The 121,896-nt window shown below is 37.5% G+C and overlaps 3 protein-coding genes across 4 annotated transcripts in view; 2 read left to right on the plus strand and 1 right to left on the minus strand.

Annotated features, from left to right (window-relative positions):
• Positions 1-10,277, minus strand: part of DMGDH (dimethylglycine dehydrogenase) — a 42,410-nt gene extending 32,133 nt beyond the window's left edge. Inside the window, exons 1-5 of one of the 2 annotated variants that reach the window (XM_079330197.1) lie at positions 10,060-10,277; positions 8,029-8,191; positions 3,131-3,229; positions 1,737-1,901; positions 1,103-1,307 (exon numbers count right to left, since the gene is read on the minus strand). In XM_079330197.1, the coding sequence (XP_079186323.1) occupies positions 1,103-1,307; positions 1,737-1,901; positions 3,131-3,229; positions 8,029-8,191; positions 10,060-10,136 (709 nt within the window). In that variant the 5' untranslated portion in view covers positions 10,137-10,277. Of the gene's footprint in view, positions 1-1,102; positions 1,308-1,736; positions 1,902-3,130; positions 3,230-8,028; positions 8,195-10,059 lie in introns of both variants that reach the window. The other variant, XM_079330196.1, reaches the window with a different exon arrangement.
• Positions 10,278-10,350: 73 nt separating this feature from the next.
• Positions 10,351-26,839, plus strand: LOC306814284 (betaine--homocysteine S-methyltransferase 1). Its single transcript, XM_079330205.1, has 8 exons — positions 10,351-10,539; positions 14,216-14,348; positions 18,189-18,307; positions 20,253-20,444; positions 21,010-21,157; positions 21,997-22,179; positions 25,763-25,991; positions 26,468-26,839. Exons 1-8 carry the CDS (start codon positions 10,501-10,503, stop codon positions 26,640-26,642), a joined length of 1,218 nt encoding a protein of 405 aa, XP_079186331.1. The 5' UTR covers positions 10,351-10,500; the 3' UTR covers positions 26,643-26,839.
• Positions 26,840-57,540: 30,701 nt separating this feature from the next.
• On the plus strand, positions 57,541-120,650 carry JMY (junction mediating and regulatory protein, p53 cofactor). The gene is made up of 11 exons (XM_079330188.1): positions 57,541-58,519; positions 75,347-75,520; positions 89,000-89,150; positions 91,123-91,292; positions 96,530-96,695; positions 99,010-99,197; positions 105,615-105,701; positions 108,168-108,263; positions 109,511-110,063; positions 111,640-111,950; positions 115,242-120,650. The coding sequence occupies exons 1-10, from the start codon at positions 57,680-57,682 to the stop codon at positions 111,945-111,947; spliced, it is 2,733 nt and encodes a 910-aa protein (XP_079186314.1). The 5' UTR covers positions 57,541-57,679; the 3' UTR covers positions 111,948-111,950; positions 115,242-120,650.
• The last annotated feature ends 1,246 nt before the right edge of the window (positions 120,651-121,896 follow it).

The following is a 121,896-nucleotide window of genomic DNA, read 5'->3' on the forward strand; positions in this document are numbered from 1 at the left end:
GTAAATATTCAACATGCTTTCAAACAACTGAAAACAGAAAATCTTCTACTAGGAAGCAGAAAGCATGCCTCACATCAGACCTGCCAACCATTTATATTTTTCCTGCCAACCAAGTAATGTACTTTTCTACACTTGTATAAAGTAGCATACTAATAAGAGAATAAGTTTAGATTGAATACAGGTTCTTAGACTTACTAAGTTGCTCAGGAAAATAAACACAAATCCAAAGGACACTTGCCCAAAAGTTATTTGAAGTAGAAACATTAGTTTGGCTTCTTTAACACAATGAAGAATAACATGTGCATATGTAAATACAAGCTCCTTTGAGTTACGCAATTTTTATGACATACAAAAAATGCACTGTTGACCCAAGCACATGTTTAAAATATGACTGGAAGGACAACAAAAAAATCTTCCATTTCAAGGATATGTGGATAGAGTTAAGTCTTAGGGAAAGATAATAGTGAAATAGGCAAGGTCAAATCCTCAGTTTCTTTCTCTGAAGAAACAGAGAAGATATTTATTTCATATTCCATTTCCCTTCCTAGGTATGCTTCATTAGATTTTAGAGGACTGCATGGACAGTTCACCTACTGGGCACTGGAACAGGCTCCCCAGGGAAGTGGTCACAGCACCAGCCTGGTAGAGGTCAAGAAGAGTTTGAACAATGCTCTCAGGAACACAATGTGACTCTTAGGGATGTTGCTGTGCAAGGTCAGGAGTTGGACTCCATGATCTTTTTGGGTCGTTTCTAGCTCAGGATATTCTATGATTCTGTGACTCTAGACATGGACTCTCTCCTACTCAATTTCCTGTAGACCAGAAAAAGTCTCTTCAGCCACTAAAATCTAACAAGGCAGTCTGATTGCTAACTGCTGGTGACAAATCAGGGTAAATATTTTTAATGCCTACTTAAGAGCAATTAATATAACAGCTAAATTTTTACCATACTGTGAAGAAATATGTACAATCCACAAACCAAGTGAATCTTCAAAAACATAAATATATTCTTTATATATTTAACCCACACAATTCAGTAAGGTGCTTTATGTCAGCTAGTTTATAAATCTGAAAAGAACTCAAAGCTTATATTAAATCCTACCTGCAGTATTCACAATTCTCTTTGCTTGAATTATTCCAAGTGGAGTTTCAACTTCCCACGTCCCATCTGATCGGGAGTTCAGATTAGTCACTTGCACAGGATAATTTAACTGAGCACCATATTTTCTGGCTCCTGCAGCCAAAGCCATAGTTAGAGAGTAAGGGTCAATATGACCATCTCCAGGGTTATACAGGCCAGCTAAAACCTAAATGGAGGTAAAATCCCCAAAAAGAAAGAAATATTTATCAAAATTGATGTTTTTTAAACACTAGCTTTCTTGAATATAGTAAACTTTAAGAAGTAGAAACAAGTTTTCAAGATATATAATAGCATCAGCCTTTACCCAACATAACAATGGCCTATAAGAGTAAAATTGCTCAGCTCTCCCATGCAATCAAAGGCTGCAATGCTTTAATATGATAATATTATAGACTCGGTAACTAATAGTATGTATTCTAACATACAGTATGCACTAAAATTCGCAAATTATGATTTTAGGCTATGATACATCTTTTTTTCACTCAAAAACAAGAATCTGATGTACAATTTGTATAAAGAAATACACATGTACATTTCTGATAGACCAATATTTAATTGCAATGGAAGTTGTATTCCATAAAACTGGTTTCTTTACCTTATCCATGTTCAATAAGGGAAATAGCTCTTGTACTTTCTCAGGCGTAATTAAATACTGCTCTGTTGGGTGCCAACCAGTACGAGTCATTTGGTATTTGAATTCATCCACCCTAGTAGGGGTCGAAGCAATTCTGATACTTCCAGGCTGATGAAACCCCACAGGCTAAATCAAAGAGAAAAAACGAATTACTGAAAGCACCTTTACTGACTGCCATATATGTATTTTCCTGCACTAAGGGAAGTATACAGGAAATTTTCCACTATGTAAGTAAGCTATGGGCCCTTGAAGGAACAGGCCTTAGATATAGACTCCTAGAGAACATAATTTGTCAAGAAGTTATCAAATTAACTTCCTAAGTTAATGCATACTATTTTGAAAACAGTTGAAAGAAGCATTAATTGAATGCCATGACATTCATTTTTACTAACAACTAATTTATATTTGATATATGCATTCATAAGCTTTCAAAAATAGAATCTGATCCATCTCAAAAATAAGTATATATGATATACTTCATTTTAAAATCTATCATCTGCATGATTTCCTATGGTATGTATTTAATTAAGTACCTTTATAAACACAATGAAAAACCACTCGCCAGTTTTGTCTTTTTAATAAATTAAATATCCTTACAGAGCTGGACACTGAATGCTCACTTTTCTTCAACTTTTCTATGTTATCTCACAGAACAATAATAAGGTTGAAAAAGTCTTTCACTGGAATTTACAATGATAATCTGACGTGACAGCTTATCTAGTTGAGTAGCAGGAAGAAGAAAAAAGCATTTTATGACAAATATTAAAAAAATGTCTGCCATATATATATATTACATATATTAAAAAACCATAAAATGTGTAGACTAGTGCAGTGAGGTTCATTCAATTTCTGCTGCCATCCAATGCATGCACAAGTTTAGTAAATGAAATCTATAAGGCTGAAAGATGCCAAATGAAAGAGATGACTCCTGTTTATCCACATATTCATTCCTTAAGTCACTAAATAAAAACACATCTCTGAAAGGGATGGGAAGAATTGCAGCAATCTTCTCAAGTACAGACAGCATCATATCGTATGAATTTTTAAGCAGATATATTTAAGGCAGGAATGTATCATAATCAATCTGTTCATTCCAGATTCCTGATACTATTCTAGCTTTATCAAGTGAATGTTGAAGACTCTCTGCTGCGACTTGAGGTGTTTTATGAGCAGCATTTTCCTAAACTGCAGAAGAACCTGGGAAATCACCAACAATATGTAGTGACTAGACACGATGAAGAATGTATTTCAAGGAAAACTCCTACTTCATACAGTTATCAACTACACCTTTTCGTAAGACTATTGCTACAATTGGTATTGCTCTGAATTAACATTTCAAAGGTTTAGGGGATTACCTGTCCAGTCTCTTCTTCCAACTTCTCATAGAGTTTGATACTGTAAGCATGGATTTTCTTCAGGTTTATTCCAGGATGAAAATAAGTAGTTAAACCAGCCTCAAATAAGAAATAGGAACAGAGATTAGAAATCCTTCCAACTGTCATTTGAAAAGGAAGTGCCAAGATACTGTAAAGAAAAACAACACATGCATAGAGCCAACTGCTACAAAAATAAAAATTAAGTCCTTTCTCTACTCATGCCATTTCTGTTTTCTGCACAGGTGTTTTGCCATCTGTCCTTTCTCACCAAATATGCCAACCCAGGATACTGCTGCAGTTGTTCCCTCCTATCTGATACCTCAATTTATATGCAATATCATACTGCACCAGATTACTGAAATGCCCAGATAATCCAACAGAAGAGCATAAAGTTAATCATTTGTCAGTATCATATTTTTCAGCTGTATCTATATTTTATTCATAAATTTGACTCTAAGTATGTTTGGCAATGTCCGTTAGCTCAACAATCTGAGTCAGAGAAGTGATCACACAAACCTGTAGGAAAGAGCTTCATCTAGTTAGGGCCCCAACAAGAACAAAGCAGTCATGATAGTTTCTGAAGTCCCTGGGCTAAATTAATAGTCTGGAAAAATTATTCCTTGTTCATTTCTTATTATGATATTAAACCATTAGCATCACACAGGGCACAGCTGAAGACTAGATATTCAACTAAATGTGATTTTTATCTCATTTAACACATGTGCATTCACCTTATGAACACATTTATTTTAATTACCTTAGACTAAACCACAGGGCTGTTTCACTGCAGAGTTTTTAGCTAAAACTTGTTTGTTTCTCAAAAAATATATTCTAAGGGCTTTTTTTCAGTGCATACACAATGAAGAAATAAATAAGGCATTGAAATATTTAAATTTCTTTGGCCATGTACAATGCCTAAGAGTAATTAATTTACTTCTACATGCATTCTTGGTTATCTCATTTTGTTTTTACTGTATTCCTTTATTTATGTAAACATTTTCTGGCCTTCTGTTATTCTTCCAAATGTAGTAATACATCTTCCAAATGTAAGGAAATTCCATTTTAGTAGTCACTATTAGCGCAGTCATTTTGAACTAAATGAGTCACAAATCACTTACAAGTTAGCTACAAACCCATATATTCAAGAGCATTTAACTGCAGGAATTACATGAATACTTCAATCTCTTATACTTTCAAGTGAAGAAAAGAAGTTTAAATGCACTTGTTACCTTTTGGGTTGAGGTAATAAATGTTTCTGATTTCAAGAGTTCAGCTGGCTAACGACTATAACTTGACTTTACCATATAAAAATTAAGATAATAAAATCATAAAATAATTATAATGAAACAAAAAAGACTGAATGGGTCCTCAGGAGAATTCTTTTAAATTTCCTATCCAAAGCAGGGTCAGCTACAAGATCAGACCACATTTCTCAAGACTTTTTCCAGCCTAGTCTTTGAGAATCTTCAAAGACAGAGGCTGCTCTACTTTCCCCGCTACATATGGAACTTTGCATCCAGCCTTGTTAAACTCCATAAAACTGTCCTTTCATCCTTGTAGCCTGCCTAGGTCCCTCAGCATGGCTGCCCTGCCCTTGAGTGCATAGACTACTGCTCCCAGTTTGGTGTAAACTTCAGAAGTGGATGAGCATGTACTTCATCACCTACTCCAAATTACTGATAAAGATACCAAAGAGGACGGGTCCCAGGACAGATTCCTGTTCATTATTTCCAGGGTTTGGGTGGAGTTTGACCCATTCACCAGCACCTCTAAGACCAGCCATCCAGAGTCTTTTAACTCTCTAGCTGTCCAGCCATACAGACCATAACATCTTCAGTTAGGTAGATTGATACTGTGGGGAGGGTGTCTAAAGTCTTGCCAAAATCTAGGTAATTGACATCCACTACATCATCTGGTCTAAGAATTCAATAATTTCATAATATTCTGCAACCAGATTTGATCTGACATTATTAATTTTTGCCAAATTTAACTTGACTGTTCCAAATCAGATTTTTTCTCTTTTATGGACCTGGGACTCATTTGATGATTTTCTGAAAAACTGAACTAAGGCAAGCTGACCTTTAGCTGTTCTGCTCAGTCCTTTTGTGTTTTAGAAAAAGTCATATACGTGCTCTTCGCCAAATCTCTGACATCTCCAACAATTTCAATTGTCTTTTAAATGTGATATATCTGCAGCCTTGTGATGAATCAGCAGCATTATTGGATGCAGTCTGCCTGCTCCAACACACAAGCATGTGCCAAAATATTCCAGTAATCCCTGGTTGTCCTAATCCACTGCCAGTAGCTGCACTTCTTTAAACTGTAGGCCTGAGAAATCCTGTCAGAGAAAACTGAGGCAAGAAGGCACTGAGACCTTATTCACTGTGACTGAATTACTCCCTTCATTCAGGAACAGTTACTTATTTCAATTTTTCAGCCTTTTACTATTAATGCAGCAGTGGAAGCAGTTCTTGTTGCCTTTAATTTTCCTCACAAATCTTAAATATAGTTGAGGTTTAGCTTTCCTAACATCCCCCTCACATGCTCAGGTAACTTTTCTAAATTTCCAGATTTGCAGATTTTTCCTGCTCTATCACCAGTATACTGTGTTTTTCTCCAGAACTCAGTCATGAATTCACTCTGGCCCAGCTGGCTTCCCAGTGCATCTACATGTTTTCCTGAAATGCAGAGCCAACTAGTCTTGTAGTTGAAAGAGATTATCTCTAGGCTTTACTCCATTTTTCTAACAGCTTTTGTTATTTTACATAAACATGTGGGAAAATGCTCTCTTTGCTATGAGAATTGACACAAATATTTTAAAGCATTTTTATAGTTGAAATTTTTTAATGTTTAAATGTTCATGTATCAATTTTCTTCTATTTCAACAGTTTCAGATTTTATTCTAATGCCATTATTAAATTAACTTTCTAGAGGAGAATGTTTTTAACACTGTTATATAAAAAATTGTCTCTTATTGCAAGTGTGACCAAATTGTAACAAGTTATTATTTGACTTGTACTGTTTTACTGTTAGCAGCAAATCAATGACATGTTGCAAGAAAAAGTATAATGTAACATATAAAAACTTGCTCTGTTATACTTTTTCATAATTGGTAATATAAAAATGCATGACATTCTGCTGTTTTAACAGCACACATGAAAGTCAGCGGAAGTTATTGCAGACCTGAGAAATGAAATAAAGTTTTGTCAGCAATTCCGGCAGGAATATGAGCTATCTGAAACATGATTCTGAGCTCTGGCAGGACTACCTGGATGGTGAAAGAGGTAAAATGTGCAGCAACATCTGAACTAGACTTCCAACATTTGTGACTGCAGGCAACATGCTACATGCCATTTCATATCTTATGAGTGTGTGTAATTGTCATCTGTGTTTAGTACTGTATCACTGTGAGGAAAACACTGATAAATAAATAGTATCTGGTGGAACAAGGAACTCACAGTCACAGTTTTGATCTTCCTACTCATCTGAAACAGACATCACCAATCTTGTCACCTTCAGACAAAGCCCTCTTATACTGAGTTCAATGAAAGGAGACAATGAAAAAATAGCATGTAGTTATACATTTTTAACTAGATAGCTAGGTATCTTGCTGTTAATCACATCAAATTCCTGCTAACAGGCGTCATGAGGCAGCTCACTCAATTCTAGTAGTGGAGGCATTTTCTCTGCTGAGCTCCAAGTCCCTCCTTACCTTTGAAACTGAGCCACATTGAGGGCTGCAATGCTGCACTCGTGAAGTGTGGGGAAAAGTACTGGAGGAAGGTTATTTTAACACTGTTATGAGCAGTAAGTTGGGGTGAGTGAGTGTAACAAGAACAAATGAAACATTCAGTAACAATACCATTCAAGATTCTGATTCCTTACTGAACTAGGGGATTTCTATTGTTTTTTACAAGCATTTTTTTTGTGTATGCATTAGGCAAATAGAATTCATTCTGTGCCACACTCCTGTACCTAAGACAAAGTACTCTTTGACTATTTTGTAGTTATGATTCAATACACAAGATACCTGATCTGACACTCGGCATCATGTTGCTCTGTTTGCCAAATTGTTGCATGACAGTCTCACATAAAACTACTGAATGTTGTTTCTTCTTACTATGTACAGCATGTTTTCATCTGCTTCATTATTGAAAAGCGAGTAAAATGAAGTATACTACTTATTCACTGCAGGCAGTGATTCTTTTTTTATTTAATTTTTTACTATTGCTCTCTCAAAAAGCACCAAAACCAGAAAACCTCTGCACCAAGATGAAGCATTGCAGACTTCAGACTTCCTCCTCTGGGAGAAGTATGAGAATACAAATAAAATATAATACATCTGAGTCTTAACTGTCCCCCTTAATTTGTCCCTGAAAGGTAAATTATTGCATAAATATTCTGTTGTATTAACAGAGTAGAGTAAAACTTTTGGGTTTCTGCTCTTTTGTGTTGCTACACACACAGATAACTATCTTTCAATTTCAGTTAAAAATTGGAAATTAATTGGGAAAGCATCTATTACTATATTACTGTGGCAAGCTTTATTTAATTTTGTTGCATTAACTACTGCAGATATAGATTCAGAAAATATGTAATTATATAAATGCACATTGTGAACCAGTATGACTGACCATGTGATTACCATTATTAAAGGAGGTGACATTATTACATGTATGTCTTTTTAGTTCTTTTCCTTAGAATGCAGACAAATATGCAGGCTTAAAAAACTCACAGCATACATTTGTTATCTTTGCTTCTCCAAGATTTTATGTAATGTCAGCAATAGCAGGAAAGAAAGTGGGGGAATAAAAAGGTAATAAAACTTATATACACAAACTACTGTTAATTTGACACATGAACAAAACATTTCTTACTGCATGCCAGGTAGATCCTGCAGTGAGCTCAGATTTTTCAAGCAGGACAACATCCTTCAAGCCAGCTTTAGCCAAGTGATAGGCTAGACTCACACCAACACAACCACCGCCTATAATCACTGTGTCTGCTCTGTCTTTCCCTAAGGAAGGAGATGAGGCTTCTCTACTAAAGAAAAAAAAAAAAAAAAAAAAAAAAAAAAAAAAAAAATTTCAAGTGAAATTACAGATATTTAGAAAAAGTCAATTGCACTTTCCCCCATCTCTTTTGATTATGGCTTCAATCATAATACATGTGGTTTCTGCTTGGGAGTTTACATAGAGAACTTAAAACCTAACCTGTCCACTCATATCCACTTCTAAAGTAAATGATTTTTGAGGGACACATAGGAAAACAGTAATTATAAAAATAAAATAAAATAAAAAAAACAACAAAACAGGTTTGATTCCACTTGAAGCTTTAAATATTATTTATCCAAGGTACCCTTATATGTAGATTCTATTTCTCAAAAAAAAGCTAATGCCTAACATGACAATGTCAAAACTTGACTCTTTCAAAGTGCTGGATTATGTGCAAAAAAAAAGGCTTTAAAAAACATTTACTCAGTAGGACCTTTAATAAATTTCTAAAACCATTGTCAATGAACTACATCAGTGTACCTGTTCATGAAGAATGAAGCTTGATACTTACTTTCATATTCTGTCTATTTGGACATGTTCACAGATTCTCAGAATATTCTGAGTTGGAAGCTACCCACAACAACCATCAAGTCCAGCTTCTAAGTGGAAGGCTCATGCAGAAATTGAATTCACAACCCAGGTGTTATCTGCACCACGCTCTAACAGCTGAGGCATTCCTAGGGTTGACATGCCCTCCTTTGCTCAAGACAAAACATTACAGAAACAGTTTTTTGTCAATGGCTGTACCTGCTACTCCACACTGTACTTTCACAACTACCTGAGTCCAGCACAATCCAGAACTGCTGCTGCAAGCAGCCCTATTCTTCTGCAATTCATCTGGTCCTCCTCTCTACTGCCTCATCCACAGATAGCCAAGCAGCAAGCTATATGAGGAAATGTATTCACAAATTTTTAAGAAATAATTTTTTTGGATGTGAGACAAGGCAGGACATATTATGACAGTAGCAGTACAGACTACCATGAAACCACAGTATCTTTGTCTTCAGAGCAGTTAATCTATACTCAATTTTATCTCTCCTCTCCTCCTACACTTTCGACTTCTCTAGCAACAGACTTTCTAATGTGTAACTAGTCTTCTAGACTTCCACTCATAAATAAAGGCTACTAGTTTTATGTCTTACGAATGGAAATCTTGTAACATTTTAAATGTTTAATTGAAGGAAGAATATGCGCCATGCTTATACATGCTTATACAACAGGTGTTGGCAAATGAAAAATAAAATAAGAGGGAGCACAGACACCACAAGTGTTCTGTATTTGGTGCACCACTCACATGCACCGGTTCTTTCTTCTGATTACATATTAATTTTTGCAAGTTAACAGTAAGCTGTTCAACAGCCAGATGTGCGACACACCAGCTCCACTGCTGAATTTTGAGGCAGGTGGTAGTCGAGATCAAGCATAAAGACTTTTCTCACTGTTCTTTCGCGCTGTGGATTTGAGATCTCCTCCAAGTGCCTTTCAGCTTTTTTCCAACCTTTGCCCAGGAGCCTGGCAAGAATCGGGGGTTCACCTTCCCAGCGAACCACACAGTTCACCTGGATGTTTGATCGCGCCAGTTGAAACCGGTCATTATTTGCTTATCGGTATGGCCCAGTAGACACCAGGTCAGGTTCCGTCTCTGGCGCAGCAGTGCGAGGCGCAGAGGCACCTCCTGGCCTCAGGTGCCCCGGCCGCCGGAGCTGGCTCCCGGCACGGCGCCTTTTCCGCGCATCCCAACAGCGGCAGCAGGGGGCCGCGCCGTCGGGCCTTCGGACGGCCACGGCCGCCACCGCGACCGGCCCCTCTGCCCGCGTCCCCCGCCCGGCCCGGCCCGGCCCGGCCCGCACTCACCGCCCCTGGGCGCCGAGGGGCCCGGGCCGGCGCGGGGGCCGCAGCCGCCGCAGGGCTCCACGCAGCACCGCGCTCATCCCGCACACGCAGCAGGGATGGAGAGCGCTGGCTCCGCGCCGCTCTCCGCCGCGTCCCGTCCCGTCCCTGCCCCGCCGAGCCCGGCGCTGCCGGAGGAGGGGGCCGGACCGCCCCCTGGCGCAGGGGCACCGCGGGGGCGGCCGGGCCTCGGGCCGGGCGGGGGCGGCGGCGGGGCAGCCCCGCCGAACCAAGGCGCCCCGCGGGCTCAGGGGCCGGGCCGGACGGGGGTACCGCCCGCAGCCTGCCCACAGCGTCCCGCCTCCTCCTCGGGCTATAAACGTGCGGCCGGAGAGCTCGCCGGGGTGAGGTTCGTGCCGAGCCGTCGGGGCAGAGCCGGGCAGCCAGCGTCCCTGGGCGAGGAAGATGCTGCCGATCAGGAAGACCGCGAAACAGGGCAAAAGGGTAAATCTCCCGTCTCCCTCCCTCTCGCAGCCCCGGCCGCCGCTCCCCGCGGGCACGGGGGCCGCGGGCCCGGCGCGGTGCCCTCGGCGGGGCGGGGCGGGCGCGGCGCGGAGCTCCCGCCGCCTCCGCGGGCTCGGGTCCGCGGGCTGCCCAGCGCAGCTGCTGCCTGGCTGCCACCACCGCCGCCCTCGCCGATTAGCCTCCCACTAAGGTACTCGGTACCTCTGCAGGTAAGGCGATCTTGTGGAAGCCTAAAATAAAGCCATAATAGTTGTACCTATTCAGCTTCGAGACGTTAAAGATACCTGGACACTGTTATGAGGCAGATAAATTAGATTGATCTTAACAGTCACAGCCCACATAATGTTTGTGTTTCTCTGAACACAGAGTAGAGCCCCAGAGTACAAAAACATTTAGCGTAATATTATTTGATACACAGATTAAGCAGGACTCACAACGCACTGCAAATTAAAATAGTAAATATTTTAAGGATAAACTCTTGCTGGATGAGATTTGTCTCCTGCATCTTGTCTGCTTTATTTAAAAGGTCCAGACTACTCATCCCTTGATTATTATGACTGGTGTTTGTAATATCAGCACAGACTCCTATGCGTGCCCACTTCTCCCTCATAAAGCTCAAGAAATAAAGCAGAATAAAAAGTTATCCAGGCACAGCCATTCATGCCATTAAGGCAAAGCTATGAGCAGTATCTAAGTCAAACTCTCTGACATACATGGACTGGAACCCTGCCCTGCTCTATGAAGGTCAGCATAATCATGTATTCTGTCTTTTGTACAAAGGGCCCTGTTGCCATTAATAGGGCACATCTTTCTCAGATTAGGTTTTACTCATTTTTATGTGTAGAGCAAAAGAGCAGAAAGACATGGGAAGAAGCCTGTGAGCTCTAGGTCCTACAGGTAGATCAGTTATGAAAGAAAAGGTGGGGGTTATTTGTTCTGCTTTTTATACTTTGGCATATGCCACCTAATTTCAACACCTAGCAGAAGAAAACTGTCCTAAATTCCCCCTACAAACAGTGGACTTCTCTTAGGCCTTGAGATGTGAATAGTTGTTTCAAGATTTATTTTTTCTCCACTGATGAAATAGTGGTTTATCGGTTCACCAAGCAGGCTTTTCACTTAGTCAGTACAGTTACATGCCTGAAGATGGTAGTAGGAGTATCTTCATGGAGGCATTTGCACTCATTCTTTCTGTGTATAGGTGTATGGATCATGTGGTGCAACTTCATTCATAGTAGCAAAAGTAAAGAAGAAAAGATGGCTCAAAAAAGCCTTGGATAGCTTTTTACACATACTGTTTTTGTCATTTGACATCAGATTTGTCTCCTACCAGATACCTAGCAGTATAATTTTGATCTGGATTAGACATGAGTGCACGGCTGTAGGTCTCCGAACAAAACAATGTTGATGCTGAACTTTGGTTAGCCATATGGTGGTTAAAAAGATAGTATTTTGCACAGTATATAAATAAATGTGGTGTGAAGAGAAGATATCAGACTAATAATAAAATTTGCAGAAAGGTTATTTCCATTTGAATCCAGCATGAACTGACAAATTAGGTTTTGATTAGGTATTTTATGCTTTGTATTTATCTCTCCTGCCATTAGATACCCTGGTGCTAGACTTGATATATCACAATATGTTAAGGTGCCATGGTCTATTCAAACATGGCTTATGTTGCTTCTGTGTGACAAAAGCGAAGATTCACATTTCAAAAGGAAACAGAACTGTGAAGAAAAACTGCTATTAAATACGAGAAATGACCTTCTAAAATAAAGTTCTGTTGTAGCACATTTAAATACATATATAATAATAAATATAATAGCTATATATGATGTAATTTTGTGTCTATTGCTTAATGTTCAGTTAAAAAGCAGCAGCTGAGGCTGCCTTCATGTTAAAGATTTCTTTTTCCTCTGCACACCTGTTCTGTGCATATTAAATTTCTGAAGCAGGCTTCATCTACAAAAGATTCTTTGGCAGACAGAGGGAGCACAGATTCAAGCAGTGAGCTTTTGCTGGCGCCATTTGAGTCATTCGATTACAAATTAAAGTTAGTCTACTGCATGCACAATCTTTACAAAACCTCCGACATTTACACTAAAATAGTTTCTCCTTGGTTCTCTGGAAACAAAGATAAAAAACTTGCATACTTAAACGAAGTTTTAAAGTTAAACCAGTCAATATTTTGGCAAGTCCATGGTATGCAATGGAACATGATGTGGAGATTCGCAGGCCAACACTTGTTAAAGCTCTGCACAGCAGCAGAGTACAGAGCAGTCCTGCCATTTTGCTGGAATGCCAGTGCCTCAGCCAAAGCAGGTGATGCTCTCAGCCAGGCTTTGTAGTCTCCAAGGAAACTTGCACTGCTGTGCTTGGTGCTGAAGCCAGTACAGCTGGCACAGTGTTCCATACTGTTGGAAAGGCATACTCTTCTTCTGCCAGAATGGAAGTGCTGAGACGTCATAAGTGTTTGTCTTTGCTGGACATATGGTGTGAGATAATTGTATTAATTAAAAAGAAATTATCAAGAAAGATGATTACTGAAGTTTGAAAGGTAATTGTTAAAAAAAAGTCAATTCAGCATGAAAATCATGCTTAAATCTATGTCCATAAGGTTTTTCTTTTTCCTACTCCCTCAAACTTCTTCTGTTGAAATGCCATCAAGAAAACCATGGATGGAAGTTTCATTCTTACCTTTGATTAATTGTTATCCTGTACCTTCATACAGGTAGTCTTCATTCAATCACTTTTTAATATAGATAAATTATGGTTGCCATTCAATAGCAGAAATCAATCCTACTCTAATAGCACTCTAATTCTGCTTTTTAGAAATTTTGAACAAGTCAATGAAGTAATGAAAGGAATAAAAATGTTATGTATTTTAGGAGAAACCAGTATTTGTTCTCATGTTTTTCAGTTTTACAAAAATAAAATTGCCACTTTCCTTGAGTTAGTGTGGAGTTCAAGGGAGAAGCAAGGTTAATCTTGCATATGGCTCTGCAAGGTCATTTGGCACTCCAAAACATTCCAGGGCTACACAAAACAAACAGGGTTTTCTTCCATTTGGTAAATCTGGTTAAGTAAACCCAGGCCTGTGTAAAGACTGTCATAAACTGCAAGTCAGCTTTCTGAGATGCATCTTGTTTGGTAGGAAACTGTTGCATGACTATTTTTATGTGATGCCTGTTGTGCCATCTGGTGTCACAAGCTGCTTGTGGTACGGCTCTGTCAAGGTTGCATTGGAAGCTAGAGAGCAGATGAGCTAATAAAGGGATCGGTGGTACTAGTGTCTTATTTTAAGAAGTTTCTCATGTATTTTACTGGAGAATTTGAGATGGCATATTACTTTCATAGGAACAGAATTGGACCACTGACTTACAGTCCTGGGAACAATATCTCTGGAATATAACGTAACTGACTAATGAGAAGTCTTACACATAATATATGTGTGCATGTTAAAGCCTTATGCTGAAAAAGAGCACATCTACCATTCTTTAATTAGAATTTCAGAAAGGAAATTTATTACTTTTTTATTTTTGTGGCAAAAATATTTCTGCTAGCTCACAGAAATTTATATCTACTCTGTAAATATAGAAAATAGCCACCAAATTGAAGAACTGTGATTGTTAACCTGCCCTCATGCTTTTTCCAGGGTATTCTAGAACGCTTGGATGCTGGAGAAATTGTGATTGGAGATGGGGGATTTGTCTTTGCTCTTGAAAAGAGGGGATATGTAAAAGCTGGGCCTTGGACTCCTGAAGCAACTGTAGAACACCCTGAAGCAGGTCAGTTTTACTGGGAAATTATATTCCTATAGTGAATGTAAACAATGTTACAGTTGGCTAAATAATACATACATAGGAACTCATAGTAGGTTTTAAATACAAGTATTCCTTTATAACTGTAGAATTACAGTAAGAACAGCCTAAAAAACTGGTCACCTTACCTGTTTTCCTTGCTCCAGCACTGGCCAAAAGAAGCTGGCTGGGTAAGAATATGAGTAATGTAAACATCTACTGATATCTCTTTAGAATGCTTTCTCAGTTTTCAATAACTTTCAATAACTTTTTTTTCCAGGGACTTTTTGATGCAGATGTGTTTATATTTGTGCTTAATAACATTCAGTGATTTCTCATGGATTTGTCCAGTCTGTCCTTGTGCTGATCATTTAAAGCATGTAATCTAAAATATCTCATTAAAAGGAATTCTGCAGTTAACTATCTGTTTGGTTTAGTTCTAGTCATTCATTTATATTTATAAATTAAAATAGGCTTTTTTATTAATTCTTTCAGAAAAGGCAGTTTTAAATAAACATGATAATGGGAGTACTTAATGTTTCTGGCTCCACTGTAAAATGGGGGAATGATAAACCCAATAGTAACCTAAAAATTGCAATAAACATTTAACAGAGTAACTCTCTTAAAGTGGACAGAGAAAAAATGACCAACCATTCTACACCTTCCAGTGAAAAGACTGTAGTGTTTAGCAGACAGTGCAGAAGCAGATGCTATTATCTATTTATGCATGCTTCATTACAAGAAAGCATTTGCCCTAGTAATATGATGTGCACTTAATGCCAATTAAGCATTCAATTCAGAATATCTTGGGAGAAAAAAATTCTTTGTTCTAGGTGTTTTCCATTTAGAATTAGTCTTTTCCTGCTATACAGGAGAAGAAGGAAGAGGAGTGCAAGGAGAGATATCTTAGTTCTTTTGTATCACTTTGTATGCTTCAGTTATTTATTCAGCCTAATCCTTCTCAGCCTTCAAATGTCAAAATGACATTTATGTGTCGCTTAGCATCCTTAATTTAGGGTTATGAGCAGCTTTAGATAATGCAGAGCTTCAAGAAAGATTTAAGGATTGATGACCTAATTTGCTGATTCTCATCTCCCAAAGAGACATTCCATCATCTCTCTATTTCTCTCCACGTCTCCTACCTGCCCCTGCATGTTCCATCTTACAACTCTTAGCGCTTGTCCCACGTTCTTTATTTCCCCTTTCTTGCCATTTTTGCACCACCAAAGCCCTCAACTCTTTGTGCATTTCTTATAGGCTGTTTATAAATCCACCCTTCAAGGCAAATATGCTCATGTTTTTTTGTGCAGTGAGGCTGCTTTCCCTCCATGAGTGCTTTTTGCTCCTGCTCCATCAAGGGTCACGTTACTTTGAAAGCAGATGTAATAGAACACAAGGAGCAACCGGCAGAGCCAGTGGGTGTCAAACCATACAGCTACCAGAGCTTCTTATCCTTATAAGGAAAGGAAAAGAAAGGAAGTTCTAAGAAGGTGGCATGAAATAAAGGGAAAAAAAATAATTCAAGGCCATTAACTGTATTAGAAAAGAGATTTTCCAGACTGATAATTGTAGAAATTAGGAGGTCTAATTTTTTTTTCCAAGATGGATCAGATATTGCTCTCTACTGAGCCATATGCATGGGTGCTTATTGCCTCTATCTCCTTGCAGTTTGTCTGTGTCTTTTATGAAATGTCCAACTCGTGATGTATTTAAATTAAAAACTGGTGTTACACATCTGACTCCTAAAAATGCATCAAATTATTAATAATGGTTTAGCCTCATATGTGACTGTTATTCCCATTTCTCAAGTGCTGAAAGAAACATGCTGGAAGTCACACTAATGAACTACAGAGTGGTTTGGGTTTTTGATATTGCATAGTGCTATGGGTTGATAAATACAACAGTGTATTCTGCTGGCAAAGCCTATTTGCCTGAGGCTGAATGAGATTCAGGCTGATACTCACAATACTATTGTTTCCCTCAAAGTGTATCCCATGTCTCCTATTCACATGCTTGGTATTTTGGGGTATGAAGTTCCTTAATCATATGTGTTAGATAATATTTCATTTTCCTACTTATGTCACCATCCATATTCACACAAATCCCAGCCATTCTTTTAGGAATGGTCTACTATCAAAGTGTCATAAAGCATTTTTGAAAATATTTGTAGAATTTTTTCCCCTTTTCTTATTTCCTGATCAGTTTTCATTAATGCTTCCTCATTCAGCAACATAAAAAAAAACCCAGTAGAAACATACAGAGACAGCCTTTCTCTTTGGGATCAGTGGCCTATTGTTATGATATAGGGAAAAAAATTACTCCCAGCACTACAAATTCTTGTCTTTTCATAAAGATATAAAAATTAAATTTGTTCCAGGCATTCAGGCAGATCCCAAGAACTTTTTGAACAGTAGCTCTGCTATAACCTGTGCTCCTGGAAAGATTTTTCTGACTGCTATGTAAAGAACCACTGTGTTAAATCACCTATATAGCAGGAAAAGAAGCACTTTGTAGTTACCCAAGGTGGCAACTAGAAATAAAATACTGTGCTTGTAGAGAAAAGCAAAGGACACTACACCAATCCTCCACTGAAAGCAGAAATGCTTGAATGTATGCAGGTTGGTTCTAGCAACACAAAGTGCTGTTTGAGCTTCTCTGGTGTAGAAAGCTGTGTTTGTTGCAGCATACAGGAGTAATTTTGCTCTCATTACAAACTTGCATATTTTTTAGTGACACAAACTGTGTCAGTAGACAATGAGTTGGGATAAACTAGGATTTCAGGAAAACTTTTTAAAACATCTGCCACAGAACTTGCAGCATTCTTGTGTGTGTAGGTAATAAGTATCTTGTGTATAGTACATAGAGAATTCCTCTATTTGCTATAAGCTGTTGAACATTTAAAGCTGTTTTCCATGATCAGTAGCATTCTAGTAATTATTGTAATTATTATTCTCTGGGTATATATAAAATCAATTGAGAGTTCCTGTTCTGTTCCTGCTGTTGGAATTGCAGGGCACTGCTTACAGCCAGAAAGGCACAACTGCATTTAAAGAGTCTTTTCCCAAAATCCTAATGTAGGAAACTTGTCTGTTATAAGTAATGGTAACCTTTTCTTTAAAATGGGTGTTGTCTATGTAGTAAAATCATCTGGTGGAGACATGTGGGAAGACTGTGGTGTGAACCACATTTCTGGAGCAACAAATCTTTTAAGTAAGGGTGTATTTAGCAAAATAGAACTTTGTTTTGGGTTGAATAGACTCTTTTAAAGCTTTGTTGGGGAGAAAAGTAAAAAATGCAAAATAGAGGAGGCAACGAAACACTGCATTCTTTGATATAATTATCATCTTCTCCCTTAATTTGTTGCTATAATACTTTCTTCTGTCTTCTTCCTCATGGTATAGAAGCTAAGAGAAGACAGCTTTTTCATTGAAGAGCCTTTTGTCTGGTATTCCTGGTTATGCTTTCATGTTGTTTTGTCAGACATCTGTTGTCCCTTCTTAAATCACTATTAAAAAAGCTCTGTATCTCAGAGATGTGAAGGTTTGCAGAACATAGAGGATAGGCAAGGTGGCAGGGAAAACTGAATCTGCAGCTAAATTATATAGAAATCTTTGGACATTCTTGGCAGAGAAGAACTAAGGAGAAAATTTTCTACCTAACATTTTGATGGTGAGAATAAAGGAATTCGAGGCAGACTTGGGTACTGCTTCTAATTTCTCATAATGGGTCTTCTAGTAAACACAATGTCACTTATTTTACAGCAATATTACATCAATAAATAATGGATTTGGAGATAACACAGTAACAATTTTGTCTCTTAATTTGCAGTTCGTCAGCTTCACCGAGAATTCCTCAGAGCTGGATCCAATGTCCTGCAGACCTTCACTTTTTATGCCAGTGAGGACAAACTAGAGAACAGGGGCAATTATGTAGCTGAGAAAATAAGTGTGAGTAAAACAGTTCTGTTGGAGATACAAAATAGGCTGATGAATTTCAAAATGTTTGGCAGAGAGATTATTAAGTTTGTCCTAACAGTTTTGCCTATATTTGAGGACCAGAGAACAAGATGATGGAATTTCAGATTTTGAAAACAAGGAAAGGTGAATTGACAAAAAACGCTAAACCAAAACAAAAAATCAAACACAAAATGGGGTAAGGGTGGAGAGAGGAAAGAGAATGCCCACATTGTATTTTCTCTGTATTTTTATCTGAGGAGATGGGTTTACTGGAGTTTTGATACAAAGATTATAGGGAGTATAAATGCACAGAGAGCACAACTAGTGAAAAAACAGAACTGTTTTAATATCCAGAGAAATGACTGAACTGTAAAAATGGTGAAGAGAATAGTGAGTATCTAATGAGAACAAAATGTTTTTAGAACCAAATCTTCATTAAGTAGCAACTAAAATAATCCAATCTATATTGCAGGAATATTGCAGTCAATATTCCCCTTCTCTTGTGTGAAGGTAATTTGTTACTTCAGCAGAAGTACCATGTCAGTGTTTTCTTACCCCCTCCACAGAGGAACTGTAGGATGTTGGGTGTGTATACTAGACACAAGCCCAGGGTTGGAGCTTTGAGACTAGAGGGTTTGGCATTGAGTGGTTTCTCTGACCCTGTTCCTTTGGTCCTACTGTACATTTTATTTTCTAAAAATTAGAGAAAATTCTCCAGAGCTCAGTGAGGAAGGAATATCTGTATCTATGAAGATACCCTCAGAAATTAGAATAATCTGTACACTGGGGAAACACTTCAGGCTTAATTGAGGTCATACCAAAATGTCATGTGACCAAGTTTATCTGAAATGCTATAACTTTTACATTTACTAGATACAACACTGAAATGTCTGAAGTAGTCCCAGAAACACAGTACCTCTGGAACAAGCCATGCTTCAATTCTTGCTGACATGCAAAATTATAAATACTGGAGACCTCCTGGTACTGGGATTGCATTACATCAAACCTCTCAAAATTTATTCTCTACCAGTTCTAGAATCAGTTTCCTCCAGAATTTAACTAATTTATGGTTCCACCTCTCAGACTCCTCCCATGTACCCATGCACAAGTGCAAATGGACGACAATCTGTCAACAACAGCCTTAAAAATCAGCTGCATTTTTTGAGGCAGGCATGTAAAACTTCATCTGATAGAAGCCTATGGAGATTCTAAATAGTTTATGGACTGCAGAGAAACCTGCTATAATTAGATTTTTTTTCTTAGTTTAACATCTTTTTGAAAAGCTGTTCTGGTCATCCCAATTTAGATATAGAAGGAATATGACTTTCTGTCTAGGTGATTAATTAACAATATTTTTCCCTTTATTTAAGTTGGCAACTTTAACATCACAGAATTAATGATATCTTTTTAAAAATGTCTTAAATAACTCTGTATGAATATTATATTGGGGGCATTATCAGGACACTAAAATACATTTTAAAAAAGAGAAGTTGAAATTCCCATATATTTTGTTTTCCATACACATATTTCAGATTGAAAGCATATGCTGAGATTGTAAACTAATTTTCTAAGAGGCAAAGAAAATTCCACTTCACACCAAATACTTGCTTTTTATAAGCTATTTGTGTAAGATCTATTAAACGTAATGTATTTGGTAGTACTTGATAATATGATAACTTAGAGGAGGCAAGAAATTAGTTTCCTAATGTTTGTTACAGTTTGGATCTTATCTTCCTAACCAGTATTACAAAAACTTTTGATTTTAATTACATTTAGTTTAAATGTAATTAGAATTTAATTTAATTAAATTTACTTTAATTTTTAAAAAAATATGAAAAGGCCATCATGACTTTTGACTATTTTTGTCCTTCTAGGGTTCTGAAATTACATGCATACCTCTGGTAAGATAAAACTAACATAATCTATATTCACACAGTGCAACAAAGTAAATGAAGCTGCTTGTGACATTGCAAGAGAAGTGGCTAATGAAGGTGATGCTTTAGTGGCTGGAGGAGTCAGTCAAACACCATCTTACTTAAGCTGCAAGGATAAAACAGAAGTTAAAGCAGCCTTTAGAAAGCAACTGGAAGTCTTCATGAAGAAGAATGTGGACTTCCTAATTGCAGAGGTAAATCTGTAAAAAAAGTACATGCCTTCAACTGGCACAGTGTTGACTTTAAAGATGTCTAGTCTCCTTAGGGACTATCACTACATGTTGCTACCTCCTCTAAAATTTTCTGCTGTGCTTTTATCCCAGTAGTATCAGATTTTTCTAAATGCCCACCAGCATCTGCAGCTGTTCTAGAACAGGACCTTGAAACCTCAATTTCTATCTTAGTCAAGTAAAATTCTGTACTGATACAAAGAGAAAATGCTAATGGGATCTTGATTAATCCCTATTTCTTCTGGTGCATGGAAAGCAACCTAAGATGCCTAGTTGACAATAGTTCTTTGGTTAATCCTTGATTAACGTCCCATATGGGCATTCTTTTTCTGAAACAAAAGTATTATTTTCATTTTTTTTTTACTCACTTTTAAAAATCCTTTTTAACTGTGTGGCCAGTACACTCAATTGAAATATGTTACTATAAATAAAAAAGAATCAAATCATTGTATTGATGGTGGATTTGGGGTCTGGATTAGTATTTTTATATTTCACTGCTGAGAAACAAAATAGCTTTAATTTCTTTCAGTATTTTGAACACGTTGAAGAGGCTGTCTGGGCAGTTGAAGTTCTAAAAGAATCTGGAAAGCCAGTTGCAGCTACAATGTGCATTGGCCCAGAAGGAGACATGCATGGAGTGTCCCCTGGACAATGTGCTGTCCAGCTGGTAAAGGCTGGTAAGAATCCGTTTGAATGCACTCTTTAAGAGTATGGAACAAAGTAAAGTCCCTAATGATTGAAATAAATAGATGAGTATCTCAAGTAGGTAGCTTCCCAGTTGTATCTGATAAGAGTTTTGACTCTGTAGAAAAGCTTTTATATGTACTTTACTAAAAGAGTCTTGTAAAAACTTATGGAAATGCAGCTCTGAAATCTTGTTAATCAGTATGAAATGTGTGAGAGCAATAGCTGTAAACAACTGATACTGAATACAGCAAGATCCTAAACCTATTAAAATTTCATTGCAGACCCATCCCCAAATTCTAGAATCACAAGCACAAAGCTGCCTTTGATTCTCTGCTCTCGTTTTTGCACAGAGTTCAAGCTCAAGATGAGAGAATTAAGAGGTTAAAAGAAATAATTATTTAGCCTATCAAGGGGAAGGGGAGAAGAAATTAATCAGGGGAATTATGATTGAAGGTTTACATATCTATTCCAAACTGCTCTTTTTGTTTCAAGTTACAGGTGAAATCCTAAGGTAAAATTTGTGTTAGGAACCTGCTACCTGTTTGCATGTATGGCTCTGTGTAATCAGACTTCACTTGTTACACCCTGTAAGAAAAAACAACTGTAAGAGGGTAGAAGAAATGAGTCATCATTGGAAAGGTGAAGAGGAGTGCAGCTGAGATGTTAATGGCATGATCAAGCTCGGGAGAGTTGTGCCTGGCTCTAGCACAGCTGGCTTGTTTCCATAACACTGATGTAAAGATGGACAGTGCTGCTTCTAGAGTGCTGTGGGACTTTTATCTCCCACTTCCTGGAGAGTTGTGACTTGGAGTTGTTTCCCTTCTCCTAGGTGCTTCTATAGTTGGAGTCAACTGCCATTTTGATCCAGAAACTTCCATCGAAACCGTGAGGCTGATGAAAGAGGGCTTGCAGGCTGCTAAACTGAAAGCCCACCTGATGTGCCAGCCACTTGCTTTCCATACACCTGATTGTGGAAAGCAGGGATTTATTGACCTTCCAGAGTTTCCCTTTGGTAAGACAGGGATATCTTTTTTGTTGGTGGTGGTTGGTTGTTTTTGCTTAATGGGTTGTTCCCATCTTTTTTTTTTTTTTTACCCCAGCTTTTACAGCTGAAGCTGCAAGGTGTCCTTTTATTCAATACAATGAGTCTGAGCTATCCTGTCTGGCATTTTCTGGACAGATAAAAATGTAATATTGGAGTAAAGATTATCCACATGGTGAGAATACTTCAGTGGTATCACAGCATGTGACTCAATGTGTAATTATGCCACAATTGAAATTAATTTTATAAATGTTTTTCCTCATGCTATAGAAACTTGTTCAGGACAGCTGTAAGCAGTCCAAAGAGCAGCAGCAGTAAAAACCCCCATTTTTCTGGGTTGTGAAATCTATCCTACAAGTGCAATGTTAACCTGTGTAAGAATTTAATGTACAATGCAGTACAAAGGATATAGGAGCATTGTTATTGCACTCATAACAAGTGTGACACTGGAGACACCAGAAAGGGGACTTTAATATTGCTAACAAATTAGCCATTTGGAGAAGTCTATGACATGTATGCTCAGGACAAACTACAAAAACAGAAAGATTCAGCCATTTAATATTTATATAAGACTTGTGTATTTGGGGCTTACTTTCACATGAGTAAAGGAGCCCTTTAACATAAGGGCAAAATCAGCTTAAACATTTTTGGGCTGATGAGAAAATTCTTTCATTTTCAGATACCATACACAATTCTTTTCAAGATCAGAATAAACAGTATTAAAATGTTCACAATCTGAATTTGCAGCCAGAAAAAATGAGAGGATGTGATTGTCAGGAAGCTGGTTGTTTTCCTTTAAATTCCTCTCTTTACATAAATGAAGGAAAGAGAATAAAGCCTATAAGCTTGAGGCTTATCATTAAATGGTAATAACACGTCTGAGTCCTGAAAATATCTAAGATGTTTAAAAGTGTTAGGAACTCATTTATCCTATTCTTTCCTTCATATAGTTCCTCTGATTGCATGCAGAAAAAAAATCAAACAGATGCAGTAAGCAATCAAGTGAGTGGAAGGATTCACTCTGGTTTGTTATGGTTCTTGGCTTCTGTGCTATAAGCAATCTGTATGACATCTCAGCATTTAGAATTTCCATGAATAATTAATTGGTGAGGACTGGCTCTCTGGGTGAGTGTTTTCAAAACTCAGGAGCAGCAATTGATTACTTGACAGCAGATAATTTGTTTGGTAAATCACTGTTAAACTACCAAATTACCTGATTTTCATGAAGGCAATAACAGAGAGATCTTTCAATATCTGAAGAGTACATAAACTCTGTACAGGGCAACAAGATCTAAGTTTCTAGGAAAGCATTAGGAATGTTGTATGACAAACTCCAGCAATTAGATGCCAGAAGTATTTCTTTTTCTGAAGAACTTTCTCCATTTTTCTATGTTTTCTCTTCTGTGTTCCTGCAATTTCTCTGAAATGTCATCAGTTAAATAAGGACAATGTTTTAGAAAGAAATTACCTTATCACTGAAAACATACCAAATTATCTCAAGGGTAGACACATCGAGCGGAGAAATGTAGGAGCATGTTACAGTTTTTCTCAAGAACTGTTAAGGTAGAGATATTTAATTCTAAGTAAAGCCAAGGGAAGTATTGCATTGACAGACATGGAAAAGTAAAATGTTAGTTGATTTTGGGAAGAAGTCTCTCCTCTTTGGAAACAAGGATGTTGTGTGGGACATTTTCAAATGCTTTGTGGAAATCCTGGAAGGTGCTATTCATTGCTCTTCCCTTCTCCACCAATGCTGAAACACCATCATGGAGTCCACCAAATTTGTAGGCACAATTTGCCCTCAATAGAGCCCTGTCAGCTGCCACTAATGATATCCTTATTTTCCATGTGCCTTAGTACAGCTTCCAGGGGATTTCTGGGCTTTTTAAGACTGGCTGGTCTGTATTTCTCTGGCTTTCCTTTTCCGCCTTTTTAAAAGTGTGGGTTATGTTTCCCCTTCTTCAGTTACTAGGAACTTCACTGGACTGTCACAAGTTTTCAAATATGATGGACAGTGGCTTCGCCACTTCAGTGCCATCAGATGAATTCATCTCATCAAGTCACATGGATTGTGACAGGGTGATGAAGGATACAGGGGAACAGTCTATACTGTTACCCTGAAGTGGTTATGATGAAGACAGGGAAACAACCTGTACTATTCCCCTGAAGTTTAGTTGCTTATACAGGTGTAAGTTGAGTGCACAATGATGCATTCTTACTGTTGACCATTTGTATAAATTTTGCATTAGCTTTTAATGATATGTGAAAGAGAAGGAAATAATGCATTTGTGCTTCTGATGCTTTCTATCATTTCTGAGGACTGTAAAAAAGATTCTTTTTATTTAAACAGCTTTCTAAAATGCTTAATCTAAGCTTTCCATGCAATATTAGCCCACCTACTTTTCCTTTGTCCCATCTTTCTCTTTGAGACCAATAATTTTCTGTATAAGAATATATAATTGCCTTCCTTCTTTTTTGAACCTGATTCGTGAACCTGGTTCTTAACTACACAATGGACTTAGAGTAGATCTGCTTTATATCAAACTCTTGCATGTTAAGCATTTTTGGGACAGGACATAGTGACATTCTTCAATCCTACCTCTCTTTTGTATTGCTGGAGCTTTACTACCTCAACCACAGCTTCTTTACCCAGTAGTGTTGAGTGCACAGACATGATGCTGCACTTGCCTGATAACCATGATCTTTCACATCCTGCAGATGTGCCTTAAGAAATGGGAGAATTTTTATTTTTTTATTTCTTAAGAGTTTCTTCTTCAGTCCCCATTCTTTTCTTTATGCCACTCTTGTGCCTCCGGCTCCTTGAGGTGGGCTTTTCCTTGCTCTTTTCAATTTTTATTCCTTTGCTTTCACAAGTCTACTCTCTCAGCTCTTGTTATGCCATCACTGTGCTCAACACAACTTGCAACAGAGTGAAGGATTCAAAATAAAGATGGCATTTTAACTTACCTACACACAGAACTTCCCACAAGGAATGAGGCACCAAGCTGCTTATGACTGGGATTGTAACTAAGGGGTGGGCTAAGAAATAGCTGCAAATCCCAGCTGAAACAACTGACTGCTGGTATCTGATTGTGGAGAAAAGTATAATAAGCATTTGTGAGGAATGACGAGTAGGATTATTCCTATGCCAGTGGGTTGATACCTCCTCCTTTCACAGATTAGTGTGTAGTAATCATTTTTTCCAGGTATTGATTGCTTATTAGGAAATATAGCCATAACATTGAAAGTATTCAAATTCTTCAGATAAGAACTCTGCAGGATGGGAAACATGATCAGCCTCAGAAGGTACTGAGGCACTGTCTTGCAAGGCCAAAAATGTTACAAGCACAGGTCAGCAGAGCACTGCAGAATCTGAAAGAAAGCCCTCTGAAAGTTTCAATCACTGATTCTAGGTCAGACAATTCAAACATGTACATATATAACCACTTTTGCAAACAGCATGCAAAAGTTTCAATAACATAGTTTCTTACCAAAAAATGGATAAAAATTGAATGGACTATGGTGGAAACTTAAGATATGAATGTCTTTGCAGGTCTGGAGCCAAGAATTGCCACCAGATGGGACATTCAAAAATATGCAAGAAAGGCCTATGACTTAGGAATTCGTTTCATTGGAGGCTGCTGTGGATTTGAGCCGTATCACATCCGAGCAATAGCTGAGGAGTTGGCTCCTGAAAGAGGATTTTTGCCAGAAGCTTCTGAGAAACATGGCACCTGGGGTGATAACCTGAGCATGCATACCAAACCCTGGGTCAGAGCAAGGTATGTATATCTGACTTGGAAACCAAGATATCTTCTGCAAAGGCTTACTTTGCTTCACAGAGCATGCTTAGCTGAGATGAGCATCTAAATATCACTGTAAACATTCTGTGTTTAGAATATATTTTATGTCTGATAATTTCAAAGAATTAGAGCTGACCTAGGAGCAGGGAAAGGGGTGAAGGAGAAGTAGAGGAGCTCCTGTGAATGTAATTCATGACAATGAAAAGGAAAATTTGTCAGACTATTGTAAATCAGCTCCTAATGGTGGCTTGCTTACAGTCTTCCTTTCGAAGATGGAAAGATACTTTTAAAGCATGTAGCATTTATTTGCATAATTTCATTCATACTTCTATATCTAAATATAATGTCAATTTTTACAAGTTAGATGACCCTTTGCAATTGTCATTTAGGGCACATTTCCATCAATATTATGAGGTGCTGGAAAAAAAAACCTGAATTTCTTTTTCTTTATTTAGGGCAAGAAAAGAATACTGGGAGAATCTGAAGCCTGCTTCAGGCAGGCCATATTGTCCTTGCATGTCAAAGCCAGATGGCTGGGGAGTGACCAAAGGAGCCAAGGAGCTGATGCAACAGAAAGAAGCAACTACTGAACAACAGCTGAAGGAGCTCTTCCAGAAAAAGAAGTTCTAATCCACTGCAGTAAATCTTAAAATGATTTATCTACAGACCATCTCATGCTTCAGAAAAAAAATCTGTGAAGAGTACTGTGTTGATTTATCAGTTAAAATGTAATGAAAGAGACAAAACGCAGAAATAATGTGATTACTTAGTAAATATGTCTAACTTTGATAATAAAATCCTTCTCTGGATGAATAGTTTAAAGAATACAGTCAAAAGTAATTTTTGATTCTTATTATCACTGAGCTTCTGTTGGCTGTGTGCCATTAATTGGGTAGACAGAGAAATACTTGGAAAGTAATAATCGGCTCAATTCACCTGTGAAAAGAAAAAACCATCTATAAAGACAGTGGTGATGAACTTCAACTTCCAAGACTGTTTTCAGTTTGGTATTATTGGGAGCTTCCCAAGACCTCAAGATTTACTGAGGACTAGTGCAGGAACACACAAACTGCCAATTATTTGTGGTCACTTTCCTGGTCAAAAGAATAAAGGTAAACTGAAAACTGTATCTTATAATTGCAATCAAAACCAAGGAAAATAAGGTCTTGTAGGAATTTCTTATATCCAGAGAGCTTTTAGAAAAGACAAAGGGCAGGTAGGTAACTCAGTTTTTGTCTTAAAGTACCATGTATACGGTTTAGTCTTCTGGGGACCAAGAGGCTGTCCTGGTTTGAAGGACAGGTGTCTGCTGATAAAGGCAGAAGTTTTTCTTTGAACTAGAGACTTTAATTCCTCTCCCTGTAAGTATTATAATTGTTTGAATCAAGGACTCTGAGGCAGAGATAAGGGGATAGGAATAACAGCTCTTTTACTAATATATCTACCCGTTCAAGCAGAAACAACAGCAGTTGTTAAAATTACCAACAAAACAGATAACTCGGTTCCTGTCCCTTCTTTAGCCGCAGGCACTCTCTCTGTGCTTGGTCTTGGTGCTGCAGCTGAAACAAAGCCCGGAGCTGCCGAGGGCAGGCGGGATCGCAGGCGGGAGGGGGCGGCAGCGGCCACGCCGGTCCCGGGTGGGAACGGGCTGGAGCGGCGGCTCCTCGCTCACCGTGTGTATCCGGGGGATCAGCTGTGTCCGCAGAGGCAGGAGGCTGGGACGGGGCAGATGCAGGGCAGGTGATCGCAGAGGGTCTGGCTCTGCTGTGCTCCACAGCGGGGGCTGCAGACGGGGCGTCCTGCTCGGAGCCGGAAACACGAGTCCCCTCTGGTAGCACGAGAGGCCCCTCTGGGCAATTGACACCTTTTGTCTGGACCCATCAGCGACCCTGGGTGTAACCCGGCCAGCTCCATTGGCATGATAATGGGAAAAATTCTTTCAATTGACACAGTAACAGAAAAACACTCAACCCCCAACAGAGGCTTAAGAAATTACTCAGCAATCTTAAAAAAAGGTCAAATTAACTAAAAATAATACAATGGAATAGTACTGTATTGTCTTCACACTTTGAATTGTAAGACTCAAAAAGAATATTCTATCTTCAGTAAAAATCAAATTTTTAAAAGATGTAGTTGATTTCTGGAAATCTCACTTTAATTACTTGGTTATCTTTATAACAGCAAAACCTCTACAGGTTTCTAAGACACATCTCCTATTTAGAATAGTATAACATGCCTTTTTTTAAGCTGATTGATTCACTCTACCATCTTAATTTTAATAAATGAAAAACTCGGTTAGAAAATAGATCAATCCATTTCAGTTCAGAAAACCCATGGAATTTGTACATTGATTTGTTGAGAAGGTTTTCACAGGAAGCATACCACTATATTTGGATCTTTTAAGGACACATTTCCATCATTTATTTTTGCAAAGTACCATACAACTTCAATTTCTGTCTGGAATGAATTTCCACCCATCCTACATTAAGGCCACTACCTTTATGAAAATCTCATTCTCACAGTGTTGAAAACTTAAGTTAGTCTATTTTTTTTTTGTATATGCTTATTTTCTTTTTTCTATCCATGTTGGTATTCTGCAGTTCATGAAATACATATGCAACATTTCAATCAGAAACTTCAGGTATTCTTTTGAGACTGTTAGTGGTAGACAGGTTTAAGCCTCCCTTCTCTAGGTTTGAAATATATCACAATACTTACTACTTAGAAATTTTGCCTGAAAGCCAAAAGCAGACAAATCAAGAAATATTAGATATTTTAAAATATTTTCAAATGCAGATTATTTGCAAAGTGTCCATATATATAGATATATACTTTACACACTTTATAAATTCTTTTCCTTCCTAAATGCTTTTAAATGTTTCCTCTGCAGAGAGTGGAATATTGTGAAATCTGTAAAACAGGAATGCCAGATCTTCAATCATTACCAAAATGCATGTAGCACTAAGGACATATGCATGATTAGGTGGCTTAAAACAAAGGCGACAACCATAACAGAAGCGTTTTGAACAATCATTACCTCTTTAGGGATTTCTTACGGCATAGAATGCTGCTTGATCATCATACACTAACTATATATGTAGCTGGGCTGATTTTTTGGAAACTGTCATTACATGCAAAAATTTGTATTGAAATCAATGACTTCACAACATAGAATACTAAAGGACCTGGTATTTATGAAGTTATGATTCTGAAATTTTGATACCCAGCTTGAAAAGGATTAACTTTAACACATTATGATGAGAAATACTCAAAGGCCATTTGAAGACATGGAAAATGAGAGCTGGCCCAAGAGTGGGGTGAAACAAACATTCCCTATTTTATTCATATCACAGACTGGGTGTATAAAGGAATTTCCAGTGGGATGGGAACAACTTCAGAGTGCTTTATTGATCACCAAAAAACTGCAACCTATCAAAAAACCCAACCTCCACCAAAAAAATACAGCAGTCCCTGCTTCAAAAAATGTCCCAACCCTCACAAAAAAACAACCAGTAAAGCCAACCAAGTTGCAGGGCTTTCTTTCACATTTCTTTTTCTGTAACATCTTAGGCATAAGGAAACTGTTCAATTGCCATGTTTCTAATGGTTAATTGTATGTCTCGTTAAGGAAATAAGACAGGCCAACAGCACAGTCCTAGGAAATTTGTTTCACTGGAAAGCATGTCTGAAAACTTAAATAGGAAGTAAAAGGTGCTTTATAAGGTTAGCTCCTGTATTTGGTATCCTAAGGACCATTTATTACATCTAATGATGCAGCTTCCATGGTAATGCTAGGTTAGTCCAATGTCTATAATCACAGAAACACAAAATATTTGGAGTTGGAAGGGATCCACAAGGATCATGTCTGGTTACTTCACTCTTAAAATTTTTCTAATTTGAGTATTCCTTGATGGAATTTATTCTTTCTTTATAATTTTTATTGGATTTCTCCATTATTTCTTTACAGCTCATTAGAGACATGAGGACATGAAGAATTTCTTCATTTGCTGAAGTCTGTCATACACTTGAAGATTTACACACATTCCTTGTTTCTCTCTCAATCATACAGACCCTTTTCATTAATTCTTCCCTCTGAATGTGATTCATCATATAACCAGAAATCACCTCCATCAGATCTCTATCCAGAGATTCCTATCTCTTATGATTTTTTTTTTTACCTGTGAGCAGAAGTGAAGTGATCTGAACCTCAGAAGTTAAGATCCAGAAGTGAAAATCTAAAGTCTTTGACTTTGCTAAAATACTGAGAATAAATCTTACTCATGACACTGAATGTCAGGACAAGAGGCACCTGAACAAACCATAAACTTCAGAATCTGCTAGCTATCTGCACTACACATGAGGGAACGGCTATGTATTTAGTCAGCTCTGAAGTTTCCAGGAATTAAATGCAAAAAAATGCCTAAGAACCTGTTGATTTTGTTAATGGTCAGGTGCTGGTCTGATTTATCTATAAACCACAGAAATGCAGGGAGGGTGTTATAAAGAAGGAAATTTGAGAATTAGTAGCAAAACCCATGTTTTTTTTCAGAAGACACAGCTTTTTCCCCCCCCTTCCTGTCCTTTTGAGAGAGTTTTCTAAGAATCCTACTAAATCTGACATCTTCAGGTACCACAAATTTCTTCCTAAAGCAGTTTGTGGCTCCACCTTATCTTTCAACTCCATTCACAAATGCAATGGCAAGTTCAGTGACATTCTTTAAATCTAAACATCAAAAGAAATGTATTCATGTATCTGTCTGGTTCTACTCCATTGACTTAATAAAATATTGAACAGAAATGAATCTACTTTAATCCTATATTTATTTAAGTATAGACATCAGTGAAATAGTACACCGGAATGATGGTAAAATATGTTATTTCAGCAGCTTGTTTTGTTACAAAGTTCTTTGTTACCTTTTTCTTATGTTCCACTTTATTCAGATAGGCAGTGTTTGACATAAATTTTACGAAATCACAATACTGAATTTTGTCAGTGGTGTGTACTTCTTCACGTACAACTCCTGAGACAGACAGCGATCAATTACATCCCAACATTAGGAATCTGAACTTTCTATATACCTTGGTCAACTACTTTCAGAGTTTCTGTGTCTAGTAAAGTTGTGTGTCTGAAAGAAACTAATTTGGGTAATAGGACTTACTTGATGCAATCAGAGTGGAGAGTACGAATTTCAAAGCAGATTGAGAAATGCATGTTTGGAAGGGGGAGAAATATGACTTATCTCATAATTAAAAAAGCAACAGCAAACATACATCAATCAAACTAAGCTTTACCAATTGTTGCTGGGTGGTTCAAGAGTTTTTTGTATCAGTCATGTGCAAATATTTGCATGTTATTGTTTCTGTGCAATTGAATAAAGAGATCAAGTGACAACTGTAACACAGGAAGGATATTCCATGATCCATTTTTATTTACAGTCAGTCAATCAATCAATAATCAATCAATCAATCAATCAATCAATCAGACAAACAATCAAACAGTCAAAAAAAAGGTCAGTTCTACCCAAGAGAAAAAACAAGAATAAAAAGATTCCACCATACTTAAGGTCAAGCAGCAGTGTTTTTCTGCCCCATGCAGGAAATTTCGTTCTTTTCAATTATGTCAGCTGGTATGCTAGAATATCCTGCTGGCTCTTCCTACAAAGGTTTTTGTAAAAAAAGCACTTCACAAAAGCATCACATTGTTACAGATCCATGGAGAGTCAAAGGTGTACCCTATGAAGGCAACGGCTTTTTTAAAAAATCATGCTTTTTAAAAGAAATAATTTTTTTTTCTCAGTTTTTTTTCCTGTCTGTTGAAATCTCAAGAAGTTGTACTTTTCAAGCACAGGCCTGAAACAACCTGTGCAAACAGTGCCTCCAGGTGACTCTGTGCACAGCTACAGCACTCAGGAGGGGGGGCCCCTATATGGCTTTCAGATCCGCATACAAGGACAGAAAGCAGAAGAGCTGTTAATTACAATATAACTTCAGAACAGGCTTAATTCACCTGTATTTGCTACTTAGCAAGGAAGTGTCTTCTTTACGAGAACTGTAAAAGCTAATTAAGTCTCCAGCTGTGCAATGTTTTACTCTTATTTTACTTCCTCAACAAAAGGATGAACTGGACTAAAGGTTTTCCTTGAAAATGGCCAGGCTGCTCTCATCTTTTAAAAAATTAAACGGCATGTAGTGTAGACAAGCATTTTAAATTACAGAGATCGGGACAAAGAACAGAAATGTTGGAACAGGGACAGGGCAGAGGCAAAGAGGCATTCTGTGCAATATTAAATAATATGCAGCTCTGCATCTACCATGCAACCAGGCAGAATTTAGATATGATGGGCAAGAAGAGCTGTGTCCTCTGCAGCTGCTGCTTTCCGCAAGGATAGACCTTGAAAGGTTTCTCTCTGTTATATGGGCAAGAATGCCCCATAACTGAGCAGCAAATTGAGGCTATATTCTTTAAATCTTCTACTGCTTTTCCTAGTGTTATTATTAATATGAAAATTCTTGTCTCAGACAAATCGTTGTTATTCCACACCACTTTGATACTGCTACGTCTATGCTTAATGCGACTGGTTCCTCTGGTTCTTCTAGGCAGACAGGACTCTTACAGATAATTAGTATTTGCACCATTGACCTGAAAGACAATTTGCTGGGGGTGGGTTTTTTTTCAGACCTGAAGCTGTACATTCTCCATTCAGTTCACAGTGATACTGAGGCACAAAGGTGCACAAACAGGATTAGCTGTTTTGCCTAGGAATGAAGCAATCCTTGTGTATCCTAATGATACATGTGACTCTTACCCATCAGCTTCTTTCCATATGTGGGAATATAAAACATTGCAAAGGTGTGAGAGCATGGCCAGGGCAGCCCATACTTCAGTTACCTTTGGCTAGAAAAATAAAATGGCTTATCAGTTTTGTCATGTTAACTTGGGGAAGAACAGCTTCACAGGAGTATGAAAGTAAAGATTTAAATTAAATTATGTATTCATGCTTTACTTTTATGCTTGACAGAATTGTAATAAACTGCCCAAGGTGTAACAGCATAGCAAATCAGACTTTTGATTTTTATTTGTAATTTTTACCAGAATACTTAGCTCAGAGTGCCCTGAGGTATTACAGAAAAGCTGTGTCTCAAAGTTGTCCTCAGCTGGGGACAGAAAGGACATAGGAATATGTCCAAATAGTAATTGCTAGTATTTTTCAAAGTGCATGCAGAAAATAATTTGGCTGGAAAAGGATTTGGCCCTTGGTTCAAATCTTCATGCAGAAGTCCTCTGCAAACCTGATTAGCTATTCAGTTCTCACTATAATATGTGTGAAAAATCATGGATCTAAATCACTGTTCCCTTGGGTTGTTAACAACTCGGCAGATCACACAGGTGAGTATCCAATGCTGACAGACCAAAGTGCTTCACTCCAGCCCTGTGGGCTGGTGTGAGTCCCTGTAGCACATCTGAGTAGGCAGGATCAAAGCCAGCAGACAGTCACATAAGATAGCTAGCTAAAGCAGAGGTACTAGAAGTAACAATATACTGCATTCACTACTGAGTATGTCTACTGTTCATGGCACAAGTTTAATAGTCTGACTAGAATAGGATCTGTTTTGTTAGGGTGTCTGGTTAGTTATGTATCTGAAGCATACAGAGATTTCTGAATAACCTAGCCTATTCCATTAGTCAGCTTATCGGTTACAAAAAATCTAACTAATAAATCAAGGCTCTTCTCATTCTTTTGTCCTAATATCCTAGTCTCCTTTCTAAAAGTAGTGCCAAAATGTATGGTGTACATGTGACAAACTTACCCATTACTTCAATCTCACAGGTGTCCTACCATCATAAATGAGACTTTGCTGACGCTCATAGGACATACTTCAGGCTTTTTCTATTCATGGAGAAAAAATACATCAAGATTCCATAAACAAGAAAAAAATCACATTCATTTACAGGAGCACACAGTGAAACTTTTGTTATAATCTTCAGTGATCTGATGAATGGAATTTGTTAAAATAATCAAATGTGTAATACTCACAGCTCCAGATTTCCTTACACATGAAAGTTCATTTCCATGTGAAAACCTGCTGCCCCTCAGTGGTTTCTAAAGGAAACAACAGAATAATGTCATTGACCATGGAGAACAAGGAGAACCTGCTTAGAATCTGCTCCTGATGGTTGAGAATAAATTAACATTTAATTATTATAGCTTGCAATTTGATTAATACTAAAGAACAGTCTGATGCCAAGGAATAGTTTGTAAACAGTGTCTTGATGATAATGCCAATTTGTTCTGCTTACTACCTGAGCTTACAAGTACTTCATTCCATTCAAACAACGTCTGCTGCAATTCTTGCAGGGTGACAAAAAACTTAGAATTAAATGCAAGCTAGGTCACAGTAGATCTTGGAAACTTCAAGAGGAAAGAATATAGTAGAGAAATTTAGCATTTCAAAAAACTGGTCCTGAAGTTTAGAAGCACCCTGTGTTCGCAACTATAGATTAAATCTATGTGACTGAGCAGTTTGCCCAACTCAAAAAAAATAGTTCATTAAGCAAAGAAAATAAGACTGGGATTCATCATCTGAAATAACATCTAGTCTCTAGAACCACTAATAGTATGAATAAGCAACAAGGATGTAGCAGAAGGCTGTGGAAATGAAAGTGTAATTCATCTGAAGAAGCTTATATAATTAGATTACCTTTATATAACCTCCTCTATTGCAATATCTCAGTGATTAATATTCTTTTAAAGTCTTTAATTTCACAGGAACCCATTGAGGTAAAAAAATACTGACCATCTATTTTACATCTGGGAGGCCAAAGCAAAAGGACGAGCAGGGGCAACATTCAGGCTGGTGCATGTAAGTTTACTTCACTATCATGAATACTTTGTCCACTAGTGCCTCTGGAAGCTGGATCTTACAGTCCTGTATAAATAGTGCTCTGAATTGCTGAGTGATACACTCATAGGTAGATGCCACAGCAGTTGGAAACTAGAGGCTTGTACTGACAGCAAGAGGTCTGACTACGGCCCTAAAGAGCTTCTCCATCATCACGCTGAGTTTGAAGCAGAAAAGAAAGTTGCCACTGGATGCTTCCCAAGTCCTGCAGGTCAGGCAGGAAAAATCTGGGCAAAGTAGGATTTCTGAAAGTAGTTCTTTAATGTAAAAGCTGTTTCAGAAAGTCAGAGGAAAGCACAGTGCCCTTACCTAGCTTTATAATGTTCTGTAGAAGCTTCTGGCAAATATTAATATTTCCACTTTGCTCTGGGATTCCTTTTTCTCAAGATCCATTTAGCTCCATCTCTGTGACTTTATTTTTTCCTTTTTTTTTTTTTTTTTTTTGTTTTTTGGTGGTTTTGGTTTTTTGGTTTTTTGGTTTTTTTTTTTTTTTTTGTTTGGTTTGGGTTTTTGTTTTTTGGGTTTTTTTTTTTTTTTGTTTTCTTTCCCTATTTGAGAGACCAAGAGCTTCATTTTCAATTCAAGTGAAGATGATTATAATTGATGTGAATTATGCAAAGCCGTTTGTTGCATTTTCCATTCTGGCACATTGAAAGACTTGGATCTGATATACCATGTCCTTGCTGTTGCAGGTCTCAATCTATAGACCCTTCTAGTTTCAGAAATCTTTGTCTGGTTGATCATATTAGTAATTATGATTAATATGAATATAAGTCACTACTTTCAAATTTGGGTCAGTGGATGAATACCATCAGATGAAACTGTCCTTTAATAAGTCCTTTGCAATCCATAAATAACACTGATGAGGGCATAACAAAGGCCCTTTGTGTTATTGCACAGTGGAGCCAAAAATATTCTTGAAGCAAAGTTTGTTTTCAATATAATTACATACAGCTCGTATACAAAACAGCTTGCTGTGCTGAAGCCAGAAATGCAGTCTTTTAGATGCTATGAACATCCTCATTTATATTAACAATAGAAACAAATGTATGGCAAAATATTTCATGTTTCACAGGTTCTTTGTATTCTGTTTGGTATATTACTTCTTGTCTGAGGACACAATCCTGCAAGAATCTTACTTTTGGCACAAATATCTGCTTGTACAAACAGCCTTGAAGGACTGGGAGCTCAGTAAGTGAATGCAGGGCTGTTTTGCTGTCTTTTGCAGTACTGCATGTTGCTGATCCTCACTGACAACTTAAAAATCTTCAGAAAATGTAGCAAATCTCTTTTAAAACAGTGTAAAAAAAGTTGTAAGCAAGTACCTAGGATTTTCTTTTTTTTATAGTACATCTTAAGAGGCATTCAAATGTTCCAGTCCAAGTTAGATGGTTCAGATTTTATTTTAGGAAACTGAGTATGTTCTAAGCCATCTTTGTCAGCTGAAGCATCCTGTCAGAATGGTCCTTTTTAAGACTCTTCCACAGTTAAATAATCATTCTGGTTGGCATGATGGAAACAATTTTGGATCCCCCAAGTTTGGTGGGAGAACCAGACAATACCCCCTACAAGGAAGTACCATAATTCAGCTAGGAAAACTTGTTCTTTAGTAATTTGTCTTCACATCTCTGCACCCTTCTGTTCCACAGTATAATGACTACTAGAGCCAATGCCAATAATATCTGAATTCTCTATTGAGTTGACTCATGTATTTCAGCATTTAATCTTCCTTTTTGAGAGCACTAGTGGATAACAAATTATGATAATCCACAGTGCTGTCTCATTCCTCACTAGCATATGTTTCTCTGCCATTGCAACATCTGGGTTTGTATGGTTCTACAAAGAATCACTTCTTACAGAAAAATTGTCCCTGTATGGAAATTTGTAGTCAATAAAGGGCTGCTACAGTGACCTGTCCCACCTTCATCATTATTCCTATTGAAAGGACAGAAGAGACGTGATGCCTATCCCATAGAGAGAAGTGGAATAGACCAAAGGACAGAGGTAGCTGGAGTACTTCATATAATGCCATTCTTCTCTTCCGGGGACAGGTCAAAACCTGCAGGCCTTAGATCAACATAACCAAGATTTGTGCATAGCAGTTTACTTTGCTAGGAAAGCATGAATCAGATGTCAGCGTTGGAAAATTTCTCTTAGAAATTTTAGAAGAAAAATATCTTTCCGTCTTACTTTCTGAGGAATTCTTTTTCCAACAGGCAAAGGAGAGTTCTGATCCTGACACAACCTACACATTAGGAGCATTATGTAGCTAATATTTTCACCAAAAGAATCACATCATCAGAGGAATAGTACTCTGATTTTTCCCTTTCACTTTCTTGCTCTACTCAGGGAAAGAAAAGTACTTTTACAACGATGCTATTTTACTGCAACATAACCTGGCACCTCACCAGGGTGGAGCTAATGCTTGAGCAGCACCTCTGTCAGAGCAGAAGGTTGCAATCGAAAGCAGTGATTCTGCAGGAGTTCTGCAGTACATTGTACTAGTAGCTTTGCCCCCTCTACTGCTTTACTTTCATTTGCTCACACTTCATACTTTACTCACTCTACTGGTAGTAACACCTGGGGGCAACAAAGGCAATCCAAAACCCTTTCATATTTCCTGCACACACATATAGGCCAGACTAGTGTTGTCCTAAATAACAATCTAGATAAGCACAGCCTGGAAAAGACCCTTCAGATCACTGAGTCCAGCTGTTAACCCAGCACTGCCAAATCTGCCATTAAACCATGTCCCTAAGTACCACATCTACACATCTTTCAAGGACCTCCGGGGTGGTCACTCAGCCCTTCGCTGGGCAGCCTGGGCAGTTCTAGTGCTTGACAGCCCTGTCAATGAAGAAACATTTTCTTAAAATCCATCTGAGCTTCGTATCATCATGTTGTCATATCAACAATGACAACACAAAATTGTGACACAGGGCATAAAATAAATCCCTCACTGCCTCAGGGTTTCTGGCTTTGATAAAAGTAAGCAAAGCTCTAGAATGCCATTTTTTAGTGGAACTCAAAGACAGAATCTGGAAACAAACAAGATAAAAGCATATATATTACCTAGGCATATCTGACCTAAAATTTAAAAACTGTCCTCTCATTACCTTGCAGAAAGCATGTAAATTTAAAAAAAAAAGTTAATAAATACATAAAATATGTCTCTACCCATGATAGATAATATCATTACATGGAAAGTATAACTTTGCCTTTTCCATGATAAGTAACATCACAAGAGAACAGATTATTTTACTGGTATGACAAATAGAGCTCATCACCAAAAAGAAGACATGTTTCAATGATTAGTATGCATTTTATATTTATTGCTAAATCTCTGGAAATGAAATAGTTAAATAACTGCTTGTCTAAGCAGTTTCAAGCTATCTTATAATATGCAGTGACAAAAATACTTCTTCAAATGAGAGCCAGAGGAAAACATAAATCCAGCCATAAGGAGTGTTCTGTGCTAAGGAAGGAAACTTTCCTATACACGATTCAAATGTGTGTCATAAATAAAGGCTGGCAGAAAAGAGTTCCAAAAGAGAAAAAACCTACAAACAGTCTTCTTAAAATTCTAGCAGAAATCAAAACTGAAAAACTAATAGAGTAGATTTTGACTCTTGAAAACTTAAATCATGGGGAGAGTCTACCAAAGCAGAACTACCTGAAGAAAAATTTAAGGTAATGCTGCACTTAGTCTCAACACACTGTGACCATCTATATACATCTGCAAACTGGTAGCACACCAGCAGCCCAGGTCCTAAATCTATTCTTAAGCACTATCTGTCTGTAGTTCAATAAAACTACAAAATTAAGTAATGAAAACAATTACCAAATGCACTAGATGCCTAATGGAAAAAATTCGAAAAGCTGACCTGAAATTTTTACTGTAAGATGTCATTCCAATATGTGTCATTTATTTAGACAATCCAGTGCTCACTGAAGAGCAAGCCTGGCAGTAGAACCCATGTTTTACTTGATTTCCTAACATAGGAAATATTCTGTATTCTGCCATAAAGAATATTCTATAGTTCTCCATCAGCTAAGTTCCCAGTGAATGAGGCTTTGATCTGTGGGCAATTGCTTTGACGAAGTAGCCGGCAAAAAATTATCTTCCATCCAGCCTTTTTCAGGAAACAGTTTGGAGGGACTCTGTTGTTCAGCAATGGCTAAAACAGCAGCAAATCTGTCACACAAGGACCACGCCACTGAGGGTGGGGCAACCACTGAACTATAGGGTCCCATGAGATCTCCCCAAATGTGGGAAATGACTCAATGTACAGGATTGATTTGAATGTAGAACAATGTATATGAGTGTGTGTAGACATCCACACACAAGGGAACATGTGCTTTTAACAAACATAGCAGTGAAGGGAATCACTGCAGATGCAGACAAACCAGTTGGCAAAAAAAAGCAAGATACAGTCAGAAAAATAGTGGCAGGAATTGGACTATGAACAAAATCAAAGCAGCTTCTGGGCTGTCTGTGCTGAAAAAGGCTTGGAACTGAGAAAAGAGGAATTTGCTTTTGTTACTTGAGTTCAAATAGACTCAAAGAAATATATTCAACCTCTCTAAAATCCCTGAATTTCATCATACAATACCTTGCTGCATCTTCATTTTATTCTTTTAGTAGAAATAACCTGAAAAACTTTCCAAACTGATGAAATATTCATGCCAAAATGATGAAGCAATATTTAGGCAGAAAATTTGGGAAGCTGTACAGGAAGTGGAAATAAAATCAGAAGATTATCTGGAATATATCTGCAACTAGTCTAATTTCTGGGGTTTGGGTATATGTTTTTGAAACTGAAAGAAGGAATGCTTTCAACTACTTGATTTATGAAAGTTGTGCAATGCTATGTCTGTACTTTATATAAAATCATTGAATAAAAACTAGGTTGTAATTCAGTTTTGATTTAAACAGATCTTGCTGCCTTCTGTAGCAGCCAAAGTGCTACCTCCAGCATGATGTTTTAGTCTCACCTGCTCTTCCCTCACCTTGCCTACCAGAAAGCAAACCAAATGCACCAGATCCTGACAGCGTTAACAAGAACAGTGGAAATTACTATACTGGAAAAGAAACTATACCACATATATACTACAAATGAATTGCAGTATTTTCTTTATTTCCTTTAAAAGCAAACCAACCAACCAACCAACCAAACCAACTGAAAGCTAAAAAGAAGTGATTTAATGGTTGTATTACACTCTATTTTGGAGTATCTACACTGCTCCTAACACCATTTAGATGGAAGCCCAATGTTATGTGCATGGTGAATACTGGAATATACTCACAATATTTTTCTCTCTGTTGTAATTGCAAGAGCTTACAGAAGATTTAAATGATGCCCCTTTCGGAAAGATGACTCCATATTGGAAACAAAAAGTCTCATGGAACTGGGAATTGCAACTAGAAATCAAAAACCCCTGTCATGAGAAGAGCCAGTTACAAAATGGAAGAAAAAGGAAGTAAAAAGCATGCATAAAAGAGCTGATCAAAGATGAAGGCACAGAAACTATTGCTTTGATTTAAATGTTAGTAATTTTTAAAGGAAGAAAATGAGAAAATAAAAAACTTCTATGATTTATGTACTCAGAAACCAGTGGGAAGACAAGTTAAAACTATTACTACATAGGGTCAACATTTCAATTTAATTCTGTCATACATCAAAAACAATTAAGCCAAATTACATGGTCTCATAAAAAATATGGTTTTTTTCAATCCAAAAGTGTAGCTAGATTTTAACTGGGGCACTCAAAGGAGGCCAAGTGACAATTGATGGAGATAGAGAGCAAAGAAGAAAATAGTAACTAAATTAGGAAGAGAAGAAAATTAGGGAAAGTAGAACAGAAGGAAGGAGCAAAACAAACTACTTACCTCTTGCTGCAGCCCCCAGAAGCTTTTGTGTTCCACATCTCTTTCACACTAAGTGACCTCCCCAAGGATCTATGTGTTTCACTACTGTAGAGATCATGAAAACACATTTGCAGCACAGAGTATTCATTTCTCAAACTCCACTTTTCTTAACTTGCTTCACACCTCCATCATTGACTGCAGTCTGCTAAAATTATTTAGAGTGCTTTTCTGAGCCACCAATCTGTCTTCAACAAACCCATCAACACAGACTCCCACCCAGCAGTCTCCTGTTCCTCTACAGTTCCACCTTCCACTTCCCACCAGGCTGCAGCTGCTCTTGTTGATAGTGTTCATAAGTGGTAAAATGTATTCAGGTGTCTAAATTGGAGAAACCGCTTCTTCCATGGCAGTAGAAAAGCTAATTACAAACCAGTCCATAGCCCATAGCTAGGCACCAATTAATTCCTCTTGGGCCCCAAAACCCTTTTGTCTTCAACATTGAAGACATAAGAGCTCCTCCCATTGCTTCTTTGCACTTTTCAAGTCATAGTATTCCAGCAAAATAAGTCTGAAACTGCTCAGTATTTCACAAGAAAAGTTTTATATTATTTAAAAGATTAAAAAACTTTCATTTTTAAAATGCAATAAAAATATTTTCCTCTGACCACTGAGAAAGAAAAGAAATAAAAAGCACAAAACATATTTTCATTGCATTTCTATGTAATGTCATTGAAATATCTTCTATTTCCAGCTGAAAGACAAAACGTTTAACAAAATTGAAAAAAGTCTTTGGCGGTTTTTAAGAAATAATTTTGTATCAAATCATCTGGCATTTCCTACAAACCCAACAGAGTGAAGAGGCTGGGCCTCCCACCCAGACCCTGGCCTGAGGAGCTGAAACATGTCTCAAGTCGTTCAAAGTACAAAAATATAGCTCAGTTTGTATGATGAAGATACGCAATCAATCTGATGGGAGCTGCTTAGTAGGCTGCAGGACGGGAAATCAAATATATTACATGTAAGTGAAGAGCGCTATTGGCTTAAGAGAAACTCATGGATTGCCATCCTGTGTGGAAATCCAACCAGAGCAACTGTTTTGAACACCAGAGGGAAAAAAAAAAGGAACATAGAGACATCGTTTGGTCCTAAAAGAGATACAACTAAGGAAACGAAATAAACTTTCATGGTGCTTTTTTGTCTCTGTGTGTGTAGTTTTGGGGTTTTTTTTTGGTTTTTTGGGGTTTTTTTTGTGTGTGTTTGTTTGTCTGTTTGTTTGTTGTTTTTTGTTTTGGTTTTTGGTTTTTGTTTCTTGGGGGTTTTTTTTGGTCTGTTTTGTTTTGTTTTGTTTTGTTTTGTTCTGTTTTGTTTTTGCAGCCAGAATAGTGAGGCACTGGAACAGGTTTCCCAGAGAAGTTGTAGATTCCCCACACCTTTAAATATTTAAGCCGAGGCTGAACAGAACTTCAAGCAACCTGGTCTAGAGGAAGGTGTCTGTGTCCACAGCAGAAGGAGGTTTGAACTAGATGGTCTTGAAGATCCTTTCCAACCCCAATAATTCTACAGTTGTGCTATAATAAATATAATATAAAATAATTTTATATAATGAAATTAATGTTTCCTCTCAAGGTATGGAAGACAACGGTCAATAAGGGCCAGTGGATGTTTACCCTGTACCCTTTCCAGCTCAAATAAAAGTGTAATGGTTCTTTAAAGAAAAAACAGTCAATGGCATGGCAAATAATGGTATTCAAATGGTTATGAGTGACTCTCAAATTGTAATAGGAATAGCAGCTCAAATTGCATATCAAATGATTATTTGATATGCAAAGGCATTTGCTCTTAGAAAAGCTAAAATAGGGAAATAGTCAGGAAACATCAGCATTCAGCCAAGAGAAGATTAAAGCTAGAAAGTCTCCAGGTAGCTGTTCAAGCACCATGAAAAGACTTTGTGGCTAACAACTACACCCAATGTGACCTCTCTGGGTCTTCTTAACTCAGTTCTGAGTTAACACCCTGACTAGAGCAGTGCCTGGTGTGTGCATGATACTGACTCTTCCTCCAGCTTCAGCAAATGCAGCTGCTGGGAGACAACTTGCATTCCTGCCATCACATCTTTTTACCAGTGCCTCTTTTATTCCCCAACATCTTCTTCATTCTGGCTTTCTTGCTATGTCTTCAGCTTATGTCTTAGTTGGCTAGATCTTTTTGGCAGCACTGATGCAAGTCTAAAACAGGCAGAGTAAAACAATGGTTTTGAACAGCTCAACGCTCGTAAAAGCCAAATCCTGAAGTCACTGTGTCTACTCTAACAACAATGCTGTAAATGAAAGTCAAAGCAGAAACAGAAGATATATTTTCTAACTTGGCTTTTTTCCTCTCTTTTCCTCTTTATGTGTTCATCTCCTAATTGATCATTGAGGAGGCAGATTCAGGCTTTTACCACAAAAATAATAACATCAACTCCAGCTATTTCTTCATCCAAAAAGAACAGTTACTATCATCTTTAATACCACCTAAAATCTGCCAAATACAACAGTTTCCATTACGATAAAATACAAAACAAAATTAACAGCCACTACTGCAGCTATGGAAAAGAGAAGTTAGAAATGTGGTTAAAATCTCCCTCAACTGCTTTCCTGGTTGTTTTTTTTTGTTTTTTTTTTTTTTTTTTTTTTTCTTCTTTGTGGCTAATAAAGGTTTAAACTTCTGGGGTTCAGCTGGTTTTTTGTGTGTGGGGTTTTTTTGTTTCTTCTTTTTAATATGTGGGTGCTTGTTGACAGATGTTTGAGTGTCTCTGAATGGTCAGACTTTAATTACTTAGTACTTTAATTACTTGCAGGGGTCATATAAATAAATACCTTTGACCCTCCTGACTCATTTGTTCCAGTAAAACAGGCTCAAAGTTTGTAATTAATACAGGATGCCACTATCATGTCTCCATCCCTCAGAGAGGACTCTATAAAGATTGTGCCATTGTTTCTGCATTATTTCCTTCATCCTAGTGCTCTTCCTCTGACAACTTAGCTGCCAATCCCTGGGTTACCCCACTGTTCTTACAATCTTAGGAGCTTGAACCATGTCTGCTCTCCCTAGGCAAGAAGCTCCAATCCTGATATTCGTTACTGAAGTGAAAGGCAGTCCTTTATGCTAAAACTCAGTCTTCATTTTTGATTATATAAATCTGAGACTACATAAAAGGAGGTCTGAGAGCCCTTTATAGCTCAGGTTGCTCACATTCTTGCCTTCATGATTCTGGTTTACAGCTATGGTATAATTATTACACTGCAGCTCTACCCCTCTCTTTTGGCCTCAGCAGTCACTGCAGCATTTCCAATGCCTTTCACAGCACCCCTCTAGGTTGTCTTTTGTAGACACTTGCCTTGGAAAGACTCTTTATACATGACGGGCTTCTAGGCATCCATTCCCTCAATTTACTATTCCTTGTCACAGATTCCCATCAAATATAGAGCCAAAACACTTCACCCAGTATTGAAACAGCAGAAAGTAAATAAGTCATGCACAAGGAAACATCTTCCCATCATCCCATGGTGTAATAGTTTATCTAACAAGACTGAGAAATCTCTGTTGCTGGACACATCAGGAAAGAGAGGGCAGGGGTTGTCTGGTGAGGAGCGAGTAATCTGCAGTGGATTATGTTCTGGAAGAATAGATGTTCTACCTGATCTGTCAAGACCCTTCCAGACATAGCTGCAGATCTTGCAATAAAAGTATCAGAATCTGAGTTCTGTTCAAGCAGTCACTTAAAAGCTGTGGTCAAATTGCACTAAAGCTATGTGCTTGGTAGATGTTTAACAAAACAAGTATGTTGCCACCACCTATGGCCCAGTTGGAGGTTGCCTTTTCAACACCAGCCTTTTCCCAGATCCCATTCCCTGCTTTTCAGTGCCCGCTATGACTGCAAACATGACAGGACAAATAGCAGGAATATCTGCCATACCATTTGGAATGGATGATATTCCTTTCAAGCCAGTGAGACAATTCAGAGTAGTGAAGGTAAGCACATAATTTCTGTAAAATATTAGATGAAGATTTGAGGGATTGTGTAGAGTCACACTTAAAAAGATGTAATAAGGAATTACAAATCAACCACATTGAAGGTAAACTTTCAATGAGGGAAATGACATTAAAGATTTTGAAGCTGCACAAATTAAAAATAATGTCCTTCAGTAAAAAATCATTCTCATTGCTGCATAAAATACATTTGGTAGCATTCAGACTACTCCGGAAAATTCCAAATGCAACCTGTGAAATTTAAAAAAGGGTGCTAAACAAAAGCACCAAATGGGGAGTCTCCTGAAATCACTAGGGAAACATTTGTTTCCAGAAAGAAACTATCAGTATCTCACCGGAACAAAGGTAAACAAAAAATGAGGGGGTAGAAATTCTTGATTTAAGATGTTTAAACTCCCCTGACATATTCAACAAAATAAGAATGCAATGCAGGTGACTTGAATTAGTTGCAACTGGTGAAGTTCTTCAGTTGGTCCATTTCTGCTAGCAAATGGATTCAAAACTTGGAAAACTATCAAAATACAGAACAGGTTGAAGTCCATCAAGTCTTAAGAAAACAGGAAGTCACTACAAAAATGCAGTTGTTAATGACAGAGGAACCAGTGATATTTTAAATAAGAAGAAATGGTGATTAATGCAATGCATAAATGAGTTTTCTGTGTTTGCAAACAAACAAGGAATTACCAAGCAAAAAATCAAGGCCATCTTTCAGTATTCAACAAATAGAAAATTACATAATCAGAACAAAATCAAAGTCTGCACTACTCCTGTACACAGTGTGAAGGGAAAGTAATAGAATTTAACAGCTACTGAAAGTATCAATCAACAATATTTTTAAAAATCACATTTTTCTTCAATTATATTTGTCTAATAAAAGGCATGTCTCACTCATTTTTAACCATTGTTAGCCTAATTTTTATAGTTATGATAATAACCGTGTGAATATCTCCAAAAGGAGTAAACATACAAAATACAGCTTTGATAAAATCAAATATAAATGGTTTGCCATGGCATGATGACAAGAAATTACCAACAGGAACTTTAATAACAACTTTGAATTCTTTAGATCTTGCATCAATGGCAAAGGATGTTGAGATGTGTTTGTCATATGATGTAATTCTAGGAATAAAGACTGGCTGGAAAAGGTGTCAGCTGGTAATTAATGACAAGCACATGACAAATCTTTAATAAAAACTGTTCTTATGGATGACCAGTTTCCATGCAAAAGGAAACAAGATCACAGTCATAAAGCAAATATACAATACCATAATAAGAATTGGTTTTTTTATGTCATTATTTTACATGTAATGTTAAAATATGCATGCTATATTATGTTAAAAGCAAACTGGTGACTGTTAGCATGTGTAATAACTTATAGAGTCATTAGGTTTCATTTCAGTAATGTCAGGTATGAATCAAATTTACTAAACAGATGCTGAAAGTAAGCCTGGGTAATATGAGATGCAGAGCCTGAAATGAGAGTCTTGCACACCACCACTGGGTGTCTGCGAAAACAAGACTTACACAATCACCAGCCATTACTCTGTGTCCCTGCCATTGCACACCTAGTAATACTTGAATAGGCTGACCAATTCTTTCACTTGAATTGCAAAATAATTCATATTGGACGAGTCTAACTGCTGAAGAATCCAAAGGTATATGAATTTTCACAATTTGAGCCACAAAATTATTTGGATTGGATTCGACCTCAAGAGGTCATCTGGTTCCACTGATGAAGTTCCAATGGGTAAATGCATTTTCCCTAAGTTTCAAGAAAAAAAAAAAGCCATTAACATATATAAGCATAAGCAGAGCTTACGTGTTCTATCAGCTGACTGACCAACTAAGACACATGTACCTGTATTAACATAGCTCTAGGTGAGTCATAGTGCATACCTATGCTTACCCTGGGGAGTGCTGGGTGAATTAGAGCATTGAATTGAGGATGCAGAACATAAATCTGAAAGACAATGGCTTTGAACATTAATTTCTCATAGAACTTAACTGTTTGCCTGAGGCATAAATGTAAGAACTGAAAATAGTAAGACTTACTAAATGGGCTACAGAACAGTAGCATAACATCTGATACAGGTAACCTTCTAATTTCAGTTTAAAAGGCCATGTTTCACTTACTTTATAAAGTAATTATACCAACGTTGCTTCTATTTTGAAGGGGCCACAATCAGAAGGTGAATTTTCGTGCAGAGTTTGAGATACTGCTTGAGGGGAAAAACACTTATTTCTAAAAATGGAAGCTTCTTATTATTTGCAAGATTGATTTTCTTTCTGATCATGTATTTACCAGCAGTTACATAAAAGTAATAAAGACTCAAAGAAACAATCACCCTCTACAAAAGCTGAACATTATTCAAACTTCTGATCAAGACTTCTCTTCCTCCTTCACCACTTGCATTTAAATCACAAATTATAGCTCTGTATGATCTCTCTCAGACTTTATTACTCTTAAAAATCTGATAATCTGAATTTGAGGAGGGATTTTATCCATCTGTTGGGAAGAATGGAGGCTCCTCAGCAGAAGATCTGTACTTGTTTTTAGCAGGACTGTTCTGCTTTCCTCAGCCCAGGCAATGGGATCACATGGCAATTTATCTGAAGATGGAACCAGATGAAGATACCATCTGTTTCTTCTGTACTGTGTAACTGGATCAGACTCAAGTATGTAGCAGCTGTGGGTGTAGCTATCTCTATAGACAGCAGCTGATGCTATCCAATACTTCTTCAGAAAAGTTTAATCAGGATGAGAACTTCTTTGGTAAGTCAAGTTAAATGTCAGGCCTTCTACTGCTGCACAGAGCAGAACACCTCTGTAGGTGTCTCATCTTTGACATGAACACTCGGGAGGAAGTCTTGACTGCAACATCATCAGAATTACTGTGACCTTTCCCTCTACAATATGCGTTTTGCTATTGTAAGGAGTGCTCTCCAGTAATCTGGACAATGTTGTTGCCAGAGTTTCTTACTCATGTGTATTTCTTTGCCCAGCAAATTGTCCTCTGTCTTGAACTGTCTCTAATCTCATTGGATCCCAAAAAATGCTGGAACACATATCTGCCAAACTACTGCTACTACCAGTAGCTTTTTCTGCCAAAAGCTGGTGAAGTTTAAACTTAACTATAACCTGCTGACTTGTGTTTTACAAGAAAATAAAATTTCAAAATGCTAGGAAAATAGCTGTGTTTAGTAAGTATCATAGAAGTCTGGTATTTTTTTAATGTTCTAAAGTCTGTCAATACTGATGTTTACTTCCTATTTTAGCTTGTGTCCCAGAGTTTTAGCATACTCTGTTGCTCTTGTGGTAACCAAACCCAAATTTTCTAAGATGCTCCTCCTCAAAGGCTTTAAGTATGTCTACACAGCAGTGAGAGATGTGACTGATCCCTGCACAGACTTACACAAAGCAGCTTTAACAGAAGCATGTTGGATATTTAGAAGAGTAAAGTTGAAATATGAGGGACATTATGTACAGGCTGGAGATACTCTAGTTTCTGCGGTGAGGCTAGCAAGTGACTTAAAAGGCACTGGACATCCCTGGGAGGGTAAACAAATTATAAAGATCACTAATTATTCATGGTCCTCCCGTCCCAGTATGAAAGCTGGGCAGAATTATACACATCATAATATCTTGGGGGAAAAAAATACAATGTTCTTATAAATCACAATTTATAATTGATACTTCTTAGAACTGTAAACAAAATAAAGAAAGCAATAAAGATTAATGGAATGGGGAAAGACAGATCCTCTGTCATTTACAGAAGGTATTGACTTGATTGATATCAAATTCCTTGCCTGGTAAGACAGCACAAACATTGCAAACAAATCCTGATGCTTTCTTGGATCAGTGCAGATTTTTTCATGTTAATACATTACATTTAGCAGGTTTGAGCAAAGACCTCTTGAGTATTTGCTAGAAGTGCCACACTTATCCCATAATCATGTAATTGAGCCATTACTCAATATATTCTTGGCCTTTTTGAGAAAAGCATTTAGAAATTTTACAATCCAAACAGTGACCCAAGGACAGCATTGGCTGTGCTTACAATAGTCTGTTAGGCTTATCTCGGCCAATATACATGCAATGACATAAACCCTGCAGAATCTTGCATAGGTCAGATTGCCTGGAAATGTACTGGAAATATAAGTGACTCATAATTGCTTAATTTTCCTCCCTCATACCAAAGAAAAAACAGCTTAAACATTTATGGGATATTCCACGGTTTACACATGAGAAAGATAAGAGGTTGCAGTGCGTTGATCTTAGCTGTCAGGTGGCCATCACAGCTCTCACTGTCTCTCCTCCACTCGATGGAGGGGAGGAAAATATGATGAAAGACTTGTGGGTCAAGGCATAGACAGGGAAAGATCACTCACCCATTACCACTATAGATATAACAGACTCATCTCAGGGAGATTAATTTACTGTCAATCAGACAATAGCAGGAAATAAGAAGTAAGAACAAAACTAAGGACACCTTCCCCTCTCCCTAATTATTGGGCTCAACTTCACTCTGATTTTTTCTGCTTCTTTCCCTTCAGCAGCATAGGGGACAGGGAATGGGTCTGCAGTCAGTTCAACACATATTGGTTTGCCACTTTTCCTTCTCACACTCTTCTCCTGCTCCATTGTGGGGATCCCTCTCATGGGAGACAGTCCGTCATTAACTTCTCTAATATTAATCATTCCCACACCCACATTCCCACTGCCCTAGAGTGGTTCCTTCCCACTGGGTGCAGTACTTCAGGAATCACTGGGTTCTCCATGGCTCCAGCCTGGGCTCTCCACAGGGACACAAGTCCTGCCAGCCAACCTGGTCTCCTCTGTCCATGGGTCCACAGGTTCAGCCAGAATCTGCTCCACTGTGGGCTTCCCATGAGGGTTACAGCCTCTTTTGGGCATCCATATGCCCCAATGTGTGGGACCCTCCATAGGAGGCGGGTGAACCTCCATGGGGTACAGAGGCACAACTGTCTCACCATGGTCTTCACCACACACTGCAGGGGAATCTCTTCTCCAATGCCTGGAGCACCTCCTGCCCCTTGATGGCTTAGCCTTGGCCTAAGTCTATCTCAGAGCCACCTGGCACTTGCTCCATCAGACAGAGGGGAAACTTCTCACTAAGGCCAACCCTGCAATGCCCCCACTCTCAAACCCCATATAAACCCAGTTACAGAGGCCAAAAGCTAAGTGGTCTTGAACACACTCTTTTTAATCTAAAAGACAATGCAGATTTTTTCAGATAAATCTTTTTCCATACATTCAAATAATTTTAGCACAGGCCTGGTATGATCTTACAGGCAAGAGAGATTGATCTCTCTATCAGCATATCAGGGATAGAGATGACACCTTCAAAACATCTCAACTGTTCTCTTATTGTACATTCCACTTACTACCAGAAGGCAGTCTGTATTAACTGCCACAGGAGCTATAATTTCCATTTTCAAGATTTGTGTAAGCATTTTATCTGTTGTAACTTGATGGCTGTTCTGTGGTTTGTGGCTACCCTTCCTAGTTCTAAATGTTCTTGATTGAGTTGAATTGTAGATGTGGCTAAACATATTGCTTCCTCTTTTCTTGAGCAATCTCTTTCAACACTCCTCTACAGTCTTGATATTGCTGCAGAGATCAATACACTGTATTCAGAGGAAAGCAGGCATCTTCTTTGTAGACAAATATTTTGAGATTCTTCAGGAATTACTTATGACTGCAGATTTTCACTCTTGTCCTCGAAGAAAAAAACACTTTTGGAAAGTGTTTTGATAAAAGTATCTTTTTTTAAATAAGGAGATATTTAGCATGACAAAAAGTATTATTTTTAATGCCAGAAATATTTCTTACATTTTTACACCTAAGGCAAAAGAAAATCTTTCTATGAAAATTTTGTATTTATCAAAGTTCCTAATTGCTCTTTCTGTCATCAGGATAAATTTCTGTGTCCATATATTTGCATAGATCATATAAGAATAATGTTTCTATCACACAAACAAGTTGACAAATTGTTTTGTAAACCACTAAAAGGGCTGCAAAAAACACCACTCCAAAATAATTCAGCTTCCAAGATAGGAGTGTTACAATTTTCTCTCTTGCTGAAAAATGTTTTCTATCTACCACAAAGACTACTGATATCTTTAATGCAATTTAGTAAAATTATTATTACTTAAGAGCAAAAACTAGTTAAATGGAAGGTTTAAATTGGTAACTTTAGGTTTTGCATCGTGATCTTACAAAGAGGGATTCTTGAGTGTTATCAACATTGTATTAATTCTGCCCTTTATTTGAACAGACAATCTGACCTTGTCAATGCACTTATTTGACTAGAAGAGACTTTCATGAAGCATTCTGTTGTGGGTTGATGCTTTGACTGGCTCTTCTCCTTGCTTTCCCCATGCAGCTGCTGGCCCTTCCTCGGGCTGTTTTATCTAGGCTAGTGTTTTTGTGGCTGGCTGCTGCTGCGTTTCGGTTTTTGAGCTGTTTGTTTTTTGCCATTGCTCAGCTGCTCCCCCCGGCTGCTTTGGCCGCTTTTCCCTCCACCCATCATACCACCAGTGCCACGTAAACCAAGTTAATTGTCCTGATCACTCAGCGCGCCATAACACATTCTTTTAAAGGAAAGGAATTGATTTATACTTAGACTACTGTGCCCTCTCAGCAGTAAGCAAGAGATTCCATTAAACATTCAGTTCATCACACATTTGTGAAGCTTACCATACAGTAACAACTCCACATGTTCTACAACTGCAATAATACTTGGCTACAGAAAGCCTTTCAGTTTAGAGCCAGCATAAATACTCAAAATATACAGTTGTCTTTCATAAAATGGATAGGCTCTCATATGCACTGTAGCTATACTGGTTCTGCTGAACAATCCAATTCCCTGTCCTCAGAAACTACCTGAAATGTTTTCTATCAAAGCGGCTAGGAATAGGCACTTCCAGAATATCAAGTGCAGATACAGCTATTACTACAAAGTATGCTTTTGGGCGGGTGTTTCATTGTTACTAAGACATCACAAAGCCAACAGTGCTTGTATGCAGCCAGTTTCTTGTCTTACTTTACACAAACAGAATCACAGAAACACTATTAAAACTTTCGCCAGAATAAAAAAAAGGACTCCAAACAACAAAAAATAGATGTTACTATTTGGCTTGCCCACACTAAAATTTGAATCATACTATCAACATAAAGCTACTAAAACACTTGTGCACCGTTCTATGTAAACGTAATACTTAACACCAATTTCAGGACACCTAAACATAGTCTTCATGCTACAGTTCTTTGAAGCACACAATTGAATTACCTCCTCCTTTCAACTCAATTGCTAAAAGAAACTGCATTAACTGAGTTAACTGGTTAACTGAGACTCTATAGTCTTGTATTCCAGCAGAAATCACTTTTCCACAGCAGGTGTTTGAAATTAATTAAAACTTAAACCAGGCTTCCCAGATGAGGCCTGGCTTCTCACGAACATTTTGTACTAAAGCTACTTTATCCAAGGAGTTCAAGGATTCAGATCCAGATTGGTATAATTTCAGCTCAGCCTGCAGCATGCTGCAGGATTCACAGACTAGGTGCTGGAATGCTTGTATAAACACTTAGACGAATATTTCTATTCCTGTTCATAACATCAGCATGCAAAAGACAGTTTAGGCAGCATCAGGTGAGATCACTTTGCAAGGGTTCAGGTTATTCAAACCTTTTACACCCAGCAATTACTAATCTACATCACACATGTGCCAGTAAATGTATATATGCAGTTTGGGATTTTACCAATGCAATGGGATTTTATCCCATTGCCAGCTCAGTTCTGCACTTATTATGTATGGATCAGCCTAGGAAGGTCACCTTTTCTGCCAGGTTTGGATTCCATAGTTTCCCTGTTCTTCCAACACCAGCCTGAACTGAGATCACACTGATAGAACCAGCAAATAGGGGCTCAGGGAAATGATACTGCTGGGCAGAAAAAGCAGAAAACTCCTGGAAATTTGCTAACCTACTCTTTGCTGGATTACTCGTTCAAGATTTTATTAAATATCACTGCTCAGAGACTGCCAGGGACAGCAATGACTCAAAGTACTCCCTGCCTTAAAAGTTCTGGCACTTGACCCACTTCTTACAGAGAAATAGGACATCAATTGAATTCCTAACTTTGCATTTCAGTTCACTAGCGACAGGACTCTTGTGGCCCTCTGTCATGGTTTGACACTGGCCAGGCACCCATGAGAGCTGCTTGCTCACCCTCTCCTGCCACAGAGCAGAGAAAAATTTAATAAAGGTTCATGAGTTGAGATAAGAACCAGGAGAAAACACTCCAAAGGCAAAACAGGCTCAGCTTAGAGGTACAAAGTGAGCTTATTGCTAACAAAATCAGAGGAGAATAATGAGAAGCAAAAATAAACCCTTAAAGAACACCTTTTTCCCCCAACCTCTCCCTCCTTCCAACCAACAGCACAGGGAGACAGGGCATGGGGATTTTGGTCAATTCCTTGCCCAAGGTTTTCTCTTGCTGCTCAGGGAGAGGAGTCCTCCCCTGTAATACCATGGGGTCCCTCCCAGGGACATGGATCTCCATGAACTTCCCAGCATGGTTCCAATCTCATGTGCAGCACTCCTCCCAAAACTGCTGTGGCATGGGCCACTCTTCCACAGGGTGCAGCTCTCCAAGGACAGGCTGCTCCAGCCTGGAAGCAGGGGACTCCTCTCTCCCCTGGGTCTCCCACAGGATCTCAAACTCCTCCAGACATCCACCTTCTCCAGCATGGGCACCTCCCACACGGGCTGTGGGTGGATCTCTGCATTCCCTGTGGATCCCCATGGGCTGTGGGTGGAACTCTGCAATTCTCTGTGGATTCCCACAGGCTGTGGGGGATCTCTGCAATTCCCTGTGGATCCCCATGGACTGTGGGTGGATCTCTGCAATTCCCTCTGGATCCCCACAGGCTGTGGATGGATCTCTGCATCCCTATGGATCCCCACAGGCTGTGGGTGAATCTCTGCATTCCCCATGGATCCCCATGGCTGTGGGTTGATCTCTGCATTCCCCATGGATCCCCATGGCTGTGGGTTGATCTCTGCATCCCCATGGATCCCCTTGGCTGCAGGGCACAGCTGCTTCACCGTGGTCTCACCACAGCCTGCAGAGGAATCTCGGCTCCAGTGCTGGAGCAGCTCCTCCCCTCCTTATGCACTGACCTTGGTGTCTCCAGCTTTTTTCCCCTCACATGTTCTCACCTCCTCCTCTTCTCTGGCTAGGAAAAACTGTGCCCACTTTGTTTTGACCTTCTTCTTAAACATGTTATCACAGAGACATTACCAACATTTCTCATTGGCCCAGGCTCAGCCAGCAGTGTGTCCATCCCTGGAGCCATCAGGGATTGGCTCTGACAATGGTGGAAGCTTCCAGCAGCTTCTCACAGAAGCCATCTCTGTGGCCCCCCCACTACAAAAACCAAGTTGTGCAAAACCAACACATCTTCAAAAGGCTTTGAATCTATAAACATAATAAGCCACCTTTTTGCTACTTCCAACAGCCCTCTTAGTAATGCAACCAGGCCTCTCAGGTGTGCAGTTTCCATGACAGTGGTAGGATCCCCATGTCCTGTAGTGTCATGCTCTCAGCAGCAGCATGGTAGCAGTTCCTTTCTCTCCAGAAACCTTTGGGTTCTTCCAGAGACACTTGCCAGTAGTTCTTTCAGTTGCTGCAAACTTATCATTTTTTTAAGGTATGTGAATCATTAACTCAGGTGGATTGAGTGCTACCTAACCCACTACTTTCTACTGATAAACAGTCCAGTACACCCCACCGCAAACAGCAGGCAATCTAGGTCTTTTAAAATGCAATTTTAATTTTTTTCTGTTTTTTTTCAGGAACAATCAGTGACATATTTCCTTTAACAACTCTTAAAAACAATTACCTAACTTCTGAAAAAACTGTATTTTTATGAAGTAAGAGTTATGAATGTCCTCCAATACAGAAGCTACTATGAAGGCCACTCAATGCGTACTATAATATAATTTTAAAAAGTTGTTACTTTCTTGCAAATCTCTTTCTGTAAGGGTACAATTTTAGTAAAGTATGACAGCTATTGAGAGGTGATAGTATGGTCTTTCTGTGCCCGAAAAGAGGCCTATCAGAAACTTGATTGTAGCCAAGTGATTTCAGACTAGTTTTCAGCCAACCCCTAAATGTCACATTTACCTAGCTCTTGCTTTAAATTATGCCAGTTTGCCCCTCTGCAGTCTGAGAACAGCCAGAAGATCTCAGCCTCTACACTACTGTACTTGAAATACCAGGTCTCTCATCCTTTGTCTGATGAAAAGTGTTCGATTTGTGTTAAATTTTTGTAAGCCTGGAGATGTAGGGAGAGATATACATTGCTGCATCTTCACTGTTTTTTCTTTCACATATTAAAAAGACAAAACTGGCCTGTTGATTACATTCCTCTCCAAAAATTTTACTTAAGAGAATAACAAAATCACAGAATAGCCAGGGTTGGAAGGGAATTCTGGAGGTCATCTAGGCCAACCCCCCTGCCAAGGCAAGGTCACCTACAGCAGGTGACAACCAGCACATCCAGGTGAGTTTTGAATGTCTCCACAGTGGGAGATTCCATCACCACACTGAATACTACAGAAAGACACTGTATTTTCTCCATCAATATATTCTTTGCTTGCTTGCTTGGCCACTTCTGGATGGGGTATAATCAAGTCTTTTTCATATCATTTCACAGGTGCTTTCATCTGATGCCTACATTTACAGTAATAGGAAAGAATACTACAATCCAAGATGTACAGATTATGTCACCCTTAACCTTAAGAACAGAGATATGGTACATCTTCGGGATGCTGAGCCATAAATTCCTCCTTTTTTCTAACAGCTAGGACTTTCAGATGCAACCTCCATTCTGCACACATGAGCTTGCTTGGTTAATGTGCAGAGAATGTTTGGACTGCCAGAGGCCCTTCTCAAATACTTCAGCCTCCAAGAACAGGATGCTAGTCAGTACAGTAACTTTAGAAAAAGGTTATGACTCACTCCGGCTTTCCTGGCATATTCTAATGAAAATTTTTTATTTCCTTGGTGCTTCCTCTAACTTGAACCAGGACAACAGTATCACCAATGGGCTGTATTTGGTACAACTGAAATGAAGTTAATTTTCCTTACAGCAGCCCTCACAGTGCTGTGCTTTGCACTGGTAGCTACAGAGGTGTTGATAACACACTAGTGTTTGGCTTCTGCTGTACAGCACTGGCACAGCACCAGCACTGTCTTCCTAACACTCTGCCCCCATCAATAGTCTGGAGGTGAGCAGATCTTGGAAAGGGACACAAATAGGCCAGCTGACCCAAACAGACCAAAGGGATATTTCATACCATATGATAAATAAATATCATAAAACATAAAAGATGTAAAAGCTAGCAAAAGCAGGAAGAAGGAGGAGGCATCTGTTGTTTATGTTTGCCTTACAGAGCAATGGTTACTCATGCTGAAGCCCTGCTTCCCAGGAAATGGCCACCATCAGTTGCTGCTGGTAAGTAGAGAATAAAATCTCTCTTTTTCCTTAGCTTGTATGCAACCTTTTGCTTTTGCTTCAGTAAAATACCTTATCTCAACCTACTGGTTGATTCTAATTTTACTTTTTCTCTTTTTTTTCAGGGGAGAGAAAAGCTGAAAAGGGGGAGTGATAAAATGGCATCCAGCCAAGGTCAACACACCATATGGGCCAATGCATATTGTCCACCAATCTTACTTTTGACGCAAATGTTTTGGGTTTGTTTTAATAAGAAGTATTTTTGTTAATTTGTATATGAGGAGAAATGGGATATCCCAAAGAGCACCAGGAAAAAGCTTCCCTTAAACTCAGCACCACAGGAAATTGATTGTTCCTTTTAGGCAGGCTTGTGAGAGTTGTCTGTCCAACCTCACTGAAACACAGGCGTTTTGCAATAAAGCTGGCAACATGGGAAAGCACTGCTGACACTGAAAATTCCCAAGGGATGGCCAATGTGTGCACAAAAGGCCAAGTCTCAGAGTTTCCTTCAGTTATAAAGTACGCAACTGCCTCATTGCAGCTATTTCGGAACATGCCCTTACCGCCAAGACTCATCACAGAAGCTGCGCTGTTTTGCGGACTAACCAGGAGTGCAGGCTTCATCGGCACGGCGTGCCGCCAGGCGCTCCTGACAACTAATCTTTAAAGTATTTTTCTTCAATCTCTAGTCAGAATTAACACACACAACAGGCACTGAACCACTCCCGCCCCGCGCCACCGCCCCCTCACCGCTCCCCGGCGGCCCCTCTCAGCGCCCCCTGGCGGCCGCTCCGCACGGCGCAGCGCGGGGGCGCCCGAACGGCCGCGCCGGGGCTCCAATGGGGGAAGGGGCGGGGCGTCTCCCTGCCACGCCCACCGAGGGAGAGCGAGCGTGGCGGCTCCGCGGAGCGGCCGGGGCGCGAGGCTCCGCCCACCGCCGTCCTCCAATGGGGGAGCGCGCCGCCGGGGGCGGGGCCGCTGCAAGCCGCGCGGGGGGCGGGGCCGCCGCGGAGTTGCCGCAGCGCCGTCGCTTGTAAACAGATCCCGCCCCACGTGACGCGCGCGGTGCTTGCGCGGGGGCGCCGCGCATTGTCCGCGTCGGTGACCGGCGGGACCCTCGCGGGAGCGGGGCCCGGCGATTCCCGTCCGCCCTTCCTCCCTCGTCGCTCCGGTGGGGAAGCAGCGCACCCTCCCCCTCGTACCCCGGCCGCTAAGATGGCTGGTGGTGGGCGGTAAGGCGGTGCGGGGCTGCGGAGCAGCTGACGGGACGGGAGCGCGGAGGGCGGGCGGCGTGTGCCCGTGTGCGGAGTCGCGCAGCGCCATGTCCGCCTTCGCCCTGGAGGAGACGCTGGAGGCCGACTGGGTGGCCGTCAGGCCGCACGCCTTCCAGGAGCGGGAGAAGCACAAGTTCGCCTTCATCGTGGCCTGGAACGAGATCGAGGGCAAGTTCGCCATCACCTGCCACAACCGCACGGCGCAGCGCCAGCGCAGCGGCTCCCGGGAGCTGCGCCGCGGCGGCTCCGAGGTCGGAGCCGTCTCCAAGGCTGGCGGCCCCGCGGTGCGCAGGGACCCGGGGCCGCCCCGGGGCTGCGCCCATCCCCGGGCCGAGGCGCTGCCGAAGAGCCCGCTGCGCGCCAAGGGCAGCCCGGCCCGGAGGCCGCAGCGCGGCCCGGACGCGGCAGGTGCCGCCGAGGAGATCGAAGTGCTGGAACTGGGGAAGGAGGACGTGGCCGCCGCGCTGTCGCTGCCGCCCTCGCCGCCGCGGGCGAGCGAGTTGGGCGCTGCCGACGCGGAGCCGGCGGGGGAGGAGTGCAGCTGGGCCGGGCTCTTCTCCTTCCAAGACTTGCGGGCCGTGCACCAGCAGCTGTGCTCGGTGAACTCGGAGCTGGAGCCCTACCTGCCTGCCTTCCCCGAGGAGCCCTCGGGCATGTGGACGGTGCTCTTCGGAGCGCCGGAGCTATCCGAGCAGGAGATGGACGCTCTCTGCTACAAGCTGCAAGTTTACTTGGTTCACAGCTTGGATACCTGTGGCTGGAAGATCCTTTCGCAGGTGCTCTTCACCGAGACCGACGACCCCGAAGAGTATTACGAGAGCCTGAGTGAGCTGCGACAGAAGGGATACGAGGAGGTGCTCCAGAGGGCCCGCAGGCGCATTCAGGAGGTGAGGCTACTGCGTGGGCCAGATGCCGCCACTTTAGTGTCGCATTTAGTTTAATTCGCAACATCTTTTTTAATCGTTCTTGTTCCTCAGTGAGAAAAATGAGGTCTAACTTTTCCAAGGTCTCTAGGGACAGGATTTAAAGAGGTACAAATTTCCCTACTCATCCGAGTCTCGCTCAGTACTTTTTTCTGTGCAACTAAATGTAGATATTTGCGGATTAATATCCGATGGATTTGGCAAGGTCTTGCTCCCATGTTTTTTGTTACTGCATTACCTTGCATCAGGATGTGTTGGGGTATGAATTTCTTTTTGTTAAATGAGAGCAGCAACATGTTGTGTTTATTTTGATAGTACATTTTAAGCGTTTGAGACCAAAAAAATTCCAGATTCCTAGAGGCTCCGGGTGCTGAATCTGGTATTTATATAGCGAGATTATATTTTCCTGTGGAGTTGGAGTAAGCACAACTTCTATTCAGCTGAGAAGTTCTCAGAGTTGGAATTAAAAAGAAAAGCAATCTGTCTGGTCCTAATGAGCATTTGTTGTGTTGCTGTTGTTATTATTTGTCAAGGGCATGTTTCAGGCACTTCATGTCTCTTATTACACCATACACTGTACTAGACAGAGTAGTTGAGAATGTCCCTCTAACTAGCTTGTAGCATCAGTGTATGAGAATTTTTATACTTTCTCGAGCTTCATGGACTGAGTTGTATGAGGACCCAGATTTCCCCGATATAAAATGAGAATTTGACACTTGTTTTTGTGCTTCGGTGGCCTTGGTCCAGAATGTACCCGGATCTATCAAGGTGTGACTATGAGTCAGGTTACACTGTTCTTTATTTTTTCAAACATGGTCTTAATTCTGTTTTGGATATAGGTCAAGTTTGGCTGCTTCAACTACCCACGTATATCCTGCCAATATTCTTTTAAAAAACGTGTGGTAGTGATTGTTTTTTCCTTGATGGAGTGTGAGCATATCTTCTTACTCTCTGATGGCATAGTTTTGAGTCTGTAGAATTCAGGCCAAGCTTTTCCTTGGTGACTGGAGTTACACAGTATTAGAAAATTGTAGTATCAATGATGTAATCGTGGTAAGAACATCCACGTATAGTGTTGCCAGGTAAAAGTTTATTTCCAAACTGTTGTGTTAGCGTATATAATTTTGATTTTTCTTCTTTTTTTGTGTCTATTTAAGGGACTGAATTGAATCTTGCTATTTGGTATACAATTGGTAATTAGTCTGACAAGATTCAGCAGTGGTTTTAGTCCACAGAATATGAAAATATATTGTCTTTCACTTTTTTTGACTGCATGAATGCTTGGGAGTGTACACTTAGATTAGGTTTGGCCTTCAGTTCTGCAGTTTTTAAAAGGAGCTGTGCAGGATTAGAGAAATTGCTGTTAAGCATGGAATTTGGGAGCTGGATACTTAACTCGAGGGATGTGGTGTTTTTGAGGAGATACTAGTTAAAAATTACTGAGCAAGAACTATTTGTTTCTTGGAGAATCTCAATTTCTATTTTGTTAGCAGTACTACTGGCAAAATAAATTGGTTCTCTAAGCAGAATAATTTTATTCTGTGTTAATGTTCTGAACTTGGTGCAGACAAAATGGCAGAGCCTGTGTGTATGTTTGACTGCTGCACAACCTGCTTTCCCATAGCCAGTCTGGTAGTGTACCTAAAGTCTATACAGCTGTACTTCTGTCAGTTGTGTAAGTTGATCCTTCTTTAATTAAAGGTAGTTCATGTTTAAGAAAAGAAACCAATGGAATGACCTGCTCTTTCCCTCTTGGCTCTCAAGTTTCTCTTCTTCTTACCTGTGAGGGTTTTACTTGGTCTACAGGAAATGTCTTTTCTTTAGGCAAATACTGATACTCTTTGTCATTACAATTCTAAGCAAATGAAGCAGTGGATGATGGGCACTGCTTGGTATTTCTGAAGTAAAGGTTTTTGTACTTTAAAGAAAACCTACTGAATCCATGTTTTATGTTACAATTTACTTTTCCATCTGTGCTGGAACCCTGTCAGCTGATAACAGCCATATGGATCCAAGCTATTTTAAACAATTTTGTCTCTTATAAGAATTTTTTGGGAAAAGAGGAGGTTATTGAGAAACATTCTCAATCACTCATTCTCATTGAGAGCCAGAATGGTATCAGGGAGGAAATGTGAAGGGTCTTCATTAATGTAAAATTGTGCAACTCCCAAGACTTTGATTTACAATCTTAAAATGTGCCTCTGTGGTTTATAGTTATTTAATATATCTCTTGTGTTTCCCAGGTCAAATTCCTCTGTGCAGTTAGACTATTATTTGTGAAATGCTTGCAAGCTTGATTTGTATTCTTGAAGTGAGCAACCAAACCTCATTTCATTGTCCCTTGCTTGGACATTCTTTGCTTCCTAGAAGTTACATGCAAGTCAATTTATTTTCATGGCAGTTAGTAGTTGTTGCTTTTTGTAAGAGTAATTTTTATCTCAGTCCAAATTTTAGGCCTTTAATAAATGATAAGAATGTTGCAAGTAGAAACAGATTCAAGATGAGTAAGTAAAATAGTTATATAGAAACTGTGTGACTTGGGTTTCATATCTTGTGCCTGATTGAAGTTTTGAAATCGCCTTTTTTTTTTTTCTGAATGAAACTATTAACTTTGAAATGGTTGTCAAAACTTGTTCATTAAGTTTATACCTGTTGACAAAATCTTCTGGTACTTAGATAAAACAATGTTATTTCGACAGAGAGTATACCATTGAATCTTTATTTGGGATTGCAGTTTCCTGAACAGTATTTCCAAAATCCTGAACTTTGTGTCAAGAAGGCAGAAAATGTTTGCCTCTGTACTGCCAGTTTCCTGTTTATGTTCTTCCTACATACAGAAGAGTTTTTCTAGGCTAAGTGTAGATGTTTGTAAATTTCTGTTTAGTAATATCAGTAATGGTGCTTGTATCTTTGTCCATTCTGTGTTTTCAAGAGACTGAAGATAGTCATGTTTTCCTGAATAAAAAATGGTGTTAGTGTAAACTGTGATCAAGAGGGATGGGTAGCTTAGTCATGCCTTAGACACATTTCATTGTGTGTTCTTGGATAATGAGTTGAGAGTTTGAGAAGCCTATCTGTACTGTTGCATGTCTGCTTCAGCATCTTTGCCTTATCAGCTCCTGGGAACGTTCATGTTCCATACAGCTCTGAGACTGGAATTTGGTCTACAGCCCTGGTAGAATGAAATTTGGTGGATGATAGTCTGTAGGATCTTGAGGGCGAGGTATAAAACTACTCAGAAGCTTGCTTTGGTTTTCTTTTTCTTTATAAAATCTATTAATTTCAGTGCTTGCAGGTAGACAAAGACCATTTTGTATCCCTGCTCTGTGTGTCTTCTTTAATTTTTTTATGTGAAAGTTCAAACACTTTTAAGTACTTGATTAAATTCTGAAGTAATTCTGGAAACATCTTCAGTGGCTTACTTTAGTCTGCCTTGGAAATGAGGACCTACTGCTATTTTTACTCCCCATCTCCTGTATAGTGATGTATTTGCTAAGCATGAGAGTAGTGCTGTTTGCCTTAATTTTCTTTTGATTCAAAGAACTAGGAGGGCTAAGGAAAAATAGGTCTATTTTGTTACAGTAACAATCTGTACTGGAAGAAAATGTAGCCTTTTTTAACTGAAAGCTGTGTGGTCACTTTATTTCCTTCATAGTCAGATTTTTTTTTTCTAAATTACTTTTGCATGTTTAGTAAGAAAGTGGTTTGTTTGAATGAATGAAATGTACTTGTCAAATTAGAGGAAGTGGTAAGGAATTGGTTCAGTTATATGTCATAGAATTTCACTTTTGTTACCTTCCAACATATATTTCTTCAATATTGTCACTAGTTTCTATCAAAAAAGGTAACTAATATCCAATAATGTTTTGTTTTTTATTTTATTTCATTGGTTTTGGCCATATGCATTCAATTCTAAAATAAATGTTTATATGGTATGTAGTGGGACCCTGTAACAAAAGTGGAACTTTTCCAAAAATGAGATGACAGGTTGCTGTTCACTGATCTGCATCTAGGCACAGTAAGATTTAAAGAGTGCTTCAACATCAGACTCAAAAATAATGGAAAAGTAAATATAAAATATTACAAAAAAGTATTCAGTGTTCCAGTAACATGGGAAAAATGTTATCAGCAGTAGTGTTTCCCTCAAAACCAATGTAACATCTTTCTACACAAGAAGAAAGAATAACTGAATGAATGCAGTAGTTAGGTTTAGAAGATATGTTAAGTGTTACTGAGGGAACAGAATCCTGGTTTGGGTTTGATGTTGGGAGCACAGAAGATTAAAATAAGATACTGTGGTTTTTGTTTTTTTTTTCTATTGACATGAGGAGAGCAGAGTTAAGACTACTGCTGAGTGTTTGGGGAGTCCAAGCTACTTTTGCTGGAATGCTTTTTTTGGTACTTATTGTTTGTAGGGTTAACATTTGTTTCCAGTAACACTGTTTGGATTATAAATCCTTTGTAAATAAGCTGTTTAAGTGCTGAACTAGTACTGTAAGTTAGTGCTAAACAAAATAAAATATGTCAGCAGCTGTAGGATATGCTCTGTAGAACAGGCAGGTAGCCTTCAAGCTCTTTGGAGACACCTTCATGGTATTAATACTCTGACTAGTATTGGGCTACTGCTAGAGCAGGTTGGCAGTGAGTACTGCAGCTGTACCCAAAAGTCAGAGTGCTTAAAACAATGCACATTTCTTCAAAACATGGGCAATTTATATGAGCACAAAGAAAAGGGCATTGACTTGAAAAATTAGATCTTTCATGACTGAATTTAAATCTTAGATGACATGTAAGAGTACATTCTGTAGAATATAGCAGTATTAGTTAGTAAGGACTTAATTTCTAGAAACTGAATATACCAATTTGCAAATCTCATAACTAATTTCCTTATCCAAATACCTGGAAGAGAAAAAAAAGAAAAAAATAAAGAAATAAAATACAGCGTATGGTCTTTTTAATTGCCTAAAGTGAGGTTGGGGAACCATTTATGTCTGTTACTTGGGAAGTATACTGATGCTGAGATTATTTCATTTAATATTCCACTTGTTTCCTTAGATGTCGAGATAAAATTTCCTCTGTTTTTTTGTTTAAAATTATTGGTGCCTCCTTGCAGCAATTTCATATGATAGAATATTTTGAAGAGGTGCAAACAACCTATGTAATTAATATATGTTTTACAATCCATTGTGCCAGTTAGGATTTACAGCTTCCTTAATTCCTTAGCTTTTAGAGATGATACTGGGTTGTACTTTCTTTGTGCTTACCTTTGTCTTGTGTCTTTTTTCTCATTTTTTTCCATTGTTATTTTTCTTCTGTTTCAATTAAATGTCCTCCCTTCAAGTAAATGCTGCTTAAAACTACTTTCTTAACTCTCTCCTTTCCTAGCTGGCAGGGTATTATTACCCAGGCAGGTGTTGAATTTGAAAGCAGATTCACTTTGATAGTTTAATCTTTTTACATTTCTGTAACATGAAGACAGTGTTTACTAATAGTCAGGGAGGATTGTGTGCTTTACATATGTAAATACTGCTACCACAAAGCTAAAGAAAGCATTGAGAAGCAGAGATTTTTGGAAATTACTAAATTTTTTTGTTTTGAGGATGTACTTTTAACATTTCATTTTTAATATTATTAGAAACATAGCGTTGCAGTGCAGCAGGATATTGCTGTTACTGGAGACAATGTCAGCTGAAGTTAGGGCTCAGTCCAGCTAAGTATATATCTACCAAACTTTATTTTTGCAAGAAGCAAAAATCTACTCAGAAATAAGATAGAGAGAGAAGGATGATAGGACAGGAGGAGAGGGAAAATGCTACTCTAAGGCTACAGAGCATCAGTGAGTTGGTCAATATGTGTATGTGTCTGTTCTGATGAGAAGAGAGTTTCCCTGGCAAGCCAGCCTTTGGACATGATCGTCTGGGGCCACTGACTGATGTAAATGCAACATGGGTGATATATTGGCATGTCTCCACTCACCAGTTACACAAATTTTGGCATATAAAGCTTTCAGTTCAAAACCTTTCAGTGGTAAGATTCTACCTCAGGGTTTCCTTTCCGTCTATTCTTTTCTGTGGTATTTTTGTAGGAATATCAAACATATGTGTGTGAGTTTTTTTGATGGCTAATGGCAAGCATTATCCATTCAGATAAATTTAAACACTTGGTGGCCTTTTTTTGTTAAAGATTTGCTTCTTGAAAGGTGTTACAAAACACGTAGAGTCATTCAGCAAACTTTAAAATTTTATTTTAAAGGAACTTGAGTACTTCTGATTTCTTAAATGCATAAACAACCCAGATTTTTCATTGTCTGCTGTTACAACTTTCCAAAATATGTTTGTAGGCAAGTGGTTCTGACCTTTTGGAAAAATGCTGTGATATTAGTGTGAGGGAAGTGGATAAGTTTGGGGTTTTTTTTTCTCTGAAAAATGTTATTTAAATAATCAATTAACATTTGTTTGTGAAGACTTGCAGACAATTTATGTGGGTCATCTAAAATTAATAGTAGCACAACTTTTCACATGACAGTATTGCATCAGAACTTGTTTGAGCTACTCTAGGGAAAGAGTGTTGTGAAAGATTTTCAATAACTTAGAATCATAGATTATTATGTTAGCTGGAATCTTAGTGTGTTTTCTAATTGAACCCCATGCTTAAAATAGAACAAGTTTTGATTAGGGCTTTCTTTTTTTTTTTTTTTTTTTTTTTTTTTAAGGAAACCTGAACTTTAAAATGTACTGTGTTTTATATTTTTTGAAAGGAAATTTTAAAAATGAAGAAGTAAAATAAAAAATTACAAAGATATGAATGTATTAATTAGTTGTGAGACTTGTGAGGGGGAGAATCCATGGATTAGTTCTAGAAGTTTCTAAGTTTGTAATTTTTCTACAGTGTAAATAGCCCTGTGGCTAGAGCCCAAATTCTTTAGCCTTCAGTAATGTGTTACGTGTTCATGATCGTCAGGTGTCCAAAGTTTAAATTGTATCATTTGTCATTTCAGAGTAGTATAATTCAGAAAAAAAGATCATATATGGGAGGAGGTTAAAAAATCCCAAACTACTTGATTGCTTGCAGTATTGGAGGTGTTCTGAAAGAACTGAATGAATAAGTAAATGGTGTGTATAATTTCAAATGTGTTTTATCATACTGGTTTATCACACATGGATTTTATTTCCCTTTAAGGATCCTTTCCCCTTCATTTCTCCCTAAGAGAGAGAATTCCTGTTCTTCCTAAGAACAGGAATAAAAGCAACTCAAACAATTAGCACCACAGAATACAAGTCTCTGTTCCCCTGGTGCTAATATAAATTGCTTTTGCCTGAAATACTGTTCTGTTATGAAAGTGATTTAATAGCTTGTAGTTTACTGTATTTGCTGTTAAAGTAGGAGGAAAAATGTGCATGACACAGTATCTAAGGATTTTCTTGGTATCTTATCTAGCGTTTTGTTTTTAATATTGGACTGTAAATATGTTCTGGGCTTTTTTGGGGGGGACATATTCAACTTTTAAATAAAATCCCCATTGTTTGGGCTTGGAAACTTTAGAAAATGCAATTAGGGATGCGAAATGCTATTTCTTAAGCTTGCCTTTCCATGATTGCACCATTGTGTAAGGTGCTATAGAAGCTAAACTCTACCAGCATTGAAAGAATACACAGGGCCATTTGAGTTACCTCTCATCTGTCACCTGGGCTTAAGGATGGTTCATTAGCTGTGTTGTTGAAGGCAGCTGAAGAACTGGATCATCAGCTTGCTAGTGTTGACAGGGATGCTATCACTTTCTGTCCTCCCCCTGTCAGCTTTGTGTTCCTTTCTGTTCTGCTTCTGTCCTTGCAGTAAGCTGATTCAACTCGGTAAACTCAGTAGATTACTCCAAGGGAGACCACAAGGTAGTTTTTTGCCAGATGCTGAGTTAGTTTGTTGAAGGATCTGAGAAATACTAAAGCCAGTGAAGTGGAGAAGAGAGCACCTGAGAGCAGAAGGAACATGGAACTGGAGTAAACTGGAAAGAAGAGAGGCAAGAGGGGATGGGAAGTGGAATCTCCTTTTGATAGGAGCAAGCTATTGGGTCAGCATTAAAAAGTAAATTCACCCACACAAGTACTTGGAATCTAGTATTGTCATAATGCTTTACTGGCTTTGAATTAGATTTTTAAAAGTCTAATAGAAGACTTATCAGACATCTGAGAATTATTTGCTACCATGCCAAATGCACTGTAAAACTGCTAAGAGTACTAATTCAGTGCTGCTGATCTAATTCCCATGAGCTGACTTCATGGTGAAATTGATTGTACCTCTTTAATTTTTTCTTTCCATCAAGTGTTCTTCTTTGCTTTCATAAAAGAACATTTGCTCTCTACAAAAGGTGGGCATTTGGCTAGGCCTGTGTCCTGATATGACAAATCTTATGTGAAAGATTTTAAGACTAACACTGTATTCTGCTAACTAAATGTACTTGTTCTATGCAAATATTTGTTTGTTTAGATAGTTGTCAGTTTTGATGCTCTTGTGTATATCTTCCTGACTAACAACATAGTTCAGAATGAGAGAAGAAGACAATCTGTGGACCAAAAGTTAAACTATTTTATGGGACAGCCTGAACACTTATATAATGTATGTTCTAAGTCTTCTGACCTCCAGAAAAAAAATACTTGGAACTCCTTAGGATAGGTGTAAAGTAAGTTCTTTGCCAAGGCTTCAGGGTGAGGTGTTGCCTAGAGGTCTTTTTTGTTCAGAGTTACCATGTTCTAACCAACCAGTGATTCATTAGTGACTTTATCTTTTAATTATTTTGCCCCTTTCCAAAGGAAAGGAGTCCCAAAATGCCATAATAACTCTGAAGTACAGATCTAAACAGATCTATTTCATTCATGAAATTGTTACAATGTAAATACCTGTTTCTGTGTCACTAACAGGAAAAGGGAAAAGTAGGACTATTGTATTATGAGTGCTCTCATGCAGTTCGCCCTTGTTTGCCATGATTTCTGTAGCTCATCTGTGGCTATCCTACTCTAAGTAACACACTAAATTCAGACTAATACTTGGTATTTACAGACACTCATTTGACATGACAGTCTGACTAAGGAGTGGCATAGCCACATCATACTGTAAGGTAAGGTGACCAGACAAGTACCAGCTTAAAAAAAAGCCCCACATGTTTGTGTTACATGTTTGTCTTGTTTACAGGGAAGGAGATGCATAGTTTTTAGTTGTTGACATCTCCTTGAGCTTTCAGAAGAGGTCTAATGTGCCATACATTGTTGTCAGAGCTGACAGCTTTATGCCTGAGCCTTGTGACTTTCCAACAAGTTATACATGTACATGCAGTTCTGCTGAGATTTCTATTTAGAATTTTGTGTAGGAGGAGAGAAGTTGCATTGTTCAGTAATGATGTATACATGGAAGTAGTGTTTTGGCTCACTTGGCTGCATTAAAATACGACTTCAGTTTTTCTTACTCAGTTCAGTTCTTTTTCTGTGGAGTTGTATTACGGGTAGTATGTTGAAATGAGGTGCATTTTGGTAGGCAATGTAAAAGAGCTAGACAAAGGTAGTTGTTACTGTCCAGGAGCTGCTAACCTTAGTATAAGTGAGGATCAGTGATAGGAGTGAAAAGAGACCAAGCAATCTGTGCTGGTCTTACACTCCTGGGGTGCGCTCTTGCAGTGGGTAGATATCGTACACCAGATGCCCACCAGAGCTGCTCTGACTCCCCTCCTCAGCTGGACAGGGCGAGAAAATGGTGGGGATCATGGGTCGAGATAAGGACAGAGATCATTCACCAGTTACTGTCCTTGGCAAAACAGAATCAACCTGGGGAAATGTATTTAATCAATTGCCAATAAATCAGAGTTTGCTAATGTAAAATAAAACCAAATCATAAACTATCTTCACACCAGCCCTCCCTTCATCTTTTGCTCAACTTTCCTACTGATTTCTCTACTTGCTCTCCCTGGATGGCATAAGAGGACAGGGAAGGGGGTTATGGTCAATTCATTATGTGTTTTCTTTATCACTCCTTCCTGTTCATGTTTTTCCCTTGCTGTAACATGAGGACTCACCCACAGGAGACAGACTTCCATAGACTTCTGGCAGTATAAGTCTATCTTGCTGGGTTCAGTCCTTGGGGAACAGTGTTCCAGTGTCTGTCTTCCATGAAATCATAGGTCCTGTCAGAAACCTTCTCCAGTGTGGGCTCCCTTGTACGAGGAGCCACAGGTTGCCAGGACCCTGTTCCAGCATGGGTTCTCTATGAAGTGGCATTTTACTTCAGGGCCCGTCCATCTGCTCCAGTGTGGGGTCTTCCACAGGCTACAAGGATATCTTTACATTAGTGCTTGGAGAACCTCCCACAACTTCTTCACTGACCTTGGTGTGCGCAGAGTTGTTCCTCTCACCTGTTCTTGCTCCCTTCTTGGGCTGTAGTTGTTCTGCCAGCACTCTTTCCCCATCTTAAGTGCATTATCCCAGAGGTACCATTGTGGTTACTGATGAATTTGGCCTTGGCCAGATCCTGATCTGGCTTTAGCTGTGTTGGACATGGGGGACACTTCTGGCATCTTCTCACAGATGCTACTGTTGTCCTCTAGTACAAAAGCTTTCCCACCTGCCCTGGAACATCTCTACACACATGTACCGAGGTCCCAGGCTCACTGTGTGCAGGTAAAGGACTGTTTTAAGTAATGTTTAAAGGGGAATAATGTGGTTCATTTTGTATTAGCAGCTCTTCAGAGGTCTCAATGACACATCTACAGAAGTGTTTTTACTTTTTCGTGTTTTAAACACCTTGCGTTTTGCTTTCCAGTATCTTTGATGGGTTTTCTTTTGTTTGCTGTTTGTTTTTTGGAATACATGTGAACTTGGAACTTGTTTGTTATGTGTGTTTTATCTGTGCTTTTCGTGTAATTAATTGAATTAGCTCAGCTTTTCTTTAAACAACCATTTAAAAATACAACCTTGGCACTGCATCAGTATACACTTTAATTCCCTGTCTGCAGAAGCCTCTTTGAAAAAAACTGGACACTTCTTATGCACTCAGTAGGTGGTCAATTGCTGTGTTGTTTCCAAATAAGTTAGTATGGAATTCACTTGTTTTTATCTCTTTTAAATCTTAAGAGTTTAGACAGATGTAGTGCTGGATCCAGTGCTTCCCATGCTATTATCTAATTTATTTATGACATCGTCCCTCTCTATCTATCTATCTGTCTATCTATTTTGTGTTCTCTTAGATGATTTCTGCCCTAGCAGTAAAATGTACTTTAGATGTGTGTGGGAGAGTCAGACTTTGGCCTGTTACTGCTACAGTAATGCAACAGAACTTTGTTTTTACCACAACGGTAAGGATTATTGATAACAGTGCAATCATATGAACAGCTGGATATCCTGGCAAGTCTTAATCTCTTAACTAGAACGGGTGACATTTAAGTACAAGCCCACATGTTTGTAAGAGTGAGAAAGGCAGTTTGCCTGTAGTGAAGATTTCATATAATTGAGACTTCTGCTTATTGTCAGGACATGTGGGACAATGATTTCGTTTGTTTGTTTAAAGAGAAACAGTTCTAAGCATGTTCTGATGCAAAAAAAAAGCCTCCTAAGTTCAGTTGCTAAAATTTTGTACATAGATTTTATGTAGATTTTACTCTCTGGTTTTTCTTCTTTATAACTCTGAAGCTCATTGCAGACTATTGCCAGTGCATCATCAGGAGGGTTGAGAATTTTGCTCTTAGGGCTGTTGTTCTCAGGACAAAGGATCTATCTGCCATACTGTTCTTCTGTCTGACAAGAGCTATCCATAGTTTTACCCGTGAAACTGAATATGCTTCAATAACTGAATATGCTTCAATTTGAATCTTAACTTGTCTTGGAAATGGCAGGTAATACTGTCAGGCTTCTGACAATCTGAATTTATAGGAAAATAGGATGCTCTATAGTTATATCAGAAATATGAAGGAGCTTAAGAAGATACTGAAAAAATATCTTGATGGCTGATTTTTGCCTTTAAAGTGATTGTGCCATATCCCAATGTTTTTATAAAAAAAAACAAAAAAAAAAACAAAAAAAAAAAAGAAAGGAAAATTTTGGTAGTATTAGCAAAGGAATTGTAAGATTTGACTCTTCTGTGATTTAATCAAGCTTTGGATTATGCATCCAGCGGAGGTCAACCTGCATATAATTACACGTCTGCTGTAAAGCTTTTAAAGCTTTCTGAACAAAATAAAAAAAATACAGAAGACAGAAATAATCTTTGTTATATAGTTCAAATATATGTCCTGCTAATTTTTTTTAAAAGTGTTTCCTTCTGGTTGGAGTGTATCTGCATAATAGTTGCCTAAAATATATGGATTCATTTAGTTGTGAACAATGTAACATCTGTGAAACATGATTCTTAAAATAAATGCAGCATTCAATGGGTATAGAGCTAGTCAGGCCTGTACAGGATGTTACTCTACTCTCCTCCACCCACATCTTTGAATAATGTAATTTAAAAATTGTGAAAGTCAAAAATTCATACTGAAACTGTTGAAGTAAATTAACAATCACACTGAATATCTGTGCTGAGAGCTAGTCTTCACTGGGGGATAAAACATGCCACAAAAACTGTTCATATATTTTATGCTAACACGTTGAACACTGCCTGGTTTAATGTTCTCAGTTGGTCTAGACACTTGGCTAGGTACTCATTTAGGTACTGCTTGTGTGAAAATGGGAGCATACCAGAATCAAACTACCTGTGAGTCTATGGAGGGTGTGGTTTCCATTATGGCATTAATTCTGTACTAGTCCCAGGATCCCAGGTATCTGGTAGTCTGAATACTACCTGGATGGCAGCCAGCTTAAAAACTGCTTCAGCTAACTTCAATCTGGGACAGGAAACCTCCATCAGACTGTTATAATGGGAGGTGCTCTGTGCAGCCAGTTTTACACCATCTGTTTCCCATGTCACTGCCCTTCCAGATTGGTGGCAATAAAGCACCTGGACTCTTCATCACACACCCATCTAGGAGTAGAATCAAAGCTATTGGTTTTCTGCTCATACCACACTGCATAGTTTGGTGATTGGTATGCACTCCATTTCCAAAATATGAGAGTGAATAGTTCTGTATTCCTTTAAACCATTTATATAGAATCATTTAGGTCAGAGAATACCTTTAAGATCACTGAGTCCAACTGTTAATGTAGCACTGCCAAGCCCACCACTAAAACATGCTTCTAAGTGCTACATCTGCACATCTTTTTAATACCCCCAGGGCTGATGGCTGAGCCACTTCATCACTGCACAGCCTTTTTTCAGTGCTTGACAATTTTTTCTTTGAAGAAATTCTTCTACTATCCAATCAAAACCTGGTAGAATTTGAGGTTATTTCCTCTTGTCCTGTCACTAGTTGCTTGGGAAAAGCGACCAATCCCCACACAGCTACAAGCTTCAGTTAGGTAAACAGTCCCCAATAAGACAAACTGTACATTTAGTGAAGGAGTAACACTCCATTAGGATTAACCACAGCTACCTACAGCCTGCATTAGTCAAGATTAGGGAAGAGGGCTGGCAATGATATTTCCAAGTGCCGTATTAGCTATACTGTCGTGTTTCCCATTGTTTAATAAATGGAGAGGTGATGTTTATAGTTAGTTCGTTTAGTTCAGGTGACCTTCCCTAGAAGCTGATCTGTTCATCCTGCGTAGTTGCTTAAATTTATTCAAGTGTGTTTTAAATAAGCTATTGTACCATTTTGAGAAGTGCTGTATCTGGAATTCTCATTTAGTTTTTATAGGTCTTTACCTCCATCTCTCTTCCTGGGGAAAGACACATTGCAGTGAAACACTACACCTTAGTGCCTTTCTTGTAATGAGGGTCCCAAAGCTGAACACAGTATTCAAGCTTTATGTTCAAAGTTAGTGAATAGATGGATGAATGTCCAAGTTTTTAGCAAATAGATGAATGGGTGTAGTTAGGCTATATGTAACAAGTGCTCTCAGCTTGGTTACTTTCCAATCTGTTTTGAAGAAGTGAAGACTACCCCTAGTGAACAGCTTTGTATTAGACCAAATAAGATGATACTCTTTGGTTTCTAAGTTATTTTTCATGTCTTTTTCTGGAACTGCAGATTAAATTAAATTTTGTCACCATTTTCATTCAGAAAGCCCTCATTAGTTACAGGAAATTGGTCCTGTATGCATCTTAACCTTAGGGGTTAAGAATGGAAGCTTACCTTGTGTTAATAGTTACAGAACATACATATATATATATATATATATATATATATATATATATATATATATATATATATATATAAAAATAAAATTCTATACTAGTTGATTATGAATAGCCTACCCTCACTTCTGTTTATCTTTTTTTTAATCGATGCTTTGGTATTTTTGAAGGAGTTGAGGATTAGGATTTTGGGTAACCTCAGTAGCAGACTAACACAGACAGGACCATGAAGTTTTCCCATGTACTTCCCTTTTGTATTGATAATTCATTATGTTATGCCTGCAGTTTTCAGTGATGGACATGATTTTTTCTGAACAGTCAACTAGTATAAGTAGATCCTAGTTTTCCATGTCCTTAAGATGTCTCTGTACTATTCTGATAGTCATAAAATTGAGTTGGTCCTTCATTTCTTGGCACTTTCAGTCCAGCTTGTGCACAGTTGTGCCCATCTACCAAAATATCAGATCTACTACATAGGCCTTAAGAGCAGTCTGTGAATTATAAGAAAAAAAGCCCATGCATTGGGTTGTTCTGTCCTTGGAATAAATATACCTAAAATTCCCCTTTAAATGATATTGAAATAATTGCATTTTCTTGAGTTGTCATTTTTTGTTGCCCTCTAGAATTTGTAGAGTAGGAGTGTTTCATGATGAAACAGCGGTGTAAATTTATTTAATAGTAAGATACTAATAGCCTAAGCAACTTAAAGGAAATTGTCACACACTGGTAGAGTTGCTCCTTCTTGCAATGGATGGTTTAAGAAGAAAGGTTTAGTAACTTGATGGAAGGATGATTACAGCTTTGGGACTGCAGAGGGATTTCTGATTGTGCCTGGGGAAAGTGAGAGAAAGCTGGTGCATGGCAACTCTGCTTTTAGGCCCTAGTCACATGGAGGGGGAGCTGAGGAAAGTGGTGCATTCTTAGACTAGAGGGTTAAAACAAATAGTGAGTTGGAATAATGTGTGAGATTCATTAAAGACATAAGGCACAAATCCAAGAGTATCCAGGTCTCTATAGTTTCAGGTTATGTTGTATGTGTCTAAGACTGAAAGTTAATAAAGTGCTAGTCTTTAAGACTGCAAGCCCAATGATTGTGTTCTTGATGAGAACTCAAATGCTACACAAATACTGTGTGCTACTGGAAGAGTGGAAGACCTTAGGCAATGACTTTGTGATAGGAACAATTTTCTGTGTGGAATTTTTTAGCTAACAAAAGGGTTAACCTTGTGCTGGAGTTTCCTCCTTGTAAGGAGTTTCACAGGAGTCTCTGACAGACCTCTAATAAACCTTAATAAGTGAAAGCTCTTACAAGCATCTCTGCATTCTGCTCTGCATCCTCTCTCTAACCTTCTTTAGTGCTTCAAAGGTGGAGTTACAGAGGTATTCTAAAACAAACTTTCCATTACAAAGACATTTTTCATACCCATTCTGGTAACTGAAACACCTATCATAATACAGAGAGTATTTAATGGATGGCTTGGCATCCAGCCTGAATGAACAGATAGAAGATTGGATGTATTTATTACACAGTGTTTAAATATGTTTAAATAAACTTGCACTGTGAATATATAATATATGCTTTTTGAGATGATAGTATGAAGGACAAGAGAGTTTGACATAGAAAATTATATAAAAGGGGAAATAATTTCAGATAATCTTGTCTTTGTAAATACATTAAGTATTCCACATGTCTATATGAGATTAGTTTTTATTTTAAAACTAAGTATTTTTTATTAGACATAGTGAAAGGTCCCCACCACCATGTGAAGTCTACTCCAGTAAATGACCAGAATAGATGCAAAATGAGCATATACAATGGAAAAAATCATACATTGTATCTAGTTCATACAAACAAGTAAATTTTTGCTTCATGAGAACTAAAAGAACAGACAGACTTTGATGTTGTATTTTCTTATATTGATTTAAGTACTTTTATGCTAACATCTAAGTATTTTTAAAAAAATTGTTTGCTTAGGTAATTCCAATTTCATTACAAAAATGAAATGAATGAGAAGTTCATACATTTGAAATTTTGTGATTGAACTTTCTAGGAAGTTTTGGTTCTTATAGGTTACTCTCTGTCTGAGGCCATACTGGTATAATGGGGGCTGTATAGATCTAAAGAACAGACTGACAAAATGCTGTAAAACCCAAACATCAAAAATTCTCAAAAATGTAGAAAGTTCAAAATGCAACTTCTCTTTTTCTCTCATCTCCTTTTCCCCCTGCTCTGATACCTGAAAGTGGTAAGTATATGAAGTAGCATACCTGAAGACTACCTTGTTGTGCTAAGTTGCTTTTTCTGCTGCCTTTGTGGTCATATTCATTACCTTCCAGAAATTTTTGGAAATTAAAATATCAGTCTGAGTGTTGCTCAGTTAAGATTATCAGAGATGCGCTGATACTTAACTGGATAAATTGAAGATGCATTTTGGGAACTGCGAATATTATGTTTCATCTGTCTGGTGATTTTGTAAGAAGGGGAAGATGATACAAGAGGATAGGCTAAAAAATGGTTTTAAATTACTTTCACTTTTAACAGGAATGTTCCAATATTTTCATTAAAACTCCTGTTTTTTTCTGCAGCTTCTGGAAAAACATAAAAATACAGAAAGTATGGTAGAGCTCCTTGAACTGTACCAAATGGAAGATGAAGCCTACAGTAATCTTGCAGAAGCAACCACAGAGCTCTACCAGTACTTGCTGCAACCATTCCGAGATATGAGGGAACTTGCAATGCTTAGAAGACAGCAGATAAAGGTAGGGTAAAGGTGACTTTGATTATTAATTGTGGAGTTCTGCTTTTTAATTCCTATTTACTAATTCTGTTATGCAGTATATTATAAGGTAATATTTTTCCACTAGATGCTGACCCTATTTTTCTGGGCTCTTCATTCAGATGAGTGCTTTTCAAGAGTGAGGATGTCTGACATATGTGCTAAACATCACCTGTTTATCTTACTGTCCTCCCTTCAAATGCATGGCTGATTTAAATAGGTCAAACTTAAAATTTTGTGGTTGCTGGGAATATTGAGGAATATATAAAATACAAAGTAAAAATATATTATTAATATACTAAATTACTATAAAATAGTAATTTATAGTATTAATTCTAGAAGATTACATAGGAAGTTACTTTTTAGTTTCCTGAGATAATCTGGTGAACTGTGGAAAGTCAGTAGCTTTTTACCTGATGTTGCAAAGGACTTAAACACATGGAACCATATCAAAATACAGGATTTGTTGTAACACCTGGACACTATATTTTCCTAAGAGCTAAAAAAGCCATCTGAAGAGTACTGCATTTTGGTAAAATTGTTCCAGAATGTGTATGTTTGTTATATTAGAAAGGAGTTCTAATCTTGAATGCTTATCCAGAACTAAGAAATGTTATAATTATTGCATCTTGGAAGTACTTTTGATAAAATTATTCATTCCCGTGCAGATTATTAAGACTGCAGCCTTCTGATTGTAAGCTAAAATTTTATTTGATCTGTATTGTTAATGTTGCTTTATCTCACCTTGACACCTTGTTCAATTAGTCAACAATTTTTCCACTGTTTTCAATTTAAAAATAGTGTTCTTCTCTGGTTTTGAGAAAGAATGAGGGAGGGAGGCAAAAGGATTTATGATGTACTAGTTTTATTTTGACATATTGCTTTGTGCCTAAAGTAATTTTTCAGAAAAATCAGCAATCTTAAATGAACTCAGTTTTATAATGTGATGATGGTTTAACTAAAAGTGCTTTTTCTTCTTGTGAGTGATAAATGTTGTTGCACAGAGAACTGGCATGAATATTTTTTTCAGACGTATTATACAATTGAAGCATATAAACACTTCATTTATTAAAAAGCTTACTTCAAAGTGTGGTGAGAGGAGAAAATATTACAATGATTAGAAATATGTATTAATAGTTGTGTTGTGTTCTGCTTTGTTTTGATTTTTTAAAACCTCAGTAATCTCTTGAATTCCAGTTTTAAAATGCATCATTTGATATTCTTCCTGAAAGATTAACATTGATAAACATCAGAGGTGTGTTCTGTGGTTGATTATTTGAGTTGTACATAATTTCTTCTAATGTACACTGTGTTCTCTTCGTAACTTGGCAATTTTTGAGTTAAACTTCGTCATCAGTATAATGCAGCAGAGAAAGATGCCATCTCTTGTTTTTCTTTCATCGTTTGAGAGAAAGCAGTACTTGTATCTATGATGACAAAACATATATTATACTGGGTAGCTAGGGCTGAAGAAATGTTTTATAAATAGAACTTGTGCATGGAATGGTTTGTATTAACTTGCTGCATATGTTTTTCTGGCAAGCTTTAGTGTTTTAGACCTTTTCTGAATTAGGTATCTGTTTCTAATTTGTGGGGAATTTGTTTTTGTTTGGTTTGGGTTTTTTGTGTTTGGTTTTTTTTTTTTTTTTAATAATTTGAGAGGTTTTAAGTATTGTAACCAATTTAATTTTGTCTGTTTTCACAGTGAGTTTTGAAGGAAGTTAATTACATCACTTGTAATCTTTGGGAAGAGTGTGTTCTGCTTTTGCAGCAGGACATAAAAATTGGCATATATGTCATCTGGTGTTAAATTTCTGCTGTTCCTGTGAAATTTTAAGGAGGAGACAAGCCTATAGGAGGCAGAGGAGAAACAAAAACTAGGCTCTGATCAGTGGAGGCTTTTTAGAGAGGGACATCTGTGTTGTATCCAGATGCCTCCTTTGGAAAGAAAACTCACCAAACAACAAAGCACAAATGAAACAACCTAGAATGAAAGTTCATAGCAAAGTTAAAAACCATGTGGAAGCTTGGAAATGTAGATTGCTGTTGCCCATTATAGACCTGATAGAATCTTGTTTCATTTTATATTTTGATTGTATGTTAATTTTTCAGCTGTATTTTCCTTCATTTAGTACAAAGGATGGAACATTCAGGTGTGTGAGGAGTCAAAGCTGTTTGTGAAGTACTTAAATATTTCTGGATTTGAAAAACAGAATGAAAACGGTATAAGATAATGATAGGAGAAAAGGGTGGGCTATACTGAAATGAAATGTCACTGTGGAAAAGTAACTTCTAATGACATTTCTGCTTAATTATGAGCTAGTCACCTGACCCGAGAACAATGTGTTCTATAAGAGATATACTTCTCCTTGCATCAGAAACCTGCTTTTGTTTATATAAAAGCTCTTTGTATGTAAGTGCTGCTGAAATCCATAGGGACTTCCCTCCAAGCATGTCAAGATGCTTACCAGATACCGTGCATTCTTGAAAGAGCTGAGCACTGCAAGCACAGCTGTGTTTTGGACTTAAATCTCTGTATGATATGGAAACAACCCTGCTTGCCTGAAGGCCATTATGAGGGACACAGAAATAAAAGCCAACTTGCAATGAGTGGTATTATCAAATTGAGAAATGCCTATCAAAGAAGCAAGTCTGTACTTATTTCAGGGATAAAATACGAGATGCACTTAGTAGATGTACTCTGTGTGTTTAGTATGACTGTATTTTGTAAGGTAAATGTGAAGAGTTGTTTTGATAAGCCAGCCAAACAGTCCATATGTTCACTGAATGCTGGAGAATGCATAATAAAGAAATTGAAGTATTATATTTTATGTATAAGTAAAAGCTGGGCTGAATTTGTGGAGGCATTTTCTGATTTAATTTCGGACTGTTGCTGGTTTAGTTGTAAATAAATGTAAAGACATCCAAGCAGTGAGTTTTAGCATGTTTATTTCACTATATGGGTTATTGGACTTTTTCTTCTGATTTCAGACTCTTGCATATTACACAGGCACCAGTCAAGTGAGACTTGATATTCAAATGCTGTGTTACATTTTTTGGGTTGTCTGTATAGGACTGGGAAGACAACTGTGAACATAAAACCACAGGACAAACAGTGTTCATAGATCATTTTATCTAGCATTAATGTGAAACTTTAAATGGAATTTAAGATACTCTTTTTTGCTAAGAGTCAGACTACTTTGGGAACTAAGAAAAGGTGTTATATTTTTGGTTCTAAAAATGTTTCACATTTATGGCCACAAATTTTTTCTTAACCAAAAGAAATAATTTTCCTATGAAAATTTTTCTTTTTTTTTTGTGCGTGCAGAAACACACATTGCCATAGCTGAAAAGTGGGAGGTAGTATGCATCAATAAGTGTAAATAAAAAGGCTAAGTGTTTCTGAAATTTGAAAAAAATCAGAGTAGATATCAATGTGCCTTTGGTTTCTGAAAGCTAAATCTAAACTTTGTGAGATCCTCTATCCATAGTGCTGTGTCCTTCAGAAAGTATGTAAGGAAATGACCAGTTAGTGGCTGATATTTGCCTATACAACTACTGTCCAGGTTACTGTGATCATGCAGAGAAACTAACTTGCTGCTTAGAATTTTTATGGCCTTGTAGTTGTGGACAGTACTTCACAGTCATGATGAATAGGCACTGGGGTTTGATCAAATGCCAAGTGAAATCAGTGGGAGGCCGCCTCTTTTCATGCTTGAGGGTTTTTTTGGATGTCCTTGATATTGGACTAAAGATAAAATGTAACAAATTGTTTTGAAACCTACATGTAGATGCCAGCAAAACTTCAAAACATGTGTTCTTGAAGGTCTGAGTTGAACTGGTTTTGCTTTACTGGAAACTGATAATATCTCGTTAGGGATGAAAGCCTAAAGCCAGCATTACACCTCAGCTCATCTCCAAGAAATGAGAACATTGAAAACTTACCATTTGTTAAATACATTAAACACACTCATAGCTTTGTTGCTTAGGTGTTAATTATTTTTATTTACATATTAGTTCATGAGAATGTGAGGAGGTTTTAAAGACTTAAGATATATTAATATTGATGTCTAGCACTGGAAGCTAGAGATTAGAGCAGCATATATGTTGACAATTCATAACGTCCTGCTTTTAAAAATTTTGAACTCTTTTATTAATCTGTCTGAAGATTTACTCCTCTCTCAAGCTCCCTTAGACAGATTCTGGTATATTAAAAATAGACTTCTGGCTCAACTCTACATGGATTTGTTTTTTTAATATATGGTGGTGAATTGCATAGTGAACTTCATAATTTCAATTCAACTTTGATTTATGCAAAATTAAATACTTAGACAAATTACATTGTATTGAACATGTAAAATTTTGGCTAAAAAATAGTTTCATGAAGTATGAAATAAATTCAGGGGAGAAGAAATTTAGCTATGAGAACAACTGGCAAAACTGAGAGAGTTACTTTAAAAAGTACTTACAGAATATCTGTTTGTAAGAGTCTCCAATTGCGTAAAGTTATTTTGCAGAAATTGTAAAACTTCAAAGGATTTTTAACTTTTAAAAAATCTATTTGTAGCTGAAGGTGTGCCCTCATATTTTCAGGAATAATACTTAAATAAATGTAGCTTTTAAAAAACCTGTAGACTGGAGAAGAAATCTTAAGTTTATGTCAAGTACTCAGAAACTTTGTGGAAAATATTGCTTCCTTGTTTAAGAATATGACCAAATATGGTGAATTGTCTTTATAGTTTGATTCAAAAGAGTTGTATGTCAGTCTCTGTTTATAATCTGAGCTATAAACCCTCTAGACTATTATATGAACTCAGAACATTTTGGTGACTTAAAGTCAGGACTTTATGGTCTTTCTAAAAAAAAAAAAAAAAAAAAAAAATTCCAAAGAGGCAATCTCATAGAAAGCAGGCTGGTACCCTAAATAATTTATTGAAACTTAGTTCCTGGTCTGAGGTAGCTGACTACAAAACTGTGGTGTGTATCTGATTGTTTAAATCTTCTTGTCTGCAAAATGAATAAAGACTGCTCTAGGTGTTCACCTATAAAAGTGATTAATAAGACTTTTAGAAAAAATTGATTATGTTTGAATGCTGAAAGATTTATAGTTTAGTTTTTTAAAAGGTTGCCTTACAAAAAGCTGGTCTGGATAATAAAATGGTAGGTGAAGTTTTGATAAATAAAAACTAATGCATATACAGAAAGTTGATGACAATCTCCAAAAACATGTATGCATACTTGAATGCACCTAATTTACTAACTATTGCTTTTGAGGAAAAATGTGTAAGAATTACCTTGAGGTTGCTGAAAATAGCTTGCTATTCAGCATTTTGAAAGAGCAAAGAAAAGGTTTGAATTATTAGATAAAAAAAGCAAGCGCCGAATATGAAACATCACACTGGTATGCATCCATGGTATATGTGCATCTTGAGCATCACAGTTTTAATTTCTTCCTCTCAAAAATGAATGACAGTATCAGATTAGTGACAGTATGGAATGTAAGGGTGTTTCCTTATTAAGGATTCTCAGTGCTAGACCAGAGTAAAGTAATTGGATTGCCTTAGTCTGTAAAGCACGTGGTTCATCAAAGATCAGAAAAATCTATTAATCATGAGTGTTAAGGGGTAGAAAGTATAAAAAATAGGGGTACCTCAATGAACCTGGGGTGCTTTAAAATGAGCTACAAATAAAGCAAAAACAACCTCTTAGTACACCTTATGTGTTCTGTGGCAATAATTTCCACAGTTTAACTGTGAACACCAAATAAATATGTGTTCAGAAAGAGAGTCATCAGTGACTATTAATGATTTGAATTAGCCATCAGCTTAGGAGGCCTGGAACAGAATTTGGGAGTTATCAATGTCCCGTCTCTGAGGGTCTCTTCAGGCTTGAGACCTCCCCAGAGAGGGCATGAAGGTGGTAAAAAGTCTGGTTCTCTCAGAGGCACCGGCGAGAAAGCAGCTTGAGACGACCTTGTGTTGTTTCAGGGCTGTTTATTTATCTTATCTTAAAAATGTTTCTGGCAGCCCGGCACAGGTCCGCTCTGCAGGTCAACTATCGCAGAAAGGTCTCCTGGGAGGGCTGTGCCAAGGCCTTTATACTCTAAACTATGTATACAATATTTACAAATTCTCCCCAATGCCATGCAACCTCTTTACAATGTCCAGTTCTTTCCCCATCCAGTCTGTGATTCCCAGGGTGCAACTTCAGCATGGATGACATGAAGAAGAAGGAGGAAGAAGCCCACCACACCCAGGATCCTCCATCTTGGCTACATGGCCCTTAATATAAACAATCTAAAAAACTACTTATACTACATTCTAACATTCTAATTTACACTCTACTCATCATTCTTTTCTGTGTCTCTTCTCTCAATGTGGGCAGATTCTCCCAAGGAGCCAAATCCAGCCCCTGCAGCTCCTGGGCAGCACTCGGGGGTCTCTGAGGGGTCTGCCAGGGGTGTTTTGGCATCCCCAGAGGAGCCAGGGAAAAACCCTGGACTCCCACAATCAATGTATTTCTTCTTTTTTTTTTTTTTTTTTTTCATTAAGTGCTAGTAGTGCAGGAAATAGTGCAGAAAAATGCAGAATCAGTGTATCCATTCAAAAAGGCATCTTGATCAAACTTTGAAAGGCTGGCAAACATGCAGAAAATTCTAAGTTGTGTCCCTGAGGATTTAGAATCAAGGAGGGTGAAACCTAGAAATGTCTGGTGTTCTTTTTTCTTTGCAGTGTTGGAGATAGGAAAAGAGGAAAAAAAGGAGGAGACTTGATGCAATGGTTTTCAAACTGTGGAAGTCAAGGAGAGGGACTGAAGACCCTCAGAGGTTGAAAAATTTGCTGAGAGAGTAAATTTTGCATATAGATTTTTTTACCTAAATATCTAAATATTTTGAAATCTAGTACTTTTTTTTTCAATCGTGCTCTGAAAAAAGCCCTTTTTTATGAGCTTTCATCTCATTTGCTGACTTCATACTGAAAATTACTGAAACCATGTTCATGGCTATTTATATGTGTTTAATCTGATTTCTTCTGGCTAATACTTGTGTCACTATTTTTCTTTTTTCAGAGTATCTGTATATAAAAATTGTCAACCATATTTTGGTGAACTCTTTATATATATATGCTTAACATTCTGTGTATTGTATGTATTAAGTTTTTTTTAACTGAAAATTTAAAAAATTCATCCAATCATTTTCATGCACAAACAGAATCTATAGTGTCTGGAAACACTCAAACCTACTTCCCTTTGAGTTAACTTGGCTTAAACAGCGTTTTCAAATAACTAGTATAATATGTCTTCTTAAAAATACATTTTTTTAAACATAAAAGCTTTATTTATGAAGATGAGCTCTCTTTTTGCTCTAGGTTTCAGTCAGGGAAGTTGAAATGTGTAGAAAGATGTTATGCTGTACAGATGAATAAATAAGGAAGGTGTAATGCACCGTACACTGTTTAGCTTTAATTTTGTCAATTGCCAATATAAAATACTGTAACTTAGCATTTTTAACACTCTATATGTAAATTCTTGTGTGTCTGGAGAAAAAAACACCAGTTAGATAAACCGAGTCTTTCCTCTTATGCTTGCCATAACCTGTATCTTCTAATGATTTATCTTCTAACTGCTTAGTTTTTCAGTTTTCTTTCTATATGGTTCCAGAGAAAACATTCACCACTGCAGTTCACAGTAGAATGGCATTATTATTCAGTTGTCTTTCTGTGTGTCCTAACATCTTGTTACCTGTGCAGTCTTGACTGAATTGTGTATGTTGTTCTCCTATGTTTTAAGTTAATTAAAACTTCTGTAGTTTGTATTTTAATCCCAGGTGCCAGGTATTTTGAGGAATCCAGACCATGCAAACTAAATGGGTTGTTATGTATTACCATTGAAGTTCATGTCCATATTTCTTAGGATAAAACTAGTAAAACTGTAAAGTCCTCTTTAAAGCTGAATGCTTTCACTTAACATATTTTAGGGTTGTATGTACAGGATTGTAACACATTTGGGGAAGTAGTGCTGGGTTTGTGTTTGTAGCAGCTTGTAACAGTTTGTAACAGCTGAGAGCACAGTTAAACTAACAACAAAGAAGTTAGACTAACTTTGAGAAGTCTCTGACTAGATGAAGCTGAAATGCATGTTTTCTGGCTGCTATGTCTAGCAAGCTGTGGTTGGAATTGCTTGTTTGACCTCTTGGACAAGGCAGATAGCTGAGCCTTTGATCTGAATAATACTTTTATATATAAAGCCATTTCTATTTTGTGTTTTGCCACTGTTGTCTACACTTCTCACTCAGCTTACTTTTTTTTTTGTTCTTATAATTAACTGACCTGCTGTTACATCTCACAGTTTTTTCCTTTTCTACCTATTACAAGTCCATCTAGGAGAAGGATAACAAAGGGACCTGGAGAGATTTGACATATGCCTGCCAAAGTTATTACATGGCCTGGGCCAAGTCTTATTTCTGTCAGTCTTGTCCATCTTCCAGAAAAAAAAAACAAGGAAAGTATTCAAAATATTCACTTACTAGATGTGTAATATATGTGTATATCATTGTTTCAGGCCTGGCGCTCCTATTTTTCTCTCAATGAGCTTACTTCAGTCGCTGCAGAACTTGCAAACTGTTCTAGAGAAGCATGTTTCCAGTACCACATTGCCTCTGTTGAGCCATCCTCTTTTGCTTATGGGCTAGTTTAGGAACCTCCTTTCAGTTTGTTTTCTTAGAGGTATTCATTTGTTCTCCTTCAGAAACATATCAATACAGTGTTGAAATGTGTTCTTTTATGTTCCATTAGTCTGAAGCAATAGCTGATGAAAATAGGTGTTTGTGTGATGTGTTGAAGTTAATGGCTTCTGCTGTTTCTATCCCTTCTGTTTTGTGGCAACCAATTTTGTGAAAGCTGTCATAATTTTCTTAGCTTCAAAGCATCATTTGAAGTAAAACTGGTAAAACATGAAAGTTTGCAAAAGCAAGTGTCATCATCAGGAAAAAAAAAAATCCCAGCAAATTTTACTGTGAAGCTTGGATTCCTCTCAAGGAGAATATAGGATTTTTACAGGAAGAATGGCTGGAGTGTTTTATTGAGAAAGTGATGAGTAGAAGAGAAACTGTAGATTTGGCTTCTGATCTAGTTGTGAGATGAGAGGGTTTTTCTGTTTGACCAGTCTTTCTCCAAAACTTTTGAGTCGAAATGAGCAATTCCAGGCCAAAAGGCCATTTTGAAGAAATATTAGGTAACTGGAAAGCCTTTTAGGTTAGGAAGAAACTTCAACTATGTTACAGTTTCTTAATTTTTAACTAAAAATATTATTAAATGGAAAGTAGATACACAAGTTTACAAGAAATGTCATTAGATGACAGCATTTTTTAGTTATTCTTTGTCTTCTTTTAGTCATATTTAGCATGGACAATAGTAATTTAAAAATTACTTGTTTTGTTTCTAAAATGACATCTGCTCTTTTATGAGCTATAAAAACTGAAGATGCATCATAAAGGTGAGCAAAATAAAGCATAAACAGGTTATGCATATATTGCAAACAATAATGGAATGCAGAAGCACATAAGAGCTTATTTTAATTCCATAATGAGAATTGTTGTCTTACATCAAGGTGATTAATTATTGAAGAGAGTACAGAAAACAAAGTCTTCAAAACTCACAAGCCTGTTCATGTTGATATTTAATGGTCTGTGGCTACTCCTTTTTCCTTTTTAAATTCTTAGCTAGGACAAAATGAGGGAGTGGTCACTTCTGTCATGGAGGTGTTTGTAGGTGGGGAGGAAGCCTACTTTTTCATAAGCTGCAAGATCCAAAGGCATATTCTTTATTTTTACTTGCCAACTTTTCCCCCTATTACAGCTGTGGTCTTCATTTAAACTATTTTCCCCCAGGGGCTTACTTTCTATTTCCTGAAATACTGTATGCTATCAATAACATCTATCTTGTATATAAATGTACCATAATTTTATTATTTAAACAGAATATTATGATTCCATATATATTTGTATAGATTTGCTCTAGTGGCACTTTGTTAGACTAAGATAAAATGTCCAGACATCCATTTGGCAAGGGAGACCATATCTATTTCACCCCTGTGTCTCAGTTGTTCCTCTCTGTTTTTCTCTGGAGATTGTCTGTCCTGCTCTGAAAGGATGGCAAGCATAAATTTAATTAATGACTAGTAGATGATAATAATTCTCTCAAGGTTGCACTTGAGAACTGGTAATTCTTCTAAATTGTTGGTGCTGTCAGTATTTGTACTCATAATATAGCTATATCTTTTTAATGTGTTTCCCCAAAGTGTGCCAGGTCCATGGCCAAAAATGACTTCATGTATGTCCTCTGTCTTCTAGTTTGTCATAGTTATTTGGTTTTGATTATAAAGAATGACTGTAATTACATTTGGAAAGGTTGCAATCAGTATTTTTTTTTTTATTGTTTCTTTTTAATACCTATTTTTCTTCTTTGCTTTTTTGTTGGTGAAATTGAATCTGTTGGAGTGAAGTGGCTGGATGGGAGGAGGTTGGTTTTCTCACAGGGAGTGTTGGAGTACCTTCAGGCCAATGGAGTGGCTCTCAGAGGCCACGGGGCGTGTCAGGCAAACCCAGCAAAGCAAGCTTGGGCAGAACATCACAAGCCTGGGAGTGAGAAACAGGGAGCAGCAGCCAGCTAGATCTGAGGCACAAAAGGGATCCTAAAGTTTGCTGTCACTCAGAAAGTCATTGACCTAATTGAAACACAGGTGGGAGGTGTCTTCAAGGAGGCAATGCAGATTCTATTCATTGAATACTATTCTGCAGTCTCCTTCTGACAAGTCTGCTTTTCCGAAAATTAGATCCTGTCTTTCATGTATCTGAAGAGGTCTCTGTGACTGAGAATTGTTACTCCAGCCTGGAAGCTTGTTCTTGAACTTTTTCATTTGGAATTTGTTGCATTGAATCTCAGGTCTCTCAGGCTGGCATAGCTGTGGAGAGGTTGTGGCTGTGGTCGTATGATCCAGCAGCCTCAGAAGTGAAGGGAACAAAATCTTCAGTTCAAGGTTCATCCTTAGCTTCTAGCTCTTCAACTTTATTAAGAGAGCATGTGGGATATTTCACCTGTCAGTTCCCCACTGGCACTTAGATTCACCTTTAGATTGAATGCTGCCTTTTTAACAATGAGAGTCTCATTCCTTGTCATAGTTTAACTGTGACTGTCAACTAAGCCCCGCATGGCTGCTGGCTTGATCTAGCTCAGTGGTGTGGTAGGAAAGGGCTGTATCCTTTTCTAACTTCTTGTGAACCCCCAGTCTCTCCAAGGTGAGAAGCAGAAAAGGCCTTGACTGTGTCAGCACTGCTTAGCAATAGCTAAAATATCCCTATATTACTAAGACTGTTTACAGCACAAAACAGAGCCCAGATCAGCTAATATGAAGAATATTAATCCAGCCAAAACTAGCACATCCATCTGTGTCTTCAGAGCCAGAAGGTTAACATTGTATGTGTGTGTCCCTTATCCGAGCTGCAGAATGCAAAGTCCAAATATGAATATGAGCTGTACCTTTGATTTTTTGATTGTATTGCAAGACGCTTAAGAACCATGTTCTAAGAGTTTGACTATCTGGCTAGATGTGTAGGGATGGGCAAGCATGAAGGCAGGTCAAGCAGTATTAGGGAAGTATTTCTATCCTTTTTCCTTTCACACTTCTGTTAAGCATGCCACTGTACCTGCAGCCTGAAGGCAAGTTGTTGATGTGTTCTTGTTCCTGCAGTTGTTAAAGCCAAGGCTTCTTGGGTTTTCTCTGTGTTGCCATGTGAGTACCTTTAGTACAAATGATGATACATGGATGACATACTTGGAATTATGGATAGCTAAAAGATGCTTCCCTTTTTTGTTTCTTGTAAATACTTGCCCTAGGGAACAAAGATACAATTATATTTTGCAATCATTAAACTCTTTAGCTTGTGTGTGAATAATGTTTTGGCAAAACTATGAAAAAATGTTACTTTGAGGCTTACTCTCCTAGAACTCATGCCTAATAAGAATGTTACTCACATTACTCAGTGATCCTGTGTCTATTCAGTGTTAAGTTACCTCATCTCTATCAAGGAGCAGAAAAGGACGACTTTTAACTGTACTGGTTTTTATCCAGCTTCACAAGTGAATTTTCTGTTTCTGAGTTTTGTGTAAATGGAAAACATTAATTTCACCAGTGTGTAATTCACTGATGTGTATACATATATATATATTTGTCTCCACTTCAGTATTTATTTGGAAACCTGTCTGTCCACTCACAAGTATTGCCTTTGCCTTTAGGAAACATGGTACATCCGTAGAATGACATGTTATGATGTATCTGGTAACAATGTTACTCACCTGCCACTTGTCCACATTATACTTAATCTGTTGCCTTTCTAAGAGTTTTGGAAATTTATAAGAAGTAGATTCAAGTACCTTATTAATGTCCTCTAAGCATTTTTCAAGAAATTAACAAGTATTTAGAAGGTATGTATTTGATTTTACTTGTGAAAATCATCTAAGAGGCAGGACAAGTGGATATGCTGAAGTAGGTCCTGAACAGTCACTTTAAAACCTTTCATTTGCAATTGAACTGTAGAATGGAATGGCTCTTTTAGACCAAATCATAGCTTTGTGAAATCAGGATTAATACTTGAGGCATTAGAACTTCAGGTTGAAGTATTCAGGAACATGTAAGATTATGAGGTCTTTTGGTTTCATTTTGTTTTGCCTATACTAGTAACATATCTTCTTGACTGATAAATGTGAAAAATATTAATAATTAATACTTAGGTATTGCATGAGCATGCTTAAATTTTTTATTAAGATATAAGATACGTAGTCTGTTGTAGTGTGACGGGTGTGTTAAAAATTCCCATGTTTAGGAGAGAAAGCCATGTTTTTTATTAATTGTGAAACAAACTCCAAGTCTTACTGGCTTCTGACAGCTGTGACCTCAGAATAGAATTGTCTTGGTCTTGGCAATGAGTGGATGTTTGAGCTCCCAGGCACCACGAAAATATACTTTAAGTCACCTATAACAAAGAAGAACTTCTGAAATGTTAATGATCACTTACTGCCACCACAAACATTGCTGGTTGCCAGCTTCATTCTGATTGAGGAGCATTTATTTACTTGTGAATGAAATAGTCCAGGCTGGAAGAAAGCCTGGATGAAGCATGAAGCATGCATATAATCTGCAGGTAGTAATATACATAATAAAAAGATGCTGACAAATCCAACTTATATATGTGGGTTTTATCTGTCCAGTAAGGATAATAATCATGAACTGTGGATGTACTTTTTCAAAAGGTGGGAGACCTTTCAAATAGTTTTTTACTGCTGAATAGAAATGGTGGTAGTTTTATCTCCTTTTTGTTTTATTTTCTTTCTTTGCCCTGAAACTGTTTGTTGTTGGCAGAACAGCTGCAATGAATTGTGTTTTTAATTATGGGCTGATTTATTTTCAGATCTCAATAGAAAATGACTACCTAGGCCCCAGAAGAATTGAGAGTCTGCAAAAAGAAGATGCTGATTGGCAGAAAAAAGCCCACATGGCTGTGCTTTCTATTCAAGATCTTACAGTTAAATATTTTGAAATAACAGCTAAAACACAAAAAGGTAGTTGTTTTCTGTCATCCTATTAATCACATAAAAATTTAAATTATTTAATATTTACCATATTCTGCGTTGTACTGTGAGTTATTTTTTTCATCAATCCTTCATGAGGAAAATGCAGTTGTCATTCCTATTGTTTTTTCTTCTGTGTCTCTTTGAATCTTTATCCTGTAAACCTTTTCAGAGCATCATCAGAGGTGAACAGAATAGAAATTTTAGGTAGAAGTTTTAAAGCCACTTTTTCAATGTAGTTGTATTAGCAGTACTCTGTATTTGCAAAGGATTTAGGAAGCATAGAGTCCCTGGTGGGTTCTGTTTTCTGTGCAGGATATGGCAGACCCCCATTGTAAGTGTCAATTATCTTTCAGTTTGTTTCCTTTTCTAGTGTTCCTTGCCTTTCACTAATTTTTTGCATAGCTCTAAAAATTAAGCAACACCTCAGTTGTTCAGAAGACTTCAGGGATATAACCTTGGTTTTTATGTGTTTGAAGAATGTGATAGTTTTAGTAAAAAGTGGTGCAGTAAAGCGAGATGAAATTACTTTGTATGTGCACCGTGTGCTCTCAGCCTTAAACCATTTTAACTTAAATAATCAGTTTAATAGGGCAAACAAGCCTTTTTCTAGTTCATTGACAAAGTTTGTCCTGGTGTCCTCCCCTGCCTGACTGCAGGTCCCTGTTTCTTTCTTTGCCTTGGTGATAGTGATTGTGCAAGATCCACAGGAGAAATCCTTTTTTGACTGGTAGGTTTCTTGTCATCTCTGTACCTGACTGTCACATCTGACTCAAGAGATGCAAGCACTGCAAATTTACTCTGTTCAGTGACAACCCAAGTTAAAGATAATGTGAAATTTAACCTTATTCTGACTGACTGACTTAATAGGTTAAAGCATGTTGGAAAAAATTTAATTAAAGCATATTCTAAATATACTAATCAGCTTCTCCTTTCTAGTATGACAAAGGCAGCCAGTAAGATACACTACTAGTTGATAATGTGTATATATAGATATTCACTTGTTGTTTTTTTGGTTTTTTGTTTTGTTTGGTTTGGTTTTGGGTTTTTTTTTTTTGTTTCCTTTGCTTTTTTGTTGGTCTTTTTGTTGTTGTTTTTTGGCTTTTGTTTTTTTTTGTTTTGGTTTCTGTTTGGTTGGTTGGTTGGTTGGGTTTTTTGGGTTTTTTTTGGTGGTTTTTTTGGGTTTTTTTTGTTGACGTGATTTTTTATGTACAGCAGTCAGGATCTGGGGAAAAACCAGTGGAAGAGTGACATGCCTGAAGGCTGATTGCAGCCACAAAGCTTTATATACAGGTTATTTACCTGGTTTTTGTATTTGGGGTTTTTCTTGGCCTCCTGGTGATCACAAGGTAGTCTTATATACCCAGATATTAATAGATGGCAGGGGAAAAACACATGAGAACATAAAGGTGTTTCTTATTACCTAAGAACAGCATGTAATAGCATGTGATGACTGAATGCCACCCCTCTGATTCCATTACTTTTGTGGCTTTTGCTTTGCAAAGCTAAGTATAGTATCACATAATCTATACATTAACAGTGGTGAAAATCTTTTATGTATCCACCTAGATGTTATCTGGGGCCCAAGAATAGTAAATCTGAATCAGGCAAGAGACTCCAGCATTTTGAGGTAAAAGATAGATGTTTTTTATAATTTCACGTGTTCTTACAGAATTGCACTTGAAGTGAAACTGAAATCTTTGTTTTAAATAGTAATTTTTTTCTCTTCAGATTTATTTAAATTTATGACTGCACTGTAAATGTTATGAGCAGCTGGAGATTTAGAATCTGTTAATTGGTATTTACAGAAAGATGGAAAATTTGGAATGCAGTTCAAGGCCAAATGCTTGTATTAATGAGATTTTTATTAATACAAACGTGTGCATTTTCTTTGCAGCAGGAGTGGTGGTGGTCTGAAGAGTAGACTAGTAAGATGCCTGCCTCTTTTTTTTCCTTTGTGTAGCTGTGTATGATCGAATGCGAGCAGACCAGAAGAAATTTGGTAAGGCAGCATGGGCAGCAGCAGTGGAACGTATGGAAAAGCTTCAGTATTCGGTTTCTAAGGAGACTTTGCAGTTGATGCGTGCTAAAGAAATTTGTTTGGAGCAGAAGAAACATGCGCTGAAAGAGGAGGTAAGTTTCCATGCCAGTAAGTGGGAAATTAAAGCATACAGAAAGAACCAGACAATGCAATTGAGGTTGCAGTGTAGGTATGGTGAGTTTTGTGCTACTTACGTATGTTTTCTGTTCACCTTTTCCTGGTTAGTCAACCAGAAAGAGAGTTTTTGCTGTTAATGTTTACAACTATCCACTGGGATGAGTAAAATGAAGAGAGATGATAGGACAGAAAGTGGCTGCTATGTAATTTCTGCAGTTTGAGTCTCAGAAGCATGACCACCTTTTCAGAATATGTCTTTACTTTCCAGATGGAAGATGTCTGACTGTTAGTAAATATAGGGGTAGCTGGATGGTTGTGTTGCACTCTTTCTCTGCTTACCTTAATTACTAAGGCATTCTTCCAGAGGGGGCTAGTTACAGTTTTCCTGAGGAAAGAGTTCATGCATGAAACTATGCTTAAATGCTTTAGCAGGAAGAAATCCACATTTATTGAGTTTCACGACTTCTCCTCAAAAGTAAAAATGCTATGAATTCTCTTTTAAACTTTGCTATCATATGGATGTTTGGTGTGCACATACTAATGTTAATGTGTATTCAATTAGATGATTAGATGATTGCAATGATATTACATTATAGCAATTAGATGATTTTTTAAAGAGAACTTTTTAAACGTTTCAGCAAAATTTACTAAACTGATGGTGCTGTTATGAAAAGGTTATCCAGAAAGTTTACAGTAACTTTAGCACTGCAAAAGCTGGTAGGTTTGTAAGGCTGATAGACTATGTGTCTATTTTAGGAGCATCTGTAGAAGACAGCTTGATCTGCAGGGAAGAGAGAGTACATGCAAGACTCAGAGCTCAAAAATAGGTTTTCTGTGTTTCAGTGCTCTTTAGATTTGGAAATCCAGGAGTTGTCTGAGAACCTGAGTTTATCAGGCTGTTGTCATCCTTAGCCAAGAGCTGATGAGACATCCAGTGGTACTAATTAGAAGTATATTGAATATTTTCACTTAGAATAACCATGCATCTTCTTTTCATGGCATGTCTTATTTTTCTCCCTGTAAAGACCTCTAAATTTTTGTTGAATAGCATTTCAGTCTGGTAAACGAGTGAGTGTTTGGTCTGATACGCTAAAGTATTGGGGGCTGCACAATAAAATGAATGATTCACTGTTGTGTACATTGGGATGAAAATGCTGAGCTCTGAGCTGGGGGTTTTTGAGGGCCGAGAAATAAGGAACATCTGATTGGCATGGTGCTTTGGGATGGTATATTACAAGGTAGAGAGAGCTCAGGTCTAAATAGAGTGATACGGAGATATGAGCACCAACCAGCTTCTGCTCTGATACAGATCGTGTGTTCTGAGAATGTAAAAGGCTTAAGTGTACATAGTTGAATATGAGAAATGTGGCTGGGAATCCCATCTTGGGGAAGAATGGTGGCAGTCTTATAAAGAAAATATTTGTAGAACTGAAATACCTCCTGGCAAAACATTTAGCTAAAATATTCTAAAAGATAAAACAGGATATTTGTTTAAAGAGACTAAAATGCTTAAGAAATAAATATATTTGGATTTTAGCTGAGAAGAAATGACAATTCAGAACAAAGACATGACATGCCTGTTTTCAAGGACAGTGTTTGTATTCAGCAGATTGTCTATAGATTTTTGAACATTTAGTCTTGGAAAACAAAGTTTTTGCTAGGATGTATTGTGGTAGGAGAAGGGGAAATGGCTTTAAACTGCCATTTTAAAGTGAATGAGTTTAAATTACTTATTAGTAAGAAATTCATTACTTTGACGGATCAACGGTGGACCAGATTGCCCAGAAAAGTTGTGGATCAACATCCTGAGACATGTTCCAAGAACAGGTTGGATGGACCTCCACTGGACCAACCTTGTCTAGTGAAAGGTATCCCTGCCTGTGGTGGGGAGCTTGGAACTTAGTGAGATTTCAAGTCCTTTCCAACACAAATTGCTCTGTGATTTGGTCAACTCTCCAGCTTGTATGAATGCAACAAAAAAGACTGAAGAGATTAAATTACTTGCTTTCATTAATGCAGAAAGTTGTGGCTTTACAGGAGCTTGAACTTGAATCTCTGCAGTTTAAGTTCTTTGTTCCATTGCTGTGGTGTTTTAACCCCAGCTAGCAACCCAGACCCATGTGGCTACTCACTTGCACCCGCACAAGTGGGATCAGAAGGGTTAAGAGCTAGAAAATTCATAGGTTGAGATAAAGGCAGTTTAAGAAGGAGAGCAAAAGCCACACACTTGAGCAAAGGAAGGAATTAATTCATGGATTCCCAAGGGCAGACATCTCCGAGAATTCAGGACCCATCATATGTAACTGGGATTTGGAAAGGCAAACATCCCACCCTTCCTCTTTCCTCATGTAATATACTGGGCATGGTGTCACATGGTCTGGAATATCTCTTTGGTCAGCTGGGGTCACCTGTCCTGGTTGTGTATCTTCCCAGCCTCCCATGCACTTCCATCTGCCCTGCTAGAATGGCTGTACCAAAGCAGAAAAGGCTTGGCTCTGTGCAAGCCCTGCTCAGCAATAAACATCTCTGCATTATCAACCCTGAGTTCAGCACAAATCCAAAATACAGCCTCATACCAGACACGGTGAAGAAAATTAGCTCTAGTCCAGCCAAAACCAGCACAACTGCAGGATGTTTCCCATACTGTTCTCATATAGATTTTTTGGGGGGTTCTTTGTGTTGATCAGCTTGAGAGCTACCAAGGATACAGCAAATTAGTGGTTCAGAATTGTACATAATAATTGTTTGCAATTAAGAAGATAATTTTTTTAACAGAATATACAGAAATATGCCCAGAAGTGATGATACTGTTTTGAATTGCTATGCATTATTAGTATCTTACATGAAGTTTTAACATAAATTGTTGAAATTCAAGGTCTTCATTTTACTCCTTCATGAGGAGCTATTATGTAGCTAAGCTATCTGCCAATGAACCATACAGCAGTAGTATTTTCCCATTTCTTTTGCATCTGAAAGCTGAGTAGTGTGTTGGTGTACCCCTAAAACAGGGCAGGTAACTAATCTATAATGGATGCTGTTTGTAGGGCTAAGATACTGTTGTCAGGTCCTTTATCAGGCAGACACCAGTGCAACTGAATAAAGTATTCAGCTGCTATAACTTGGTGAGCTGATACTTTTGAAGATGGTTTCTATGTGTCTTTATGTCTTTATTCAGTTTTTATATAGACTGTGGATTTAAATTTGGGATCATCTGTGTTTTATGAAAAAAAATTGTGAAGCTTTGAGTCAATTTCACAGTTCACGGGAAAAGGGAAGTTCTTGGGTCTAGTCATATTTCACACTACCTTAGTTTAAAAAGCAGACAAACTTTTCCCATACCCACTTCTCTCACTCCCAAACCCACCAAATTTTTCTGCATTTTTACAGTGAGGAAATCCTTGAAAAAATGCCAAATCCCATGAAAAATACTAATATCCTTCCTGAACAATAAAAATTATCCCTCTTATGTGGAAAAATAGGGGAGTTCAAGAGAATCAGTTCTTTTGTCTTGAAAAGCAGCCTGTAGTTCACTTCAATTATGTGATCATTATGTCATTTGCTTTTCTTGTCAAATTAGTAACTTAATGTGGATGCAAAGTAATAAAATGGCATAACAAGCCATTTTTGTGTAGCACTGGACTCTAGTGTATGCATGATACATTAATGATTGTAAGGTTTCTGGTGTTCACTTAAAGACTAACTGAAGTTTTCAGATTAACAGTTGATATACAAAAGACGTGTGCAGAGCTATGAAATACAGCAGAAGAAACTTAAAATAGAAGTTAACAAAAATTAAATCACAAATCTTCTCTCTAGCAGTTGTATATGGAAGTAAGTATAGCTCATGGAACTATTTGTGTTTAGCTGAGTTGTGAAATCCCTGTCCGTAGATAATGATGCAGGTGCTAAAAGCATGCATGTTTGCAAAAAAAAAAGAAAAAAACGGATAGGACAAATTTATGAATTAAGTGTAGTCATCTGTTTTGTATAAGAGGCAGCAGTGTGGTATAGGTTGTGCTATAGGCTGGTGAATAATTTTGGGAACATATCACTACACTGCCTGTTATGTTTCATTTTCCTGGACTTTTGCAGTTAACATTTTCCCAAAACAGGGTATTGAGTAAAATGGATCATTGGTTTAATTCAGTATAGATACCTTTCTAGTTCAGTGTAGTCATATTTAAATATGTATGATAAATAAAACTCGAGAAGCCCTTGAGTTTGTGGCTATTTACAGATACAGGCTGTTACAGATTCAGTTTTACGACTTGAAGATAACATGCTGATATAGAGGCCGTGCTAACAAATATTTTTAAATGTGTAGCTAAATAGGTCCTGTATTTTTGCTTGGTATGCATCCCTTTTTAATGACTTTCTGTCTGTAATATGAAACTGGAAGTTTCTTGTGAATAATGATGTAGACAGATCACAAATCTCCTTTAAAGTTTACCATTACTTTCATCCAGTAGCTGAGAGAAACTATCAGATATACATAATTTGAGCAGTAAAGAATTTGGCTGTGGCCCTAACTCTTCTGTGTGCAGGTTGTAGAGGTGCATGGATTCTCTCCAAACTCAGTACATAAGATTCCATTAAATGCTGGTATTTCTTAAATATGATCTGAATTGCTGATTGTGTTGAGCAGATAAATCTTGTTTGAATGAAAGAGGATGTTTGCAATTCACTTTGGTTGTGGGTTACTTTTCTTTTCAAATATATAATACAAATGAGTATTGAAATACATGTAAGTACTTTGATCTGTGTATTTATTCTCCTGTAAAGGATGGAACAACTAAATTGCCATTACAAGATGATCAGGTATAAATGTATTTATCCCTGTTTCCACATCCATTCACATTTTTCCTCAGCTCTGCTTTTACAAGTTCTAACTGTAGCTTTCAGGATTCCTACTTTTGGACTTCTGGGATTGAAGATAGGAGAATTCTAATTTCATTATGCACCTTCAGAGAATCAAGTGGTAGAAAATGTAGAAATGGAGAAAATGTAGAAAAAAATGTCAGATATTAAAGGCATCTTAAAGTGTGTGTCTGATGAGAATGCATCTTAGGGACTTAAGGTGTTCAATTTTAACATATTAAATTTACTGTACCAAACAGTATCTAGCTGTAATCATAAAATCTGTGTTTTGTTCTCATCATTATCTTGGAGTTGTAGGGTGTGTGTTTGTTTGTTGTTTTCTCTTTTTATTTAGATGCAGAGTCTGAAAGGTGGTACAGAAGCCTTAGCCCATTTGGACCACTTAGAAGCTGATTACTATGATCTACAGCTTCAGCTGTATGAAGTGCAGTTCGAGATCTTGAAATGTGAAGAGCTGCTCCTGACAGCACAGCTTGAAAGCATCAGAAGATTGATGTCAGGTGCTTTATTTATTTCAATTAATATGTAATCTGTGAAAGATAATTTTCTTTCTAAGAGTCCAGGGAAGCCTGTAGGAATGAAATGAAAACAGATTCTTTGCCATGTGAAGAGCTTCCAAAGTACTGTTACATTAAAATTTACACCTGTTTATAAGGCATATACATACAGAAGATCTGGTATGGTTCTCATTGTTTGTATTTGGAGGTTTGTAGATGAGATATGCAAGTTTATATATAAGTTTTGAGGAATTAAGATCAGAAAGAAGGAAATTACGTAATTACTGGACTTGGCTAACTAAAAATACACAACATGTTTGATATTACTAATTTCTTGAAAGTGACTGGTTTTCAAAAGCTGTATCTGCAAATTGAGTTCCTTTTGCTGCACTTGAAGCTCATACTATGATCTCAGATTTAGAGCAGCAATGCAAACCTTATGCTTCCAGACTATCCTGCTACACCTCATATGCTTCAGAACTGTGGAAACTGTACCTGTAAGTCATGCAGCATTTTCCTATCCAGTTCTGTCCTTTAGATCTTTCTGTCTTTAATGTTTGTAGTTAAGCCAGCTTTGTTTTCCTGATTTTTTAGTGTAGGGCTTGCATAAAAAAATTTTGCTATGGATATAAAATTCTCCTAAGCGAGTTTTGAAGCTGGATCATATTGAGAGTTGTCTCTGGAAAAGGAGAAACCATAAATATCACAGATTTTTCTCACTGTAACATCTCCACCTTTATGGCTGTTGATGGAAACAACTATAGCTGTATATTGGAAACTTTGTAAATGACTTACAGCAGCTTTGACTGAGTGCTTCTGTGGAGAATTAATTAGTGGTTTTGAGGTAGATAGATTTTGGGCTGGGAAATCAGACAGGTAGTTTTGGTACTGAAGACATGGTAGGGTCTGCTTACTTACAAACTGAAAGAATGGGAGACAGAAAAGAAATGTATATCAAAATCCTTTGTCTCTGGTGTAGTGGTAGTAAAACCTCTGGCCTGTCAGAGACCAAGTTGTAAATATGTCACAATACAATTTGTCATTAATATTTTCTCCAGAAATCTCAAAAAAGCCCTCAACTCACAGCCTAATCCAAAATAAAGCCCTCAGTCAGCTAAACCATCTCCCTGGTTTTCTTCCCTCATGGCAACAAAACAGCTGACTGTTCTGGCTTTCCTTGCTATTTTAAATTTGTAAGATATTGTTTAATAATGAATCCAAAACTATCCCATAGGATAAAAAATGAAAAATACAGTTCCTAAATGTATGGGAATTGTTCAATGCATGAAATTGCCTTCTCACATTTTGCTTAGGTGGATAGAGCAGTTGATGTCCGCAAATAATCAAGTAGCTGAAGTAGGAGAAATTAGAGTCTTTCTGAAAGTAGCTGATAAAGTTGAAATAAGGAAGTTTGGTGTTGCTGTGGAATAGACGCTTGACAGACATGCCAGCTGCATCTGCCTGTTTCAGACAGCAGTAATGCATTTCCTTCTTGGTGTATTACAAATATATCCTCCTTTGTATGCCAGTGGAATAAAGAACAAGAGGTCTTTGCTACTTCTTCATCCCAACATTCTTCAAGAATTTATAATCACCACTCTTTCCTGCTTGGCAAGAGATGAGAAGGCAGCATTTAAAGATGAGCTCAGTGTTATTCCAAATGCTTCACTCAGGAAGCTAAAAATCATAAGTGTTGATAAAACTATTAGTAATTACCTCCTTTTCAGGCCTGTAATGCTTTGAAGGATTGCCTTGAAGTTGCCCTCCCTCACTCCCTCCCAGGAGCAGTGACTGGGACATCAAAACCTATGAGAGGATTTTTGGTGACCTGTTGTCTTAGTCCCCTTACATAAAATTACCAGTAGGTTGTAACAGAAGAATCTCATGCCAGAGAATTCAGATAGTCTTGTCTATCCTGAACTGCATGGTGAAGACCAGAGAAAATTGTTATGTACCATGAGTCCCCTTGTGAGACCCAAAGACATGCATGGGCCTTCTGTTCAAATTAGGCTACCTATAACAGCTGTACTTTTAGAATTGCATTTGTGTTGCATCTGAGCTTGCCTAAATAGTAGGATGAGCTTCATTGGTATTAATTTCTGTTCCTCATAAAGACTTTAAAGCCATACAGTGCCTTGCTGTTTAATGATTTTCCTTTGATCTATTGATTTTTGGTAGTAGACTTCTGAAAGGGCTGTGGCATTCTTCTGCATCATGTCTTGTAACTCAGTGGGAGGATTGTTGTTGAGGAAAACAAAATGTTTCTCAAATAAGAACCATTGATTTGATTTTCTTATTGCTGACATCTTTAAAACAGAGAAGAGAGATGAAGTGGTGTATTATGATACTTATGAAAGTATGGAAGCCATGCTTGAAAAAGAGGATATGGCAACATCTGTACACTTGCAAAAAGAAGAGCTGCAAAAGTTGCAACAAAAAATCCGCCAGCTGGAAGCAAGGCGTGGACGTATTTCAGCCAAGAAAGCCTACCTCAGAAATAAGAAGGTACTGTTTAATTGCCTTTTTTTGGACATAATTAGTTAATTTAATAAAACTTCAAAAGGTTTTCTTTCAGATACAAGTTTCCCAGAATTTTTGTGGATTACATTCATTGTTTGCTAGAAGTTGTTATGCAGAATGCTAAATAAAATGGCATGTATTATTAAATTGATACATTTATGATTCTGTTTACCTTTCTTCTAGCTTTAAAGGAGCCTTCAATTACTTTGAAGTCAACAAATAAACTTATTTCTATTAACTAATCAGAATACTTTTATGTGGGAAGTGCATACTAGAATGAATTCTTTTACAGAGAGTAGTTTTGTATATGTTTGCAGAAGAGAATTTTCAAGTGTGTTTCTCACTAGTGAGTTCTGTTTTCATTCTCTTACCCCATCCTTTTAAACTTATATCATATGTTGTTGATACTCTATATTTGGCAGATCTATATGAAACCCAGTCTATATTCTTAATTTGTAATTCTAGGTGTGCTATTTAGGTCAAAATTCTGAGAGACCATTGTAACACTTATTAGAAAATAGGTTCCACCTCATACTATATACTATAAAACTATGCAAAAATGTCAGCTGAGGCCTCATTCTGGATTAGGATGACTGGTCGATTTGGTTCTGTGTTCTAAGTCACATCCCTTTGTGTGAAGGATGGCCCCTTCATAGAAGAGTTCTAGCAGATTGATGGTAAACCCTTCAGATCTTGCCTCTGCTTCATAATTAATGTATCTATTTCTGTACCTAAATCTGAAGCATAAGAGAGCAAATGGAAGGTTGTTGATACATTTTATATATTGGATTTTTTGTATTTTGTCAGCCACTGCCTGGTTTCTGGTTAACCCAATATGGAGAAGACTGCAAATTATGTTTTAGAAGAAAGGCCTCCTGTTAGCCAATTATATGAAGTAGCTTGCTTTGTTATTGTGTTTGTTTTACATTAGTTTGTAAAGAGAAAAAGTATCAGTCATCTTGTTAGTATTTTAAGTAAGAGAACTTATCTGTCTTATTATGCTAATTTACACAGGCTACAGCATAATATGATATTTTCTCCTAGATACAAATAGAAACTGCTGGCACCTTGCAAGGTAGACAAACCTGTTTAAAAGCGACAGTCTGTCACTTTTGCTGTTCTTTGCTTAACTAATTGTAGTTCACAGGTTAAGAAGAAACCCTGAAGCAGGAGTAGAGTTTTTTTTTAGCATGCCCATGATCTGTATAATGAACTAATCACCTTCAGTGGCTCATTTGTTTTAGGGTTATGCTATGGTAGAATACTTTGTTTAAGCTGAAGGAGTTGATTTTGTCTGCAGCAGGAGTAGCAGCATGCCTGGTTGTGCACTGTGACAAGATGCAGAGCTGTGTATGGTCGTGTTGCTTGTCTGCATCTGCATGCAGGAGTGGTACAATCACATCTTCTGTGCTGGGATAGCTGTGGCTATACTGCTTTCAGGTCCAGAGGTAATGTCGCCATGTGGAACATGGACATCACATCACTCTCAGAACTGGTTCCAGCTCTCTTTCTTATATCATTGCCCGGCATAGCATTCTCTGCAGTTGAGTGCATCAGGGAGGTACTTAGCTTTCAGCTTCTAGAAAAATCAGTGTAGAACAATGTATGTTTAAACTTGCAGGAGAGAATGAATGGTCTTTGAGTAAAAAGAAACAGCAGAATCTGTTGTGTGCCACTGTGTGGCATTTGTTGAGCAGAAAAGAAAAAGGTCATATTTTAGCTTCTCTTCTTCTTGCTGGATAACTCAGAGTCCTTCTAAACTTTCTGGCAATTACCTGAAAATCAAAACTCATAGATTGGTCTCATTTTTTAAGCAAGCTTTGTATTTTCAATGGCCTTTCTAGTGATACTGCAAAACACTGTTAAAATGTACACTATTTAATGTACCTCGTGTGAGTACTTGTATTTGTGGGAGAAAAAAGAGATTCTTGCTCTGAAGTGTTTGCAAGTTAAGTCAAGTATGCAGGACTAAGATACAGATGGGATACAAAATACTCTAGATGGTGAGAATGAGGGCAGTGGTGACTGAATGCTATGTCAACAAAAGTGACATTTTGAGGGTAAATATGGAAAGTACATACTGTGTGATAAATATCTTTGTCTGTCTCAATTAAGAAGCATTTATTGTTGAACTGAGATGAGAGTGTACTTAATACTTTTCAGATTGTGTTCCTTACTCTACGTGTTTCAGCAAAGTATCTTGAAACAGACTTATATAGGTGGTCTGTTTTGGATTGCGTTGGTGAGATTTTGGTGATGAATTGGTGGGGTTTTTTCTTCTTTTTTGTTGTTTTTTTTTATAAGCTTGTCAATATTGTAGTTGAAAGCAAAAAGCAAGCTATGCATTAAGTGGTTGTATAGGACAGTCTTATGTTTCGAAATTACAGTCCTTTCTCATTATCAAGATACTGGCAGCTGAAGATGCCCTTAGGAGAGCATCTCCTTTCCAGCAGCAGATATTAGGATTAAGGAAATGATAGGAATTTTTTTCTCTATCATCAGTTTTATTTTTTGGAAGAAGATAATGTCATCATCCAGGTATTTGAAAATCTTTTCTATTGAGGAGATAACATAGTAAAAGGAAATAAATAATTCTTTCTAGAGTAAGACAGTTTGTAATTTAAATATAAACTTCAGTGACTATAGTCTCTAATTAGTTTTTCAGAAATTCCTTCCCTAATTTTGAAGATGATGCATCAGTTTTTCAGTGATGTCATCAAATAATCCTACGAAGCTTTTATTTAGAAACTTTAATTAAAGGTGTGTTAGAAACATAATTCAGTCATGACTCGGAAATAACTGACCTGGCATTTTAAAAATTCATGGTTTTACAGAGTTTGGTATATTTTCACTGTACTACCATGAGTATAAACTCTTTATTCTCTTTTTCTTTTTCTTAATAAAAATCTATTTGCATTTGTTAAACAATCATTTCCTGATGTTCCTTTGTGTTGGTGACAGTGAGTTATTAAAAAAAAGTAATCTAATAGCAGTTTCACTGTTTTTTTTCTTACTTCTAGAGAGCTGGCAATAGATCTTTCATGTAGGAAATTCCTATTCTTATGCCAGTGTACCCCCTGCTGGTTACACATTAGTATTAATTAGATTATCATATGGAACAAACTGCTGATTTATTAGGGAGCTAGATTTATAGCAAAGAGTCAAGGTTAAAAAAAAAGACATAGAAGGTATCTCAAAAAATATCTTTATAAAAACAGAGTTGTTGATGAAATTAAATTATTTTGCACCTGGGAAGAGTATTCCTTATCACAAGCAGACTGGGAGAAGCAACTGGTTGATGAAGCTGTTTGGGGTATATTCATAATGTGTGCTTTCATCTAGGAAACTTCCTCATATGCTTTAGTGTTCATTTAATAGGACACCTTTAGAATTCAGCAAGCACACATTTTAAAGCACAGCTCATGCCAAAATGGGTGTTACGTCGATGCAGTTACAGCTAGCTTGGCATTATTGGTATTCTGTTATTACTGCTATTACAACAAAAGCAGCATAAGAACATAACTACACTGAATGTTTATAGTAAAATATGATTTCTGCACATGAAAAGCTAACCTTTTCATTGGGATGCTTTTTAAGCTGAAAGCAAGACTCACTGAAACTAGTTAGATATAATACTAATGCAGGTTTTTTTTACATAGGTTACATGTTGCTAATCTTAATCATTGTAATTTATCCTGTGGCAAAGGTTGAAATGGTTCCTCAGCTCTGCATTTTCGTGTCTAATAGAAGTATAATCTGATACTGTGAAATTAGTCAGTTGATTAAAGGAAGAATGTGCATTACTTCTTTTTGCTTTCCCAGTTCCACACAATTGGTCAACATATTTCTTGAGGTGTGGCTCTCACTGGATATAATTTTACAGGGAGTTGGTGAAATCACCCCTGGAGGTGTTTGAGAGATGTCTGGATGTGGTGCTGGGTAGTAATTTAGTGGTTGCAATGGCAGTGCTGGCTAGACAGCTGGATGGAATGATCATAAAAATCTCTTCCAAACTTGATGTTTCTATGATAACATGCCTGCATCCTAGTGCTTGGAAGTAAGGACTACCTTGTATATGCAATAGGCTGTGTATTCCTGCTCATACACCCAATTATTATGGTTTTGTTGTTTGGGGTCTTTTTGCCAGAGTTCACTGGTGTGTATTGAACTTGTCATGTGCCATAAACATCCAGTTGGTTTTCTTAATGGTACCATCTGGGTGTTTTTTATTTCATTCTTTGTTTGAAGTCACTTAAGTAGAACCCTGCATTTGTCCCTCTGAAATTGCAACCTTTCCTTTTTTCTTAGACCATTTCTGTAATTAGTTAAGATGATTCAGATTTCTAATCCTGTCCTGCAACATGCTCTCAGGCCCTCCTAGTAGTTTTTTATTATTTCATGTCCAAGAGATATAATTACATTGAAGTAGGGTTGTGATTACAAAGTCAGCACCAAATACGTTTTGGTTAGGTTTGTCCTCTTTGCATACTTAAAACATCTTTCATTACTGCATTTAATCAGAAAGGTTTAAATACTCTTGCTGTAGTGAAAGCATTACATAAAATTGTGGCCCCTGATTATTTGAGACATGTCAAAAAACCCAAACCATGATCAACTTACATTTTCTAATTATTTCATAATATTTGAAACCTAAATAGAGAATATACTGTAGACTAGTTAGGAGTATTACAGGAAGTTATTCAGATTCTCTGGTAGTATAGTGTAGCTTGCTGTGTCTACAGAGATGAAGTATTTTGTACTTTTGCAGCTACAAATTAAATTGATTGACTGTTCTGGTATTAACTCTTTTCACCAGGGGAAAAAAGCCTCCAGAAAGGCATGCAGGTCCAGAGTAGGTGAAGATCATCAGAGGGTTGGAGCACCTCCTGTGATGACAGGCTGAGGTTGTTCAGCCTGGAGAAGGCTCTGGGGAGTCCTCAGCACAACCTTTCAGAACATAAAGGGAGCTTAGGAAAAAAAGGGCGAGTGCCTTTTGATGGCGTGGACATGCCATCATGTCCATGGACAGATATTTTACATGGACAAGGAGGAACAATTTTAAATCAGGGGAGATTTGAATAGCTGTTGGAAAGAAATTTCTTTACTCTGTGGGTGGTGAGCTGCTGACAAAGGCTGCCCAGAGAAGTTGTGGATGCCCCATCCCTGGAAATGTTCAAGGGCAGGCTGGATGGGACCCTGAGCAGCCTGGTCTAGTGGAAGGTTCCATGTCTGTGGAAGGGAGGTTGACACTAGATGAGCTTTAAGGTCCCTTCCCACCTAAGCTGTTCTGTGATATACCTCAGGCATATCTGCACAGAAATCTTTGCTTTTGTCAGTTATCTGTATACAGCAGTAACATTGATGGTTTTACAGTCCTATACAGGAGCACTGTTTTGTTTTGGTTTTTTATGTGATCAAAGCATGTCCATAGGCAAATTGCAGAAGAGCAGCTTTTTCTGCATTTTTAAGCATCCAAAATGCATCCCTTTCCTCCTTATTTTTGTGCTTTACTTCATCAGCTCCTTCAAACAATGCTTTCAGTGGCAAAGCTCCTTCCTGGATCTGGCCAGAAAATGGTACTGAATGATACTTGGGAGCCCATCAGCTCCATGCTGTATCTGGAGTCACACTCCAACCTGCTAACACTGCACTTTCTTGCACAACTGTGAGACTTGTTTATGACTGTACATCTGACTTCTCTGTAGTTCTGTGTGGTGCTTATAGCAGGTCTAATTCCCTTGCTCATACTGTCCAATTTCCTAGCCTTCAGTATTGTCCAATGAAGTTGTCTACTTGAAGTTTGACTGTCATCTTCTTGTCAGTTGCTGTAACATGGCCTCGTTTTTAATTTTTTTAACCTATTCATATTTGCAGATAGTGCAACAAATTATTGTTTTAAACTAGATGTCAGAGATGTGAACTCAGTGTAATAAATTAACATGATGAATGGTAACAACTCTATTCTTGTCTGTGCTTGCAGACAGTACATGGAAAACTGACACCTGTAAATGGGAAGCTGTCTATTTGCATAAACAGAAATAAGTGGTAAATTTGAGAGTTAGTTATTCTCCATGTGTGCAAATACATAGGGTTAAACAAGGCCTTTGTGAAGTGTTGACAGATTGGTGTTTTTTACCACTCTTGTACAGTTGCTGGAGAACAGACTATCCAAGCAGCTGTCACTTGGATCTATTCTTTTGATAGTTAAAAGTAATAGATTTAGGGTTGTCTGGCTTGGTTTTTTTTTTTTTCAATTACAGTTCATTTTAAGTTAAATGCTTAAGACTTGTCTGAAATGGGCTCTGGAGTTGCTGTTTTTCTAGGTGCATTTGCTAAATATGACATTATGTAAATCTGTATTTAAATTACATGCTTTATAGGTTATACTTTATGTCCCTGCAGGAGATCTGTATAGCAAAGCATAATGAAAAGATCCAGCAGCGTCACCAGAGCGAGGAGGAGTACAAAATACACCATACTGTTCAGCTGGTAAGTTTAAGTTTTCTGCTGTTGAGCTTAGCCTGTCATTAATAGCTTGCATTCCTCATTATACATTAATTAGGGGAGCATTCAGAGTGATAGCTGTTTCAAAAGATGGTGTGTATCCCTGACCTTTGCACCATGGATTTCTGTGTCATATTCTGCTGCTGAGGGGGAATATATAGTTGTGTTAGGAAGACATAGGAACCAAGCAAGGAGAATGGTTCTTTATGCTAGGTTGACAGTCTGAGCGATTTGTTATGTTTATCAGCATGTTCACATAGATGATTCTGAACATCTCTGAGGACCACATCTGGTATGCTGATAGGAGAGAGGAAATCACACATATTTGTTCTTGAATCTTAATAAGCTTGGTTGTTACTTTTCTTCCTTCTATTAAAGCAATTACTGGGATTATGTTGTATAAGCTAGTAGGTCCAGGTGGATGCTCCACGATTTTTTTCATAGTCTTGTTGCAGAGAATAGACCAGCTGGTCTCTTACGCTGTACCTAATAGACTTATCATAAAGAATATTCAAATTTTAGACTAGGTTGAGGGAGCTGATATAGTATCAATATTTGATAAAGATCACTGACAAAGATGCATTGAAATCCAAGTCACTTTAATTCAGGCTTCACTTAGTGAAAGTGATTCTATTTCATCCTTATACATTTTTAACATTGATATATTTGTCCAGGAAGTCAGCTGCATAATTTATTTCATGGAGAGACTACTTGTCAAAGGCAGTATGTATTGGACTGTTCTTTCATGAATTAAAAAAATATTTCTTTTATCAGTTCTTGTAGTAAGGCAGAAGAAGTTATTGTGTGGACTGTAGCCAAATTATCAGTCAAATTGGATTTGACAAGGCTAAAGAACTTCCCTGTCTCTCAAGTACTGCAGAGCTTTATATTATGGAGTTGCCCACTTGGATGATACAGAGAATCTTAGGCTAAATTTTTTTAGTGGGGTTTTTTGGTAAAAATGTGACTGAAAAGTTCTAGCATTATGGTAAAATAGGTTTTAAATTGCTGAGTTTTAGTAAGAACTTTGAAAAGTTAATTCTTAGAAGACTTTCAAAAAGGGGAGTCCAAATTTGAAACCAAATAAGAATTGAAGTTTTACTATTTTACTTAAAAGTGAAACAAAATCAAATAAGCAAGTTGCCCAAAACTAACAAACAAAAAATCTTGATTTTGAGACTGCTTCAGGAAAAGTTTGATCTGAATACATATGTAATATTCAGGTACAGTGATAGAACTAATTTTTTTCCTTTTTTTTAATGCTTCTGTTCTAACTTCTTTCTCCATTGTTCTTATTTTCTTTTACCGCATGCTTCTCCTTCTCTTCACCTTTTTCTGTTTTCTGTCCTTATTATTTTTCAGACATGTTCTCATCTTTCTCTCCCTAATGCATCTATACTTCTTCCTTCCAAATCACAGGAGTTGGCTTTTTATGAAGGACACCAGGCCACTAGGTGACTTACGAAAATGGCAGGCAGACACTGCTTTTGTGGTGACTGAATGAGAGTAAAAGGTTCACAAAAGTGGTCAGAATTTTTGATTATGAAGATACGCTTTCAAAAGTAATATTAAATGCTGTGAGTTATCTTAAGAATTAAAGCTGTTTCTACTCAAGGTTTTTGCTTTGTAGTCAGCTGTTACATCACTTTTCCTGATAGTTTTTGAACTCCCATGCAGTGAATTTCACCTTCTGGTAATTAGCTTCCATTTCCAGCAAATTTTATGAGGATTTAGTGTTTGTTTCAAAGATGCAGTAACTCTGCTGAAGTTCTATAAGCAAGAATGATTAAGAAGATGTATCCAAAGTTATCTTTTCCATAAGGTAAAATCACTGTACAAGAAGAAACACAATTGTCTTAGGTGCGAGGAAGAGCTTCAGACCTTTACCTGAGTGCAATTACATAAAATCAAGCTGGGTTAAATAACAAAAGCTGGAGTAAATACACACTTATATTTTCTGTTGTAAATGTGTGAAAATATTTACTTAATTTGATCGCTACTGGGTTCAAAACTTCGTGATGCTGAGTTCTGTGAATTCTTTTACTTTGAAAATACTAACATGACTTGTTTAAAAGCATTTAGACTGTCATTTTGTTCTTGGAATGAGGGGAAAATGGATACTGCTTTGCTCTCTGGCTGATTTATGCAATTTTAATTTAAGGGGGCATCTCGAAGTATAGCATTCTGTCACTTATTTCTCATCTCTCAAAGTAACAGGTCTTCCAAGTATTCCTATTCAAGATTGAAATATTTTTTTACTGAACTTTGAGAAAACATACCAGGAAATAGATAGTATTTTTACGGGGAAACCAAAGGCCAAGTTTTGAAGTTACATTTATTTGAGAAGTATCTTTTTAAGCAACTTTTCACATTTAGGAGAAGAGTTTTTTCTAGTGAAGCCAAATAGAGCACTGGATGTAATATTTACATGTTTTACATATATTTTCCCAGAAACGGGATCAACTGCAAGAAGAAGAGGAAAGAAAAAGCTCCTGGGTTAGTCAGGAACGACAGAAAACCCTGGACAGACTTCGTACATTTAAGCAGGTAACAGACAAACAGTTGTTCTTTTCTGGCAGTTTCCTTTCCCAAAGAAATTTTCACTGATTCCAGTAATAGCATTCACTGTGCTATTAGCAATTCTTTCATTGTATCATTAATTGGTCTTTGGAACATTCACAACAAAATATGGCATTGGTGGTAACAAATTCCTCTGGCTGTTGCATTCCCAGAGCCATAATAAGTTTCTATTCACTCTTTCACCTATACCTTGTGACAAGACACTTGGCAAATGTTCCTGAAAAGTATAATCTAAAGATTACTTCCCACAAAGAGCCCTGTCACCTGACATGCCCCCATACTTCTGCTAGCTAGAATACCTCTGCCTTCCTATTACAATGGAAGCATCAGAAAATGCATAGAAGGTGGAATGAAGAGGGAATAACAAGGGAAGGGCTGAAAGTGAAAGGAAACAAGAGACTGTATTGTTTGGTGAAGACTTTTTGTTGAATACATTAAAAAAATTAAAGATATGAGAAGTTTCTTTGCCAGAAAGAAACTTAGTGCTCTTAGAGTATTCTTAGTAGTATACTCTTCATTTGCATATTGTTTGCAAGACTCTTGAATTCTTCCCCTTCTGTATTGAAGCAAACTTACTTATTTTAATCAGCAACTTTTCATGAGTTGACTTTTTCTATGAACATACTAATATTGATACAAGTTATTGCTTTAGGCCTACCACAATTGTGCAAAAGGTATTAGACCTGTCTTTCAGAAGCAGCTTAATTTTTTGCTTTAAAAACACTATGCATGAAACTAATATGAAAAGACTGATAAGGAGGCTGCAAATTCAAAAGTAAATTAAGTCTGAAAATCTTTGTTGCTAAGATAAATTTTTAAACAGTATGATTCACATATAAGGTCAGTGTATTATGTCAGATTGGCCTGCACTTGCAGAGGGAGCCATTGACCCTCTTAAAAGCAAAAGGGAATTTTGAATTTTAGTTTTCAGCAAAAAAAAAAAAAAAAGTTTTGAATGTGCAATCTGATTCTTAGTGAAATCCTAATTCTAACCCCTGTATTTCCCTGACTAGACTAATCATACAAAAATTGTGGCTTAAATAAGAATAAAAACAAAGAATATGAATAACTTTTTCCATAAAGCTGAGGGTATATTTGCTTTGGTTTTACATACAGAGCAAAATGAAAATGGTTTGCAGAAGTGACCGGTACGTAAAACCTAAAATTGTCCATTGCATGTCTTTATGTAATTGTCAATACCTTATTCACTTTAGCGATACCCTGGGCAAGTAATACTTAAATCCACCAGACTGCGGCTGGCTCATGCAAGAAGAAAATGTGCAGCCAGCTCAGTGCCCTGTGTCGAGCAGCCTCAATCTTTGCCAGCAACCATACCGATCCAAGAGAAGAGCGAGGAGGTGGAATTGGAAAAAGTGGTTCAGCCTTTGCAAGTTCAGGAATCCACAAGCCTAAAACAAATTCAAGATGTCTCTTTGCCTCCTAATGATGTTACCTCTGAACTGCCCCATGTTAGCACTTCTTCACTCACCAGTGACGAGCTTCAACCAGAGACTGCTACTGGAGCACAGCTTCCACCCCCTTTGCCTCCACCACCTCCACCTCCCCCTCCACCTTTGCCCTCCAAGGAAGATGCCACCAAATCCTTAGAGAAAACTGACAGCTTTGTTAAACGTCAGAGTGTGGAGAAGGGTGTCCAGCACTCTTCTGGTGTCCCACCAGCACATCTGTTTGATAGCAGTCAGCTAGTCAGTGCCAAGAAGAAGCTTAAGAAGACCGGTGATCTAGAGGGCTTACAGAGGAGGAGAGGTAATGTCTTAATTTCTGCATATTTAATTTAAAATTTGTTGTTATTAATTTAAAAATTGTAATGTGCATTAGTTCATCTTTTTAGTTGCTCTGTAGGAAAGTGTATGCTGTGATTAATTTAATATTAATGGGAAAGTTGTTAAATCCTTTTTAGCTGAGAGATGCTGGCAACATCGGCAGTATCTACGGCTTTTTATGACAGCGTAGCATACTTATTCAGTGGGAAAATGCTTGTGGAATTGAATCTACACTGTACCATGTTCTAGGTAGAAAATGGACCTGAGTGCCGATGAAAAGAATACTTATGTATCTACTTACTGCCGGCCCTGCAGATATTCTATGTTTCACCTGAGGATGCAGTGTTCTATTTAATAACAGAGTAATGATACTGTTTATGTAGTCCTATTGTTTATTTTACTGCCTCACATTTTATCTTGCAATTTTTTATAAAGCACCTATTGTGTGTGCAGTTTTATATGCATTATAATATGATAAATACAAATTCAAATCAATGATCCCTCTTAAGAATATTGTTGATTTCTGCACCAGCATTCTACCTGCCACTCCAAATCCCCTGAGATGTTTCACGTTATTAAGTGAATTCATGAATTTGTCCTCTATGACAGGGGCTTTAGAGTCCTTCCTTCCTCCTTCAAATATGAGATCGTGTATTCTTTTGTATCTCTCTTTTCATGGGGTCTTTTCTGTCTAGGACTTCAGTGGGATGGACAAAGCCTATTCCTAAATGCAAACCAGGCTTTAAAAAGCATGTGGTACAGTGTACAAAAAAGAGCTGGAGATGGATGTGTATTTATGGAGAAGTACTGCACAAATTACATGCTATTGTATACGAGGTGTTTAAACTTCATTATACTTTATTATAATGCATTCTCTGGGATGAAGATCCTGCCCACTCATGACCCTTAAAAGAGCCAAAGCCTGATTTTTTTTTTGCAGTAAACTAGTTTCAAAATTAGTTATAAAGGCAGGATTTGTCATAAAAAACTATCTCTGATGTTTTTGTTTTCATAAATTATAAAGGAAGACAATTTTAATAACTGTACTGGGACTAGATGCTAACAAATAATATGAACCCAGTGAAGCAGGAAAATACCTGCTCTTGCAGTTGACTACAATGCTGATTGCCTTGCTGGCTTGTAGAAATAGTGGGTAAAATTAGCCTGAAAATGCAAGTGGTAAGAGTGTATCGCACAGTCCAGTACCTAAGACACATCCTGAACTCTGAAGTAAAAAAAGATGATACTATAAATGCTTTCATTATGTTGAATTCCTTGAAGTTTATTTAATTTTCCTGACTTCAAACAGAAAAGGCACATTGTTCAGAAAGTTTTATTGTCTAATAAGAAGTGTTTACAAAATCAAAATTATATGTATAGACCAGTTTTGACCTGGTAATAAGGAAGATTATTTAGAGGCTAAAACAGTATTGGTGCTACCGTTATAGTATGGGAGTATCACATTAATAGTATGTAGGTACTTTTTGGTATGTAGCAGATAAAAACTAAGACTAATAAAATTAGTGAAAATAAACTGAAAGTCTTTTGATTTGCTGCAGTGAGTTCCCCAATGGATGAAGTGCTGGCTTCCTTGAAACGTGGCAGCTTTCACTTAAGAAAAGTTGAGCAGAGAAGTCTCCCTCCTTTTCCTGATGAAGATGATAGCAATAACATCTTGGCGCAGATCAGGAAAGGGGTGAAACTGAAGAAAGTACAGAAAGATGTTTTGAGAGAGTCCTTTACAATTCTGCCTGATACTGACCCTCTGACAAGGAGCATCCATGAAGCATTGCGAAGAATTAAGGAAGCATCACCTGAGTCAGAGGATGAAGAGGAGAGTTTGCCTTGCACAGACTGGGAAAACTAACGTGTAATTAAGCTACATTTAAAGAAAATATTTCTGCAGCAACTTTTTTAATGATAGTAGCAGCTAAGCTTCAGGTTGTGCATTCTAGGAGGCTTAACAGGAATGTGACTAAACTGTCTGATATCCAGTGTGGTAAAACATGCACATATGAATTGAATATCGCTGACTTTTCAAAGAATTTAAGGTTCAGAATAAGGAAAACTCTTTTTAGAGAGTATGGTAGCCTTTTATTGTTCCAGTACTTCTGTTGAATATTGACTAGACTTCTCCTGAATAAAAGCTCTATTTTATTTAGTAAATTTGAAGGGACAGTTCCCAGCTTACCAAAAAAGTTTAAAAAGCAGCACAATCACTCTTGGATGCACCTTACTTTCAGATTATTTCTAGCCTTGTAAAAACTGGGCATGTCTTATTTCAGACTGAGTAACTTCTAAGTGAAGGACAGTTAGGTTTGAATGCCAAAGACATTGAAATCTCATGGGTTACCCTGAGTGGCTGACTTCTTGATGGCTTGGTTTCAGTCTCTAAAATCTCTGACTTAATTGAATTTCCAAGCTATAAATATTTGTATTTGTAGATATACAAATGCAATTTATACTTCTGCTAGTAATATGAATTCCATGAACTTGCATTAATACTAAGCTACAGTGCCTGAAAATACAGATATGAGACTTCAGCAGATGAAATTAATGATTTTAGAACAAACCAAAAATTGGCAAGACATCAGTTTTCAAAATAACTGTTGCATCAGTAGCACAAAGAAATTTGTGAATGTGGAAGCAGCATAGAACACTTCTCTGTGGTGACTCTCTTCTACTGACACGTAAATGAACTTGAATATCAATGAAAGTTCCCACTAAACCTAAAATTTGAGAAACCAGAGGTATGACAATCTGTAAAGAAATTAAAAATCTGTTTAGAAAGGCTGTTTAAACAGAACGGAAGACAAATACATGTAATCCTCGTAACACAGTTAGCAGTAGGAAGAAGATAACATTTGGGAATGTTCACAATCCAGCATTTCTACCCTGGTTAGTTGTTACCATAGCTGGAGAGTGACTGTTGGTGAAGTGCTACAGCTGTTTAAAAACTGATTCTGACTTAGCATATCATCTGCTGAATGTTCTTGTGATTATGAAATACTGTCTCAATCTGTTGCATTGGTATAGTATTTTCAAATTATATTTTAAATTTTTGAAAAGGAAAATAAATGCTGCTGTCAATTCCTCATGAACTAACCACTGGCCACCCTAATGATTTCACACTGTTTAATTATGGCTTGCTCCTCCTATTCCCTACAAAATGTACTGCTGATTCTGGAGTTCAGACTCCAAGACTAGATATGTGCTTAACTTTGACTGAAACTCCAATTGAAAATAATTTTACATTCATGTAGCTTCTTTCTATCCTTGCATACTGAAAACTCCCACTAACACAGTTCTTCAGAAATCAAGTGACAGCTATAAGAAAAGACATGGAACTAACTAACTTGACTTTCTTAGTGCAGTTATTCTAATTTCTAGATAACAGATCAAATTTAAACTTTGTGATTTGACTGTGATTTTAGTAAATCTGTTTGACTGTTTAGGGTTTTGTTTACATTCTTTTGGCAAGATACAAAGAAATTTTCGATGACTGGCTTAATATTTTTTAAATCAAATTGGTTGGTCTCCTAAGGCCATTGGAAGTGCGTCTTAGAAATTTTCCATGGTCCTTGCCACACCATATAAATATATGTTTTCCTCTGCTATTTGCAGCCCCATAAAAGGAGTTCAGAATGCAGGCTGAAAACCAGTGCCACACAGTCACTGGTTGTTGTACTAAACAAACAGTCCATTTTTACCGGTCTACATCCTGCTGAAGTCCTGTGAAATAACTTGGACCTAAAAGCAGGATTCAGTATTGGTTCAGTTTCAGGAGTATGTGCTCCTTTTTCTTCACATATCTGGAACCTCCTTTCTCTTACCAATATATTTCATTATGAAAACAACCCTGGTTTCATTATGTGAGATTATTTAATACATAATCGTTTAAATTAAAAAAATGGTTGTACAAAATAGCTCTGAAAACAGCTCTGAAATGGCTGTACTAACAGCTCAGAATAAAACAAGCAAGACCCTTGCTATCCAAGCACATGAAATAATTTGGGACAACTAAGATAGCGACAAAGCCCTGGAAAAACTCAACTGAATAAATACTTTGCATATAGATGAGCATACTTGTTGAAGATACAGACTGGTTTACTAGCATTCATCACATAAGAGTAAAATAATGAAAATCTGTTGTAGAAATAGCAAGCTAGTATTTTTTACTGTAAGGTTATCCACTAAGTATTATGCTTTAAGATTGACCTACTGGTTTTTAACTTGTAAGCTCTACACATGCCAAAAACAGTAGCATAGAGGTTTTAGGTTGGAAACATGTTTATGAATGTGTGTTGGCACACATTTTATATGAAGTATGCTTAATTATATGTAAATGTGTATGGGCTAAATGTAATGCAGTTATTTGCCTTACAAAATGAAGGCTAAATCTGATACAGTGATGTATATTGTTAAGTGCCAGGAAGTTCCTTGATCTATTTGAAGGGAGTATTAGCAGTGCTCAGTGAAGTGGTTTCATTATTTATTGAAGACAAAACTAATAGTAACTAATTCTTGCAGGAGATCTAGTCATCTCTTGTATTGCCTGCTCTGTGAGTTAACCTTCTGCATAAAGTTATGACTAACCTTCTTAAGAGAGCAGTTCTTTCCAGACAGACGCTCTGAAACATGTAAAAAGATACTCAGGTATTCTATATATTGAAGTAGCTGGGCAAATAGTATATATATGTAGCAGCTTCTGTATGAAAAATTGAAGAGATTACTGGTTATCAAAAGTATCCTGAGAATATCTGTGTATGAGTACATAATAGTGCACATAAATCACCATAGTGAGCACATTAAGAGTACTACAAGTAATGCAGAACTTGAGTTCTTGTCAGTGGTGGACAAAGTAACAGATAACAAGGGAGGTTTTGTTCTCCATAGTTTCTTAATCCAGTATTTTGGGGCTCTTCAAACTGTAATCTGTGTTAACTGCCAGTAATACCAGAAGGCAAAAATAAGACTGGGTCATAAGTGTGTTCTGGGTCCAGAGTCTCTGTGTCATTACCTTGAGAGCAAAGGGAATCTTTGCTCAGTACACATTGCTCAGTATATTGCATGTTAGAATTGCCTAATGTATTGTTGATCAGAGAATATTTGTACAGCCGTTTAGCTTTTCAGATGTTCCTTTTTCTTTCTTCCCAAACAGGTGCTTGTCAGCCACCAACGTGCGAAAAGAAACCCCAGTTGAAGATTACTTTTCCTCTGCATTTCTGAGAATTCAGAGCCGGCAGTTATGACCATCAGTTCCACAGGAGGCTTTCTTTGGCAAAGAAATAGTCTTTCTTTGGCAAATAACTCAGTACATGGGAAAAAATGGCCTGAAATGTTAATTTTAGGTCACTTTTTTCTTTATTTGTTCAAATTCTGGTTTGGGCAGAAAGCTAAGTTGTTTAGACGTGCATTTTATACTATCAAGAATGCCCAATTCTTAAGCACTTTTTATATTTGCGTTAGTAATGTATGGCCAGTTAAGTGAGGGGGCCATTTTGAGCTGGGAGACTACTTGCTGTTAGAGTAACTTTGGGGTTCCAAACCAGCTATAAAATGGCCCCTTCACTGCACTGAATATCTCATGTGCTTGAAAATTCAACTAAATGGCTCCCTGCAGAGAATCTTGCTGTGTAGCAGTCTGATATTCCAGAAAGAGAACTCCTAGTTGCACTACAGTAGCTGAAATTCAGTAACATGCAACTAAGACTTTTTTCTTCTTAGCTTGAAGAAGCATATGTCAGTAGGAAAAGCAACAAGTGATCACAGCACAATGAGAATTAAGGGTTGAATTCAGTACATATTCAAGAATGTGTTTGTTTCCATCATGATACATTTAGCAAGACATACTGCAGCACCTTTTTAGAAGGTCATGTTTAGTCTGACATCTTTTTAAAGTAGACATTTTCATGCTTTTTTAAAATAATATTTAGCTATGCTGAACCAAGTTAGTTATACTTTTATCATTTGTTATAAGAAGCAATATTTTGTAATTTCATACTTAAAAATATTTTTCTCTTTTGGTTTAAAATGGCTTTTGATTAGTCTAAGCAGCCTTCTTTAAAAAAGATCAAAGCACTTAAGCATACTGATAATTGAGTTGTGAAAATCATGCTATTCTTGCTGGTTTTCATTATTCCCTTTAGTGGCTGCAGAAATGTTTGTATTTCATACCCAAAAGCCTACTGGCTGAAAAAAGTTTCTTTTGATTCTGACTGTTTTGTTTTTAAAGAAGAGTTACAATTTCCTCTGCAGTGAATACTTAGGACTAGTCCTAAACCTCATGACTAATGGCTGCAGGCAGCTACTCTTACGATACCACAGTACCAAGAGGTATGTCAAAACAGAGATACAAGTAGCCTTGTACCACCTAAAAACCTCATGTGGTATGAAAAAAAATCAGCCCATTAGACTTCTTGGAAAGCTGAATTTTCACTAGCATTTTGTTTTTACTAGTGTAACATACACTGTGTTTGAGAAATACACAGTCCCTGTCCTTTGTGTTGTGTGGTCCATTCACTGTTTCTCTTTTGACAGATAAACTACTATATGGGGATCTGGGTTCTTTTAAGTGGAGTTACTCATTGCTGCTGTCGTGTAATGGAACACATACTGTGTTAACATTTATAACAGGGGATTTCATGTCTTGCCGTTTACTTACAGAGAGAGGAGCAGGAGACCTTACCTTAGCAATAGGCTGTGTAATCTAAAGGAACCTCAGCTCTGGGACCCTTCAGTCTATTGAAGATGTTTTACTGTGGCTGTCCAAAAATTCAAGCTCTGTCAAACATCTTGAGAGGATTTTCTTAACCATGTTGCCTTACTTAATTAAAGTTAGTGAACATTGATTTTTTCAAAGCACCTGCGAGCAGTGTTACTGTAGAATTGTATAGATTTTGCTGTGTTAGTTGCCAGGTCTCTATTTTTCAGCTATGCGAAACACCTGATACTGGCTTTCCACAGGCCTAAAACTACATGATGCTTTTTTCTTATTCTCTGAATTCTGTGTTACATGGTATGGTTGTGAGCTGTCTGATGCTGTGTTTATGCAGCAATGGCAGCAGTTTCAAAATTCATCATGATCATTTGACACTACCCTACACCATCAGCTGTTTAGTTGTACATTTGTTTGTATTTTCAGTCACACCACACATTAAAACCAAGATAATCAAAAAGATTTTTGGCTGTAGCACGAAACAGAACTATGATGTAGAATGGTAATTTACATTATACATTTCATCTGAAACTTAGTGCTGAATTAACAGTGGTGAACAAGCAACTTTTATGTTCATTTTTTCCTAATTTCCAGCCTGCAGTTTCATTCCTTGGAGTATGCATACAAAACACTAGCAAAATTTCAAGCCGAAGAGAAATAGTGTAATTCTAAAGTATTTGTGCAGTGGTTCCTTTGCACAACATGTTTGTCTGCAGTTTACCACTGTGTTATTACCTAAATAGCTCCATGTACTGTACTACGGTTTTCAGATATGTTTGCCATGTGATCTGTCATCTTTGCCTTGAAAAATGTCTGCATGATTGATGAAAATTACTCTTCTTAATCTGTTTCATATTTAGCTGAAGTCTTAGACTTCTGTAGTAGCTTAGTCTCAATAGAAATGGAGTTCTCATATGAGCATGTATTTTATGGGCACACAAAAAGTAGTTGTTACGCTGAGCATAGAAGTAGGTATCAGTTCAAAACTGCCATCTTCTGTGTGGAAAATGAATGGGGATTTTTTCCACATCCTGCTCAAAAAAAAAAAAAAAAAAAAAAAAAAATCCTGGATTTTAATCTCCGTGAGTCACTAGATGTCACAATTTAATATAATTTTCACTTTGATAAAATAATCGTGCATATGTACTGTACACAGGCTAATGCATAAAAGGTACCATCCTGTGCCATGTGAAATTTTCCAGTGGGATGGCTACCGCAGAAAATGAGGCAAGTTTAGTATATTTACAAGAAACTTCGGGAATTTATGACAGTCCTGCATTGAGGGCAGTTCCTCCACAGCTGAGAAAAACTGTAATAATTGTGTTGGTCCGTGAGAAATCTTGGCAAGCATCACTAAGGAAAAACACGTAAACATGCGCAAGGAAAAAGAGCCTCCATTAAAAGACCTGCCTATTGATATTTTTCATTTTATTGTTGTGGCTGCATTGTTCTGTTGCTAGTTATTTATCATAAGTAGGTTCATCAGTTTTTGGCTTTTTCCATTTTTAGAAGCTTCCTTCTTTTTTCAAATTAAAAGTTTTACTATGGTGTAACTGATCGAGTGAAGTAAAGATTTGGAATGCATAATGTTTCTTGTACAAATGCTTATGTAAAGACTGAGAAATCTTTTATGAGTGGGAACAAGAAACTAAATATTCAGTTTCTACTAAAATAACCAAAATGTAAGACAGACAGCAATAGTCTTGTTCAGAAATTGAATTAGTATCAACAAGAATTTCATGTTCTCATTCATGGAGGTTCCAGATCCTTTACAAATGACCAATAGTCTTACTTTACTGTATTTTCATGTTAGTTATCTGTCTAGGGTAGATGAAGGCCTTTTTATTTTTCTCAATCATCACTTTCAAGTTTTGCCTGGTTTTGGTGTTGTTTTTTTTTTTTTTTTTTTAATCTTGTTTTTCTTTTTTTTAAATCTGACAGTCTGCATTCTACACCAGACACTTGTAAAATAAATTAGTATGATTATATATTGTGTTCTTTTGTGACTGAATTGGGGATAGAACTCAACATACTTCACTATGTTATTTGTAAAGAATCATTTTGAGTATAAGCACTATATTCTGTACTGTTTAATAATAAAGTAATGATAGATGCATTATTGAAGATGCAACTTATTGAGAAGAGGAGGCAGAAACTTTATTGGTTAATGTTACCCTTATTCCATTTGTTGCACTGAATTTCAGGAGTGTAATTTGTAAATCAAGTTTGCTCATGCGTGTAATCAGATTTTATTTTCATTGTAATGCTTATGTAATTAAATTACCTGGATGTATTTCTGGTAATGATTTCATAAGCATGGACAATATGTTGTTGATGTTTCGCACTACAGAATTAATGTTAAGAACAAGCAAAGCTTCTTGCAAAGAAAAGGAGTAACAGAAGCACCTTACTGGGAGAGCATGTTGCATGATTTCAGTCCTCTTGGAGCTGACAGACAGTGGGTCATCCTAAACTTGACTGCAAATTGCTCTTTGGTGTAATAAGCACATCAACATACTGCTATCAATGCTATCAACACAACGGCTATTTTTAACCTATAAATATACTGTAATTTAAGTTTTCCTACAAAGTGAATTTATATTTAATTGCTGCCTAATACATAAATACTTAGAATTTTTAGGAGGGTCAAGGGAGGGAGGGCGGGCATGCCAGTATATTTGTGGGAGGGGCTGTTGCATATATGGGTCTTTGTACTTCCCATTCAGTTTGACTGTTAATCCAAAACTCACAGCTCTGGCTGTGGTGAATCTGCAACCTAACATTTATGTATTTTTATTGTGATTCAGGTCTTCTATATTCTGTGGCTCAGAGCTTCAGAATTTGACAGAAAAGGTCATCTTTCCATTCTCAAATGTGAATGCTTTGTACCTCTGATAGGGAAAATGAGCAATGAATTTTATTCTGATGAGTTTTTAATATTAATGTGTAGAGCATTATCTAAAACTCATTAATCAGTAGCGTGTGCATTGGAAACAAGTAGAAAGGATGAAGACCATTTTGGTGCATGTAGTCCAAACCCTGCAGAGACATTATTCCAGAGACTGTCACCTGTCCAAGAATTAGTTTGCCATAAACTGGCTTGATTTTCAGAGTATAAACATAGTATTGACTTCTGAATTGGTAAATAGGTGTTGGGCATTGGGGATATTCACTTAACATCTTCCAGTGTGTTGTTGCTGTTGCTGTATGTTTTGAACTTCATTTTAAGTGTATAAAAATGTGTCATTATAAAAGGAAAGCTAAAGAAATACAGATGGCTGCAAGTTGTCTTTCATGAATGAAGCCAGCAAAGCTTATTGAAACTAACTTCTTTGTTAAGCCTGTTAAATAAATAAATAAAGAAAGAAAACAAATTTTCCATTCACTAGCTTTGTGCAATATTACCATTAGACTCAGACACTACTAGCACATTGTGCTTGGCTTTAAGAAAATTCTTTAATTCCATTATATTCAAAAGGACATAATAAATGCGTATTTTATTGTAAACAACTCTGCAAATTTACTATGCCTGAAAATGCTCAAAGTTATTAAGTATTAAGCACAAGTATGTTTAAAAAAACAAGGTTAAGGACTAAACAAACATTTCTAGCAATACCTAGAAACTAAAAAAAGTTTTAATTGCTTCTTGGTCTTTTTTTATTTAGTGCAGCTTTTCTGCAATGCTAGTTTATTGCTGTGTATTTCATGGGGTTTTATTATGATGATTCAGAAATTTAAGCCTGTACACAAAGTACTGCATTCACCTTATTGTATGTGCGATGTAACATCATACTCACAGTTTTGGTGCTTTAAAATTATTCCTCTTTTCTTTATTAAAGGATATTTATTTGATTACTGTCTTGGTTTTAACTTCATGTACTAGCATTGAAAAAATATTTTTGTACAGTTTGGTTCCTACGAAAAACAATTTCAGATTTAATTCATTTCAGTTCCCATTGCTATTCTTACAACTCCTCAAATGCCTTGTTATGATTTAATGGTAGGTGGTTGCATCTAAGCTATATTGCAGCATGGAATATTTGTTTTTAGGTAGCATCTTGTAAATGAAGCCACATGAAAAATTAAGGTATTATAGAAGAAACTTGCTTCTAAACGATGCAGGGTGGTTACGTGTAATTGCAAATTCACTTTCCATCTCTTAATCAAAACCCAGAAACATTCTATGAAAAGTAGTAAAAGTTTAGATACAGAAATGTTATAGAGTGTAGCACCCTTATTACACTTACCATGTCCCTAATTAGAGTTCCTGGTTGTCTATGGATAAGTTCTTCATTTTAGTCCTTTAGCTATTTTGTCTTATTATTTATGTAGACATAAATCTTGTAAAAGTGATATCTTTATATTGCATCTCTTTCCCCCGTTGCTTCTGTGTTTTTAGTGCAGTGCAGGTAGGTTCTATTTCTAGCTGGTTCCTTAACATGAGGAAAGAAAAATCCAGTGTGTTTCTGGAACACAAGCTTACTAGTGCCATTACTAGTGCCAATCCTGAGAAAACAAGAAAAAGGACATTTCTAAGACCAACATGAAACCAACTTTGCATTTGTGGTGCAAATCTACATTGCATCAGGTCTTAGACAAAATTCAAGGCTGGTCTGGCTTTGGTTTCCTAGTGTTTTTCATGCCAGGTAATAATGAATCTTAATTTTGGGTTATGGCAGAACATGTAGAACAAGTAGGAAACGTGTTTTGAAATAATCAGTTTTTTGATTGTTGCCAGCTTGAGAGAGAAAACAGTTGCATTTGTCTGAGGTCTGGTCCTAAAGCTCTGGCAGTGTGTGACCTGTGCACAGGTTTTGCTTGCAGGACAAACTGGTGCTCCATCACCTGATTCTGCTTGGCATTGGCTTCAGTGGATAAGTAGATGTTCTTTTATAACTCTACAGTATCCGTACAGGTTGGAAATGAATTTGGTGAATGCATCAGGCTTGCAGAGGAGTGAATATATCTGTAGGCAGACTTGAAAGGCAGTGGTATGCCATGCAGAATAAGGCCTCTTGTTTGTACAACACAGAAGATGAAAGATGTAGAACCATCTTTTTTTTCCTGTTTGTTATATGTCAGATGTAAATCAAAAGGA

This window comes from Erithacus rubecula, assembly GCF_903797595.1.
Source record: "Erithacus rubecula genome assembly, chromosome: Z".
Classification (NCBI taxonomy): domain Eukaryota; kingdom Metazoa; phylum Chordata; class Aves; order Passeriformes; family Muscicapidae; genus Erithacus; species Erithacus rubecula.

Bases quoted from the DNA above. Each gene is read 5' to 3' on its own strand.
- LOC306814284 (XM_079330205.1), top strand. From the start codon at position 10,501: ATGCTGCCGATCAGGAAGACCGCGAAACAGGGCAAAAGG. The intron at 18,308-20,252 runs GTGAGTAAAACA...ATATTCACACAG, and splicing joins ATGTAGCTGAGAAAATAAGT to TGCAACAAAGTAAATGAAGC. The intron at 25,992-26,467 runs GTATGTATATCT...TTCTTTATTTAG, and splicing joins AAACCCTGGGTCAGAGCAAG to GGCAAGAAAAGAATACTGGG.
- JMY (XM_079330188.1), top strand. From the start codon at position 57,680: ATGTCCGCCTTCGCCCTGGAGGAGACGCTGGAGGCCGACTGGGTGGCC. The intron at 105,702-108,167 runs GTAAGTTTAAGT...ATATTTTCCCAG, and splicing joins TACACCATACTGTTCAGCTG to AAACGGGATCAACTGCAAGA. The intron at 108,264-109,510 runs GTAACAGACAAA...TATTCACTTTAG, and splicing joins GACTTCGTACATTTAAGCAG to CGATACCCTGGGCAAGTAAT.